At 38.9% G+C, this 113909-nt stretch overlaps 10 protein-coding genes and 3 long non-coding RNA genes across 20 annotated transcripts; 7 read left to right on the plus strand and 6 right to left on the minus strand.

Annotated features, from left to right (window-relative positions):
* Positions 1–5438: 5438 nt before the first annotated feature.
* On the plus strand, positions 5439–9081 carry LOC121743021 (pectin acetylesterase 12-like). Its single transcript, XM_042136196.1, has 12 exons — positions 5439–6060; positions 6636–6718; positions 6917–7046; positions 7131–7204; positions 7283–7369; positions 7449–7573; positions 7684–7744; positions 7992–8045; positions 8157–8234; positions 8332–8437; positions 8535–8680; positions 8769–9081. The coding sequence occupies exons 1-12, from the start codon at positions 5823–5825 to the stop codon at positions 8874–8876; spliced, it is 1290 nt and encodes a 429-aa protein (XP_041992130.1). The 5' UTR covers positions 5439–5822; the 3' UTR covers positions 8877–9081.
* Positions 9082–13224: 4143 nt separating this feature from the next.
* Positions 13225–14565, minus strand: LOC121745716. The gene has a single exon (XM_042139688.1). It carries the CDS (start codon positions 14563–14565, stop codon positions 13225–13227), a length of 1341 nt encoding a protein of 446 aa, XP_041995622.1.
* An 8709-nt stretch (positions 14566–23274) lies between these two features.
* On the minus strand, positions 23275–26180 carry LOC121745717 (protein MAIN-LIKE 1-like). Its single transcript, XM_042139689.1, has 5 exons — positions 26052–26180; positions 24751–25612; positions 24596–24683; positions 24069–24515; positions 23275–23988 (listed from the first exon to the last, which is right to left on the minus strand). Exons 2-5 carry the CDS (start codon positions 25605–25607, stop codon positions 23275–23277), a joined length of 2106 nt encoding a protein of 701 aa, XP_041995623.1. The 5' UTR covers positions 25608–25612; positions 26052–26180.
* A 4489-nt stretch (positions 26181–30669) lies between these two features.
* Positions 30670–35344, plus strand: LOC121745422. 2 transcript variants are annotated; one of them, XR_006038824.1, is made up of 5 exons: positions 30670–31487; positions 31569–31655; positions 31810–31889; positions 33002–33133; positions 34923–35344. It is a non-coding gene; the product is annotated as an uncharacterized LOC121745422 (long non-coding RNA). The 2 variants fall into 2 exon arrangements; XR_006038822.1 differs by having other exon boundaries at positions 30676–31487; positions 33002–35344.
* Positions 35345–36422: 1078 nt separating this feature from the next.
* On the minus strand, positions 36423–36906 carry LOC121743427. The gene is made up of 2 exons (XR_006038253.1): positions 36648–36906; positions 36423–36521 (listed from the first exon to the last, which is right to left on the minus strand). It is a non-coding gene; the product is annotated as an uncharacterized LOC121743427 (long non-coding RNA).
* Positions 36907–53916: 17010 nt separating this feature from the next.
* On the plus strand, positions 53917–56772 carry LOC121743530 (transcription factor PIF3-like). Of its 4 annotated transcripts, none has more exons than XM_042136856.1 (8): positions 53917–54194; positions 54536–54639; positions 54761–55490; positions 55560–55664; positions 55748–55813; positions 55893–55958; positions 56038–56445; positions 56522–56772. In XM_042136856.1, the coding sequence occupies exons 2-8, from the start codon at positions 54554–54556 to the stop codon at positions 56534–56536; spliced, it is 1476 nt and encodes a 491-aa protein (XP_041992790.1). In that variant the 5' UTR covers positions 53917–54194; positions 54536–54553; the 3' UTR covers positions 56537–56772. The 4 variants fall into 4 exon arrangements, with proteins under 4 accessions (XP_041992790.1, XP_041992789.1, XP_041992787.1 ...); XM_042136855.1 differs by having other exon boundaries at positions 56553–56772; XM_042136853.1 differs by having other exon boundaries at positions 56563–56772.
* An 884-nt stretch (positions 56773–57656) lies between these two features.
* Positions 57657–61460, plus strand: LOC121743535 (G patch domain-containing protein 8-like). 2 transcript variants are annotated; one of them, XM_042136862.1, is made up of 8 exons: positions 57657–57846; positions 58100–58195; positions 58612–58807; positions 59045–59199; positions 59455–59598; positions 59698–59801; positions 59937–60096; positions 61046–61460. In XM_042136862.1, exons 2-8 carry the CDS (start codon positions 58130–58132, stop codon positions 61127–61129), a joined length of 909 nt encoding a protein of 302 aa, XP_041992796.1. In that variant the 5' UTR covers positions 57657–57846; positions 58100–58129; the 3' UTR covers positions 61130–61460. The 2 variants fall into 2 exon arrangements, with proteins under 2 accessions (XP_041992796.1, XP_041992797.1); XM_042136863.1 differs by having other exon boundaries at positions 58117–58195.
* Positions 61461–67970: 6510 nt separating this feature from the next.
* LOC121743533 lies at positions 67971–69632 on the plus strand. The gene is made up of 2 exons (XM_042136859.1): positions 67971–69239; positions 69324–69632. Exon 1 carries the CDS (start codon positions 68060–68062, stop codon positions 69200–69202), a length of 1143 nt encoding a protein of 380 aa, XP_041992793.1. The 5' UTR covers positions 67971–68059; the 3' UTR covers positions 69203–69239; positions 69324–69632.
* Positions 69633–70100: 468 nt separating this feature from the next.
* Positions 70101–74871, minus strand: LOC121743529. 2 transcript variants are annotated; one of them, XM_042136851.1, is made up of 3 exons: positions 74402–74871; positions 71905–73390; positions 70101–71797 (listed from the first exon to the last, which is right to left on the minus strand). In XM_042136851.1, the coding sequence occupies exons 1-3, from the start codon at positions 74688–74690 to the stop codon at positions 71608–71610; spliced, it is 1965 nt and encodes a 654-aa protein (XP_041992785.1). In that variant the 5' UTR covers positions 74691–74871; the 3' UTR covers positions 70101–71607. The 2 variants fall into 2 exon arrangements, with proteins under 2 accessions (XP_041992785.1, XP_041992786.1); XM_042136852.1 differs by having other exon boundaries at positions 71905–73676; positions 74402–74537.
* Positions 74872–84539: 9668 nt separating this feature from the next.
* Positions 84540–87262, minus strand: LOC121743534 (PLASMODESMATA CALLOSE-BINDING PROTEIN 2-like). The gene is made up of 4 exons (XM_042136860.1): positions 87108–87262; positions 85489–86052; positions 85035–85170; positions 84540–84934 (listed from the first exon to the last, which is right to left on the minus strand). The coding sequence occupies exons 1-4, from the start codon at positions 87166–87168 to the stop codon at positions 84739–84741; spliced, it is 957 nt and encodes a 318-aa protein (XP_041992794.1). The 5' UTR covers positions 87169–87262; the 3' UTR covers positions 84540–84738.
* Positions 87263–95204: 7942 nt separating this feature from the next.
* On the plus strand, positions 95205–99629 carry LOC121743531 (probable receptor-like protein kinase At2g42960). 2 transcript variants are annotated; one of them, XM_042136858.1, is made up of 8 exons: positions 95205–95744; positions 96152–96847; positions 96957–97061; positions 97445–97567; positions 97644–97814; positions 97925–98054; positions 98264–98480; positions 99146–99629. In XM_042136858.1, exons 2-8 carry the CDS (start codon positions 96180–96182, stop codon positions 99157–99159), a joined length of 1428 nt encoding a protein of 475 aa, XP_041992792.1. In that variant the 5' UTR covers positions 95205–95744; positions 96152–96179; the 3' UTR covers positions 99160–99629. The 2 variants fall into 2 exon arrangements, with proteins under 2 accessions (XP_041992792.1, XP_041992791.1); XM_042136857.1 differs by having other exon boundaries at positions 98264–98476.
* Positions 99630–102658: 3029 nt separating this feature from the next.
* Positions 102659–105709, plus strand: LOC121743107 (50S ribosomal protein L21, chloroplastic-like). Its single transcript, XM_042136295.1, has 5 exons — positions 102659–102977; positions 104504–104584; positions 105065–105166; positions 105250–105324; positions 105411–105709. The coding sequence occupies exons 1-5, from the start codon at positions 102699–102701 to the stop codon at positions 105477–105479; spliced, it is 606 nt and encodes a 201-aa protein (XP_041992229.1). The 5' UTR covers positions 102659–102698; the 3' UTR covers positions 105480–105709.
* A 6064-nt stretch (positions 105710–111773) lies between these two features.
* Positions 111774–113025, minus strand: LOC121745582. The gene is made up of 2 exons (XR_006038856.1): positions 112189–113025; positions 111774–112053 (listed from the first exon to the last, which is right to left on the minus strand). It is a non-coding gene; the product is annotated as an uncharacterized LOC121745582 (long non-coding RNA).
* Between the last annotated feature and the right edge of the window lie 884 nt (positions 113026–113909).

Below are 113909 nucleotides of genomic sequence, written 5' to 3' on the forward strand. Positions count from 1 at the left end.
GACTCATGTCCTTTTCCAACAAGAACTGATCGAAGTAATTTAGACACTTAACCCTCGGAGGTTTTAGTTTAGGAGTTTTGATTTCAAATAATATAGTTTTTCAAATTTAAATTTAATTTGTTTTACTATTTATTTTATACTATTACTAGTTGTGACTGAAAATGAAGATGAATTGAGTTGGTTGCATACTTGCATTAGAGTTGTGATTTAAAAAAATGACGGTTAAAAAATAAGTTATTACTGAAATGAGGCTAATTATGAGAAGATTTCCTAAGCATAGTTCATTGGATGTCAGTGTAACATCATCTTACTACCTATATGTTATGATTAGATTATAGGGTGACTACTAGTTTCAGGTTGAAAAATGCATAAATGATCCTTACAAAATTTTATAATATTTTAGTATGATAAGATTAAAATAACCCCGGACACTAAAATTATGAATTTTTAATGTTTGAGGGTATTTTTTACCTTAAATACTAGTATACTAATTTTTGTAATTTTATTTACTTAAAATAGTTTATTATCATTATGTGTTTAATTATACTTTATATATTTTTAAAATTAAATATTATTCATTATAAAATTCAGTCTGTATGAATTAAAAAATTAAATCTAATAGTAATTTTTTTCATAAAAATATTAAAGTGAATTATAGAAAATTCTTTTGCATGTAAGATTTATTTTTACTTAAAAAAATTTAATTAATTTTTTTTAATTTGAGAATGAAAAATATTATAGTGAACTATACTTAAAAAATGTTACTTAAATATTTAAATGTTACTATACTTAAGTGAAAATTAAATATTTTAATTACGTTAATTAAAATATAGTATAGTGGAAAATAATTTTAAGTATAAAAATTAAAATTTAAGTGAAACTACATCTACCTTAGATTAAATCTAACTATTGCAGATAACATTTTTAATAAAAATATTAAAGTAAACTAAAGTAACTTATTATTATAAAGCTAAATCGGGGTGCGTTATAATGCTAACTTTTCTTAAATTGCTAATTTGTTAACTCATCAACGTAGTGTATTAAAAATGTCAACATGATCACATTAAAATGTCAACACATATTTGTGTTGACATTTAAATATTAATGTCAACACAATGTATTAAAATATCTACTTAAGTTTATGTTGACATTTCATTATCATTGTGTTGACATTTTTAATACACTACGTTGATGAGTTAGCAAGTAACTATTGAAAAAATTTAAGCGAATTATAATTCAAAAGAAAATATTTTATGTTGTAAAAATATAAATTAACCAGTACACCTACTAGAAATGTAATTTTTTTCTGTTCGTAAAGGTGCTTTCATATATGTTTTAAAAAATTGCAAGACTGAAGAGGTACCATAATTGTGATTTCCAAAAATAAAAAATGTCCTCCATGACATTTAGGAGATTTTTTAAATAAAGAGGGGTATAAAAGACTACCATATACAAAAAATGTCATTTATAAGGACTAAAAAGGCTATAAAATTTTGTTAGAGATCATTAGTGCATTTTTTTATAATATCAGAGACTATTAGGTCCCTGGACTATGGGTTTATCTCTCCCATAGTCCCTGAACTTTAAAAATATCGTAAAATATCCTGGGACTAAGGGTTTATCTCGAACTTGGTCCTTTTGCCATTTTTTGATACGAAAAATACCCTTTTGATGGTTTGGGCAATTTGGTCTTTTTACACTTTTAACATTTTAAATATAATATTATTTCAATGATGTACTAAATCTGATATTATTTCAAAATTATCATTATTCTTCCTTTTTGTCATCCTTCACTTTGTTCTTTATTTCAATATTAGATTTAATTTTATAAAATTAATTTTTAAATTTAGATTCTTAAATATCAATAAATTTCCATTAATTATTAAAATTATTAAATAACAAAAATTAATAGTTTTAATCATTATTTGATTGTGTATAATATTTAATCAATATGGTATGCCCACACCAACTTAGTTTTAATCAATATTTAATAGTTTTAATCATAAATAGATTATATAACACGAATATTCTGAAATAAATATGCATATAATGTAAGACTAATATTATTTTCGTTTGTTTATTTGAAAACAATCAAAATTAACTAGAAAATCTAAACAAAATAGTCCTATATAAAATTTTTAGTGGTATCAAATTTGTAGTTAACTTCATAATATATAATCATAAGCAATTATAACAATCGAACGAAAGCTAGGTAGAATAGCTCTTATGTTTCCAGCATGATTAATATTATTTTTCTGTACTTCATCGATTAAACTGAATATTATATTAAATAACAAAAAATAATTGTTTTAATCAATATTTATAGTGTCCATGAATTAATAATTTTAATTAATAAAAATTTATTGATATTTAAAAGTCTAAAATTTAAAATTTAATTTTATAAAATTAAATCTAATATTGAAATAAAAAAACAAAGTGAAGGATGACAAAAGGGAAGAAGCATGATAATTTTGAAATAATATCATATTTAATACATCACTGAAATAATATCAGATTTAAAATGTTAAAAGTGTAAAAAAAATAAATTGCCCAAACCCTCAAAAGTGTATTTTCGTATAAAAAATGGTAAAATGACCAATTTCGAGAGAAACCCTTAGTCCAGGGATGTCTGACGATATTTTTAAAGTATATGGATTATGGGCGAGATAAACTCATAATCTAGTGACTATTTTTATAGATCACTCTATATTATAATATATGAAAAGTGAGTATATGATTTCGATCTCACTGTCTAAACATCTATTAAAGGATTAGATTATAATATAGGTGCACTATGAAGTTATAGTAAATAAATTATAGAGTAGATTTGCATCTATTACAGGATTTCGATCTCACTGTCTAAATATATGTGAATTATAGTAGTACTATAGCATTTTGTTTTTTTCTTCGATGTGGCTGCTCCATTGGAATTTTCTGGACCATATTGACTAAAATCAATCATAAATATTTATATGATAATCATGCCTGTCATCTTTCTAATTGATTTGATCTCACGGTGCCTTCATATAATTTTCGTTTGAGAAATCGGCATAGCCTGTAATGCAAAAATTAAAAGAAAAGAAAATTGATTATCTCAATTTATAATTAACATCAAAATGATAAAATGAACATAAATTACTAGGTGACCAATGCAACTCTTCTTAATCAATTACACCAAAATATGAATGCTACTAATTAGATGAACAATAATAGAAGTGAGAGGCGTCGAAAAATTGAAGGGCAGAAAGAGTAGTTGGTTTGATGAAAATATGAGTTGTGGCTGAAATTAAATGGCGCCAATGTTAAGGTCGGTAGCGGCGTGCACGCAACCATCGAGGGCCCCGGGAAAGTCACGTGTCTCGGCGTGCTCAATGTCACGTGACACCCACTATTACCCACTCCACTCACGGCAACTCATCAATCCTCAATTCGCACTACTGTTTTGCAAATATGGAAAGCTAGTGTTAATTTTTTATTTTCTAATAAATTATTAAAATTTTGCCAAATTTTATAGGGTTCGTGATTTCAAATTTGACCAAATTCAGGAGGGTGCGTAATTTGATCCAATATTCAAATATATTAACAATTTTTTTGCTATCGGTTGTAAAACTTTACCCAAATTCTATTTTTTAGTTAATAACAATGTACTCTAGTTCTATTTTTTCAATATATTTTAATATACAATATTGTACAAACATAATTATTTCATAAACATTTAAATTTCAATTTCAATTAAATTAAAACTCAATTATTATAGTTGCTCGGATATATGTATATATAACTAAAAGGACTAAGAGCATCCGCAGCGGTGGCGAAAGACGCCACCGCCGTCCGCGCCGTTGGCAAGGCGCAGGACCGCCGCCGCTGCAGCCGCGCCGCTGGCACGGCGCTGCTCGATGTATCGAGCACGTCCGTGCCAGCGGACGCACACGTGGCGCACTCCCATTCGTCAACGGCATAGCCGTTGTGTTTAAACTTTTTTTTATTTTTTTTTAAAAATCGGTATTTAATTATAAATAATGCTAAAAAATAAAAAAAAAAATATTTTCCAAATCCCAAAAATATGGCCGTTTTTTTCCCGTTTTTTCTGATTTTTTTTGATTTTTTTTTTATTTTTTTTCCCCCAAAATCATCTATAAATACACACATTCATCATCCATTTATCACATCAAATCATCTCTCATTCATCTCTCATTCATAATTCTCATACAAACTATCAACACATTCATCACCCACTCAAAATCTCAAATGGATTTCACCCATATTATGGCGGAAGCGGAACGCGAAGAACAAGAATACTACGAACAACATCGTGCCGCTTACGAAGCATATGTCGCGGCGAATACCCCTGCTCCTCCTCCTCAACGAACCAGATCAAATCGACGGTACATCCATCGTGACCGGGAGGGAGCCCACGAAAGGCTCGTTGCCGACTACTTTGCCGACCAGCCGCGGTTTCCGGCAGATTACTTCAGGCGCCGTTTTCGCATGTCAAAGCGCTTGTTCATGCGAATTGTCAACACATTGTCCGCACGTGTTGAATACTTTCAAACAGGTGTAGATGCAGCCGGCCGGCAAAGTATCACGGCGTTGCAGAAGTGTACGTGTGCCATCCGACAACTCGCTACTGGGCAAACGGCCGACATGTTCGACGAGTATTTGCATATCGGTGAGTTTTTAATTATGTAATTTTTAATTTTTAGGATTTTAATTATGCAATGTTTAATTTTATTTGTCATTTGTAATATTTATTGTGGGTTTTAAATGAATTTTAATATTATGGAAATGTTTTTGTGTAATTGAATTTTATATTAATTGTGCTCGTCCTTGCGGAAGAGCACAGTTGTGGGTGTTGTGCTCTTGCCAGAGAGCAGGCATGAATAGTACCGCCCGGGCCCACAACCGTGCCGCTGGCAAGAGCACGGTTGTGGATGCTCTAATGGTTGCTAAATAAGTTGAAGTAAAGATCAAATCACATAAATTCTTAGCTTTTGTTTGTATTCTTGCGCTCAATTTACAACCTTGAAACACACATCATATGTGAAAACCTATAACAAACTATTCATTCAGATTGTTGGCGGAGTATCATTTGGATATCAACGCGTTTACTTCATTCTAGCGCCAATGTCCATGTTTCATCCATCTCCAATTAGCATAGTCATGCTTTAGAAGAAAAATCAAATTTAGTTTAAAATGGTTAAAAATATAAGAATAAAAACGATCACATGCACAAAAAAATACTCTAAATATTTATAAACAAATAAATGAATAAAACAAATGAAACATAAACTATAACAAAATATAAATGGCATCGTACAATCTTGTGCCCGGTTTAAACTTTCCTAGTAAAATTGCGTAGTCAATTGGTAGCGTTGTAGCTTTTTGACTCAATATTGAACATAGGTCTACGTACATATATTCGGACAAGAACATATATTATTATTTTGCTCGCAGCAAGATCCGGCAATAATATTATCACCGCTGTGCACTGTTCTATCTTACAAGCATTAATTTAATCACTGCTCTGCCGCTACTTGGATCTCCTCACTTTCTTCTCTCTTTAGAATCCACTTAAAAAGAGAGAACAAGAATCTGCCCCACCTCCATTCCTTCCTCTCTCCCCAAGAAATAAATCCACTTAGATTTGTTTCTTAGATTAGACACATTGCATTTGTACTCTTGAGTTGAACACATTTACATTTACCAATTTTTATCCAAATCAATGAGAACACATCTAGGAATCTAGGAATACTATAAAGTTCAGCCTTCTCTTATTATTCTTTTTGCATTTTTTGCTGAGATCTGGTGTAGGCTTGAAAGTGATGGGGAAGCTGGTGGAGATTGGAGTTGTGTTTTGTGTTTTGTTTGTTATGAGTAGATGGGTCGCTGAAAGTTCCGAACTTGATGCGTTTTTCAATAGGAACAGCAGCTCAGATGTGTCATTCTTGGAGTCCATGTCGCATTTGGAGTCTGTTTATGGAGTTGCTGCTGCTGCTGTTCCTCCTGATGCTCTCATGGTGGGTCTCACTCTTGTTCAGGGAGCTGCTGCCAAAGGGGCTGGTAATCCTCCCCTTCTCTCTTTAGATTCTTGTAGCTTTGGGATTTATTTTTCAGTTGCATGTTTCAGGATTTTGATTGCTTATGCTTTTTTTAATATGAAAAATCGATTATTTCAGTTTTAATTTGTTGATTTGTGTGATCTATGCTGAATCAATCCAAGATGGGCTATGTTTTTATCTCTTGCTTGTGTCGTAATCTTACTAATTATTAGTTGGTTAAAGTTGGTGTAAGGATTGGTTGTGTGTGAGAATAATGATTCAAGTTACTTTAAGCTGTCAATTTCGCCAGTTTTTAATGCACCACTTACATTCAATTGGGATGCTTTAGTTGCACGCCGTTGATGTTATTTCACTAATAAATTTGTGAAGCTTAAGTATTAAATTCCACCCCCAACTATCTTTGCCGTTGTATATTTTAAATGAGAACACCTATAATAAATGATTTGTGCCATTTCTTGTATAAGCAGTTTAGGTCTTGATTCTAGAAAATTACTGAAATGCTGGTTGATAAGTATACTGCTTTTGAAATTTAAACTATCTCTGTGGTCTTAGTCGGATGAATTTCTCTGTGTATAGTATGTTTGGACGGGACGCTACCGGGCTATCACTTGCATCGTGGGTTTGGGACTGGAGCAAATAGTTGGCTCATCCAGCTAGAGGTATGTGCACGTCTGTTTGATGGTGAACCATTGCTGATTAAAGTTGTACCAACTGTGGTAGTAGTCTTTTAAACCAAGAAGGAAGTTATACGAGCGGTTGAATTGAAGTTTTTTTTTCATAAAAGAAGTTACATATAAGGCAACAAATAGCCTTGTTGGTGTCTTGATTTTATAATGTCATCTAGTTACATGTGGCAGGGTGGAGGCTGGTGCAACAATTTAAGATCATGTATTTACCGTAAAAAGACACATCGTGGATCATCTACATTATTTGAGAAGCAAATTCCATTTACAGGGTTACTTAGCAACAAGGCTGAAGAAAATCCTGGTACTACATAAATAGAGTAGTCTTATCATATCAAAAATTACATTTGGTGTATCATAGCCATTATTTTACTTTTTCCATGTGCAGACTTTTTTAACTGGAATAGAGTAAAGGTTCGCTATTGTGACGGCGCTTCCTTTGCCGGGGACAGTGAAAATAAGGTTTGAATCATTCTCTATGCATGAGTTAAATTACTTTTTATGATAATGGTTGTTTAAAACTTAGAGCTTGCTGTATAGGCTGCAGGTTTGCAGTTTAGAGGGCAACGGATATGGAGGGCTGCAGTTGAAGACCTTATGTCAAAGGGCATGCACAATGCGAATCAAGTATTGTGTTACTTTATTTGTTTGTCTATATTTTTTCCGTCGTAATATTTACTTATTTATGAGTGACGTTTCACTCCAGGCTCTTCTCTCCGGTTGCTCTGCTGGTGGTTTGGCTTCTATACTGCATTGTGACGAATTTCAAGGTTTATTTCCTGGAAGTACCAAAGTGAAGTGCTTGAGTGATGCCGGATTATTCATGGACGTGTAATTTCCTTAAACCTCTTAGCCATCCCCTGCTGTCCTTATATACGTGTAATGCTCTACAAGCTGTCAGAATTCAAATTTTCGTGTCTTATTTAATTCATTTCGTGCAGTGCTGATGTATCGGGTGGACGGACACTGAGAAGTTTCTTTGCTGGCGTTGTTAGCTTGCAGGTACTATTCAAACAAATGATTGTTAGCATCAGGTTTCCACGTTTGTATCACATTCTTTCATCAATAAAATTGCGAAATGGACTGAATGTGATGAATTCTTGAGAACTTATGATGTCTTATTTTTTGTTTAACATAGCATTGCTTTAGCATTCCTACCTGCTTCTTTTTGTGATGACATAAATAGTAGAGACGTCATATAGTTGCATGCTACTTATATTTCTGAAAAGATTCTGATCTATTCTTACAGGGTGTTAAAGAAAACCTTCCAAGCACTTGCACTGACCACTTGGATCCAACTTCTGTTAGTCTTCTGCTCGATTTTTCTGGCTTGTGAGACTTACCATGGGCTACTTCTGCCCTTATTGTAATTTTCTTTTGCTTACCTTTTTTTGTGTTTTTGTCTTTATGGCAGTGTTTCTTCCCTCAGAATCTGATTTCCAGCATCAAAACCCCGTTGTTTATTCTCAATGCTGCCTACGATTCATGGCAGGTAAATGTGCAAACATACCTACATTTTGCTTCTGGTTACAATAAATCAGTTAGAGAAAGGGAGTAGCATATTCATTTCTGCTTTCCATCATATTCAGGTCCAAGAAAGCTTGGCTCCTGCAACTGCTGATCCTCAAGGCACCTGGCATGATTGCAAATTGAATAACGAACGATGCTCAGCATCACAGATCCAATTTCTACAGGGTAAAAACATGCTTCAGCTTAATGATGATGTACTAAGCTTGTTTCATGTCCTTTGAGGTTTCTCCTGTGCTCACCAATCAAATCGTATACGAAACAGATTTCAGGAATCATATGCTTAGTGCCGTTCGAGGCTTTTCAGGCTCGAAACAGAATGGATTATTTTTAAATTCTTGTTTTGCTCATTGCCAGTCGGAAAGGCAGGATACTTGGTTTGCCGATGATTCTCCCATAATTAACAACAAGGTAAGCCATTGATTCTCAATTTTTACTAGTCATGGATGCTGCATGCTAATAGTACTTTGACCACGAAATTTGGCTAAACATTATGCAGCCCGTTGCACTTGCTGTTGGAGATTGGTACTTCGATCGAGCTACTGTCAAGGCTGTCGACTGTGCATACCCATGCGATAGAACCTGTCACAATCTGGTATTCAAATAGACCAGGATAGTTATGCTGCATCTATTTTTAAAGCTAAAACTGAATCATTAGTTATACTCCATGTAAGAATGATTATTGTTTGAGCTCCCATTGATGCTGTTGTTACTGCAACTTCAAAGGCAATAATACCTCGATTGCCATCTATGATTATCATTGTATTATGAATACTTGTACCCTTGGATAAGAATGAAGAGCAATTTCATTATGCTTTCTGAGTATTCTTTCCATTGTATTTGTTTTTATTTACAGAATGTGAATAAGTTGACATCTTGTAAAGAGGCTGTGATTTTTATACTGACAGGATAATATCATGTGTCCTTTTGTGCTTGGAAAAGTATATTTCAGAATTGTGAACACTGTTCTTCACACTACACTGGAAAATAAGAAAGAAACAGATAAGCTTAGAGTATGTTCGTCTAGTGGTAGAGTGGGGTGTACCCAAAGATCTCGGGTTCGAATCCACTGTGATGCAACTTTTAAAATTTTCTATTCATTTGTTAATAAAAAAGAGAAAAAAAACAGACAATCAGATCAATTATTGCTATTGTTACTGCCCAAATTCAGGTTACAAAAGATTGGATAAATTTGTAATGTCAGTTAACCATAAAAAGTTTGAAAATGTTAAAAAACACTTTATATGTTTATATCAAAATCTAGAGATTTTCCATAATACTACTTCCGTCCATGCAAAATAATCTAATTTTACCATTTTAGATTGTTCACAAAAATTAGACCAATTCTAAATATAAAAAAATTTAAATAAGTATTAACCTTAGATATCATTCTAAATATGGATCTCATAATCAACTAACACTACTTCCAACACTTATTCCTTCTGTCTCTCTTACTTTACCAATTGCGCATTAAAATCTATGTCATTTACAATTTTACTTATTTTATATGGACGGAGGTAGTACTATATTTTATCAAGTCATTGCCAATGTGAAAGTAGAGATTTTTATGTAAACCTTTGTGTTATTTATACATGATTGATTTTTTTTCATAATTGAGGGTCATTAATAATTTATTATAGTACATTTTATTTTGAAATACTACTATCTTTTTTGCTTATCATTATAGTTATAAGTCATTTAAAAAATTAAATATATAGTGTTTTTACTATTTAAAAAAAGCAAAGATGTTCATTTTACTCTCATTAAAAAGAATGTAAATATTTAAATGCAATGTGCTGCGTTTTATGTACTGAAGGGTTTCTACTAATCGTGTCGCACAGTCACCTGCTTTTATCCTTTGCAGATCTCTCGGGTTTTTTCTATTTTTGTTCTAGAATAGAGTTATCATTCCTCGTTTGTACTGGACTTTTTTTTGTTCCGGATTTGGGAGAGACCCTCATGCGTCTCCTTTTAATGAGACGCATGACGATTATGCGTCTTTCATAAAGACGCATGAATGAGGGTCATGCGTCTCTCTTTTTTTTCATTTTTTTGAGCGACGCATGAGGGTCATGCGTCTTAGAAAGAGACGCATCTCCCTCATGCGTCTTTTATATTTTTTAAATTTCACGGACGACGCATGAGCGTCATGCGTCTTAGGAAGAGACGCATGAGCGTCATGCGTCTCTAACTTGCTTAAATCAGTGCCCCAGGAAGAATAGACAGAATCCGCGAGAGAAAGAGAGGAAGACAAAACTTGGCGATTTCTTGGCGATTTCGTGGCGATTCCCTTCATATTTCGGTAAGTTTCCTTCAATCTTTCAACATTGCTCCCTTATTTGTTGTTTATTTGCATATTATTAGGATTTTTGATAAATTTATTGTAAACTTACTAAATTAGGGTTTATTGAAAAAAATTGTCTTTAATTGTTGTTGGTTTGTATATATATTTTTGCAGAAATCATGCAAGTATTCGTGAGTTTATATTGGGGTGGTAAAATATATCAACTTCCTCAAGTGGGCATTTGTTATGATCCTCCTCGTGCGAGAGCTTCCATCGTATTGGATTCATGTGTTTCATTATCTGAATTAATTGCAATGATATGTGCTAAGATAAGAATAGATTCAAACCAACACTTCATCGAAATATCTTGGAGGCATTGTTTCTTGGGTACCGGTACGAGTTATGTATGTACTGGGGTTGACAGTGATGAAAGTGTGTTTTTTATGTTCAATGCGGCTCTAAATTCTACTCGGCATATGGAATTATTTGTTGAGTATTCGTCTGTTGGAAATACATTCATCACACCAATTGTTGATCATGGTGTTGGATCATCTACGAGGTTTGAACCTATGAGCATTGATTGCGGTATGAATGAGCAAACAGATGTTGCAGATGTTGCTGATATTGGATTGAATACTCAAGAGAATGTACAAGAGCATGCTGATGTTCATGTTGTACGAGGAGACCTTGATGATCCAGAATTGTCGTCATCATCGTCTGATGATATTTTAAGTGATGATCCAGAATTGTCGTCATCATCGTCTGATGCTAACAAGAAATGTCTGCCTATTGCATATGCTGTTGTTGATGAAGAAACTGGCGACAGCTGGGAGTGGTTTTTGGATCATGTCAGAATTCATGTGGTGAGGTACGAAAGGGAGGTGTGCATCATTTCGGATAGACATAAATGAATCCTTAAGGCTATGCGTTCTGATGAATGGAAAAAGCCGCCGATATGTCACCACAAATTTTTTTTGATCCATGTGAGGAATGAAGAAAAAGAACTAAAAGAAGAAAAAAAACTCGAGCAATGAAGAAAAAGAACTAAAAGAAGACTTGGATTTAAAGGGGTTTTAGACATCATCATCGTCTCAAAGAATATGGAATAAAGGAGCATATCACAATACAAATTCTATTAAGTTAAGCTGTCGAATGCACTTTTACTACTAACTCGTATATCACCTTGGTTTCATGCTTCACTCGGGATGTATATGTGTGTGTATATTCACCTCACTAAAAAGTGTATAAGATATCAAGTAGTCACTCAAATCAAGCAAAAATGCATGGTTTACCATAAGCTTGCTCAATGTCTAACCTTTCCTCTACCTCGTGTGACAATAAATCAAGAGTCCGAAAGGTCTTTTATTTAGGTTATAATGTAGGCTCTTTTGTAAGGTGAGGAAATATTTGGCTAAAGTGACTGAAATTCCCAAAACGTAAAATCCCAAGAAATCACAACAATCAACTTTTAACTTCAACCATTCTCAAAACACTTCTCGGTAATAACTAGACTTTGTCTAATTTCTTCCCAACTTCCAAAGACCTCAAATTATTCTCTATATACAATTTTTTTTTCTTTCTTCTTTTTCCTTTTTTTTCTCTTTTTTTTTTCTTTTTCGTTCACGTTTTTTTAAAGAACAAACTCAACCAACCTTTTTCAATTATACTTTCCCAACTCTTCTTTTCAAATCTCAACAAATTTAGAGTCTAGGATTCTCAATCCACTTGATTAGCTTGACAAAAGAAAAGGCTTAAGGCTCAAACTTGGCTAACAAGGGTGTTATATACTAAGGTTAGTGTTTAGGTAAAAATGAGGCTAACAACGATGGCCTAACATCTTCCCCTATATTTAAGGTCACTATGTAGACTCAAGAACACCATGAGCAAGTTCTAGAAACACATGCACAATTGATGATAAAACACACATGAAAGAATTGAAGGCTCAAAAATCTCACTTGGGTAAATAGCATGAAGCAAGGCAAACAAGCAATTCGTTACTTATGCACCATATTACTCAAACTCTCAAGTCAATGGTCAAGTGATAGCTCAAAATGGATGGTTCTTTTGTCATAGACGACTAGTCTTCACCCCAATTACTACCAAATTTTTTTTCAATTCAAGCCCAAAATTTTCAATCAATCACAACTAATCAATCTAAAGCAAAAATAAAGCAATAAAATAAGTACCTCATTAGTGTCCCTATCCACCATATCATCCCCCAAACTTATTCAAAGCTATGCAAAGAATAAGTTTGAAAAGTTGGTGGAGAAGGGAGACTTACATGGTATGCACTAATGCAAGCAACACAAAACACACCAAAAACAAACTGAAACGGTAAAATTAAAAGTTACCTACTAGGGGTTACCTCCCCTATAGTGCCTTTGGTTATCGTCGTTGGCTCGACGTCCTCCATGAGCTGCATCATGTCACGCCATAACTGGTGGTGTTAGACTTTCTGTCAATATTGGAAGCATATGATCTAGCCAATCTCTTCTTCCACCAAGTATTTTTCAGAGCTCCATCAGTAATTTTGGTTTCCACTTTGGGTGAATTTTCAGCTTTTGTTTTCTTCACCTTCACTTTAGGATTTGATGTAGTCTCTTCTTTAGAAATTGATCCACCACATGAAGCAAACATCCATTGCGGTAAAGAAAAATCCCCAAATGTGGACTCAATTTCTTGTGCCTTTTGGACCTCTACAACGTGCACAACTTTGCACTCCTTCTTCATAACAAGTTTTTTCTTCCTCACGACTCTTCATAGCATTGTAGATAGATAGGATGTGACGTTTGTTGCCCATATGAAGAGTGAGTTCTCCCTTTGCTACATCTATCAATGCTTTTCCCGTTGCAAGGAATGGGCGCCCCAGGATAAGCGGTACATTCACGTCTTCTTCCATATCCAACACTACAAAATCAACGGGGAATATGAAGTCATGTACCATCACAAGAACGTCCTCAACAATTCCTTTGGGATAGGTGACGGTTCTATCTGCCATCTGTAGCGTGATTGTTGTCGGCTTGAGAGTGCCGATCTTCATCTTTCTGAAAAACGATAATCGCATCAAATTTATACTCGCCCCCAGATCACAAAGTGCCTTTGTCTGTCTGTCATTTCCAATGACGCATGAGATGTTGAAACTCCCAGGATCTTTAAGCTTGGCCGGTAGCTTTTTCTGAATTATGGCACTACAGTTTTCAGATATGTTCACCGTCTCATAGTTAGTCCACTTCTTCTTCTTGGAGAGCGCATCTTTTAGAAACTTTGCATATGTAGGCATTTGCTGTAACGCCTCTACCAACGGGATGTTGATGTTCACTTTTCTAAATATGTCAAGAAACCTAGAGAAGTGATCATCTAGTTTCTTCTTCTGCACGCACTGTGGAAATGGGATCTTAACCTCAGCAGGGGGTGCAGGTATCACGGTACTTGCCTTGGGAGGCGGCACCTCTTCCACTGGTTCTTCTTCTTCCACCACCTCTTCTACCACTATCTCCTCTTGAGAGATTTTCTCCTTCTCTGCAGGCATGGTTGGGCCTTCATAGCTCTTTCCACTTCTCAGATTAATGGCTTTGCAATCCTTACAGTCTTTAGGATTTACAACCGTTTGTGAAGGAAATTGGCCTGGTTGATGCTGAATACCCACAGCCTGTGAAACCTGGCTCATCTGGTTATCGATGCTCTTCATGTGAATATTCAAGGCATTCACATTAGCTTCAACCTGCACTAGCCTTTTGTTGGAGTCTTTCATGCACTCTCCCGTTTGTTTCATAAAAGCCATCAACACATCTTTCAGCTCATCCTTCTTCGGTTCTATGATTTGGCCATCTGATACCTGGAATCTGGGTGGTGGTTGCAAGGCATTATTTGGGTTCCCGTAGGACAAGTTGGGATGCACCTTGTTCCCATAGTGGTTGTAATTGCCTCCTCCTAGGTTGGGGCGGTAATTGTTGAACTTTCTGCTATTGCCACCTTGGTAAACGTAGTTTACATCTTCGACTCCTTGTTGCATCTCAGTCCCAACCTACCTTGTTCCCATATACCCAAGCTTGTCAGTTAGGAATTCCAGCTGCTTGGATATTGTATCCATCCTATCAAAATCGGAGGTGGATGCCACTCTATAGGATTTGCTTCTATCGTTTCTCCATCCATCATCATTTGAAGCCACTCTCTCAATCACCTCAAGTGCTTCAGCTTCTCCCAACTTCAAGAGAGATCCTCCGACCCTCATGTTCAATTCGCGCATTGCCTCCAGCGTGCCTCCCCTGTAGAAGGTTAAGATTTGTTGCCCCGGGCTTAACCCGTGGTTGGGGCATCTTCTCATCAACTGCTTGAATCTTTTCCAGGCCTCCATAATGTTCTCCTGAGGTTGCATCTTATATTGAATGACCTCTGCTTGGCGTTTGAGTGCCTCGCTAGGTGGATAGTATTTCTCCAAGAACAGCTCCACCATTGCATCCCATGTGGGCACAGAGTTAGGACCCATGCTGTCATACCAGTCCCTTGCATCGTCTTTCAAAGAGAATGGGAATAATCTGAGGCGGACTTGCTCATCTGTGACTCCGTTCGCCTTCACTGTGTTGCTGATTTGTATGAACTTGGTGAGGTGCTTGTTGGCATCTTCTGAGCCTGTTCCACCAAATGCGTTTGCTTCTGCTCTGTCTATCAACCCCGGTCTCAATTCAAAGCTATTGGCCGCTATCCCCGCATTGTTGACTGGTGGATTAGTAACCTGTCTGTAGGCAAACTGATTTTGTACGGGCACTGGCCTCACGTTCTGCTCATCCAATTGCCTCTGCATGTTAGCCAGCTGCAGACGGAGTTCACGAATGACAGGATCCTCATTGTTGTTCCCCCCGCCGTTCTCCATTAGAATTGGGGAATGAGGCTCGCACTGTATAGGTGACGGAAGTGGAGATGGACTTGGTGATGGAGTTCTCTGGATAGGAGAAGGTAGACGCCTGTGAGCGGGTGAAGAAACCCGAATCCTTTGGTTTAACCTTCTCTGCGCGTTCCTCCTTCTGTTGGATGCTTCGATCTCGGGATCGATAAGCTCTAGAGGTGGACCTTTAGAACGTGTGTGCATACAACCTGAACAAGGAAACACATCTATTAGAGAACTCAAAACAAAAAGTAAAAATAAAGCAAGTAAAATCTAGATTAGTAATCTCAATTATTATCACGATATTAAGCTATAATGACACACAATTGTCCCCGGCAACGGCGCCAAAAACTTGACTCAACTTATTTTAACACAAGTGATACCCGCAAGTGTACGGGGCTAGTGTAGCAATTAGTAAGCAAGAGTATCGTATCCCACAGAGACAATTTTGTATCACTTAACTACCACGAACAAAAATCAACTACTATCTCGACAATCAAGAAAAGATTGGCTTGTTCTAACAACTAATAAAAGCATATAGTAAGCAAGTAATAATTAAGAACAAGGAAACACGGTGTAAAAAGGATATGAAAAGATAATATGGAGAAAATTGCAGAACTCAAGGATCCGATGCACAATTCCAAGCTCTTATCCAGTCAATTCGCTTTACCTTTTGGTGTCTCTAGAGTTACTAAGCCGACCACAATTATAGATTAAACCCCCTCCCGAGGTGAGAAACCTGTAGATTAGGTGCTAGGATCGAAGTCCCCTTCTAATCCTAAACTCCTAACTCCCAAAAGCTCGATTAGGTCAATGACCTCACTCAAAACCTCAACTCTCCCGAGTTCTATTGTATTAAGGTGTGAATTATTCTTCTTTCCGGATTATTTATTTCATCTCCCGATTAATCTAATTAATCCTACACAATCAAGTGGTGATCAAGCAATTGAAAGGAATAAACCCAAGAATAATCAAATAACTACAAGAGCAAGGCAAGAACAAAATCAATCGGATAAAAACTATGAAATCAGTGCATCATCACCAAGAATTCTACAAGAGATGTTTAGCTACTCATGTTTATAGAGAAAACCATGTTCAAAACAAATGAATTCAACAAATACATGAAGTAAAGATAGTAAGACTCCTATGAGATCAATCGAAGGATAGGTGACTTCAATCTCCCGATTGAAAGTCTTCAATCTTCAATTCTCTCTCTCAAAGGTGTGCTTGGGGTGGTGTGTGAGCGTAGGAGGCGTTAGGTGTGGTGTGGAATGAACCCTAGGCTTCTTCTCCTCTTAATCCCCTTCAAAAATCGCGTTTTTGGCATAAAAATACGTCAAAACAACGTACCCGGCCGGGTGGAATTATAAAGGGTAAAATTCACCCGGCCGGGTGATGATTTTCGACCAGATTCTGCTCCATTTGAGACACCCGGCCGGGTGGATTTACAGGGTAATAATTCACCCGGCCGCGTGAGATTTTCTGGACAGCGCAGTGTTCGTAAAACGGCCATATCTCTCTCATCCGAACTTCGATTGGGGCGTGTAAGGTACCTACGCGAAGCTCTTTCGAAGACGAAGAGAATGATGTGCATTGGGGGTTGATTGGACTTCAAAATCTCTAGTAAAATTGTCTCATGCCAAGACTGCTGCACGTCCACCTATTTTGCACATTTTTCTACACGTTCTTAACAAAATGGTCAATATACCAACATAATACAGAAGTAGATGTAAACACGCCTAATAATAGATGAAATATGATCAAATTCATACAAAACCACTCTCTAAAACCATGTAAAATCCAAGTGTGTCACAGTGATGAAAATGTGTTTTTTATGTTCAACGAGGCTCTAAATTCTACTCGGCATATTGAATTATTTGTTGAGTATTCGTCTGTTGGAAATACCTTCATCACACCAATTGTTGATCATGGTGTTGGATCATCTACGAGGTTTGAACCTATGAGCATTGATTGCGGTAGAATGAGCAAACAGATGTTGCAGATGTTGCTGATGTTGGATTGAATACTCAAGAGAATGTACAAGAGCATGCTGATGTTCATGTTGTACGAGGAGACCTTGATGATCCAGAATTGTCGTCATCATCGTCTGACGATATTTTAAGTGATGATCCAGAATTGTCGTCATCATCGTCTGATGCTAACAAGAAATGTCTGCCTATTGCATATGCTGTTGTTGATGAAGAAACTGGCGACAGCTGGGAGTGGTTTTTGGATCATGTCAGAATTCATGTGGTGAGGTACGAAAGGGAGGTGTGCATCATTTCGGATAGGCATAAAGGAATCCTTAAGGCTATGCGTTCTGATGAATGGAAAAAGCCGCCGATATGTCACCACAAATTTTGTTTGATCCATGTGAGGAAAAATATATTGACAAAACTTAAAGGTAAGGGCGCTAAAGCGAAAGGCATGATATGAGCATTGGGTGTCACAACTCAAGTACGCAAGTACATGCGGAGGCGACGTGCACTACGGGAGGAAAGTCTTGTTGCGATACACGAGCTCAACAAAGCCAAAAAAGAGAAATGGTCTCTTTGTTACGATGATGAACTGAGATGGGAGTGCCCTCAACAAACATGTCAGAGAGCTACAACAACGTGTTGAGAGGTATAAGAGAGCTGCCAATTAGAGCTTTGGTTGATCTGACATTTTGGAGAACAGTGGAATGGTGGGCAGATAGAAAGACAGAAATACAACATACCGAAGGTCGGTTGACCCCGTGGGTGAGGAACAAACTTGCTGCGAATGATGCGAAGGGGCAAATGCATTACTGTTCAGTACTGGACCGAGAAATAGGTCATTACCAAATTCGAAGTCGTCCACGTGTTGAAAAGGGACAGGCAAAGGGCAATAATAGACAAGACGTCGAGTTCATGGATTCAAAGTGCAGCTGTGGGAAGTGGCAGATGTGGAGAGTTCCTTGTTCCCATGCGTGCACCGTTGCCAGAGATCGAGGTAACTCCATGTTTGAACTCATTGATAAACACAACCACAAAGCTACATGGGAAGCACAGTACTATGGTGTCTCATTTCAAGCACCAAGACACGAAGACTATTGTGCAAATCCTGGATGGAAATTGCGTATCACCCCTGAGCAGTTGCTTCCTTGAAAGCGCGGACGAGGCAGGATAAGGAAGATTCATAATCAAATGGATGTCTGCGAGGAAGATGAACCGAGAGCTCCCCGCAAGTGCAGGAATTGCGGCGTAGAGGGGCATGACCGTAGAAATTGCACAGTCGGCCGTGTTATGTAGGATCCTCCCCAGAGAGTTCGCCCGGTCGGGCGATTCTATATTCTAACTTCGTGAAGACAGTGTTGGACAAAAAGCATGTTACAAATTCTGTGTATTGAGTTTTCTAGTGACTCACAATTTTAATATTGAATTTTTTATGCTTTTGGTATGAATTGAAGACTTTGTTCCAATTTGTATTAACTGAATTTTGACATGTTTCATAAAACTCGCACAAAAATGCCCGACCGGGCGTTTTGAAAAATAAATTCGCTCGGTCGGGCGAATTTTAATATTTATTTTGTTAAAATATTTTAGAAATGCGTAGTCATGTGGGAGTATAATTTTTATATGGCTAAGTTATCTATTTTAATAGCATATAATTGTTAATATATGACCGTGTTTGCCCATTTGTTGCCCTTCTTACCACGCCGATCATTTTTGCCCAAATGATCGGCGTTCCTTAGCATCCTGTCTACATACTGAGGTATATCCTGATACCGATTGAACTGTCGGCGCACTCTTCCAGGCTCATGGGCCTTGACATAGGCCCAACATACCAAGTAGGTTTCGCACAAAGAGCATCCAGTCACATCATTGCAGTAGTCAGGTAGTATGCAAGGTGCATATGGCGTCCAGATAAACTACAAAACAGCAATGCAAATGCCAAATTAATTTCATAATAAGTTCATAAATGAAGTCTAAACCGAAATAATATTCACCTGGCCAGGTCTAATCAGAGATATTTGGTCACGGTAATGCTCAACCGAGTGTCTAGGAGCATTTCTTATCTGCGTTGTTCCTTTCCACCTATACATAAAATTGATGTAGGAAAATAACCCAATACGCATTAATAAATAAATATTTAGATATATACCTGGCGCCACATGGTGTATATGGCTCGTGCACAACTGGTCCTATGAACGCATGCCACAATGTGGGCATTCTTTTCCACGCCCATATCTGCAGAAGGATCATAGGCCCGCCCAACTCTTTTCTCTTATCCATGGAAGCCTCGCACAGATAATGATAAAGGTACGCCAATGCCGCACTTCCCCAACTATTATTCTTCACCTCTTCCGGATCCCCAAGCCCATTCAACCACATAAATGGCACCTTACACCCCGTTGTGTCCGGTAGAATGAGACCTCCTAATAAAATTAGGGCATGGATACGTGCCCTTTGGATGTATACGTACGTAGGTAGGCCATCACCCAGAGGCATCCTTGTCTGGTTGATCAGCGCGGTCATCAGCAAACCGCCTTGCTTTGTCTCTGTGAAAGTATCTGGTATCCATCCCAACAGATCGCGGCACTTGCTGGTCCAATCTGAAAAGTTGTCATGATAGTCACGCCCTGTGAAAACGTGACCATCCGCCCTCAAGCCCCAAATGGCTTGCACATCTTCCAAGGTGATCGTCGTCTCACCGATCGGTAGATGGAAAGTGTGTGTCTCCTGCCTCCAACGCTCAATCAACGCCGTGATCAGCTCATTGTCGACCTTCATGGGCCTCCCACAATCGATCACGCCTTTGAAACCAAAGACGTCAAGCCAATATCTAACATTCTCATGAATTTCGACGTCCCAAGTCTTACTTTCAGTCCTTCGGACTTTAAATACTTGGGTTGTTCCATCTTTCATGAGTTTATTTGAAATGTGATTTTTTTGCATATTTAAGACGGACGGGTCTTCGGGTCCATACAATAAATGTCCGCTAGAACTTGAAGTCTCCATCTAATCTAAGTACATATTCACAAAACAACAATTACAAACTCACAATGGCATGTACAAATAACATAATATAACAAGAGAACAATAAGTGATAGAGGGTTGCAAGTGCAATGTGTTAGGTTATGGGTTTTTTCTATTTTTGTTCTAAAATAGAACTTAGATTCCTCGTTTGTTCTAGCGTTTTTTTTTGTTCCGGATTTGGGAGAGACGCATGACCCTCATGCGTCTCTTTTTAATGAGACGCATGATCGTCATGCGTCTTTCATAGAGACGCATGAGGGTCATGCGTCTCTATTTTTTTTTCATTTTTTTTTAACGACGCATGAAGGTCATGCGTCTTAGGTATAGACGCATCTCTCTCATGCGTCTGTTGTTTTTTAAAATATAATAGACGACGCATGAGCGTCATGCGTCTTAGGTAGAGACGCATGAGGCTCATGCGTCTCTAACTTGCTTAAATCAGTTTCCCACGGCAGCATAGGCAGAATACGCGAGAGAAAGAGAGGAAGACAACCCGTGCGATTTCCTTGGCGATTTCCTTGGCGATTTCTTGGCGATTCCCTTCATATTTCGGTAAGTTTCCTTCAATTTTTCAACATTGTTCTCGTATTTGTTGTTTATTTGCATATTATTAGGGTTTTGATAAATCTTTTGTATACTTACTATATTAGGGTTTAATGAAAAAAATTGTCTTTAATTGTTGTTGGTTTGTATATATATTTTTGCAGAAATCATGCAAGTATACGTGAGTTTATATTGGGGTGGTAGAATATATCAACTTCCTCAAGTGGGTATTTGTTATGATCCTCCTCGTGCGAGAGCTTCCATCGTATTGGATTCATGTGTCTCATTATCTGAATTAGTTGCAATGATATGTGTTAAGATAAGAATAGATTCAAACCAACACTTCATCGAAATATCTTGGAGGCATTGTTTCTTGGGTACCGGTACGAGTTATGTATGTACTGCGGTTGACAGTGATCAAAGTGTGTTTTATATGTTCAATGCGGCTCTAAATTCTACTCGACATATTGAATTATTTGTTGAGTATTCGTATGTTGGAAATGCCTTCATCCCACCAATTGTTGATCATGGTGTTGGATCATCTACGAGGTTTGAACCTTTGAGCATGGATTGCGGTATGAATGAGCAAACAGATGTTGCAGATGCTGCTGATGTTGGATTGAATACTCAAGAGAATGTAGAAGAGCATGATGATGTTCATGTTGTACGAAGAGACCTTGATGATCCAGAATTGTCGTCATCCTCGTCTGATGAGATTTTAAGTGATGATTCTGGTGCTGACTCTAGTGATGAGGAGGTAGTGTATAAACCCGTCGTGCAAGGTGAACAACCACTTCCAGAATACGTTCACACCGGGTTGAAATATTTTCGCAGACTGCCTAGTGGTCCTTCTGAGGTACCTGAAGTTGGTAATGAACGCAGTACCATGTACTGGGATGAAGAACACCCATATCGGATTAATGCAGGAACAAAATTTGATAGCAAACTGCATGTGAAGACTGCTATTACTATGTGGAGTTTGAGGCAACACCGGCAATTTAGGGTGGTTGAGAGCAAAGTAAGAAGGTGGCATGCCGTGTGCAAATATCCGGCAGGGAGGACAGAAGATGGGACAGCTATTATCAGCGAGACCGACGCTGATAAAGCGAATGAATGTCGGTGGAAAGTTTCTGTTACACACATGGCCCATGATGATATGTGGGAGATTAGGAAGTGGTGTGGACGACATAGTTGTGAAGGCCATCGTAATGATAGAGGACATGCTAACTTTTCATCACCAATGATTGCTTTGTGTATTCGACATCAGTTGCTTAAAAATGCCGAGTTCAGTGCCGCAGCCGTAAGAAATTTTGTTCATGACAAATTTCATGTGGTAATCAGTTATAAGAAGGCATGGTATGCACGGAGAAGGGCTTTAGAGATTGTATTTGGTGGATGGGAGGAGTCATTTAGGGATTTGTCAGGCTACATGCTTGAACTGCAGTATAGGAATCCAGGCACAATCGTTGAGTGGAGGCACAACGAGTTGTTGAGCCAGGGCCGTACTAAAGTCTTCTATTATGTGTTCTGGGCACTTGGGCCTGCTATACATGCTTTCCAGGAGTGCCAACCCGTTTTAACAATAGACGGGACTCACCTTCGAGGAAGATTTAAAGGTAAGCTTCTTGTTGCTTGTGGTGTTGATGCTAACAAGAGATGTCTGCCTGTTGCATATGCTGTTGTCGATGAAGAAACTGGCGACAGCTGGGAGTGGTTTTTGGATCATGTCAGAATCCATGTGGTGAAGTACGAAAGGGAGGTGTGCATCATTTCGGATAGGCATAAAGGAATCCTAAAGGCTATGCGTTCTGATGAATGGAAAAAGCCGCCGATATGTCACCACAAATTTTGTTTGATCCATGTGAGGAAAAATATCTTGACTAAACTTAAGGGTAAGGGAGGTAAAGCGAAAGGCATGATATGGGCATTGGGGGTCACAACTCAAGTACGCAAGTACGTGCGACGGGCGATTCTATTTTACTAATTTCGCCCGATCCTCATGCGCCTCTAACTTGCAGACTGCAGAATACAGAGAGTTCGCCCGATCGGGCGATTCTATTTTACTAATTTCGCCCGATCGGGCGTTTTCGGATTATTTTCACATTTACCTACTTTAATTATATTTATAACACATAATTAATAAACTATTTAGTTATTCATTAATAGTAATATATTAATATTCAATTAAGACTTTTCAATAGAATAGAAACATGATTAATTCATCAACATAGAAACATTAACATGAATTTGAGCACCAAACAATAACGTAGATATCCAAATATCATCATTCTTCATGCTACTTATACGACGACGGAGTGTACTTAGCCGGTTCAATCCCCTTGTTCTTCCTCGAAGATAGTCTCTTGTACACTTTGCTCACGAGCTTCCCAACCCCGCTGCGTGATGAACCCTCCGCAGCTGGACGAGGTTGGCCATGGATGCTATGAACAACGTCTTCTTCCTCATGTGCCTCGACAATATTGTCATCTTCTTCTTCATCATCGTCTTCTTCTTCAGCTTGTACAGGAGGCATGACCTGATAATTCTGGAAGAATGAATCGACCGACGCTCGGGCCCCACTCCATTGCGACATGTCTTGGCTTTGTGAATATGGGCGACGATTCCAATCGGGCTCAGGCTGGCTTGGAGAATGCAGTGGACGGTCCCACTGCGACTGAGACTCATGCGTCGGGTGTGAATACCACTGGGGTGGGTCATGCTCTTGATACTGCGCCTCTGGTGCTACATAATCGGGAGGCGCCTGAGACATCCTAAACTGCTTTGTGTAGCCGTGTCCCCCAGTCCGAACACCACGCGCTCCACGACGCCGTGGAACTACTTCTTCTTGGTACGGCATGACCACATCCTGATGTTGAGAAGCGGGGTACTCCATGACATCACCGTTGTTCGTATCTTCGAGGGTAGTCCTAACAATTTCTCGAATCTGGCGCACTCGGGGGTCCATTTCGTCTTCCGTAGTTAAATGGAAAACCCTCTGAAAAGCCTCAACCTAGACAAAAAATGATACCAATATCAATAAGAAACAATCTATATCACATGAAAGCATATAGTTTAATATAACAAACTTACAAATAGTCGCATCGAAGCAGCCGACTCATTCATCCCAGCAGTGGCCCGTGCCCCAGGCCGAGTCATGTACGTCACTGTAATTCTGTTATACCACGCCATATAACCCGGGCTCATGGGAATATCCAAAGACATTGGTGCGGCGTATTCGGCAGCTTGGAACCTTTCGTACCTCATGTCCCACTCCCCAATGTAGAACTGATGCGTGGTTGCCCAGTTGTTGCCCTTCTTACCACGCCGATCATTTTTGCCTAAATGATCGGCGTTCCTTAGCATCCTGTCTACATTCTGCGGTATATCCTGGTACCGATTGAACTGTCGTCGCACTCGTCCAGGCTCATGGGCCTCGACATAGGCCCAACATACCAAGTAGGTCTCGCACAGAGAGCATCCAGTCACATCATTGCAGTAGTCAGGCAGTATGCAATGTGCGTATGGCGTCCAGATAAACTACAAAACAGCAATGCAAATGCCACTGAATAATTCCGTAATAAGTTCATAAATGAAGTCTAAACCGAAATAATACTCACCTGGCCAGGTCTAATCAGAGATATTTGGTCACGATAATGCTCAACCGAATGTCTAGGAGCATTTCCTATCTGCGTTGTTCCTTTCCACCTGTACATATATTTGATGTAAGCAAATAATCCAATATAAATTAATAAATAAATATTTAGATATATACCTGGCGCCACATGGTGTATATGGCTCGTGTACAACTGGTCCAATGAACGCAGGCCTCAATGTGGGCATTCTTTCCCACGCCCATAGCTGCAGAAGCATCATAGGCCCGCCCAACTCTTTTCTCTTATCCATGGAAGCCTCGCACAGATAATGATAAAGGTAGGCCAATGCCGCACTTCCCCAACTAATATTCTTCACCTCTTCTGGATCCCCAAGCCCATTCAACCACATAAATGGCACCTTACACCCCGTGGTGTCCGGTAGAATGAGACCTCCTAATAAAATTAGGGCATGGATACGTGCCCTTTGGATGTATACGTACATAGGTAGGTCATCACCCAGAGGCATCCTTGTCTGGTTGATCAGTGCGGTCATCAGCAAACCGCCTTGCTTTGTCTCTGTGGAAGTATCTGGTATCCATCCCAACAGATCGCGGCACTTGCTGGTCCAGTCTGAAAAGTTGTCATGATAGTCACGCCCTGTGAAAACGCGACCATCCGCCCTCAAGCCCCAAATGGCTTGCACATCTTCCAAGGTGATCGTCGCCTCACCGATCGGTAGATGGAAAGTGTGCGTCTCCGGTCTCCAACGCTCAATCAACGCCGTGATCAGCTCGTTGTCCACCTTCATGGGCTTCCCACAATCGATCACGCCTTTGAAACCAAAGACGTCAAGCCAATATCTAACATTCTCGTGAATTTCGACGTCCCAAGTCTTGCTTTCTGTCCTTCGGACTTTAAATACTTGGGTTGTGCCCTCTTTCATGAGTTTATGTGAAATGTGATGTTTCTGTAAATTTAGCAAGGACGGGTCTTCGGGTCCATATAATAATTGCTCACTAGAACTTGAAGTCTCCATCTAATCTAAGTACAAATTCACAAACAACAATTACAAATTACAACACAAATTACATATCCATTCAAATTCATCTTCAAAATAACAACAAATCATAAATCAAATGATTGATTCACTCCAATTCAACACCATTCATGCTTTATAAGGCCTAATTTACATATAGCTACTAAATTAGAAGGTTAAATTAAAATATGCAATTCAACCTATACTTTATTCTTCAATATCAACCAAAATCACAACACCAAGCATCTCTAATATATGAATAACTATACAATAGAATGAATTTAGCCACTAAAATCCATTACAATTAACTAAACACCAAAAAATCGGATAAAATTGAGCAATTTGTTATAAACCCTAATTTACAAAAATTAGGGGAAATCTAAACAAACTATGCAAATTAACAACAAATAAGGAAGGAATGTTGAAGGATTGAATGAAACTTACCGGAAAAAGAGAGGAAATCGTCGGATTCGCTAAGAAATCGCCAAGGAATCGCCGGAAGTCGCCTATCAGAATTCTCTCTCGCGTGTATTCTGCCTTCTGCCTCTCGCGGAACTGATTTAATTCGACATAGAGACGCATGAGCCTCATGCGTCTCTACCTAAGACGCATGACGCTCATGCGTCGTCTATTATATTTTAAAAAACAACAGACGCATGAGAGAGATGCGTCTATACCTAAGACGCATGACCTTCATGCGTCGTTTAAAAAAAACGAAAAAAAATAGAGACGCATGACCCTCATGCGTCTCTATGAAAGACGCATGACGATCATGCGTCTCATTAAAAAGAGACGCATGAGGGTCATGCGTCTCTCCCAAATCCGGAAAAAAAAAAAACGCTAGAACAAACGAGGAATCTAAGTTCTATTTTAGAACAAAAATAGAAAAAACCCGTTAGGTTATAGAACAGCTTTTAGAAGGCCTGATAATTCACTTGTACACACCTAATCTTATTTTTTTGTTCCGGTTAGTCTTCACTTTTTTTAACCAAATTACAACCAAAATCACAACACCAATCATCTCAAACATAACAATAATATACAATACAATGAATTTACCCACTAAAATCCATTACAATTCACTAAACAATAAAAAAATCGACCAAAATAGAGCTATTTGTTATAAACCCTAATTTACAAACATTAGGGGAAATCTAAACAAACTATGCAAATTAACAACAATTAAGGAAGGAAGGTTGAAGGATTGAACGAAACTTACCGGAACACGAGTGGAAATCGTCTTCTTCGCCGAATCACAAAGGAAAAATCGCCAAGTTCGTCGTCTCTCTTTCTGTTTGCGTGAATGAGGAGGCTACTGCCTTCGCTGCTGCTTTAATTCGAAATTGGAGACGCATGAGCCTCATGCGTCTCTTTCTAAGACGCATGACGCTCATGCGTCGTCCGTGAAATTTAAAAAATATAAAAGACGCATGAGGGAGATGCGTCTCTCTCTAAGACGCATGACCCTCATGCGTCGTTAAAATAAAATGGAAAAAAAGAGAGACGCATGATTCTCATGCGTCTCTACAATAAACGCATAATCGTCATGCGTCTCATTAAAATGAGACGAGGGTCATGCGTCTCTCCTAAACCCGGAATAAAAAAAACTCCAGTACAAACGAGGAATGATATCTCTTATCTAGTACAAAAAAGAAAAAACCCCAGATCTCTCACATCAGCGATGGCAGAACTCTTAATCCTTGACTTTGCCGTTACTGCAGAACAAGAGACCCAACAGCTCCTAGAGGCAGCTGCGCCTTTAGTCACCGTCGGTTATCCAGCGGCCATCTTCAATCGCGACCTCGCGATCAACAACGGTTTTACTTTCAAGAGTTACCTCAAGCATGTGCAGGCGGTGGCTCGCTTCAATGAGAACGGGATGCTTGGTTCCGTGACGAGTTTGGGCGTCAAGAAGTCCATCTTCGAACTGCACACCACTTGCTATGTCAAGCAGTTTGTTGATTTCTCCAAGTGGTTGCGCACTAAGGCGGGCCAGGATGCGGTGGGCGGTATTACCAAGCACGCGAAGCTTGTGCGCCGTGCCATGAACGTCTTTGCCCCCCAGGACGTGGCACTTGAATCCATCATCCAGATTCAGCGCCAGGACTTCTCCAATAACCTCAAGCTGGAAATGTCCGCCTACCAGAAGGAGATTGGGTATCCGCAAACTTGAAGCGAGGCAGGAGGCGAGGCGGCAGGAGATTGTGACAGCCTACTATCCTGTGTCTGTCATGGAGGAGGTTGATGAGGATGATCTCAACAATCAGTGTTGGGACATGAACGTGGCCGAGGCAACAGCAAGGGGCAATAGGACCAAGCCGCGGGCGTTGGGTGGGCAGGATCTGGCCTGCAGCCAGTATGCTGCGGTTGTGAAGAGGGAGAATGAGATTAACTTCCTCAAAGATGAGCAGAGGGCGGCGGCACTGCTCCGGTATGCGAGGAAGAAGCTGCTGAGTTTTCGCTCAACACTCGGCAAGAGAAGAATCTCGAGCATCTTCTGGCTACCGCAGGTGCACCAGATGCTGCAGAGGATTCCGAGGGAGAGGAGGAGGACGCTGGCCTCTATTGTCCCCGTGGGATCACCCCTCCCCCCCAACCTGCCCGGGCAGAACCACCCCCTGTCGGACCTAGTCGAGCCAAGCGTCCTAGAGTCGCAGGCACAGGTAGGGGTAAAGGTCAACAACCCACTCGCGGTCGGCCTCAAACGCGCTCGCAGAGGTCAAGAAGTCATGCGGAGTTTGAGAATTCACATACAGATTCCGTTCAAGATACAGCAGCCACGGGGCAACCCCACCGCTCGGAGTAGGTGGGAGGCGGGACTGCGGAGGATCATCAGAGGGGGGTCGATGAGGGGTTGGGAGGAAAGTAGCTCAATGTTGCGTGGGGGTGGCGACATTGGTGATGCAATCCTTCTGCTCGGTAGTGCGATTGATGATCCTCCTGGTGCAGTGCTGAGGGACCTCTTTCCTGTGGACTTTGCTAGGGAAGTCCTCTCCCTTCCATCATGATTGGAGGTCCCGGACGGGGAGGGTGTTTGTGTGATGAAGAATTTCAACAATGAGGCGACGGCGGGTCCATTTCTCTGTACTTTTGGTATTAAGGGGAAGCGTGGACTCAAGAAGTTACTTGAAAAGGAGATGTGGTGGTACTATGACCAATTCGGGGCGGGAGCGCTGTCTGAGGAGCAGATGCCTCACTTTGGTGCGAGAGTTGGTTTTCGAAGCAAGTCACTCAAGAATGAGAAAGTCGTGGAGAAGGTGGCCAGTGGTATGCCTCTTAGGCGGGCGGTGATGATGCTCGATGCACTTGAACAGGCAGCCTCGAGCCAGTTGTACAACGTCTTGTCCACCTTGACGGATGCCAAGAGGCTGGAGGAGGGGTGTGGCTTCAAGAACGGGGTAGTGAAGGCAAGTGCCGACTGGGGAGCCGTGTGGAAGAAGGTCGAGGCAGCAGGGGCCATCGTGGAGCTAGACTGGTCCAAGTTCGACCGAGAGCGTCCCGCTGAGGACATCGCGTTCATCATCGATGTCGTGATCAGTTGCTTTGAGGCAAGGGACGAGAGGGGGAAGAGGCTACTAGAAGCATATAAGTTAATGATGACTAAAGCCGTCATCGAGCGGGTCGTCGTCCTGGATGATGGAGGGGTCTTTACGATTGATGGTATGGTGCCGTCAGGGTCGTTATGGACGGGTTGACTGAACACTGCGCTCAACATCCTCTATATTAGAGCTGCATGTGTCGAAGCGGGGATTCCCCCTTCTGGGTTCAAAACAATGTGCGCCGGTGACGACAATCTGACCATCTTCTCGCGTGACCATCCGGACAAAGAGCGCGTCTCGTACAGCGCTACCTCAATGACTATTTCCGGGCTGGGATCGCAGATGAGGACTTCATCATCCATCGTGGTTCTTACCATGTGACCAGGCTCCAGGCTTGTTTTCCTCCGGGGACTAATATGAAGGAGGGCACATCTAAATTGATGCATATGGTGAGGTGGGATGAGTTTGATGGTGAGCTGATTATCGATGAGGCGGCAGGGAGGTCACACAGATGGGAGTATAATTTCAAGGGGAAGCCAAAATTCTTATCGAACTTTTGGTTAATCGACGGGCAACCAATCAGGCCGACACACGACAATTTGGAGAAGCTTCTATGGCCAGAGGGAATTCATGATAGCCTGGATGTGTATGGGGCGGCCGTCATGGCAATGGTGGTTGACAATCCATGGAATCATCACTGTGTTAATCATATGCTAATGCGTTATGTGATCATTCAGCAGCTGCGACGTATTGACTTGATCAAGGGGGCGACACATGATGTTATGATTATGTGCGGGTTGAGAGAGGCTGGTGGAGGGGGTTTTTTCTTTTTTTGTTCTAGAATAGAGCTTAGATTCCGTGTGTGTACTGAACTTTTTTTTATTCTGTGTTTGGGAGAGACGCATGACCCTCATGCGTCTCTTTTTAATGAGACGCGTGACGATTATGCGTCTTTATGGGAGACGCATGAGGGACACGCATCTCTCAATTTTTTCCGATTTTTTTTAACGACGCAGGGAGAGACACATGAGCCTCATGCGTCTCTAAATACCTACACTGCTGCTCAAGGTCTATGAAGAATGATTGCTATTTGGAGAGAGAAAAATATTTTTACAGAGCAGACTTTGGCAGACTTTGTTGACTTCATATTGGCAGATTTTTAAATACATACACTGCTACTCAAAGATTTTTTTATTTGTTTCAGTATTATTCTTCTGAAATTCGAAACTTCCCAGTTCCCACTATTTGATTAATTCCGAAATTCGAAACTCCGTTTTTATCGTTTTAGCAGACTTTGTTGACAATATCGGCTTCTCCGTGTAAATAAGATTCAATGGGTCGAATGATTACTAAGATTTTTACATAGTAGACTTTGGCAGACTTTGTATTTAGAGACGCACGAGGCTCATGCATCTCTCCTAAGACCTTGTTAAAAAAAATTTGAAAAAATTACCCGTAAAGACGCATAATTGTCACGCGTTTCATTAAAAGGAGACGCATGAGGGTCATGCGTCTCTCCTAAAGGCGGAATAAAAAAAAAGTCCAGTACACTCGAAGAATGACAATGATTGGTTTAGAACAAAAAAAGAAAAAACCCCTGGTGGAGGTGAAGTACCGTTCCCGATGGTCGCTCCGTGGCGCCGCGGAAATGTGCATTGCAGAATGGAAGACTACCCAGAGGTGGCAATATATATTAATGAGTTTTCAGCATTCTTCAGAGGGGTGACCACTCTTTACAGTCGTATGCCTACAGGGGGAATCGACGCCTGGGCGTTCATGAATATCATACGAGGGGAGAGTCATGTGGGGGAGGGCCAGTACGGGAATGATCTGATTGAATGGTTGAAGTTTCTGAGCAAGAAATATCTGCGAAATCTAAGAGGCTTCCGTGACAGGCCCGCCCCAGTTGAGCCCTCGGAGGGAGATGAACAGGCTTTTCTGTCAGGGTTCGAGGTATACAGGGATCTCCTTCTACGGAGGAGATTGCGGACTCCTATGGAATTTGGTGCATTTCTCAGTCGTAGGTTATGCGGTAGTTAAGCTGAGCTGTGGCTCCATTTAAATTATGTAATTTCTCTACATTTGTACTTGGTTACTTCTATATATAGCATCTTTCGACGTTTACTCGGGGATTGTTGTGTCCTTGCCAAGTCGCAATTCCTTCAAATTTGATACCCTAAGATAAACGGGAAGAAATCGAAGATGGCAGCAAGGTTGAGCCACGTAGCATCACGGATCATGGGTGGCAACGGGCGTCGTTTCGCGTTCCGCCGCATCCTCTCTCCGGCAGCGCTCTGGTATGGGCCTCCCCGTCGGAAAGCACATCGTTCCCAATAAACCGGTAAAGCTTTTCATCTCTATTCGTTTTGTTCAATTTATACTGAACATATATTGAAGCCCTAGAAATTTGCTGGAAATGCAGCTTCCAGTAAATGACGAACTTGTGTGGCATAACGGGACTCCGTTTCCAGAACCTTGTATCGATCGGATTGCCGATGCAGTTGGGAAGGTCAGAAATTTTCACAGTTTGAATTGATTACACTTTACACACACGCGCACCCCTTATATATATTTTTGTTTTGTTTTTACAATTGTTCATATATATGATTTCTGTTTGTAATTGGGGGTTTTGTGGTAACTGTTATGATGAATTTCTGCTGTAGTACGAAGCATTGGATTGGGATTTTTTGCTTCTCTTGGGCTATTAGTTGTGTGGAATGACAAAGCTTCTACAATACCATTTGTAAGTCAAATGTATTGATTATGTGTTTGTTTTTCATCTATTGGCAGTGTTTAATCTTTTTTTTATCCTGCGTGTGATCTATGTATTATTGGGTCTTACGGTTATTTTTGTTAGCTTGCCTGTTGTTCTACTTGAACTTTTTATATGATGCTTAAAATAATGTTGAATTTTCTTGTTACTTTAAGCATACTTGGTCTGTGCTTGGGTTGTCTTCTCCAAAGAAGTATATATATAGTGTTTGATGGAAAGTTTTACACAATGTCTCCTCGTGCTTAACAAAAGTGACCTGTATTTTTCCTTTTTATGTAATGAACTCTGCAATACCATTTGCTTGTGTCTCTCTCAATTTTCAACTATGGTGCTGATGCTCTATTACATTTAACTAGCTGATTAGTTAGTATGTAATTAATTCTAATCTAACACATTATTGGTGAGCATCTGGTGTGCTTTAAGATTCGGCGGTAAAAGAGCAATTGAATGGTCTTTTCCTCCACAGAGTATTATTTTCATAACCACTGAAGCCTACTATTTTCGAGTTGGTTACCGATTACCGTTGACATTGATCTTATATGACATTGGGGTGCTTGTTTACTTGTGTAGAAGAGGGAAGAAAATTCGGGAGGCATTGATTGTTTTCTGGGTGAAGTAAAAAATTGTGGTTATTTTGGCATTAGGAAAGACACATGTACGTATAGATTGCAAATGTTTGGCTTGGCATCATAATTGACTTGTGGGTTTTTAGCAACAATAGATGCAACAAATATTTCCTTTGCCAAAAATAATTTGAAGACAAAATGGTTTAAATCTGATATTATGTTTTTAACTCTCTTTCAAATCTATAGTACAGGGCGTATAGGAGATTGTGTACATTGTATGCTGATTTTTTGCTAATTGAACAGCCAACAAGCTTCCTAGTTCTAAGTAGGAACTGATTACTTAATCTTTAGATTGTTAACATTGATTATCTACAACTCAAAACTACTTTGAGAAGTGTGTTAGAAAATGACCCAGAACTTGGTGTTTTGATGCTCAGTTAACATTACTGATTTTGTCAAAGATTGCAAATCATGGAATGACATTGGAGTATTAAGATCTTGTAACCTTGTGTGCAGTGGCAGACCTACAATGGGGCCTGGGGTCCCATGGAACCCCCAACTTTCGTAACCAATACTATTAGTTTCATGAATATAATTCTCCATCAGCGCAAGTGGCTGACTCCTTGGTCTCCGTTTGGAGAGGTCCAGGTTCGAAACCTCCTTGGACTGTTTTATGCTTACTTTGTCCTTTCATTTTCACATGCCTAAAGTGGTGTTTTAGTCTGAAATTTAATTTTTATTAATACTTCTCGTGTTTTCTCATCTTTACCAATACACAAGGTTTTAGATTTAACTTCTGGCAATTACAAAATATCCTTATTTATTAATGAAACATTATTCTCTCTCTCTCTCTCTCTCTCTCTCTCTCTCTCTCTCACTTTATCATTTTTTTTATTTAACTTAGAAAATAACACTTATATAAAATCTTGTGGTGAGTACTTCTCATTTTTCAAATATACACAAGCTTTTAGTTTTAACTTACGCTCACTTTATTTTTTTTTATTTCGCACATAATTTGCAATGAAAAACTGTCCTTATTTATTACTCCCCATTAAAATGGAAGTGTAATCATCTCTATATTTTTTTCTCTCTTTATAATTTTTTTAATTAACTAAAAAATACTCCAATAACACCATATAAATTCTCGTGCAAAAAAACAAGTGTTTCACATTAGTAGGACAGAGGGAGTTATTGTCACCAACCCTTTATTATTTGTACTCATTATTCATCTATATATGTCGTCACTTCTTGCCACTCGTATACAACTACTTATAGTGAAGATAAATATTGAAAAAATACTCTATTACTGTTAATAGTAAACTGGATCCCCCATAATTGAAATCCTGTGTCCGCCACTGCTTGTGTAGTCTTGTTTTTGGCTGTTGTTTGGATGGAATCTCTGAACTTTTTTATTTGATTTGTTGTTCTACTCCTATAATGAACTCTGATAAGCATCTTCTTCTTTGAGCCTTGGGGAACTGATGAGTTTTCACTGGTGAGTTTTTATAGGAATATGTACAATCTGTCAACTCTGGGAAAATGTGACAGAGCTAAGGTAGCAAACTAACAAAATACTGAATTACTAAAAGAAAAACTACCTCGAAGATGCCCTTTGGAAATTCCTGCTATTGTAAAGGTGGCCAATTTAGTAATGATCTCAAAAATGCTTAACCGTAATTAAAAAATATGACTATTTCAAGAAAGCATTGAGATAGAGGCACAGGGCGCAAAACAAAGCTCGAGATTTCTTCCCAGTTCCCATGTTTTCTGTAGGATTAGGTTCATGAACTTCGTTTTTTCACTTTAATCTGTTACTGTTTTATAGCAGTCCAATTTTAAAAATTGAGGCAAAAGAATAAAAAATCCTTTCGCCCTTTAAAGTCTGAAAAAATAGGAAAATTAAATAAACTAAAGCATAAGTTCAAGTTGCCTTCCCTGTTTGTACCAGGTGAGGCTGTCAAATGCTATCTCCGTGTGCCTTGGCGCCAAGTTTTGCCTCACAAAGATTTTTTAGACAATGGAACAAAAAAGATTTTTATATTAGTCATGGTTTCACCTCTTGCTTATACTTATCATTGTGCTCTGATCAAGAGCTGTTAATGTTTTGGTATGTATCAGGACCAGATATTTCTTCAGTAATACTGGATTAGCATCTCAGCATACTAGTCTTGACATGTTAAGAGGACTTGGGTCCTTTTATTTTCTTTTCCCACTACTTATAATATTAACAATTACGCAATAAAGACCAAAGCACAATGTGTAATGTCTGTTATGCAGGAGTCAAAACACCACCATGTTAATAGTGCTATGATGATGAAAAAACGTTAAAGCCAGTTTAAAGTTAATTTAGAGGGCACTTGGTCCCTCATACAGATGCATTACTCTACGAGTGGAAAGTTTTATTTTCTTCCTAATGTTTTCTCTGGGTTCTTCACAGGCACCCAAGGTGTACCCCTATGACAACTTAAGAGTGGAGCTCGGTGGAGAACCCTAGGTTGGTTGGTGCTCTTACATGTCCTCGTCTTTGCTTTTAGTCCCTTACATCGTTTGATTTGATCAAACGATGTAATTGGCTCTTGCAAACGAAGTAACTAAAATAAGCCAGACAGACAACCGCATCAATTTCTGGATCTGTATTATGTATGATACAAATGCACTCTTCATTTTTCTATTAGCTGTTTTATCTTGTTTTGTTAGTTTTAGCCGTATATGGATGGCTTATGAAGTGTGTGTGAACTATGAAGCGAGTTTAATCGGAGTTTGGATTTGTGTTGTAACGGAATGCAGGGAAACTAGATTAAATTTTCATGAAAAATAATAGTTCAAATTTATTTTTGTTTGATTTTGGAGTGAACTATACTATATATTCTTACAATGATTTTGTAGAATGAGCCTGCATATTTATTTTCTTTGATTGATTTTTGTATGTCCTTCAACCAAGAGAGTTATTTTAAAAAGTCAGAGTTGGAGATGCAAGTAATCAAATTTGTGAAGGATATTGGGGCATAAGTCATTAATTTTAACAAAATAAACATAAATATACACAATTTAAATAAGAATGTATAACTTCATAAACAGATCGCACATGAAATTACAATTCCCACAAGAAACAAAAAAAAAAAAAAAAAAGTGTGATGGTACTGATTTAGACATCAATAGAACATGACAAATAGGACAATCGATAAAGGAAACAGTGATTTAAACATGTTTTGAAGCATCAACACTAACATAAACACGATCCTACACCTGCATTCAAGAAAAAGAGCAAATATCAGAACCAACTATAAAGATTAAAACAGAAATAGCTCCAAAATGCCCAAAAAATAGCAGTAATATTCAGAAAATCTTGTACATTGATTCAGCGAAAACTCAGCAGTTCGGTGCGAATATAATGATGTGATCTTACAAATATTGATGCAAAATGTTAAAAACTTTGAACCGTATAGATAAAAACGAATTACTAATGTAAATGGATCTTGAATTTAAGTTGATAGATTAATTAATTTTAATATGAATGGTATAGCTGAAAAGTAACATTTAATAATATAGATGGACTACTACACTTAAAATAGTGAATTCCTTGGTGTCATCAAGAATGATTCAAGATCATTCATTCTTTCATAAAATTAATTTTTCAGAAAATATAATTTTATATGGCAATAATTATGTGGTAGCGCGGGGGTATAATAAGATTAAATGCAATATCCCAATTAAAAATGTAATGATATGATACACCTTTAAAGAACGTGATCCATTAATAATTTTCAACCACAATTTCAATGATATGATACACCTTTAAAGAACGTGATCCATTAATAATTTTCAACCACAATTTCAAAAGATTGCAAGCACTTAATTATAACTAGTGTCCAATTTTAATAAAACCACACAGAAATAAGAAAGGAAAAGATGAGTATACCATGGTGATGGAGATGGAGGGGAATCCAAATCTCTACTTGGTGAGAACATATACAGCATAAATGATTCCAGGAAGGTAACCAAACAGCGTCAACAACAAGCAAATCCAGAACTCAATCTGTATCCAAAAGTTCAAATTCACATTCATAAACCCAAATTTAATTGTAATTTTTTTATTTTTCTAAAGCAAAAACAAAATAAATGGAAATAGAAATAGAAATAGAAATAGAAATAGAAATAATACCCCGCAGCCAAACTTGAGGAAAACACCGAGTGGGGGAAGAAGAATGGCTACAATAATATCGACGAAAGTAGCTGTTCCCATTTTTAATAATATCCAACAAAAATACTTCTATATGTAAATGTAATGATGGGAGGAATTGGAAAAGAGAATAGCAGAAATGTGTAGACTGAGAGTGGGGGTAGGAAGTTTGTTATTACAATGGAATTTATAGATGGAAGAGAGAGAGACAGAAATAAATCAATAATAGTGCCGCGTATTACTACAGATTGGAATGATTCTCAACCTTAAAGTTATAATGTATCTTTTATTTTTAAATTTTATAGTAGTAGTATCCAGTATTTATGTTAACATATATTTACGCTCCATTCTTATTTATTAGGATTTCAATAAGATTTGACTTTTACTTTATTTAAAAAAAAAACAAATCTGTTCTAATCTATCTGTGACAAAAATTTATTATGATTTCTTACTCTACCAATTTGATATACTAGTATTTAGAAATTAGAATGTAATCGTCGATTTTTTTTCTTTTTAATTTTTTTTTCTATTTCTTCTTCCTCTATAGTAGAAAAGAAAATTTTTAATTTTCTTTCTCCATTCCAATTAATATTAGAAAAATTAATTTTAAAATGCTTTATTTTTCATTTCTAGATTAGTTACGTTTCTCTATTTAATAAGAAAATTTATACTAATTATTCGAAGTTTGCAAGCGGTAAGCTTTGGGATGATCTGTTAATAAGAACAGATTGAACACTGAGTCATGCATATCAATCTGTATATGGACTTTTGGCATTAATACAATTTGAGGAGTTTTATTGTTTCATGTATATAGGTTTATGGTGTTTTGTTTCTATATTTTGTATTTACTCTCATCGATTCGGGATGGAAGAAAAATGTAACAATTAAATTTTTAATAAGTAAAATAATTGGAGTGTTATATATATGTATGAATACTTGAATTGAATGTAGGATCGGATAAGAATATTAAATTTAATTTGAGTTTCATAATACGATTTATTTATATTTAAAATAACATTAGAGCATGTAATATAGTATTAGTCAAAACAAAAAAAAATGTAGTTATGAAAATAACATTAATGCATTATGCTAATATTATGCCAAAAATAGGGTGATTATTATCGGTTCATATTCATGTATTCCTTGTAGGTAGCTGTTAATTACGCGTCCGTTTATATAATTCAACATCACGATTTGATATATAATTTATTAAAAATAATAATAAAGCGAATAAGTTACTATGACATTATAAAGTTGGGTCATTCTAAATTAAATTTTATTTTCTAATGTCATTCTGTACCTTAATGCCGACGTATTTAATTTATCGACATCTTTTGGTATTTTTCCTTTTCCTTTCCTTTCCTTTTCTTTAAACTCGATAATATTTTGCTTTATTTTTCCATTCCACTCTCTCTAATAAACCGGTGCAATTTGTTGATGAATTCAGTTTCTGGGTGAAACATGCCTGCCATTTTTAACCATACGATTTAAATTTATCATAAATGGTAAATTCTTGGATGCCTAAAATATGGAATTATAATAATTCATGCATGATAGTGAGATTTCTGAATAAATATTGGAAGACGTATTTATGCAACATTCACAAGAACAACATGAATTATATGATAATAATGAATGATATAATTGTTCAAATTTCAAATTAATGGAAAATTTCATTTACTTTCACTTACTTTTCCTTATTTATTACTTTATTTCCTCTACTTTTTCCTCTCTCCATACTTTATTACACACATTTTTCTTAATCTCCGTGTCGGAAAGAAATACATTCACTACTATGGAATGGATGAAATATAATGGAAAATTCCTAAAATTTGCACTTTCCATTTTGGTCGTTTCAGCCTTTTAGGTACTTAGCATTTTTTTTTCAAATTTTGTTGGATTAAATATTGTACTCCTTAAAGCATGCATTTTGGAACATTTTCACATTTTAAATTAATAACAAATCATGTGTCTAAAGATATAGTAGTAATAGTAAATATCGCACTTATAGTACAAAATTAAAATTGTAGGAGTTCGTACTACATTATTACAAATAATTACATTAAGACTGTAAGTGCATACACTGATACACTATTACCCTTTAACATAATACTCCTTCTCACTGTATATATATAGCATAGGGATTTCGTTTTGATCACTATTTTAAAAAAAATAATAAAAAATAAAAAATGAGAGAATGAATAAATAATTAAAATGAGAGAGAACAAGGTAAAAGAAATAATAATATAAAAACACTATTTCTTAACTAAAAAGGAAAAGTGATGATGACATTTGTGCTCATAATATATCATTAGCATTAGATAATTAAGTACAATGTACTGTATAATCAAATGAATATAAAATCATTTCGCTTATTTTACATAATACTTACTTGAAGGTGAAGCTGCCGTTACTGCTACATCCAATCAAACGTGGCACTTTTTTCCATGTTAGGGTCGGTGTATTCTTGAGCCAAATTCTAGGGGAAGAACCGATAAAAACAAACGGTAAGAAGACCAATAATATTTATTTATATGAATTTGGTAAAACATAATCCTTAAATTCTTGTACTTTGATTGTTTATTTCAATAGGTTCTTATACAATTTTTTCGTTTTAGTAAGTCCTTATACTTTTATATTCGATATATTCCAATCCTTGTTTAATGGAATCGTTAACTTTTCTGTTATAAAATAACACATCATATGTTAATTATTTAAATATATTCCACCTAATATCCTAGTTGAAAAATATGAGCATAATATAAATATAAAATAAATAAATAAATTAAAGAATTTCAAATCGTTAAAAAAAATTTATTGTTTGATTATTTGAAATTCAAATATTAATTTATAGTATTTGGTTCTAAATATAAATTAATATTTGAACTTCTAAAACGAAAATATGTATAGGACCTATTGAAATAAACAATCCAAATACAAGGACCTAAGGATGGCCTATGAATTTCTATATTTTGTTTAGTAAAGTATACATAAACACCATTGTATTTGTATGTAAGTAAGTCAACGCTGATTAATCTTATTCGTGTTTAATCCTTTAATTAATTCTTTTATGCTTATCCCTCATTCATTTGCTTCTTCAATAATACTAGTACCATCTCTCCCCCGTATGGAGGTGATGGGTCATAATTCATTACTTGATCTGAGCCTACTGGAATTAAATTCATATATCTGATACATGCATCTCTCCTTAAAAAATGATCAGTCTATAGGAGGAGAGATCCGGAACGAGACGGGGTCGGGTAGAACATCTGGCTTGGGGAGAGCCGGAGGGGTATGGGACCTGGAAACAGTCTGCATTGCGGAGCTCCCGGTCAGACACAACCCCAAATTTTAATCTTTTAATTATTTATTAATTTATTTAATATATAATTAAATACAACATAATACCATCACAATTCATACACCTTCGACAACGAATGTGATTTTATTATTTTATGAATTTTAATTTTTTTATTATGAGAATATTAATTAATGCAATTTAATAGAGTAACTTTATACTAACATATAATGCTATTTATTTTAATTTTACAAAAGTGGATGATAATTTAAAATATATAAAAAATAAATCAAGTTGTGGCATGAGTAGAGATGTATGTGGTCATAAGAGTTGTGGTGTATAGTTAGAACATGCGAATTTAGTATGGAAAATCTCCCTACAAATTTAAAAGCAGGTTATGTTGCAATAAAGCAGTATTAGATGCTAAACAAAATGGAAATTAAAGGGTCACGTGAAATAACGAGCTTTAAAGATACGTGAGTATGATTGCAGGCTGGCAAGATTCTATTGCCAGATAAGATGAGATTCCAATGAGTATCATTTCATGTTATGGATTCTACAGAATAACTTCCTTCATTAAAGGCAGCAAAACTCAATTAGCACGTGCTAACCCACCTCTCGTTGCTGTGAACTAACTATAAATAAATACTACTCCTAGTAATCAAATTAATCGCATGCGTGTTTAGTTAGTGTCAATCTCGATAAGCCAACAGACAAAACACTTAGTATTATAAAATTCGAGTCAAGTCAACTTATGTCACTTAATCGTGGACGAAGGAAGTACAAGGGCATGGGTAACGGGCAGAGGAGGGGAGCTCTGTCAACTCAAGTCACATAACCATGGACGCAGTATAAATACAAATAAATATTTTTATTATTAAAGTTCTCCAATTAATTTTTATTGAGATTAATTAAGCTGAATTACTTTAAATGATAGAAATTACCACAAACCGATGTCCTAAGCTTCAATCCAGCTTATTAATGAATTAAACCTATACTTCTTTCGTGTTGGCCAAAAGAGTACCACTTTTAGTTCGACGCAAGTTTCAATAAATATTGTTTCAGTGCAGAAAATGTTTCATAATGTTGAATTGGTATGAATTAGGTAGTAGGATTACTAGTTTTTTTGTTAAACAATGCGTGGAATGTGAGGTTGAATTATGAATTGAAATCGGAGCTTTTAATTCTAATTCAATGTTTGGTACCATAAAAAATTAAGATTTAGTGAAGAAACTAGGATCGGTAGTTTGATGAATATGTTTCTTGATTTCATTGTGTGCTAGGGTTACAATTCTTATAGATACAATCAATCCTCCATATGGTAAGGAGATAATCTAGCTATGGTAAGAATCAATTTGTGATCAATTGTCTTAATTACATGATTTCTTTCCAACACTCCCCCTCAAGTTAAGTAACGGGATTTCCGATCCTTAACTTGCTCAATACTCCTTTGAATGACTTGGAGTTCACCGCCTTGGTTAGAATGTCTGCTAACTGATCCTCTGACTTCACATATGGAAACTCGACAATCCGAGCTTCAATTTTCTCCTTGATGAAGTGTCTGTCCACTTCAACATGCTTAGTCATGTCATGCTGGACTGGATTCTCGGAGATGTTGATCGCAGCTTTGTTGTCGCAGAACAATCTACACGGTTTTGGTACGTACAAATCAAGCTCTGTCATGAGCTTCCTTAGCCACAAAATCTCAGTGAGGCCACTTTTGATTCCACGAAACTCAGCTTCTGAGGCTTGAGAGAGCAACCACTTTCTGCTTCTTACTCCTCCAAGTGACAAGGTTTCCTCCAACCAGCGTAAAGTACCCTGCCGTGGATTTTCGGTCATTCGGGTTTCCGGCCCAATCTGCATCAGTGAAACCACTAATGTCCAAGTGTCCATGTTTTTCGAACAAGACCCCATGCTCCGCTGTACCCTTCAAATAGCGTACAATTCTGAGAGCAGCTTCCCAATGATCTTCTTGTGGTGAGTGCATGAACTGGCTTACCACTCCCACAGCATATGCTATGTCGGGCGTAGTATGAGCTAGGTAGATGAGCTTACCTACTAGCCTTTGATATCTCCCCCTGTCTTTGAGTTTAGCTCCTTCAACTATCTGCAATCCGTGATTCTATATCATTGGCGTGTCTGCTGGCCTGCAGTATACCATTCCCACTTCCGCTAGCAAATCAAGGATGTATTTCCTCTGATTGATGAAGATTCCCCTTCTTGATCTTAGGACTTCAATTCCTAGAAAGTATTTGAGAAGACCCAAATCCTTCATCTCAAACTCTTTGAACATGTTCTTTCTCAATTCCCGGATTTCTTCTTCATCGTCTCCAGTGATAGTCATGTCGTCCACATAGACGATAAGACACGTGATTTTGCCTTTCTTCTTCTTGATGAACAACGTGTGATCCGAGTTACTCTGCCGGTAATCATACTTCTTCATCACTTCAGTGAATCGACTGAACCAGGCCCTCGGAGATTGCTTAAGTCCGTACAATGTCTTCCGTAGTTTGCACACCTCTCCAGGCTGAAAGTTATCTCCGAATCCTGGGGGAGGAACCATGAAGATTGGCTTGGGTAGTTCCCCATGTAGGAAGGCATTCGTCACGTCAAACTGATGAAGTGGCCAATCTCTGTTGGCTGCAATCGAGAATAGCACCCTGACTGTGTTGATCTTCGCTACTGGCGAAAAAGTCTCAGCATAATCAACTCCGTAAGTCTGTGTATCCCTTGGCTACCAGTCGTGCCTTATATCGTTCGATCGAGCCATCAGGTCTTCGTTTGATAGTGAACACCCATCTACATCCCACGGCTTTGACTCCTTTTGGCAGTCTTCCTTTCACCCATGTCTCGTTCTTTATCAATGCTTTCATTTCTGTTTCCATGGCCTCTCTCCAGTGTTTGTGCCTCATTGCTTCTTCCACAGTTTGCGGAATTTCTTCTTCCTCATACAGCGCTGCCTCAAATGCGCGTGCCATCTTGCTCAAATTCCCTTGCACAAAATTTGCAACCCCATATCTGTCACACCTCAACCCCTCTGACGTATACTCTTTTAATAAATAAATCCCTTATCATAAAAGCAATCAATACACGTGTCTAATTCATAGAACACCCATATTATATAATTCTAAAATTCATCATTCATCAAGTACATATTTCAAAACATTCTACACAGTAGTGGAACCCTCTCACCACTCAATATACTATACATTTATCTACATGCAAAATGATGAGGAGGAGAAGGTTGCCAATATGCGTCAGCCGCCGAACCTGATAACACGTGGAGTTCCTATGACCCACGTCAGTTAAAACTTTACTGTTATCTTATTCCTGAAAATTTTAGTGGTTTATATGAGCCACAATTCAGTGTGTATAAATTTCTACCTTTAATCTCACATGATACAAATATCAAGCATATTCTTTTATCAATACATATAATCAGAAACAATATATAACATAATTTAAAAACAAACCATTTCATATTCATATGCATATGCCACTCTATTCAATTTATTATTTTGTAACAGTCAAGCCTGATATCTGCCCGGGATTCCTCTATGACTCGAAGGTCCCTCTGTAATTGACCCGAAGGTCCCAATATGTTTGACCCGAAGGTCCCAATATGATTTGACCCGAAGGTCCCAATATGTCTGACCCGAAGGTCCCAATATATCCACTGTGATTTCAGATCCAGGGCAAAACCGTCACAGATCCTCTTTAATCCAATGATTCACATAATCGGTATCATAAACATATCCTTTGCACCAATAACATATCCATATCATATTCCATTAAATTATCCAATATATCTAAACAAACGTGTCCATTTCAGCAATCAAATATTCATATCATATTCGACCATCAAAATCAAATAACTTATAATCATGTTGGATCACATCATATAATCAAATCATTCATTTTGTTTAACACCTAACAAAGAAGCAAATAAAACATGTAAAATTAAAAGTGTGATTTATACACACCTGATTATTATAAGTGTTCCAACAGAACCACTAACTCCTCTTCGTGTTCAAGCTTGATCCTTTCCACCTTCGAACTTTTTTTCTTCCTCTCGACTCCAGGTTCTCGTTTCTTATTATTATTTTTTGACAAAATACACTAAAGGCCTATATATAGAATTTTCTAGTCGGTTACAAGAATAGGATTTACACCTATTCATTTTATTTAGCCTATGCTAACTCTAAAATTCCTACACGTATCAACTAAAACTAAAACATTATAATATATGCTAGTATTAAACAAAATTCTAAATAAATATAAAAGTGTAGTTTAATTAATTAAACTACACGCCTTCACATGCATACACATATTTAAATAATTATGGCATATGTCCACTAATTTAATTATATACTATATACATATCCCTTTTAACAATTCCCGTAAATCTCGACATAACAATAAATTTATTCTCAATGACACACTTAATATCTATGTAGTAAAAATGACAATTTAATATGCAATGACAATATAATATGATAATATGCAAAATAATGCATATTTCGGGTTAGGGAGTCACAATTCTTCCCCACTTAAAGAATTTTGTCCGCAAAATTCGCTTTCTCCCTGAGCTAATGCATCCAATAAAATCACTAACCCGTAAACAGATGTGGATAGTTCTTTCTCATTTTTTCTTCAGTTTCCCAAGTCACCTCTTTGACTCTGTGATTCTGCCAACTAACTTTAATCGTTGGGATCTCTTTTCTTCGTAATTGTTTAACCTGTCGGTCTACAATATTAACTGGTTCCTCTATGTAACTCAGATTCTCAGAAATCTGTATATCAGGATCTCTCAGAACATGGGAAGGATCAGATCGATAACGTCGAAGCATGCTGACGTGAAAACCATTATGAATCAGCTTTAACATGTTGACACGTCAAACACCTCGAAACAAACTCTACAACTTTCTTCTTCCTCTTCGACCAACAATAATACTCTAATAATGATGTTATTTGTATATATGTAATCACTCTGCTTAACTTGTAACTCAAAGCATATGTAACAACATTCGCCTTTTTAAGATGGTATTATGATGGTGTAATCTTATTCTTTAAGAAAATCTATCGAACGCCTCTGTCTCATATTCAACTGCTTCTAACTCACCAAATAATTCAATCTCTCATGATCAACCAGAATGATACCAAATCTTCGAAGGAAAACAACACTGCTAAATCCAGATCAGAAATAGAATAAGAAGCTTCATGTGCTCGTGATTGTCCTTGATGCATAAGCAATAAACTTTCCATTTTTTTAATAGAAGAAAACCAAATCCATGTTGCGGTGCATTACTGTAAATAACATAATATCATGTACCTGTGGAAATAACCAATATAGACGACATAGTCAATCAATGCTTCAACTCATCAAAACTGTTTTGACATGCTTCACTCCATATAAGATGAGAACTCTTCCGGAATAACTTCTTCATCAATTCAACCATAATTGAGAATCATTCTCAGTTGACAAATACTTCAATATTCCAACCTTGCAATAAAATGTTTATCTCGCAAAACTTGTAATACTTACTGCAAGTGATTAACATGCTCATCTTGAAATAGATCAAATAAGTCTTCTATTCTCGGTAATAGATATTTATTCTTCACAGTCACTTGATTCGACTTCCAATAGTGTATATAATATCGCAGTGTGTCGGCTTTCTTCTTCAAAAAAATGTCGGTGTTCTCCAAAGTAAAATATTGAGTCATACATATCTCTTGTCTGACAACTCTTGTAACTATTTATTTAACTCTTGAAACTCTAATCAAGACATTTGATAATGATGAATAGAAATAAATGTAGTACCTGGTAGTAACTCAATAGTGAAGTTTGTCTCTTGATCAAGTGATAATCTAGAGAGATTTCCACTTCAAATAAATTGAAACGTCGATGTAGCTAATATAAGACAAGTTGCAATTGGTCGATACGATTAAATATCACTCGATCTCATCTCGATGATTATATTACCATTTCTTTAACATGACAAGCAGCCTTAGTTCGATGAAGTGACAACCAATCTATACCCATGATAATATCAAATTTTTGTATGAATAAGAGAATCAATATTCGCTGGCAGCTCAACTGAATTAACTCGCACCACGCAGTCTAGATAAACCGTGTATACTGAAACAATGTCAGCTCATAATCAACAACAAACATAGTTCTTGCTTAAAGACAGAATCTCTCTTTACTTCATCATCACAATACACTTCTTGCATATATTTATCATTCAATTCTCTAGGAAAACCGTCTGAACTTAGTACCAAAGATTGTATAATAGCTTGTGAGACTGTTTCTCACCAATAGTAAGTATTGCTTCAAAGAAGAGACACTGTATAATCAAAACGCTCATCTGACATACAACTCATCCGATTGAACACATGTTCTATCCTTTTCAACCATATCTTGGCCTCGGTCGGATCAGTAGTCTCATAAAGTCAACAATTCCACTTTTTGGTGCTATTTAATGTTTCTACCTCTTTGACTCATCATTGGTCCATGTATTTACTGGAAATCACCATATGATGCAATATGTATATGAGATGTTTCTAAAATTAATTGATGATGCAGGGCAGCTGACCCTTCTCTCCTCATTGAGATATGTTCATGACAATACAAATGCAAATGAAACTTATAACATAAATGTATCATATGATATACATGAATACTATGTCCAAGCGTGATTCTATCCCCGCTCTGATACCACCTAAACTGTCACACCTCAACCCCTCTGACGTATACTCTTTTAATAAATAAATCCCTTACCATAAAAGCAATCAATACACGTGTCTAATTCATAGAACACCCATATTATATAATTCTAAAATTCATCATTCATCAAGTACATATTTCAAAACATTCTACACAGTAGTGGAACCCTCTCCCCACTCAATATACTATACATTTATCTACATGCAAAATGATGAGGAGGAGAAGGTTGCCAATATGCGTCAGCCGCCGAACCTGATAACACGTGGAGTTCCTATGACCCACGTCAGTTAAAACTTTACTGTTATCTTATTCCTGAAAATTTTAGTGGTTTATATGAGCCACAACTCAGTGTGTATAAATTTCTACCTTTAATCTCACATGATACAAATATCAAGCATATTCTTTTATCAATACATATAATCAGAAACAATATATAACATAATTTAAAAACAAACCATTTCATATTCATATGCATATGCCACTCTATTCAATTTATTATTCTGTAACAGTCAAGCCTGATATCTGCCCGGGATTCCTCTATGACTCAAAGGTCCCTCTGTAATTGACCCGAAGGTCCCAATATGTTTGATCCGAAGGTCCCAATATGATTTGACCCGAAGGTCCCAATATGTCTGACCCGAAGGTCCCAATATATCCACTGTGATTTCAGATCCAGGGCAAAACCGTCACAGATCCTCTTTAATCCAATGATTCACATAATCGGTATCATAAACATATCCTTTGCACCAATAACATATCCATATCATATTCCATTAAATTATCCAATATATCTAAACAAACGTGTCCATTTCAGCAATCAAATATTCATATCATATTCGACCATCAAAATCAAATAACTTATAATCATGTTGGATCACATCATATAATCAAATCATTCATTTTGTTTAACACCTAGCAAAGAAGCAAATAAAACATGTAAAATTAAAAGTGTGATTTATACACACCTGATTATTATAAGTGTTCCAACAGAACCACTAACTCCTCTTCGTGTTCAACCTTGATCCTTTCCACCTTCGAACTTTTTTTCTTCCTCTCGACTCCAGGTTCTCGTTTCTTATTATTATTTTTTGACAAAATACACTAAAGGCCTATATATAGAATTTTCTAGTCGGTTACAAGAATAGGATTTACACCTATTCATTTTATTTAGCCTATGCTAACTCTAAAATTCCTACACGTATCAACTAAAACTAAAACATTATAATATATGCTAGTATTAAACAAAATTCTAAATAAATATAAAAGTGTAGTTTAATTAATTGAACTACACGCCTTCACATGCATACACATATTTAAATAATTATGGCATATGTCCACTAATTTAATTATATACTATATACACATCCCTTTTAACAATTCCCGTAAATCTCGACATAACAATAAATTTATTCTCAATGACACACTTAATATCTATGTAGTAAAAATGACAATTTAATATGCAATGACAATATAATATGATAATATGCAAAATAATGCATATTTCGGGTTAGGGATGTCACAATATCTGCTTTTGGCACCAATCTTCTTGGGGGAGTACCGCTTCGGAGGGATGCCCCGAGTACTCCGATTTGGGAGGACATATCTCCCAGTGTCACTATCAATGGTATTATCTTCTTCTTACTCTTCTGCAGGGTTAGTATTAACCATAGTATTTTCTTCAGATGGTGGTATAGGAGATACCTGGGATATCGGTTGAGGTTGATCTTGAGGTGGTTGAGGAGACTCTGGTGGGGAGGCATGTTCGGCGGCAGTGACCGCTACCGTCTCTGGTGGATCCTCAATTGAAGGACTTGGAGGTGACACAAACCAACTTAGACAGTCCCTATGATTAATTTCAGGATTTTGCTCCCCCTGACTGCTAAGGTGGTGGGTGTAAAAAAACTCGGTTTCTGAGAAGGTGCAGTTTATGGTGGTGATAACCTTTCTGGTACTTGGGTCAAAGCAACGATATCCCTTCTGGTTGATTCAATACCCCACAAAAACACATTTAGTAGCACACGGAGAAAATTTTGTTCTTTCATGTTTGGGAATATGGGTATAAACTGTGCATCCAAAAACTTTTGGTGACAAACTCTGGGATTCAGGTATTTTGGCTTGTTGGGGGAGGACATCAAGGGGTGTTTTTTTGTTAAGGATTTTTGTGGGTAATCGGTTTATGAGGTAGATGGAAGTTGCCACGGCTTCTGGCCAAAGAAAGGCTGGGACTTTGGAGTCAATCATGATAGCTCGGGTTACTTCTAGGATTGTTCTGTTCTTTCTCTCGGCTACCCCATTTTGTTCGGGTGTATACGCACACGAAGTTTGATGAATAAGGCCCTTTTCCCGGAAAAAATCAGACATATCACTGTTGACAAATTCCCTCCCATTATCGGACCTAAGGATTTTTATGGTGGTTTGAAATTGAGTTTGAATCATATGGAAGAAAGAACAAATTTTTCAACCACTTCAGATTTGTGTTTCAAGAAATAAACCCATGTCATCCTAGTGCAATCATCAATAAAAGTTACAAAGTATCTAAATCCCTTTCCCCCAATAACTGGCGCATGGCCCCAAACATCAGCATGCACAAGTTCAAACATAGATTTCATACGAGAATTCGAAGGTTTAAAAGATTGTCTATGGTTCTTGGCCAAAACACATGTCTTACAGGAAAAATCTTTAGGAATTTTAAAGTTAGGAAACAAAAGTTGAAAATAACCATAAGAAGGATGTCCTAATCTTTTGTGCCACAGCCAAGCCTCTTCTCTTGTAGATCCGTGAGCTAGCATTGCACTGCCATGTTGAACTACCCCATCCACGTAGTAGAGTCCATTGTTCTCAGTGCCACGTCCAATGATCTTCCTCGTCCGAATATCCTGCAAAACACAACAATTTGGGTGCATCAGAAGGGTGCACTGTAGTTCCCGTGTGACATGACTAACTGACATCAATCTTTGAGACAAGCTTGGCACAAATAAGCAATTTGACAATCGAAGACTCAGAGAAACTTCTATGGTTCCTGTCCCTGCTACTTTAATTAACTCCCCATTCGCAGTTCTAATAAAGGTTTTAGTGACTTCACTAAAATCGCTAAAGTCCGTTCTTTCAGGGGTCATGGTATATGTGGCTCCACAATAAAAAATCCAACCTCTTTTATCAATCCTATCACTATTTTGCACGTTGTATGCAGCAGAAATACTTAACAAGGGTGCAAAACGGTTTCGGATATTAATTTGGTCAACTTTTGGGGTCAATTTCGGATTTTTAGCAAGTGTGGGGGCTTTTTCAAAATAACAAGAGTCTGGGGGTTTCATTTTAATATGGTGGGGTTTATTTTGTAATTTTTGAGAGTGCTGGGGATAAAAACACAATTGAAGAGACTTATTAGGGTTTGATCGAAGATCAAACCCTTTACCTCCTCCGCCGCTCCTCCAATTCTGACTCTCTGTCGCTGCTCCGGTCCGTTCCACGAAATTCCCGATCCGGATGCTGCTCCCGCCGCCGCTGCTACCACCTCCACCGCCAATTTCTGGCTGGGGAGGGTTACCGGTTGAATTTCCTCCATCAATTGCCCCTTCCCGATTCTGATTTGGGGGCTGTCGCTGACTGATTTCCATGACTCCGACGGCGGCGAGCTTTCCTTGGGCTCGTGCTCGCTGTTTTTCGTCCCACCATTCCGGGTAACCTACCCGGAGAAAGCAGGTCTCCCTCGTATGCTTGTTTTTCCCGCAATGGGAGCACCACAGTTTGCTCTTGTCCGGTCTCCCTCCGGTACCTGCGGTCTGGTGGTGGTTTCCGGCTGGTGGCGGACGCTGCTGGCTCCCTCGGTTGTTCGGTCGATCTCTCTGTGCCCTGAATCCGTAGCCTATCTCCCCCGATGATGCATCGGCACTTCCAATGCCAGAGGGGTCTCCGGTGGGTGGAGTTGATGCCGGCGGCATGATCCTTTGTCGAGCCGCCTCCTTCTTCATCCATCCGTAGGCCTCTTCGACTGAGGGGTACGGCTGTTTCTTGGGGATCTCCCGTCGGATGTGGTCGTATTCTTGATTTAGGCCCGTGAGGAATTTGATGAGCCTCTTGTCATTCGCGTGTTGTCGATACTGCCCGATCCCCTTATCGCAGCATGTGATCGGTTGTTTCTGGGTTCGATCAATGCTAATCCACAATCCGTGGAGACGCCGGTAATATGTTTCTACGTCGAGATTTCCCTGTCTCATATATGTTATCTTGTCCTCCAGGTCATATATCTGATATGGATCCGCCTTTCCTTCGAACGTAATCGCGAGATTATCCCACAACGCCTTGGCCGTTTGGTGGTGGGCGAAGTCGGCAATGATATCGTGCTCGACGTTGTCAATGATCCACGAGAAGACCACGAGGTCTGTCTCTTCCCACTCGCGGTAACCCTTACTGCCGGGTTCCGGCGATTTGTCTTGGATATGCGTATATCCTCTCCTGCTTCCTATCGTGACTTTCATTAAGCGCGACCATAACAGGTAATTCTTCCCGTTCAATTTGAACGCCACGGTAACGTTCTTGTTTGTCCTCAATGTTGAGGTTTCTGTTGTTGGCTTCTCTTCTGCTCCGTCTGACATTTTGGGTGAGGTTGATTGTGTTTGATTTTAGGTGAAGGCCGAGAGGGGTATTACACGGCAATGATGAGATTTCTCTGAGCCAGAGATCTTTTTCCTACTCTTGATGCCATGAAGAAACTAGGATCGGTAGTTTGATGAATATGTTTCTTGATTTCATTGTGTGCTAGGGCTACAATTCTTATAGATACAATCAATCCTCCATATGGTAAGGAGATAATCTAGCTATGGTAAGAATCAATTTGTGATCAATTGTCTTGGTTACATGATTTCTTTCCAACATTTAGAATTGAATTAAAATTTCAATTCCACAGTTTGGATTCCTTATTAAAAGTAAATAATTGGAATTCCAAATAATTTATGTACTTTCTTCAAATTTAATTTCATTTCAATTTTATACTATCATTTTTACCGAACAAAAATTTTAAAATTGAATTATAATACAATTTCTGCAAATTCAATCTCGTAGAATTCTAATTATTCAATTCAGAAAGGAGATTGTTATTAATTAGGGAGATGGTAGATAGTATACCCGATATAGAATAAGTTAATGGATTAGTGAACCCAAGTTGTGGATTAGAGGCCCATCATATTTATAACAAACAAGTTACTCCTATTTAATAGGCTTCGTTTGTGCACTATAACTCACAAAAAATATGACGAAAGAATATTAAAAAATAAATTTTAGCCCTAAGAACTAACTGTGAGTTAGGGTACATTTAAGAATTGAAGATAGCAGCTTCCGGAATGTTCCATGCCCTATACGCAGATTCTTTTTATTGAACAGGGACTATAGTTTCTTAATTTTATATTTAAAATGTCATTAAATTTTTTAATGAATCACACAAAATATCAAATATTCAGTATTATTATGAGAACAAAAAAAAAAAGAAAAACAATAGATTGGCAGGAGCTTGAGACCCTTGTGGCTCTCAATTGGGTCCACCACAGTGGCAGATGACCCCTCCCCCGTTGGCCAATTTCTACGAGTGGTTATCAGATAAACGAGGCCTGCCCCCGCTCACATAGTCGCCCTCTTTATCAGAGGGCGCGGAACTACATGGAATGGACTAGGGACTTCGTGCATTACTAAATTCAATTTTAGACATTTTTCTGTTATAAAATATAATCATATTTTAGATTTGCAATTATATAAAAACTCTTATAGTCTTATTAATAATCTTAATCACCTAAATATATATTTTAAATAACATTTTCAAAATTTAGTCCCTATTAATGTTTATTTTTGTATTCGCCCCTGCTCATTATTTATTTTCCTTAATGTTAGTACTTCTTCATTTCAACCAAAAAACATGCTTTTTTTATTTCTTTGTATGATCGGCCCCTCAAAAATATGCTCTAGAAATGTGCGAGGATCGTATTCAAGTTTAAAGGTAGGTCACTGAATTTTAGTTTGAATTAAGAGTTTCCTTAATAGATTGGGTTGGGACTAAGCCTTATTGAATTAAATCGTTATCAAGTTAATGCAATAACAATCCAACTCATATAAATTGTCAGCCCTAACAAATACTTTAGGCTTTCATTGGAGACTGAACATAAATATATCACGAATAGGCTTTAATTGGAGACTGAACATAAGTATATCACGGATATATGATAATCATATCAAAGCCCAAAACTCACTTTATAATTATTTTTAAGTTTTAATTATTATGCGACAGTATTATTAAAATTAAATTTTGTATTTGGATTTGGATAATCGAAGTTCGATTTAGTTAATTTGCCTTTCTTACATGGCTGTTCGAATTACAAAAGGCCAGAACCATGATGGAGTTTTATACGGATTAAGTAAATGAAATACTATAAAACTAATCCACGTGTCGCTTCATACAAATAGATGTGTTACCTAAATCCAAACTAAACGCTACTTTAAGTCTTTGAAATATTTTGCTAATTAAATAAAGCTAGCTACCTTGTTTGGGGATTTTGAGATTGTATTTGGCGATGTTTTGCAAGGATAGCAAGAAAATCTTTTCAAGTAAGTGATAGATATAGATTAATAAATCATAAAATTGAGTATTTAAAGGATCAAATAAATTAAGTTTAAAATCAATTATTTGATTTATTTCTATCTTTTAGTAATCTTAATATGGAGTATATAATTCAAATTGACTACTACTATTAAATTGGTAGAATTACTAAATTACTATATAGCGTATGGTTTAAATATGTTTATAAACTAACCAGCTCTACTTTTAACAAGTGTTGTGCCTTCGAATGTTCTACTTATATGTTCGAACAATCAAAATGCATATGTAAACAAGTGGTAATAAAATAAACACAATAGACCAACTGAAATAGCATTACTACTATAAACTGAATTTGCAGACGAAGTGATTTAGCCAATAGAAATGAAACTACTAATTTATTCCCACTACAACTGCCAATTAAGGTATATAATTAAAAAGTTGATGGATTATGCATAGTCACTCACCATTCTATTTTTTAAAAGTGCTGATTGCAAAAGTGATGCATAGATCAATATCTTGTTTATTAAAATCAATGGCGCCAGAGTAGAACCATAATTATTAATTAAGAGGAATAGATTCTCAAAAATTTTATACTAACACCAAGAAATATGGTGTTCCTATCTTCCTGGTGAAATCTCTCTCCTCTCTCTCTCTCTTTATACGTGTATGTTTGTATATCTCATGTTCCATTAAAAAGAGCTCTCTCTTGGAATATGTAGTAGTTTTCAATCAAAAAAGTATGAGTTCACTACATATGGATGAGCAATATATTTTAGAGTTCAAGAAGCCATCATTGCTTCACAGTGGAAGAAGCAAAAAATAATGGCAAGATTGATTTTGGAGAAGTTTTGGACACTACAAATATTACTGCTTGTTTTTGGAATTGAAAAGATTATTGTTGATCAGCTGATTTAATAGGTGGGCTTTTTTTTCACTGTATTTGAATAAAATATGCTATGAATCATGTGCTACGTTAAATCTAGTTGTTTGTTTGTGAATGCTACTATTTTTAGTATCGTTTTTGATCCTTTACTTAATAGTTTGATCTATTAAGGATAAAATTACTTGTGCTTGTATGGCTGTATTTGCACATGTCGAAATTTATACGAAAACGTTGCAACTATTTTTTAGACACTTGGCTAAAAATATACAATTGTCTGTTACATGATACTAGTAGTTATGAAAGAACATGGTTTCTTTCAACTCTCAATCTTCATTAAAAAGCTTAAATGTTAATGTTGAGTAATTTGTGATTGCAGTTGTCTCATTCTTGTATCATGCCTCTGTATGAGTTCTTGAGATTGGCTATCGAAAAGCTTGAATCTAGCCAGCAGAAATCATCTTCTGTTGATCCCTCTTCAAAGTAAGTTTACTTGCTTCTCTTCATTTAGCCATCCATTTTTCTACTTTACAAATTTATGTCGATTTTGCAATAAGTCCGGTTTATAACTGATGATGCCATATGGTGGTCAAATTACACGCAGAACGGAAAATGGCTTATTTGGGCAGCCTGATAAGGTTGCTACCAATCTCAGTTTGCAGCCTGATACCCCTAGTGCCTGTGATGGAGAGAGGCCGGGAAAATCTAGTGGTGTCGAGTATATCTTCAATGATATTTCGCCAGTATTGGATATAAGTCGAAAGGATGAAGCCTCTCCTTGGTTAAGTTATCCCGGAGATGATAGCCTGCAAGTTTACTCTTCTGGTGTCTTACCTCAACAATCAAGTGTTTCTTTTATGTCACAGAAACATGGAAGGAGTTGTGATCAGGGAGTTAGTGATTCGGACGTTGTGGAGTTATCTTCTTTCAAAGCTCGTCCGCTGCAAACATGTCTGCATCAGAAGGACCATACATCAGATCCTTCCTTACTCAATTGCCAAGATGCTAAGTTTTGGAATAGTGAAGAGGGTGTAGACTTACATGTTCCAGCTGCAGTAAACTCTTCACGGTTATTGGCCAACGAAGATAAAGATTTGTTTCATGATGGAAGGACCAAGGATATCAGCCTAGATACATTCTTGAAAACTGACAAAAGTTTGATACAAAACAACACTGTTGCTTCAACTAGGCCTCTAGATGGGGAGAGGATTGTCGAGTCTATCGTTGGTTCTTCGTTTGTAAGCTCTGGTAACAGTGCTGATAAGAATCTCGATGAACAGAACCATTATACCAAAAGAAAATCTCGTGAGAATGAGGAGTCTAGCCAAAGTGATGTAAGTCTGTGGAAAGGATTCTCGCTTATATGGTTACCGGTTTCCATTTCTCATCGTTTTTCTTGGCAGGAACTTCAAACCGAGTCTGTTGGTCTGAAAACACTAACTCCAGCTGAAGGAGGCCGGGGATCAAAGAGAAGGCGTGTGGCAGAAATGCACAATCTTTCCGAAAGGGTGCGTTTAATTAATTCAGATATGAACTTACATTAGTTGCTCTTTCGTTCCCATTTCTGCTGATGCTGGTCGTTCCATAACAGAGGCGAAGAGATAGGATCAACCAGAAAATGCTTGCTTTACAAGAACTAATACCCAACTGCAATAAGGTAAACACACTAAATATTGAAATCATGGCAATAAATTTGCACATCATATAATCAGTCCAGTTCTTTTTATTACTCTCAGACGGATAAGGCTTCCATGCTCGATGAAGCCATCGAGTATCTAAAGATCCTTAAACATCAAGTGCAGGTAGCAATGTGACTTAAGATTAACTAACACATTTTCCAATATTACCAATTCCTTCTCATGCTGATGCTTCTTTCTGTAGATTATGTCAATGGGATATGGAGTATGCGTCGCGCCATTGATGTTTCCACCGGGAGCCCAAAACATGTATTACGCGCATACGCCTCATCCTTCATACGCAGGGATGAGAATGGGAGCGAGTTTTGGTAACACGAATGGGGATTCCGTTCACTGTCCTGTTTTCCATCCACATTTTCCTACGCCTATCGTAAACTGCCAAGGTGCTATCGCTCCGATGCATGGACATCCCTGCCCGAGACTTCACACCACAGTCTCTGGAGCACACACACACTTATTTCCTCCAACTAAATCTAACAAAACAACAGTGATGGGGGCAAGTGCCTTGAAGCTCACAGATCAAAACTCCAAGGATCTGATTGCGAACAAGAAGTCACACAACGTGGAAGTGAGCAGCTCAGTCTCTACTAATGTTAGTGATGGTTCAGTCAATTATTATACTCTACTCTCCAATATTCATGACAAAATCTTGCATATTATTATCTCAGATTTGTTTCAATTAGCTGACAAATAGTTTAGCGTGGTGCAGCTGCAAGCGGAAAATGAAGTTCGAAACAATCGAGCTGCAGATGGCACCAGAAACTAATGAAGAAGCTTCTTTCTATGCTAGTCAGAGTAGAGTTCGGCAACATTTACTTTTCTCGCTCTGGGCATTGTACATTTATGATTTATATAAGGTGACTCGTGTGGATCAAGCATTTTCAATAAATTTTGAAACATGTTTATAGAATTCAAAATATATACTGTGTCATATCGTCAACTTGTTTGGTAGTTTATTATTCATTATATTAGAAAAAATCATCATATGTATATATTAAACATGGATTGGAATGTATTTCTCTAAACAAAACTTAATTTTACTTTTGTAGTTATTTTATTTTATTGTATTCCATCTAGTTTTAGGCCACCTTTATTCACATTCAGGGCTAATCGTGTGAGGATTTTATACGGCTAATTGTTTTTAAAAAATTTTGAAATATGGGTCTCAATTTTGAGAAATTCTAAAAGGTCTACCAATTATGCATTAAAATCTGTCTCATCCCTAAATCTAAGATGCAAAGCTTTATGGGGTGTTCGGTTGGCAAGATTAAATCTCATGATTAAATATGTATCACGTTTGGTTTATAAGATTGAACCCTTCAACTTAATTATAGATGGATAGTCTCATGATAATTAGTCATAGTCTCCCCCTTCAACTAAAATAATCTCACAACTTAATCCTAAATGGATAGTCTCATGATATTAGTCATAACAACCGAACGTCACCTATGTATATATTCACATGCATCACTCCCCACCAAACGCATTTACACTCACATCGCATATATATATGCACGGTACACTCACTTCTTCACACATTCACTCACTAGCTCGCTCACTCACTCACTCTCTTCTTCTTCTCTCCCCATGGCAACAACAAGAGATCCCAGTGGCTCTTCTGGGTGGGCTGCAGCCCCCTCTAGTGCCGAGCGAATTTAATATCAAATTTGAAAGGTTAGGAAATTGAGACCCATGTCCCGAAATTTCTTAAAAATTTCAGTAGTTACAAAATCGAGTTGGTTAGCATTATAATTAACCAAACATTTAATCAAAGTACTAATATGATTGCTAATAATTTATGCAAACCTTTTTAACATCCTCCATTTAAAAAGATAAAGCAAAACTCTCGACAGCGCCAGTGAATATAAGTTCTCCATTGTCAATACGTTGAGCTTCCTACGAATTAATCTAGATTATTACAACACTCGTTGGTTCGTCTCTCATCCCAGATCTCGACCAATCTTTGAGGCGGACATCCAATATTTGTCAAAAGGTAATTTTCTTGCGGCTTCAATCGTGTTTATGTGGTTCTAGGTTTTAGTGATTTCAATCAGATTTTGCTGAATATTGTTCCACTTTTGTCGATTCATATGGTTTTCAATTTTAAAATTTTTCCCATCATAGCTCGATAAGATGAGTTTCTGATGACTCTATATTGACCGTTGGTTGTGACGAGGATGCAATTGGTGCCGTTGAATCTTGAATTGAGTAGCTTGTTGTTTACTTCTTTTTTTTGTCGATTTTAGGTTTTGATTGTTTTTAGGGGGCTTCAACGGATGGATAATAGATGGTATAGTGGTAAACAGGACATGCGCATGAGAAGGCCACAAAAAGATGATGAGGTAAAGTTTACTGATTTACACATCTTTTCTTTATGTATGTGTTCAATTTGAATGTGAACAATGTTTATTTTTTTTATTGTATCATAAGTTTTATGTACTTATATAGTAATTACTGCTTGAAAGAGAAACCTCACTGTATGTAGTTCGATACTTCTATTTCGATTTTTTTTCTAGATCTTCTTCAATGCAGTATTGTTGTTTTCTGTCGTTACTGGTAAATTGAGTCATTGGCAATTTAGGAATTCCTATTCTGAATTTTGATTATGACTCGGAAACTTCTTCATTAGTTTCTGCTTGGTGATCTAGTCTGAATCTTGTGTTGTGTTCTACTATGTCATTTGCAATTGCATTTGAGGCAATGCATCTAGTAAGACAAATATTACTACAGTGCCATGTTTTAATGTTTTCTGTCATAGGGGTATGAAGCTGCTATTCTTGAGGATCTTGCTGAGGATTTTCGTTTACCAATTGGTCATAGAGTGACTGAGAACGTAGATTTGGATAATGTGGAACAAGCATCTTTAGACATACAGCTGCCATCATCAAATGTCGGATTTAGGCTTCTGCAGAAGATGGGATGGAAAGGGAAGGGGCTTGGAAAGGATGAACAAGGTCTGTTTAGCTATGAAGTACACAAACTACATTTTCTTGTCCACATCTGACTTTGGCACATTTCATTTATCTTATAGGAGTTGATCTCAAATTAACCTGTTCAAATTTTTCTGTGCTGATTATGTATATAGACATTTGCTCTTATGTTGTCTAGGCTCTATGTTCTATTATACACCTTGTCTTAGGGCTAACCCATCCTCATGGTCTTGTTATGCCTGAACATGCTGTATGTTACAGGGATAACCGAGCCAATAAAATCTGGAATAAGGGATGCCAAATTAGGTCTAGGTAAACAAGAGGAAGATGATTATTTTACAGCAGAAGAAAACATCCAGCGTAGAAAGCTTGATATTGAAGTTGCAGAGACTGAGGAACTTGTAAAGAAGAGAGAGGTATGCATTAACTTGTCCTGGATGTCAGAAAAAGTATAATTATATTTTCATTGCGGGTTAATTTGGAGTTAATTTTTACTTGTTCTGAAACATACATCTAATAGCAGAAGGCAGCATATAGCTATATGTGTGTCTTTTGATGGGAATGGTATATCATAAAGGGAACATCAACTTTGGAAGATCTTGAGAATTTCGTGAAGTTTTTATTACCTGGTGGCTTCTACTGCCTGCTTTCTGCACATTATTAAAATCCAGGTTATAGCAGAGCGAGAGCAGAAAATTCAAAGTGAGGTGAAAGAAATAAGGAAGGTGTTTTATTGTGATCTCTGCAACAAGCAATATAAACTGGCAATGGAGTTTGAAGCTCACCTAAGCTCCTATGACCACAACCACAGAAAGGTTTGTTTCCCCATTTAATGCATGCTTACTTTCTTGTTCTAATTATTGATAGCTTTATTAGCCATGGAATATACTCTTGATTTATTTTCTGGACCTCAGAGGTTTAAAGAAATGAGAGATATGCAAGGAAGCAGCAGTCGTGATGATAGACTGAAAAGAGAACAGCAACGCCAAGAGAGGGAGATGGCTAAGTTTAAGCAGATGTATGTCCTTGTTATCTACCAGAGCCTGTTTTATCTGTTACCCAGAACTTAATGTATTATGAATATGAAGTGGTTACTAGTCTCTTGCTAGTGATATTTTCGATTGAAGATTTTGTCTACCCTTACCTTGAACAGGGCTGATACACATAAGCAGCAGCAGCAACAGATGAAGAATCAGGAGGAAGCTGGAACCCATCCAGCTACCCCTGCACCAAGTAGTGCTACTGTAGTTGCAGACCAAGATCAGCGAAAAGTTTTGAAGTTCGGATTCTCTGCAAAAGGCAGTGCAGCCAAGGTATTCACTAGTCTCGCTTGCTTATTTGTTTAGATTGTATTATAAATGCTGCCTCTTTTATCCCTTCAGCTGTTGCTTTATTTTTTAAGAGCATTCCGTATTACTTCTGCTTTAATCTTTTGTGTCATGGTAAAGTTAGATGACTCTCCAACAATCCATACTTGAAGTTGAAGAGAATAGTTAAAAACAATGAAATTGCATTGGATTCCATGTCCACTATTGCAGAAACTTTATTGATGTTTTACTGATAGTCCCACCTACATCAAATGATGAGTTGAAAATGTTGTTGCTAATTTAATATAAGCAAAATCTCTATATAAACTTAATGCCAGCTTCTTGTGCAATATCTCTATAGTAAGTGTTCTATTGAACATGTCTTAATAATCTTGTCTAAGTAATAGTGTTGATACTGTTCATGTAAAGGTCTTGGAATCTGTAAGTTATGATAAAATGGGAACTTTCTTCATGTGTAATTTATTTCTTGTGTTTCAGATACTTTTGATGTCTGATGCTTAAATCAGAATTTGGTATCTGTGTATCTGATAAATTAGAATGACCTGTTTTGCCATAGATGGCTCTAGTCACCAATATTTTCTAATACCTTTTCCCCTCATGGTTACGTCTATAATAATAAATTCCTGTCAATCATCTCTACATATGGTGTCCACACGCCTTCCCAAAGAAGTCAGGGAGATGATGTTGTGTGCGTACTTGCTACATATATGTATATACATGTTCTCTTTACATAATCATTGAGGCATTGTGTCCAGTAATACATCCATTGTGGTTTGCATTTTGTTTCTTTGCCCTGAAGTAGCTGTTACTTTTATTCATCGTTGACTTCAAATATTTTATACAGTTTGTCTTGACTGTCTATGTGGTTCGTTTTTCTTGGATGTTAGTATTTGTTGCTGCCGATCATAATAAGCTTTGATGTTTGATGAAGCAGAGCTCTATTAGTAATTCTGCAAAGAACAAGAAGCCGAAGGTTGCTGTTGCTTCAGTTTTCGGGAACGACAGTGATGAAGAATAGAGTACTTTCTGATGGTTCCAGCTGATATCGTGAGAGTTTGAGAGCTGGGAACATCTGACTGGACCACGGAGTATACTTCAATCGGGAAAAAATGTAATCTATCTGGCTACCATTATCTTACAAGACGTTTGTCTTAGTAATGGTGATAAACCGTGTAATCTTGACTGCACTAAATTTGAACAAGACTATGGATAATAGGTTTTTCAGTAGCTTAGATGGTTGATAGCGTGGAACTAAGCACACAATCTGAAGGACCTTGCTGAGGTTCAATGTATTATTGTCTTGGTATTTATTGTAATGTCTCATGGGATGACTTACCAGTGTTTCGCAACAAAGTTATCTACATTTTCAATGCTTGTAGTCAATGTCACGAAATTAGCACAAATAATATTATGAATGTTGAATACGAAACACAATGGTTGGATGTGTGTGCCTGAGCATCTGCTAGTGAAGGCACCCTTCCATTTCACGGGACAATTCTTCCTCTCTCAGTGCATGCAATCAATGCTACGAGCTTTCTCAGAAAGCCATGTATCTTCATGTGCATATCTATCACGAATTGGTCATTGTGCATGGCCGACCTTCTAAACAAAAGTGTTGCGAAAATATTCTTCATGTACTCATGGACCGATATGAAGATATTCGTCAAATATATATGCAGTAGTATCGTAAGCGAGATGCCATGGCCTTCGTGCACGTCTGCAGAGTCGAGACTTCATCTCGTCCAACTTCATCGGGGCGCTGCCAAAGTACTCACCACACGCAGCCAATGTGTTAGCAATGTGCGAGAACAACGGTCTACACATGCAGAAACGACGCTTAAGCACTGTCGGACACCATCAGAGCTCATCAACAAACTAATCCTTAACAAGTCGTGCAACAACTGCTGCATATTCGCAATCGTCAGACTCGACATGGGGGATCGATTCGTATTTATGGATAGAGAATTTATGGGAGGTATTGTGAAAGATGTATTCATTGTAGTTGGATTATAGTACTAGTATTGTATTTTTAGACGAAAAATGGGTTAATAAACAAGAGGAATGATATGGTTCATACCTTATATGAGCTCCTTATGTGAGCACCACTCTCGTTTGACGCACGTTTAATGTTGTTCGTTTCGATTCATATATTTAGTTTGATTCTAATACATTAAAAAATGTTATTGAAGTTTTTAATTTCACAAAATTCATAAAAATCAAAACTCGATTTGCTTGTTTATTAATTTATTTGAAATTATAGACAAAACGAGCAAATCGAACTTTTAATTTTGTGAAATTAAAAACTTCAATAACATTTTTTAATGTATTAGAATCAAACTAAATATATAAATCGAAACGAACAACGTTAAACGTGCGTCAAACGATAGTGGTGCCCACATAAGGCAGGTATGTAGCATATCATTCCTCAATAAATAATACTAAAATATTAATTTATTGGATTTAAAAAAGTTAAAAATGACTCAATATTCACGGCTGCAATTAAAATACCTATATACAAATCGCAACCCCACTTTGATATTGAAACTGATTCATCCAAATCACATCCCAAATTAATGTGGGTAATATACATTTGTTATATAGGTATGCATTCATATCCTTTTTTTATATATTGTTCAATCATCCTTTTTAATCCTAGCCTCACGATTTAAAAATCTGATGGCCCAAAATTAAGCTGATTTTGATTATTAAAATTATTAAATTAATAGGAAAAGGTCATTTTTGATATAGGATTAAGATTCAGTTATGGTAGTTTACATAATTTCCTCCCTCAATCATCAGCCAAGATACGTTGGAAGATTACATCCCTATTACACGCCAATGTTAATCTCTACCAGAATTATCATCGTTCTTTATATTGAATACGTATGCAATTATTTTTTCTCATCCCATACCAATTTGTGAAGCCTTTGAACACCATATAAGTTGAAGTCAATTGACGAAGTTCTGATTGATATACAAATTTTGAAACATTTTCTTCACAGTGTGTCATCTCATCAGATGCAAATAGCTAAGGGGGGATGAAAGGAATTTTTATGCAGAAAAGAGAGTGCAGCACATCTATCATTGCAGTCGGCTATTTTCCATTGAAGACATCTGCAGTGTTTGATCGTCTTCGCAAATCCTATTTTCCATTCAACACGTCTGCTGTTTTTTCATTATTGTCTCCATTTTTTGAGAGTTTACTCATTCTCCTTTCATTCATGTCAACAATGGAAGAAGGTTATACATTCAGTTACTTAATTGATTATTCACCCATTTTGGTAGAAAGTTATTGTATTAGTCGTGTAATCTTCAATTTATGGTTTTCTGTATTTGTTTGTGATTAGTTCATCCTTGTATTCAGAACCATTACCAGAGTCCACGAGTTTCAGTCATTCAGCGAGGGTTTAGATATCATCTCGGCTAAGGGAGTAGTTTTAACTGATTTACATAATGTACATATATTACTCAATAATGGTTGTTTTAGATTCTGTAATGGACGATTTATGATCGATAATGTAAATGTGATGTGCAAATGGTGTTGGACGATATGGCTAAGAACAAGGAAATGTTCGAGGCGTTCACATATCACTACAAAGTTAATGCTACTAACCAGTTGGTTGCTCTCTTTTGGTGTGATGGTTTGATGAAGAGGAATTGCCACATGTTTGGTGATATTGTGGCATTTGACTCCACGTACAACACAAACAGGTATAATTACAATGGTCTGTATTGTACATTACAATGCATATATTTGTACATTACTCGGTGCATTATAACGCATTTACTATACATTACTACACAACTAACGATGCATTATTCGCTTGTGATGTTGCTGACGATGCATTACTCTGTGATACGCAGGTATTGTATGATCTTCACTCCTTTCACGGGAAAAGGACAATCATGGAAGACATGTAACCTTCGCCACTGGAATTACATCATCGACCGCTTCGTCGATGTCCAGTCTTAGCTGCTTCTCTGCTGCCCAACATACAACATCAGAACATTATTATAACGCACAAAGGAATAATGCATAATATTTGATACATAATGTATACAACTAGGTAAAGAATGCACAGATTCATTCAAATAATACACAAAGGAATATTATACAAGCATATTTGAGAGTTGTGGTTTTCACCATTTAACCTATGTACACAAGCAGTCCCATAATGCTAATTAACTAGTAAATAATGTAAACTACTAGCTACATAATATACAGATTGAATCAAATAATGCACATAGGTATCATGCATCTTCCATTTCACCCACATCACTCAGCAAGCAGTCAAGTAATGCCTAATAATTGACAAATAATGTATACTACTAGATAAATAATGTACAAAATCAATCAAATAATGTACAAGCATATGTGTGAGTTTCGATTTTCACCATTCCACCTAAGTACACAATCATTCAAATAATGCCTAATACCTGCTAAATAATGTAGTCTACTAGCTGCATAATGTACATATTCAATCAAGTAATGCACAGATGTGTATTTCATTCACCATTTCACCCATGCCACTCTGCAAGCAGTCAAATAATGTCTAATACCTTGTTAATAATGTAAACTGCTAGCTGCATAATGTACATATTCAATCAGATAATGCACATAGATATATTGTATAAATAATGCGTAATACCTGGTTAATAATGTAAACTGCTAGATGCATAATGTACAGTATATTGCATTAACCATTTCACCCATGTCACTCTGCAAGCAGTCAAATAATGCATACTACGTGAAGAATAATGTATACTCCCAGATAAATAATGTACACATTCAATCAAATAATGCCCATATGAATACTGCATTCACTCAAACACCCATGTACACAAACAGTCAAATAATGGATAATACATGTTGATTAATGTGTAACCATTATTTAATAATGAACACGAGCAAGCAAATAATGCACACAAGAATTTTATAGTCACCCATCCACCCATTTACAAGATCTGTCGACAAATGAAATAGATTGGTTACCTGCAGCCTGAGTAGGTTGAGATCTCGATGGTTGGCCTCTTTTCGTCATTTTTAATCTGTGAGACGAACCACAAATCAACTTCCGAAACCATTTCGTCTAAATAATCGCACAATCCACCATTGTAAACCAGTAACTAATTACACATTCCATATAGGGCAAAACCCTAACCAAACCGGAAACCCATTTGTGATTACATAAAAACGAGACAAAGACCAGTTTAAAAACACCGAAATTTTTTATGAATATTCGGGAATCGACTAGTAGACGGTGAATATCGGTGTTTAACGGTTGATATTACTAAAAAAAACCTTTTGTCAACCTACCTTCTCGACTGCTTCAAGAATATGATCTCGCGCTGCCGGAGTTCGATTAGGACAGTGAAATCGGCGAAAAACGAGCGATTTCTGTAGATGCCCGGTTGCTTCCCTTGGCGGCTAGGGTTTGGAGAGTGGGTGGAAATAGGGGAGACGATTTGCAGAGAGAAGTGAGTTGTGGGATTGACGTTTGGAGTGAGAGAGTGTGAGAAGATGGAAGGTTGAATCAAACCCCGCTTAATTTTCGCTCCTTCCATTTTGGGCGGTTTTCAATATAGTTGTTTTACTAGTGTACCCTTATAATGCACAGAATCCACCCTATAATGCAACACGGGATTAAAAAATGAGATTTTATCCGGACTCTCCATCCATCACATCTAACGACCCAAATTAAGAAAGAAGTTTAATCTAATGGAGCAAAAGGAGATTAAGAGCATCCACAACCGTGCTCTTGCCAGCGGCACAGTTGTGGGCCCGGGCGGTACTATTCATGCCTGCTCTCTGGCAAGAGCACAACACCCACAACTGTGCTCTTCCGCAAGGACAGGCACAATTAATTTAAAATTCAATTAACAATAACATTTCCATAATATTAAAATTCATTTAAAAACCACAATAAATATTACAAATGACAAATAAAATTAAACATTACATAATTAAAATCCTAAAAATGAAAAATTACATAATTAAAATCCTAAAAATTAAAAATTACATAATTAAAATCCTAAAAATTAAAAAAACCACTACTCGTTGCCGAATTTCGCCCACATGTGGTTGATTAGGTCTTCTTGTAGTTGATTGTGGATTCGAGTATCGCGCATTGTGTGTCTTGTCTCGATCCTCTGACCAACCGTCGTATGCTCGCCTCGGCGTGGGGGAGACCTCGCTGTTGAGCTTCCGGCTTCGTCCTCGTCGTAGAAGCTAGCCGCCCTCGGCCCTTCGTCGGCTATAATCATATTGTGTAATATAATACACGTGAACATAATGTCGGCGATATTATTCACGTACCACAGCCGAGCCGGGGCCTTCACAATGTTGAATCGAGCTTGAAGGACCCCGAAGGCTCTTTCGACGTCCTTCCGCGCTGACTCTTGACGCTGCGCAAAAAGAACCCGTCTCGGGTCGTGCGGGTTGTGGAGCGTCTTCACGAACGTCGACCACCTTGGGTAGATACCATCGGCGAGATAGTAACCCATGCGGTATGTATTTCCGTTGATGGCGAAGTCGATCGCCGGTGCTACACCATTCATCACATCATTGAAGAGTGGTGAAGAATAGAGCACGTTCAAGTCGTTGTTGGATCCGGCAACGCCGAAATATGCATGCCAAATCCATAGGCGATAGTCGGCGACCGCCTCAAGGATAAGTGTTGGGCCGTCGCCTTTGTGACCGCTTAAGTGTTGCCCCCTCCAAGCAGTCGGGCAATTCTTCCACCTCCAATGCATGCAGTCAATGCTGCCAAGCATTCCGGGAAAGCCATGGACTGATTCGTGAAGACGAAGCAACCGTTGCCAATCATTGGTGGTGGGTGCCCGAAGGAATTCATCCCCAAAAGCAGAACGAACGCCCTCGCAAAAATTCTTTAAACAAAGGATTCCAGTGGACTCACCGATATGCAAATACTCGTCGAAGATGTCGGTCGTTTGCCCAGTAGCGAGTTGTCGGATGGCACACGTACACTTCTGCAACGCCGTGATACTTTGCCGGCCGGCTGCATCTACACCTGTTTGAAAGTATTCAACACGTGCGGACAATGTGTTGACAATTCGCATGAACAAGCGCTTTGACATGCGAAAACGACGCCTGAAGTAATCTGCCGGAAACCACGGATGGTCGGCAAAGTAGTCGGCAACGAGCCTTTCGTGGGCTCCCTCCCGGTCACGATGGATGTAGTGGCGATTTGATCTAGTGCGTTGAGGAGGATGAGCGGGGGTATTCGCCGCGACATATGCTTCGTAAGCGGCACGATGTTGTTCGTAGTATTCTTGTTCTTCGCGCTCCGCTTCCGCCATGAGATGAGTGAAATCCATTTGATGTTTTGAGTGAATGTTGAATGTGTTGATAGTTTGTATAAGAATTATGAATGAGAGATGAATGAGAGATGAATTGATGTGATAAATGAGTGATGAATGTGTGTATTTATAGATGATTTTGGGGGAAAAAAATCAAAAAAATCAAAAAAATTCAGAAAAAACGTTAAAAAACGGCCATATTTTTTGGATTTGGAAAATATTTTTTTTTTTAATTTTTTAGCATTATTTATAATTAAATACCGATTTTTTTTTTAAAAAATAAAAAATGTTTAAACACAACGGCTATGCCGCTGACGAATGGGAGCGCGCCACGTGTGCGTCCGCTGGCACGGACGTGCTCGATACATCGAGCAGCGCCGTGCCAGCGGCGCGAGCGCAGCGACGGCGGATGGCGTCCGTGCCAGCGGCGCGGACGGCGGTGGCGACGGACGCCACTGCTGCGCATGCTCTAATGCTCCCTTGTTATATATAGCCAAAAAAATTAATAGTAGTAGTATAAATTTAAAGGTCTTGTAAAAAATCAATCTTTTGCTCCGGCATAGTTTGGCAGCTCTGCGAAACCCTAATCCACAACCCTAGATTTCGCCGAGTTGTAGTTTCATACAAGATGATCATAAAATCGGAGCCTGCAACCACCAATTCTATTCCGGCGGCCACCGGCTGCAGTAACTGCGGCGCTCACGAGCGGCACCTGCTCCACCAGATCCGCTGCCGCAGCGGCTTCAAACGTGTCTGCACCACCTGCGTCCTCCGCCTCCATCCGCAGGCCTTCTGCCCTACATGCTTCCTGGTCTACCCCCCAACCCTCCCTAACGACGTCGTTCGCGCCTGCGATAAGTGCTATTCCCACTCCCACTCTCACTGCGTCGACACCAACGGTGCCCCCCCTCCCAAACCCTACGTTTGCCCCCTCTGCGTCAACCCTAACGCCCCAATTTTCAAATTGAAATCTGCCGAGGAAGCCAATCTCGCGATCGATAATGTTAGGGTTCAAAATTGCAGGGTGATGGACAGGGAAGCGGCGAAGATGCTGTTGGCGGCGGCCAAAATCGCGACCACGTCGATGAATAAGGCGGTGTTGAATGCCAAGAATGAGGCTGAGAAGCGGGTTAAGGAGGCAGCGTATACAAGGAAAAGGGCTAAGGAGGCATTGGAGCACGTTGCGCTTTTGGTTCATAAGGAGAAGGCGAGGAGGAAAGAAGTAGGGCTTCGTGATGTGGCTGGGCGGGGATACGGTGGAATTGCCACCAATGGCGGTGGTTATACTGCTCCTCCTGTTAAATTCGAGGCTGAGGTTAGTGCAAATCACGGTGTTAGGAATCGCAATGGTGTCGTGCCTAGTATTTCTCAGCCGTTTGTAGCTGTGGAGGAGAAAATGAGTAGTAATGTAGTAGTGAATGTGGATAGAGATAACTCTAATCAGGTGTTGGCCGCATTGACTGCTGTTGAGTTGAAAGAGAATGAGAAAATGGGGATTGGAATGACTGCACAGGCCATTGATGGCCATGCCCAGATGGATGTTGATGAAGGTGGAATGAGGCTGAATGTTGGGGAAAATGCTGGACTGATTGAAAATAGCACTACTAATCGTGCAGATATGGAGACCGATGCAGGGGATGTCAATAATCATGGGGAGAAACAGCTTGTTGGTATGAATAATGAGGTAAATTTGGTTCAACCAGGGGAGAATTCGGTGCAGAATAAGGAAATGGATAAGGATGGAGAACATGTTAATGGTGGCCGGGTATAATCCAAGAACATCAATCTGATAGCTCAAAGGTGTTGAGGTGGGCAATGGGTTCAAATTTGTAGCTGAGTTTGCTGCACTAGTTTTGGTTTTTTTATGTTAATGATGATTTCCCTTCTTGCAGGGGTGTGGCTGTATTCAAATGCTTGTTTTGGAGAGGATTTGCCTGAAGGTGGTAGATCATCGTGTAAGTTGGTTCTCAATTAGATGTGATTCATTTTTTTATCTGTTTCTGTGGAGATGTTGGTTGGCAATGCAACATTAAATCAAGATTTCTCTGTATTGGTTGTTGTTGGCCTAAGGGAAAGTATTTTAGTGTAGCTATTATGGATGTTCAGACAGAGACTATTATTTTGAGGCTGTGCTTAATCAATAGGTTTGCAGCATTATTTTGCGACTGTACTCAACCGACGCTGTCCATTTTGATTTCTTACTTTTCTCTTGTCTCAGAAAGTATCTTATACACATGCGTGTATAACTGTATACTATGTCCAATATTAATTTTAAAATGTAGAATTCATGATTTGGTAGGGTTAATTTCATAAATGGTCACAATACTATGATGTTTGTATTAAACTAAATAATTCAATATTTTACTTCATTTTATTCAACATGTCAATCAATATTCCATGCATCTCTTGATACATAACTCTGGAAAATCTCTTAGCTAAAATATCTTCGTGGCTATTTCTAGTGTCTTCTTTTATACGATTCTCTACATAGTCAACTTTGCATATTATATGGTCTATTGCATATTATTTCCTTTCCACGGTAGTGTATGCGTTTCTTTTTCCGCATGTAATTTAAGAAAAAATGTGTTAAATGTGTCAAGTAAATGGAAAATAAAATAAGAAATAGAAAAGGCAGAGAGATCGAAGAGAATAAATAAAGTAATAGAGAGTAAAGTAAAAGAGAAGAAATGTATTGACTTTTTTGCTAGAAAAGAAAATGACTTGACTATTAAGAAACATACCAATATGGCAAAATAATTCAACTTCTGCGGAGCAGAAGGAGGCATTATTTTGTTGCATTTTTACAAATTACCCAATGTGTCGTGTATGACAACTAAACCAACTGTCCAACTCATCCTTCTCCACACTTGACTACTTAGATTTGATCCAACATCTTAGAAACAATCTTAGAGATCTACAGTGGAGCGGACGATAATTTGCCCGATGCATCGGACGTGCTATCATCCGCCACTGTAGCTATGTGGGCGATGACTGATGCATCATCCGCGGACGACAGGCCATAGAACACGCATCGGGCGTGCTATCGTCCACCCCATTGCGGGCGACGCGGACGATAGCACGCTCAATGCAAAGCGTTTTCCTTTATTTATTTTATTTTATTTTCTTAATCTATAAATACCTCACATTCTCATTCCATTTTCCACACTTCAACACACACCATTCTTTCTCCCCCATCTCTCATCAATTCTCTATTCCCCACATACAAACTCTTTTTTTAACTAAAAAAATGAGACCCGGCGACGACTGAAGTACCTCGGAGGGCATTAATTCGATTGCGTTCATGAGGCTTCTAAAATCCCGTTGGTGTACCCAACTCGCTATGCAGAACAAATCAGAGAATGCAATAAATTCCACTAAACCGAAGCTTTGAGAAATTACGATAATCAGCAAGAAATTCCTTTGACAGACCATCCTTAAGCTAGCGAATTTTCAAGTGTCTTTGACAGAATATCACCATGCTAAGCTCTCCAATTAAGAAGTGATTTTCCAGTGACTCATTTCCATGTTTTCATAATCTCAATGTTAGAGCTGCATCACAAAACTACATCCACCAGAATTCCCCATAAACTAACAAGATCCTTATGCCCTCTGATACTTTGCAATACTTAGCCACCGTGTTTTCTTCAACAGTAGAGTAATCAACAACCATATGCAAGTATGTGAGTCCCAATCATACCACGGCAAGAATTGATCACAGAAAGCCTTATTCGAAACTCTGATGTTAATTTGAGAATATTAGCCCCCCAACATGTTCTCCAAGTAGTTGAATCTCAAAACCTTCCATGGCCACAGATTTCCATTATCAATCGCATACAAGTACCTGATCATCATAGAAGCGTTTCTCCAAATAGGCCATGTTAGGCCAAAGGTAAACAATCATATAAAGAGAGCAACTAACAGCTCTCCGATGTCTCAAAATGTTATCTAACCACAACTTTCAAGCTAGACCTTCGAAGTCTTCTTAAAGCAAAACTAAAATAAGAACCTAAATACTGCTTTGTATCTCAAAGCTACATATTCAGCAGCCAATACCTAGGGGAGGAGAAGGCTAAATATAATTACTTTTCAATTCAAACCATTTCACATCACCATGAAGTCATGAATCAAATACAAATATTCATACCTTCTCCCCCTCCAACTGCAAATACTTTGAGCTTATGTAGCAGCTGCCAGCCCTGAATCAGGACTGAACTCTGCAACAGCAACCTTAATTGGTTTCCATCCTGACTGATAATTATATATAATCCACTTTTTCATGTTAATTACCATTTGCAAGATCTGGAGAATTTCACCCAATGGAAGCTCTTGTAAGCACATCTTTTTCATAACAGTTGCTGCCTCATACCTAAACATTAAGTTACAAAAGATTTTAGGAACAGGAAGTAAGGAAATTATTCAAAACATTTCACAAGTCTTCAGCAAATTATGCACTCATCAAAGATAATAAATTACCTGCAGTTTGTTTCCAGTATAGCAGATCTTCCAGAAGAGGACGAAAGAAATTTTTGGATTTCATCCCATGTTGATTTTGAATACTTGTTTGCATCACCACCCATAGGGTTCAGACATTGCCATAGTCTCTCATTTTTTCCAATATACAACTGTAGGGAACCTATTTGTTGCAGTACAACCAATTGCTGGTCAAGTGCACATGACAAAGCTTTCTTAACATCAGTATTGCGATGTCGGATGTCTCCATATCTGATGCAATCTGCAATATTATCCTCTGTTGGCATAATCTTCTCAATTCTTAGGGTGTTTAAAGCCAGTAGGACAATCCCAATAAGACCTTGTATATATTCAGAAGGTTTAGGGCATCCTGATGTTCCCCATGAACCATTTACAGAGATGGCAGCAGTTCCTGATCCAGATGACAACTGTGCTAATGCATCTTGATTACCATGTGGATACCTGTTGTTTTGACCGTCTTGATAAAAAGATCTCTTCTGAGCATTAAATCCTTTTTGCTGAGAATTCGAGTTTACTCTGTTTGGCGATTCACTAGACATTGGTCTTCTCTCTCCTTCATTACGTTGTTGCGAAGCAGGTGCACTTTGATCATTTCTTGTGTGCTCAGAAATGTTTAAATTGAAAATATCAGGAACGTTGGTTGGAGGAGCTGTGGTCAAGTTAGGTGAATCAGGTCTGCGATTTAATGCATTAGAAGGATGCCAATGCGGGTTAGTTAGAGACGAGCTAACAGGCAGTGCTGCAGTTTCAGTGGGGAGGCCGTTTGGTCTTAATGGCTGAGGGTAGTGAATTTGATGAGAGACATGAGGCTGGGAATTGTCTGCTCGCGACAAATTAGGATTACCAGGATAATACGAGTTCCCTATTCCACTGCTAGCAACTTTTGGATTATATGCAGTAGATAAGTCCTGGTGTTCATTGAACTGCTTAGGGTGTAGATATCCTGGATGAAAATTTCCACTGTTAGATTCTTCTTCAGACCCAATCATGCTACTAGAGGTTCTTGGCATAGAAGGTTGAGTGAAGTTCCTGCGAGGTTGTTTGCCTTTATATTTTACATCTGTTCCTCTTCCCATATTTGAATATTTTTGGTTTCCCAACTGAGAACTTTCATAAAACGATTCCACTGGTTTGTTACCCATAATGGTATCTGTACGTAATGAGTCAGAGGTTGGTATATGCCCATAGCTGTTACTTACAAATTGAGCAGTTTCAACTGTTGTAAGTGGTGGCCCTCCTGCTACTAGACTAGTCCAGAGCCATACACTCTTTGCAGCAGCAAGAAGTGGCGCAGAAGCTTTTTGTGGTTGAGCAAGAAGAATATTATACCGACGCATCCGTAGTTGATGCAAAGCATTCGAGAAATCTCTGTCTCCGGAAATCAATAAATAATTGGCAGGTGCAGGATTGTCAACAGCCCAAAATAACATATCCACTAGAATCTTCTTGTCACTAGCATCTTTAGCACCTGATGACATTTCAATGAAAGCTTGAACTGATAACGCAGCATGGCCTCATAAATTTATGTGTTAATCTATATTTATTTAATTGCACAATATAATGAACACAGGAAATATGATCAAACTAGCTAACCATTGCAATTCTAAATTCTAAATAATACTATAATGTTGAACTTGAGAATATAGAAGGGTCGTATTGCCCTCCAAGACATGCAATTTTCTGGACCTTTGCATCCGCAGTTGGGTCTCTGGCTGACTGCTTATGGACATCTCCACCAGAAACAATCTAAAACACTAATCATTCACAATTTCTTGTTAGTGTTTTCAGCTATTAACTTTTTTACATCAACAGAAATTGTAACAACAAATGTGCTCGACACCTCGACTTAAATGTTGCTTGGAAAAGCTTGGGATTACATATTTCAGTGAGCTAAAGTAAGACTTGCAATCTTTTCCAGGATAAGAGCACTTATCCCAGAAAGAAAATTGCTAATTACTTCAGTGTAAAATTTTGGCCCTAACATATGCTCATCTCTCTCTCTCTCTCTCTCTCTCACACACACACACACACAGACACGCATGCAAATTCGCACACTGATCTATCAATGCTATTCGCCAGGATTAGAGTGGAAATTTTGGACCTAAAATATGATTCTCTCACACACGCATGCAGATTCAGACAGAGAACTAGCAAAACTGAGAACCAAAACACAATCATAGTGATATATACGCCATGATCATACAAAGATAAAGAAGAAATTATGAATCGACAAGTTTATAATAAATAACAAATTAGAATAAAATAAACCCTTAAATTAAGTCTCTCAACTTCACTATACTGTACTGTGCCCGATCTGCTCATGAAATCCAACTGAACTTAGGGCTCACTCAATTCCGCATAACCGATCTACTCATCAACGAAATCAATTTACCGAAATTGAATAATTAAAACGAATAAACACGCAAAAGACGACTGGATCCAAAAGATTCAACAGGCCAAAAATAAATTGCAGATTTACCGGCGGGGACGTGATTGAGGGCTACACCGGTGCTGTTGAGCGCCTGCTGGACAGCGGGGGAGATTCTGGTGGTATCGCCGTAAGCGGAGACGGAGACGGGCCCACAGTAGTTCATTTTAACGAGCGCGGAGCTTATATTCTGCGCTATGGCGTGGGGATCGCACACCTTCGGCACGTGACAGTTCTCTATATCCCACCACACCGAGGTCTTGGCCTTGATGTACTGTTCCTCTGCCGTCTCGGCCGCCGCGGCCGGAATATGCTGCGTCTGCGCTCCGTCTCCGCCCATCGCTCCGCAAGGTTTAATCCAACGGTTGGATTATATCACAGTGGCGTCGAAAAGCGCACGGGCGAATGGCAGAGGGGGTGTAGGAGGCTCAGGTATAGGGAGGGAAGGCGCACGATAGCATGAAAGAGGGCGTGAAGAGGTGGTCTTTTTCGAAGTCTGAGTGATTTAGAGTGGTAAATATAAATGCGGGGTGGGTTCTATCGTGCGCACTGGGCCAAGATGGTTAGTTTCCCAGAAGTCCACAATTTCTTGTTTTATAATTTTATTTTATTTGGTGTACTAACTTTATAAAACTCTTAGGCCATCACCAACGCTCTCTCTTATCCGTCTCTTAACCGTTCCATCTTTTACCTATTCATGAGCCCCACTGTACTTTTCACCATATCTCTTAACTAAGAGACAGCACTTGCAACCCTTCATCTCTTATCCGTCTCTTAACCATCTCATATCTTAACTATTCATTCAATTTCATTTTTTATTTTTATTTCAAACAAATTCAATTAATAAAAACGCACTTCATTAAATAAAATAAAATTACAACTTAAAATCCTAAAAAAATACATAATTAAATTCATGGCAAAATAAATAAAAAAAGACATAAAATAAAATACAAATTTATAGAAATTATAAAACCTACTCCGCCGGCGAATCATCCCCCGAAGGCGGTGGCGATGCACTGAATGGAAGCGGAATACCAAGTTGTCCCGCCAGATACACAATGCCGGCATGATGGGCTTGATATTGGGCGAGCGTCATCCAGGAAGTTTCTGTCATCGTGGCGGTGAAGTACATGGACATTAGGAGGAGGGCTGCCCTTGGGAACCCGCCTGGCTTGATTCATCTCGGCCCCTCCTTCCTCTAGCCGCCTTTGCCGCCTTGGTCCCTTACGGCCGACGGCGCACACGGGAAGACCCCCTGCATCGTCTGTCGTGCCCTCAAACTCCTGCGAGACAACCCCACTAGACGAGTATTGGCCACCCGTCGTGTGCTTCGTGCTTTTCGAGGTCGAGCCCGTGCTGGACTGGACACCGCCGGCCCACCTTTCGACGTCTTTGATGGCCTCCCAAACATCGGCATGTTTGAATTCTTTGCTGTTGTCGTCGAAATAGACTCGCAAAGCCGATCTCAGAATGTCGGCTTCAGTGGCTGCGCTTTGGTAATGAGCCGCTTCATTCTTGTAGATGCGGCAAATTCTTTTGACATCTCTGTCGACTCGGTCAAAATGACTTCGGAGCACCTTCAATGTGTGGCGGCGGGACCCCTTCGACTTAATCTCGTTATAGGCCTCGGTGACATTTTCCCAAAAGCACTTTCGGGATTGTTGATTCCCAACGATGGGATCGTATGAGACGCTGATCCAGGCGTTGTACAGAGCCATCGTGTCCTTGCGGCTGTACGGATGACGACCTACATCCTCCTCCTCCTCGGCCGCCTCCTCCTCTTCCTCCACGGCGTCGAATGCCCTGGAGCTTCCACCGCCTCGTCCTCCTTCCGGATTGGGTTCATCCGAATAATCCTCCCTAATTTGGGATAATCCCTGCGAATACCTCGGGCCGGAGGGACGAGCGTATGCATCCACATCAAAATGGGGTGGTTGTCGCGCTGGTGCGTGGCGAGCTGGCGCGCCAGCCGTCTCGGCGAGACCGGGACGAGATGGGACGCTGCAACGCGTCTCGCTGCCGTCTCATCTCGGAGGGACGAGATACGAGACACCCGCACGACGCGTTGCGGGTGCTCTTAATTGAATTTATTTATTGCGTTGTTGTGGAAACTTTATTTAAATTCGAAGACTAGTGTGGAGACTTTGGAATGAGTGTGGACTAGGGTAGTCTTTTTGTCTGTTTGGCATGCGTAATGACGGATTTACCCCCTACTAGGAAAATCGCTGGCCCACGTGGACGTGGCGTGCTTTATTGGATAAAGAAAAGGCCGGTCTCATGCGATGAGTTGAATTATATACTCTCTCTATTCCCTAAATTTTGTTAAAGTTTGATCAGACACGAATTTTAAAAATATATAATGCAAAGTAGATTAAAAAAGTTAGTAGGATATGGATACTACTTTTAAATTATTAGATTTATAATAAAATATGAATGAGAATAAGTTAGTGGAATATGAGGTCTATTATCAAAAATGGTAAAAATTGAAATGTAATAAATTTTATGGGATGAACAAAAATGAAAAAATGTGATAAAATTTCAGGGACGGAGTGAGTATCCCATTTATGGCTATAGATTAAAGCGCATTCAAATCATTTTTATTTATTGTAATTGTCATTTAATCAAATCATTCACGGACAAAAGAGAGTATATTTTTTAGGATTAAACATCACGATCAAAAAAGTACTTCAGTTTAAGAGTCGGTAGGCTTGAATTATTTATAATTGAATAGCAGCCTAATAACTTATTATGACGACCCAAAATAGAGTAGATTAAGATCCCTGATCATGGGCAGTAGGCCTTAAAGCTAACTACTCTATGTTACCATGTGTGCTTCATGGTCAAATACATTAAAAATGTGGAAGTGATTTTTTTTTCATTATAGATGTAATGATTAGATCCACATGATCACCTATTGAGACATTTTTTGTCTGAAACAACTGCGAAATAGTGAGTCTCAGGGTGTCCACTATAAGGCGGACACGCCCAATAGCCCTGCCCCAGTTTTTGTCCATAGCCCCAATTTTGTTGTCCATAGCCCCAAAATTCTATTTCCGCCACTATAGTGGACAACTCCAATAGCCCCCGAATTTTATAATCAATTTTTATTTTTAAATATTTTTTAGTTTCAATCAAGTGTAATTTAAATAATCGCAGTATAAATAACTAGAATACGAGGTAATTAGGCCCGAATATTCGTTGTATTGCAAACCGATAAAATTATACAACGAATAATTAAAATAAAATACAACTACAAAACTCCGGCACCGTCTACTCGGTGTCGGAGTCGGCTTCCTCGTCTTCCTCTTCTTCTTCTTCTTCTCCTCTTCCTCCTCTCTCGCTGCTGCCGGCCGCGGTATCCCCAGGCGCATTATCAACCAACCCCAGTCGACTCTCAAGCCGATTGAAGAGCCTCTTGTAGACGTTCCTGACGTACGGGTCAGTTTCACCTGCGTATGACCTGCATACGTCTTGCAGTTGTTGCATCAACGTTACGTCTATGCTATTGGCCAATACCTCGTGGGGTTGCACCGTGGGCTGTGGGATTGGGGCAGACTGGGGGATGCGCGATCCGGACGCGGCCGCCGTTTGGCGTGAGGCACTTCTACCCCCTCTGGCTTTGCGGATAGCGGCCTGTTGTCCCATGGGCCGTCGTCGCCTAATGTGAGTCGCGGCTGGCTCTTCGACTTGCTCGTCGGACTGCTCGAACTCGTGCGAGCCGCTCCCACTGCTGTATTCCCGGGCAAGGTTGTGCCTTGTGCGCTTCGGGCCAGGAGCTGTTTCCACCTCGTTCGCCACGATCGACCTGAATTTCGGACAATCCGCGAGGACAAGATACTCCTCCCACAAGGTGAACTTCGGCTGGCCCGTCTTGTGGTATTGGCCCTCCGACAGGGTCTTAACATCTGCTACGCTCCGGCCACTCTCGGCGTGGCGAAGGTTGTTCTCGTATATGGACGCGAACAGCTTGGTAGCCCGCAGTATCCTACCGAACTTTTTTCGGATCTGTTCTGGGTCGCGCTTCTCGGCGCCGTCGGGCTTCAATTCCTCGTATGCCATCATGACGCGCCTCCAAAAACTCCCCGACTCCTGATCGGTACCCACCACGGGGTCCGAAGTGATAGAATCCCACGCCTTCGCCACGGCAATGCTCTCGTCTTTGTTGTATGGCTTGCCGCGGCTGGACCCCTCGGGCTGATCACCGCTACCGCCGGTGCCACTGCCCTCGCTACTCGCAATGCCGGGGCAGCTGCCCGAGTGTCCACCGACGTTGCCGGTGCCACGACTGCCGCCTCCGCCCCTAGGGCCTCTGCCCCTACCGCCACCAGAGCCCCGACTGCCGCTATCTCCTCGGGTCGGAACGGATGTTTCCACCCGCGCTGCCGGCGTATCTGGGATGCCGGAACTGAGCAGACCCAGCATAGTATCAAATGCGTCTTGATCTGCTTCGTTGATCGGAGATTGGCTGGCTTGGAAAGGGGAACCCGGCCGCGGCAGGTGAAGCGCGTCTAGGTTGGGTCGGTAATCTCCAAAAGCGGAACGACTCAGATTCCGATGTAAAGCGGGCGGCGTTGGTGAGGATCTCCACGACTGAGATGGAGGAAGGGGTGGACTCGATGCCCACGGTGGTGGAGATTGATTCCAACTCCAAGGCTGTGACGGAGCCGCATATCCACCAAATCCCGACGGCTGAGAAGCATATCCGCCAATACCCGATGGCGGCGAATGATGGGCCGACGGCTGAGATGGATTGCTGTCATATCCCGATTCCTCAGTGTCGGGTGATTCGTCGTCTCCTCGGTGCATTTTGTAGAGAGTGTTTTTGTAGAAAGTGGGTGTATGGATTTTGTGAAAATGGGAGTGGGGGAGGAGGGGGAGTGGTATTTATAGATGAAAAAACGAAAAAAAAATTCAAAAAATGCGGCTATAGCCGCGGCGGATATCCGCCACTATAATAGCCGCGGCTATAGCCGCGCCTATACACCCACCGCCGCGTCCTCGCCCCACTCGCGGCGAAGCCTCGTCCGCCGCCCTCCCCCCTCCAGCCGCGTCCACCCTCGCGGCGGACACCCCCTCCACTATAATAGCCGCGCCTACCGCCCCCCACCCCCCCTTCGCGGCGTCTGCCGCGTCCACTCCATAGTGGACGCTCTCACAGTGTGTTTCACTGCGAAATAGTGAGTCTCACAGTGCTTCATGGTCAAATACATTAAAAATGTGCAAGCTTTCCATGTGTGTTCATTTTAATTGATATGGAAAGCTTAGAATACAATCTTGAAGAGATTAGTTACTGTTTAACCGGAGTAATATTTTGCTGTGGTTCAACCTCCAATAATTAGATCCAGAAATAGAATTATCAGCCTTATTTTATCATTTAATTAAAAGGGTATAAGGAGTGTTCTGCCTAAAATGTCATCATCCCAAAAAAAATTCACATCCCGCCACCTCCAAATTTATGTACGGGAACCCTACCCAATCTGACATCATTTTAGGATCAAATAAAGCATATGCATTTTATTACACCCATTTTTGAACAAGCGTGAAGAGAAAAGAGATGCAGTCATCACAATAGCGGGGCAAAGGTATGAACATTTGTATCCAATTTTTAATCTATCCATTGCTGCTATGAACCTCTAATACCTGACCCGATCTGTGGAATTAAACGAAATTAAACTGTAGCACTACCTTTCAATGGAAGATGCGAATTGAATGGGGAATTAGGGCTGGGGTGCCATTTCTGTGTGAACCAAAGGAATTGAGTGATGCTCCGATTTTTGGAGGTGAATCAATAATTCGCAGGGGCAAATATGGTATATGTCCCTAGTTTCTAGGCACAACTCTCAATGCAAGAATTTAAAACCACCAAAAGATCGAGAATTGAAATAATGGTAAGAGCATTAGTAGTGGTGCGGATTTCCCGGTAGACATCCTAGCTGACATCCCACTGCACATTGGCGGACATCCCGACGGACTTCCCACAATAAAAATTCACAAATTAAACAATTTAATGAATTAAAATTTTGACACAAATACGGGAAAATGAAACCACTTTATTTTAAAAAAACATACTTAATTAAAAAAAATACATAATTATTAAAAAAATTACATTGTTAAAAAAACCGCCTTCTCACTCCTCGGATTCCCCGCCGCCAGTCCCCTCGTCGTCCCCGCCGCTGCCACCCCCCTCGTCGTCACTCTCCGACATGTCTCTGAACCCCAAATCGCGCCGCATACTGTTGATGATATACTTAAACGACCGCTTGTAATGGCGGTCCGTCGATTGGCGCCATTCAACCATTGCACGTAACAAGGTTTCATGTGCCGCGATGCGGGCGAATGAGGGGTTCTCGTGATCGTTTTGGGTGGGTGCTGCCGATTGGGCGTCGCTGGATCCGCTGGCGCTTCCCCTCGCCATCCGTGCCGTGGACTTTTGCCCAACCGGGCGACGGCGGCGGCCCGACGATGTGGGCGTCCGGAACTCTGCCTCGGCGGGGAGGAGTTCGTGGGAACCAGCACTGTTACTATACTCCCCAGAGGCGCTGATCTTCGTCCGCTTCGGCCAGCCAGATTCAACACCCGCAGTGAACTTGGCCGAAGTCTGCACCACAAGATAGACCTCCCAATATTTGAATTCTCCAAACCACTATGCAGTGTCGATGAACTGATGGTGAGACAGAAGCTTCACATCCTCGGCAGACATGCCGCTGGTTGTCGAGCGGAGGTTGTTTGTGTAAATGCCGGAAAATCGGCTGAGCTGCCTCCTTAGCCCCTCCCACTGTTTCCGGCATTGCTCTCCGTTGTGAGGCTTCCCCCCTGGCGGTTTGAATTGGAGGTAGCTTTGGCTAATGCGCCACCACATCGTGTTGATGTGCTGGTTAGCCCCGATGTACGGATCCTCCACCACACTGATCCACGCCTTCGCCAGCGTGATGCACTCCGCCATGCTCCAGACGGTCATCTTCTTCCCACTGGACCCCTCCCCCACCTTAGCTGCCCCCGCCCCTCCCTCTTCCCTGCCCCTCCCTTTCCCTGCCCTCCCTCTCCTGCCTGTCGCCGTTGGTGGGTCGGTGGGAGAATCCCGGATCGGAGATAGCCCAAACTCCTCAAGCGAGAACGTCTCGATGCCAGTGAACTGAGTCTCGAGAGGAGTACTCGGCGGGTTGTCTGGCGCCAGTAAATCCATATATGGCCGATAGACGTTGTCTGCCGGCAATTGCATCATCCCTTGCCTACTTCCCCCGCAGCGCCAGGCGATCCCTGTATCATCCCCGACATCATCATCCCTGGCATTTGGGGCATCATCCCCAGCATTTGGGCCATTCCGGGACTCGCCCCGGGCATCTGGGACATTTGAGGCATCATTTCATACCACTGTGGGTACATGTTGTAGTACCCGGGCATCATCCCCGCCGTCGTTTGAGATTGGGGCATCATCCCCGGCATTTGGGGCATCACGGCGGACATCGGCGTACTACCTCCGACGGGAAAATAAGGCACCCGTGACTCGCTCGTGGTGGGGGAATCGCTATTGTGGTGCTCCATTGTTCTTCGAAAGAAAAGTATTTTAGAGAGAGAGATACTCGTTAATACAAGTGGTGTGAATGGAATCAAGTTCAACGATACGTATTTATAGAATTATTAAAAAAAGAAATTAATGCAATAATTGGGACGTCCGCGCGGACGTCTGTGGGAGTCAACGCAATGGCGGACGTCGCGACGGATATCTGCAGAACGCTGCGGAACTCTGGTGTCCGCAGTTGATGTCCGTATCCGTGCCTCCCTTGCACAATGGCGGACATCCAGTGCGGACTCCCGACATGCCGGTCGGAATTCCGCCGGGACGAGCGCCATTGCTAATGCTCTAAATGTGAACAATGCGAGCTTGAATCTATTTCTAGGGCTGGCTTGAAAATAAACAAGTAACATGAACAAAGTTTTAAGCTCGGAAATACACCCTTTTCTACCCATTTATAGCAACTTAAACAAGCCCTAAGCAACATAATACTAGTACAGCTCAAGTAACAGATCTACAAAGGATACACTTAGATTTTTATAGAGTTAAGTCGAGAACAAAAAAGTTGTACAAAGAAACAATTACACAAAAATATGATAAATCGACAACTCACTTCACACAGACTTTAGCCACACAACCCAAGATCACAAGGGGAGGCCAGTGAAGTATTCACACAGATCAACACAAAAATAACCTTGAAACCCTAACTCGGCCTTACTGAGTAGCCTCATCAACCACCACACTCAGTGGCGGAAACTAAGTGAAGCTCACAATGAGCCTAATTCTCAAGCCCTCCCTAAAACCTTTTTTTATTTTGTATTTTTCTTATATACAAATTTTAAATTGTCCAAATTTAAGTAGGAGTATAAATTAATATGTAAAGCCCCTATTAATAATCTAAATCATCTAAAAAATATACTCTTAAGCAAAATATAATAAACATAGCCCTTATCGATATTACTTTTTGTGTCCGCAACTGACTACACTCAAACCACAAAGATTCTCTCACACACGCAAGGAATTCATATATCTCTCACATAAATCCAAACTCATTTAACTTGTCAATGTCAAGTAGGATGCGTCAAGACCAGAACGGATATGCATGGTATTGAAATTGAAGGTCGCAACCAAAGGGTGCCACTCGGCCGAGTGGCATCACCTCACTCGCCAAGGGTGGGAGCCACTGGAGTACCGAGAAGGGGCCACCCGACCAGGTGGTTCAGGAGCCATCGTACGTGCCACCTCACCTGCCTGGGTAGCCGCCTCATGAAATGGTGTGCGTGAACAAGACATTATATACAATCGAGTTCCCTTATCGACCAGTTAGGACGAGGTGAGTCCAGAGAGCTCTACATGTCCGGGTAGATTCATGCATCTAGCCCACTTAGCCGGGTAGCCTATGAGGTTTAACTTTTTGGCCCAAGATACCTTTATTCTCTTGTTTTCTGCACATTAGACATTAGTATAAAACTATAAATAGGCTTTTGGACTCATTAATTTGATACCTAGCTTATGATATTTTGTAGCTTTAAAGTCTCTTCAAGAGCAGCTTATCTTAGCTTCGTGAGTAATATGCATTCCATATTTTGTGGTTGCATTGATTTGAGTTATTAATGAATGTAAATGCATATTTTGTAGATTAGATGTTTTCTAGTTTGTGGAGCCAATTTAGTATATATATATATATATAGGGTTGCGTTAAAGATAGAACCATTCTTAAGTGTAGAACCTAGAACTCTACATATTTTATTCATTGGATGAGGAAAAAATGACGGTCAAGATTAAAAATCATACATATTAGACTATGTTTTCACGACATTCCGGACTCAACATGTGAAAAAACTCACATGTTGATGGAAGAATGAATGAAACGAAGAAGAGTCCATGCATGTTTTATTTTTTCACTTCTCTGCATTCATCCATTAATAATAGTTTTGGTTGTAATGGGAAGTTGCTGTGCAAATCAACACCATTGGATTAAAAGATCTAACGACCTCTGTTTGGCATTTGTCCTACGTTTAAGAATGGTTCTACGTTTAAGAATGGTTCTATCTTGATCACAATATATATATATATATATATATATATATATATATATATATATATATATATATATATATATATAGGGGAGCATTATGGCGCATCCTTAATTAGAGTCCTAATGTACCTTCAATCATGTGCTGCCACGTGTCACAAAAAATGCAATATCGAAAACACTAAAATGCAATATACATTTGTGAAGCTATATATGTATTTCCGTATATTGCATTTTAGTTATAGGCAAATTGCATTTTATGTTGTTGAGTTTTGCATTTTAACATAAATTGTCTTCAATGCAAAATACACTATATATAAATGCAATCCGTCTATATATAAAATGCAAATTAAACAGTCTATATCTAAAATGCAAAACTCAACAATAAAAAATGCAATCTGCCTATAACTAAAATGCAATCTGACGAAATCCATCTACAACTTCTACAAATGTATATTACTTTTTAGTGTTTACAATATTGCATTTTTTGTGCCACGTGGCAGCACATGATTGGAGGTACATTAGCACTTTAAAATTAGTTAGCATATTAATATATCCCTATATATATATATATATATATATATATATATATATATATATATATATATATATATATAATATAGTTGTTCATCTTATATGTATATTGCAAGCTCCTCCTGTTGTTACATAATATACAAATCAATCTGTCTAGGAAATGTAATGTATACGTTATCATCTCGTATATGCAGAGCTAGTGGTAGTGGGAATACACATAGAATAGAAGTAAAAGGGCACTAGAAATTCTTGAGTAATATATCCCGCAAAGAACTGTACACCCCAAAACTTGTATGCGTTCCTAACTCATAAACGCCACAGAGGAATAGTAGATAGTGGCAGAATGATGCAGGTGATGAAGCCAGCCATCGTCACGGAAGCCGAAGAAATGCTGGCGGTGGGAGGGGTTTCACCGTAGCCATCGATGCCGCCTCCCAGTGCCGGGTTGCTCGAGTTCAAAACCGTTGGAGGAATACCTGTACCACTACCAGTACCACCAAACCTACAATTGCCAATTCAAATACAGTATAAGTTTGATCAATTACTTCTGTATCATTATTAATTAATGAAATTGTGATGGCTATTAATTAACTTTTACGTACCCAGCTGGTGCTGCTCCCGATGAAAAGTCTGTCCCCGGAGTTGGCACCGCTGGATTTGTCGGAGATACTGTTGCCGGATTTGTCGGAGACGCCGTTGATGCCGACGACGATGTCGGGAAAATGCAAGAACCGGAGCCTGATTGTTATATTTGTCATGTTAGTCATCACAACATTTTTTATTATAAAAAATCTTATTTTCATATGCAAGTATAAATTATACTAGTATCATCTTTATAAAAAGCACCTACCTTTTAAAATTAATAGACAGATCTACCTTTATTGAAAACTTGCAAAAGCTACCTCACAAAAGATAATGTAGTAACAGTGGCTATTTTTTAAGACCAGTATTACCCTCTCCTTTATCTAAATCATTGTGATTTAATATTCTGATTATAAATTTTATAAGAGTGACCAGATTTCATGAGTAGATACTGAGATAAGTGAAAGTAATTACTTGGATTGGCATTGGTGAGGGTGGCAGCTCCACCGAAGTCACAGCTAGTTGGAGCTGGATTCTTCTGATAATAGGCGTTGAATGCATAGGACGCGTGATTCTCCAATGTGCTTGGATTCGAGCAGGCGGCGCCGTCCTGAATAGCGGAGCAATCCGCCCCTCCAATCCCACATGCATAATCAAGTGCTACCTGCAGAACACTCTCCGGCACCCCGCTCCGCACCACGCACCAGCTCTGCCCCCCCGCTTGGACTGGCGGATATGTGCTGACTGCCGGTTGGCCGCCTCCGGGAGGGAAGGTGGGGGTGGCTGGAAATGGGGGGTTGAGGGTTGGGTCTGTGGCGGGGGGAATGGGTGTGCCGGTGGCTGGATTGGCGGAAGGAATGGTGACTAGAGGCGGCGTGGAAGCGTCGGCGGGTGGGTAGGTTCCGGTGGCTGGGGTGGTGACGGGATTGGTTACTGGGGTGGTGACCGGATTGGTTACCGGAGAGGCCGTGAAAGGAGGATTCATGGTGTCATGTTGAGTTGTTTGGATCAACTTGTGTATCCCTTTTGCACTTGACCCTGAAAATCCGAGTGTCAACGTGTATGGATTCTTTCTTTATTAAGAGTACTATCACATTTTAATAGTATTGTGAAACGTGTATGGATTCGGATCTTGTGTCATATTTTCTGACAAAGATTAATTTAATTAGGGTAAACTACCCATAAATCAAGGGATGTCACAAAAGATGAAAATTTTGCATCTCATTTGTTACTGTTCTAGCAAAATATGCGATGATGTGTCAGCCGATTTCAAACAAGTCACCGACCAGATAAACACATATCATTTGAAGAAGTGAGTTAACATAGTCATAACAATTCTATGTGTTTAAAACCGGTTGCAATATAGGAGTATATCGCATCTTTGATCAGAAATGAGGTGAATGAGATAATTGCGAAATTTTCTTATCTCTTTTTTCAGAATTTGAAAAGGGTGACCATGAACTAGAATTTGGCCATTTATCAACAATGAATTATAGGATGTTATTGTAATTAATTTTTTAGAAAAATGCGTTCATTTAGAATTAGTCCTAATAACCAGTTATTGCCTAGGAAAGTGGATTTAATTTAACCATAATCAATCATTTACATGGTGCCATATTTGCGAAAACATTGAAAGGTCGGGATTTTGCTGACTTTACACAATTTAAAGCCCATGCAACTCGGACGTGTAAGTGTAATCAGTTAATTAATTATGTATATTAAACCTAAAATTCAAACTAAAACAGTCGCACAAGAAAAAAAAATTATATGCACGATTTAGTTCTGCATAAATCTATAGTTGTTAATCAGATCAAGTATTCTAGTGATATAAGTAATTGATAATTCTCTTTGTTTCATTTACGCTTCTCCCAATTTTCATAATCATATGTATAACACACGAAAACACATAAGCATTCAAAACAATCCTATTCTTGAATGTAAAAGATTTTATGGCAGAATTAGTCATAAGTTGGAGATAAGTTGAGAGAAGCACTTAGAAATAAAAGATGATAGTACTAATTACTAATAATTAAAAACCAAACAAACATTATGGTCTTGAAAAAAAATCAGCAGTACAGTAATGAATGAATTACCTGACGAGCAGAGAGAAAGGAGAAAGATGAAAAGGAGCTTGTTTGAAGGTGATGCATCCATTTTAATGGCTGGGGCTGAAGAGCGAAGGAGATGTGTATAAGTTAATAATGGCGTCGTCGCAGTTTTTTAAACACACGGATTTGATGGAAAAGTCGGCTGGGAAAAAAAGGCAGGAGATAAAGGGGTTAAGGATGGAAGGTATAAAGTTAAAGAAAGAAGGAATATGTGGAGTTGATCGCCAAGAAAAGTGGTTGCTTTGTCATGAAGAATGAAATTTTGAATATATTTTGCCTCAAAATACTGGAAAGAATAATCCACAAAAAATTCAAAATTAATATATTACTATTGAATTTTGATTGATTTTGTTAATGTTCAGTGTAGGCATGTACACGGTTCAAAAACTGTCGGTTCACGGTTCAAGATACCGGTGGTTCACGGTTCAAGATTTGCATGAACCTGAACCGGCCCGCCAAGGTTTCCGGTGGTTCCGGTTCAAAACCGCCGATTTTCGGCCAAAAACAGCCGGTTCCGGGCCGGTTCGGTGGTTTGATTTTATTTTTTATTTTTTGCTTTTTTTCTTTATTTATCTATGAAATGTGCGTAAATAAAATTTAAAAAATCACGACGAAAATTGCAATTTTATTGAGAGACTACAAGTTACAATTTACAACAATTACAAATCACAAAAACCTTGAAGTCTTTAGTCTAGACTTCTTAAACAAAAAATTAAAATACAACGAGACTACTAGTCTACCAATTACAAAAAAGACTTGAAGTTCTAAACAATAAATTTATAAGTACATATACTCTTGGTCGGCGAAGGAGATGTTTCTACATAACTAAATTCAGGACACATTTAACAATTAAACCTTAAATGTTGAGTTTAGTCTAACAATCAACAATTATAGTAGAACTGTCAAAAGTTTCCCGGATTTAATAGTGTAGAGAAATCTCCTTCACCGACTAGAGTATATGCATATTTTTAAAGTATAAACAAATGAAAAAAAAGAAATAAAAGAAAAAGGACTTGAACTCAACTTAAATTTAAAATTTAAGTTGAGGTGCCTACGTATCCTCAATGCTCATTTGTAGGGATGTCAATGTAACCCGAAACCCGCTGGCCGGTCCGAATAACCCGATAAAAATACAGGGTTAGGGTTGTAATTTCGTAGCCCGAATTTAAAATCGGGCCATTCGGGCTGACCCGTTCGGGTTGTCGGGTTAGGCGGGCTGACCCGTTCGGGTTGCGGGTCGGCCCGTCGGGTTGAAGGCTTCTGCACAACGAGTAGTTTTTGTAACGGTCATAACTTTCTCTACAAAGCTCCGATGAGACGTGCAATATATCCACGCGAAGCTTTTTCAAAGATGAAGAGAATGATATGCATTAGGGGTTTATCAGACTTCAAAATCGCGAGAAACATTGACTCAAACAAGGCTGCTGCACATCCACATATTTTGTGTACATTTTCTAATCCATTTTCTATCATTTCTCAACAAACATGTAAACATACCAAAATATAGAAATATAATCAAAATCATCCAAGACAACCCTCTAAAACCATGCAAAATCCAAATACGTCAACCGACTATATAACATCACGAAAAAAATCACTATGTGGTTCATGGATTCATAAATACTCGTATATAAAAGATTTCATTTAGTATATTTTCAATATAATAGTGCAAAGTGTTTTGGCGGCGCTTCGTCATTGAATTATGCGTACTTTGATGATTCTTAAAATAAAGATAAATTATTATTTGACTTGTTTACAGCTGGAATAAATTAAATTTGACCAATCATAATTCAAGAAAACTTAGAGTTACTCCAATTAGCTAGCATCTTGATAATTCACTCTTTAACAATTTAAAATATTTTTTTACATCTACGATGCACCTCTCACGTTATGAAAATTTTATTCAATTTTCTACGAATTGATTTATGTTTGAATTTTGAAACAAAGTGTTGATTTATGTTTTAAATACATAAACATAAACATACTATTGATAGATATTTTGTAGATAATTATGTAATGAATAAGTTATTTAAATTTAAATAATTTAATCTTTTTAAAAAATATTAAAGAAAATTAAAAATACGTATTTCATTGTTGGATGATTAATTAAAAATATGTATATAATTAAAGAAATTTTAAAATGTGTATTATTTTTTTGAAAATATTAAAAGAATTAAAAATACACATTGGCCCGAATAACCTGGTGGGTTAGCCCGAAACCCGAAGGGTTAGGGTTGAACTTTTATAATCCGAAAAAATCATAACCAGAATAGCCCGTACCCGAATGGCCCGACAACCCGAACGGGTTGGCCCGATTGACACCCCTACTCATTTGCATCGAGGAATCAAAGCCCACGTAGTTCTCTTACCTTACTTACCTATTTGGCTTGGCCGACGGTTGACGGTTGGCCTAAGCTTCATCCCCGGTGAATTCTTCTTGTGATGCCTCCTGACGATCATCCCAATTGGGTTGTTGATCTCTGATGGCAGCTTTGCACCAATCATCAAGTAACATCACGGCTTTCATATTTTGCGCGGAGAGCTTACTTCTTGATTCATCCAGCACACGTGCTCCAACACTGAAAGCGGACTCGACGGCGACAGTGGAAGCCGAAACTGAAAAAATCTCCTTGGCCATTGACGCAAGTATGGGAAAATCTTTCTCATGTGTTCCCCACCAATCGAGGATGTCGATTTGGGCGGGAGTAGGACCTTCATCACTAAAGGAAAATAGTGAATCGTAATATAAATCCAACTCACTCATCATACCTGAGGTCGACCTCCCGCCGATGCTGTAGGCATATAGGTCGGCTAACTGGGATTGCGCGTCGGGATCATCATAAATATTTTGAAATGCGAAGGTATGTTGTTGAGGTGAGGGTCTTCTGACTTGGTGGGTACTGTTATACTTGGTTTCATATTCGATGTAGAGAGCACACAAGTTATACTCGAAGGTTTGTTGGACAATTGCTCGGGTTAGGAGGTTTATTTGAAATGTTTCTGAGAGGTATTTGAAATGTTTCTGAGAGGTCTACTCCGAATTCGTCACTGGTATCCGATTGCAATGCTTGAAGTGGACCAAGATCAATAGAACTCAAATTGTTATAATAAAAGTCTAAAATCCTGGTTGTACCGACTAATTTCCATTTCGGATCCAAGACCTTTGCAATAAAAAACACCGTTGGAATCTCACTGAAATACTTAAGTCATTTGTCAATCATATAATATAAAACACACATCAATTCAGGAGAAGAAACCGCATTTTTCATCGCAGTTTTAAAAGCAAGTGGTATATACATGTAATGCTCTAAAACACGAACACCAGTGCAATAATAAACACTCGATAATTCAACAGTTGCATTTTTGAAACATTTGAACAATTTAAATAAACTCATGCTTTGTTCCCAACAACTATGCGACAGATATAAATCACGAACGGGATAAGTTCTAAAAAAATCACACAACTCATCTCTATGCCCCAAAGTAGAATTCAGACAATCATATGTCGAATTTCATCTATGAGACACATCCATGATATTGTATACCTTACCTTCTTTTGATGGCAATACTTCTTCCAAACTTTGCCAATGGGCGGCTTTTGATAGATCACTCTAACCGCAGTTCTAATAGGACTAATATGTTTTTGCCATAAATCAAGCGCATCTTGTACACATAAATTCAAAATATGACATATGCATCTTTGATGAAAATACTTACCGTTAATAATCGGACCATAAGCCGCAATCAAGTCACTAATACTTGCAGTGTTAGCAGTTGCATTATCAAAAGCAACAGAAAAGATTTTGTTGCATAATTGAAATTCATTCAAAATTTGAATAATTAAAGAAGCAATTTCGGGTGCAGTGTGTGGTGTGGGAAATTCTCTAAAACCAATCAAACGCTTGTTCAAAGACCAACTATTGTCTACAAAATGAACTGTAATGCCCATGTATGAATGTCTGTTAAAACAATCAGTCCATACATCTGAGCAAATATTCACTTTGTGTCCCAAGTTAAGTAGATAACGTGCTAACTCAACATTTTTCTCCAAACATTGTCGAACGGTAGATCGTTGAACGGTCATTCGACTCATTTTTTTTACCGCTACGTTAAAAGCACTTTGCATAGTAACCTCATAGCCTTTGTCATCATAAACATTAAAAGGAAAATGCTTCATTGCAGCCCATCTAGTCATAGTATCGTTAACATTTTTAGGATCATATTTAAAAAGAGACGAACCTGAGCCACCTGGCTGGAAGTTTAGTTGGGTTTGGGTAGCGGTAGTGCCACATTCTACTGGATGCTCCGTCGTCACCGCTCCCAAATTTGTAGACTTTTGGACAATAGTTACAGTATGATCAAAACTCCGATGTTTCTTCTTGAGAGGTCGGATCATCAGGACTTGGAATTACCACGGGGACCTTCTTGTAATGTTTAACAAAAATATTAGATTTCAATGCTTTTTTGATGGGTGGAGGAGGATGGGGCATGTCCTCATTTCCGCCAGTGCTAGACGGAATACGAGAACGAGGTCCATCATCATTGTTATTGTCCGAGTCTGACGATATAGCCACGTCGTATTCGTCACCTTCATTGTCACTACCACCCCCACCTTGATGCATTTGAGTGAGTAACATGGCAGTCCTATGATCTTCTTCAATCTATAAATATTATATAAGTAGAAGGTATGAATTAGGAACACAAACAAAAAAAATAAAAAATTCAATATTATGAAATTATGAATGCTAAAAATAAAATAAGAACTTACTTGCAAACGTTCAGCCTCCCATCGGGAAATCTTATCCAAAACTTCTCGACGACTAGTTCGTCGGGATCTTTGAGAACGAGTAGTTTGATCTTGGGCAATTCCTTTACCCCTATCACCGCCACGAGAATAAGACATATTGCAAAGTGAAAGTAATATAGAATATGGATTATAGAGTATGGAATGGTAAGCAAATAAAAACTTAAGTCTTAAGTAGTGAAAGAGAGCACAATCACAACAATAAAGTAGAAAACAACTTGAGCAAATTAGAGAGAATGGAGAAAATAGAGAAATTGAGATTGAGAATAGAAATCCTTGTTAAAACAAGAATGGAGTGAGTAAAAATGATGAGGAAGTGGGGTATTTATAGGAGAAAAATTAGAAGATTTTTTTTAAAAAAATCAAATTTCAAATTTCGGCCGGTTTACCGCCTAAACCAGCGGTTTTGGACTGAACCGGCGGTTCAGTCCACGGTTTTTGACGAAAACCGGTGGTTTCTGCCCGGTTTTCAGGCCTATACACTGCCACTTAAAAAAGTACTTGAACCGTCGGAAACCAGCGGTTTCTAACGCAAACCGGCGGTTTTTCTGCACACCTAGCCTGAAGAGCCTGAAAACCTATGACCCTAGCCGGAATCCTACCGTTGGAACCATTGAACCGCCTGTTTGAATCGGCAAACCGCCGGTTACGGTTCCTAATATTCCTGAACCTGAACCGGTCCGCTTGAACCGCCAACCCGTCTGCCGGTTTGAACCGCCGCCGCCGGTTCCGGTTCGTGAACCAGCGGTTCCGAAATGCCGGTTAACCGCCGGTTCGGTTCGGTTTGTGCATGTCTAGTGTAGTGGAATGTGGCAAAGTAGTGAGTCACATGCACATGCATGCATATCTAACTGAAAGAGAGGAAAAAGTTTTTAATTTTTCTTTTTCGCAATACTGACATGGTACAACGTTTTGAGTCCACCTTACTATATGTGTGATGTGGTTATTTCACACACACACGCACACACTTTTATAGTAGTATTACATATAAAGTGAAGTGGAAAATTAGGCTCGGGGCATTGTTATTTTCGCACACACTTTTATAGTAGTATTACATATAAAGTGAAGTGGAAAATTAGGCTCGGGGCATTGTTATTTTCGCCCAGATGTTCTTACTATAAATTTCTAATCATCTTTTACTGATTAGTAGTGGGATTCGAGCAACTATACGACAGTAGTGGGATTCGAGCTCAGGCTCATTGCAGCAAGATCTGCCCCTCCGTTGCCAACTGCGCTGCTGCCCCTGCGGGCAAAACTTTGTTTGAGTAAACTTTTTATAGTGACTGGTTCCGCCGCATGCGGCCCATACTCTACTTTACTCTCATACTTTACTTTCTCTCACTTTAACTCTTTAAATATCAATTTCTTAAATCTTGTGTCCAAATGAAGTGGCTCGCTTATGACGGAATGGAGAGAGTATTACAATACGTGCAACGTGATTGCACGAGATTGGAAATACATTATGACTATAAAGGTGGAAGGACACTTGATTAAAAATATAAAATCTTATAATTAGTTTAATCCTCCAAGTATAACTATTTTTCATTTATAATATTTAAAATTGCATGAGTAATTTAAAAAAATGCATGAAAAATATAATTTCCTGCATAACCCAACCAATCTCATCCCAGGCCCCTTCAATGGTGGATTGGGCCCCAAGCTATCTGGCCCGAGACATGTTTGGGCCGACCCGACCCATTTGTCAACTCTAGCTACATACACCTAAGCTTGCCGCAACAAAATGATGGTTAGAAGGAAGTGTAAAAAAAAGGTTACCAAATGTAGAGGATGAAAAAGAATTAGAGACACATCCCAAGCCAAGTAAACAAGAGAAGGCAAATAAGAAAGTGGTGGAACAATCGCAGAAGCATAGGTTGACAAATGACAAAGAAGAAGAAGAAGGATCCAAGAGACACCCTACCCTTGCCTAGGGTTGTGGAGATATATAGCACTTGAGGCATCAACAATTAGGCCAATCAAAACAAGAGGAATGTTTGCACAAGTGACAAGATAACTCTCTAGACCATTAGATGCGATTACAAAAGATTACCCAATATGGTGTAGGAAAACTCTTAACAAAAGATTTTCAATAGGAGGAGCAGAGTAGGACATGCTCTGAACGAGATAACTCTTTAGACCATTAGATGCGATTTAAAATTTCATCAATATTTGACGATCTAAGATTTACTTGGAGATTGAATGTGTCCAAGTTTGGGCAGAAGATATTTTCTATTTCTTTGAGTTTATAATTGGAATTTGGAAGTGCCACCACAATTTTAATTTGGGGACAATTCATATTTCATAATGGCTAATTAAAGTTCATGAATATTAGGCCACATTTTAAGTGCATGAGAAATAACTAGATTTTGTCTAAATTTATGATTTTAGGGTTCAATACCATTTGTAATTCTATAATTCTAGTTAAACATCAATTTAAACCCTAAACTGCACTACTTGCTTTGTTAAAATATTTTATGCAATACTATTAAACTATAAACTTTGTACTCCGAGCCCTAGAATCTTGACATTACTCGTAATTTTTTAAGTATTAGAGCACAAAAAATGTCGGTTTTATGCAATGTCATTTATTTATTTTTTTAAAATTACATAGTGACATCAACGACTTAGTAAATTATACTCTCTTTGTTAGAAAAATTTTTAAAAAAAGTTTAGTTTGTGAAATACATGAATTTTAATGTATAATTTATAAAGTACGAGAAAGAAAAAATAAAAAAATGGATAAAATAAGAGCAAAAGAGAAAAAAATGGTGAGAAAAAATTCTACTAATTAAAAAATGAGACTGTTTCTATGATCGATGGTAGTATTTCATTCGTCTCAATTTAGTTAAGTCGTATTTTTTTTCGAGATATTCTAATTTAATAGAGTCATTTTCTTTTAAGTCAAAAAATAAACATTTGATCAATCTTAGTTTATTCTGTCTTATTTTACACCTCTCCTATTTTACACTCTCTCCTATTTCTCCTTCTTTATATTTTTTCCTACTTTTTATTTATTTATTTATTTTATTTAACACAATTTTAATCTCAATGCTAAAAAGAATTGTCTCAATGTAAACTAAGACCGGGAAGAGTGAGTATAAGTAGTTATTGTTTATCTTTGTAATTTTTCATACTCCAGCAATTCCCTTCACTGAAGGACCTTACATAAACTTTGCAGGTCGATGAAATTTGAAAATCTGAAACGACTGTTTATTAATTTTTGGTTATGAAGTCATCTTCAGAGGAAATTTTAATAAATCGAATAAGATGAGTGGAGTGATACCTTCTATCTCTCCTCATGCTTCCACTTCACTATTATGTCAAGAAGATTGTTGATCAGACATTTTCCCATCACCTACCACTGATAACTCTCTCTCACTCGCTCTCTCTCTTGAATGTAGAACCATTTATTTATACATCCGGATTCATATTAACATTCCTTAGCTGAATCCACCATAATTGTCTATTCGTTGCTTGCAAATTAATTATGGGCACCATTTAGCATTCTATGTACCTACCTCAACTCTTGTAAATGTTGTCTCTTTTCATCTGGGCTGCTGCCTTCTGAGATCAGAGGTGTTCAAAACCACTCACATTTTGTGATGCAGTGTAGAATTGGAATGAGATTCTTCAATATTTCCAATTTCGAGTTGTTTTTTAGTAAAGATTTAATTTTTGGCTGTTCTTGAAACGTGGGATTTCTAAGAGCTGCTGGTTCAAGATCTTTTGGGAGGGGATCTGCTATTATCTGAATTCGGATGAAGTTATCAAGAACTGCCCTTTGAGAATAAGTTTTGTGTTCTTCTATTACTAGATAGGTAAGAGCTTGACAGTTTCTTGAGATATTAATACATTACTTATCTTTTATCTTGAAATTGTTTTTCATAGTTCACTCATCTCATAATTGTGTTGCTGTTATGCTAACTTCTGCTTCTGTTATGGCTTTAATTTGTTTGTGGAATGCTTATGTGATCCCATTCATTTTTACATTATTTATGCCCTGAAAGTGCCAAAAGTGCTTGGCTAATGGAGCTCTTATAAGTTTCTGATTAGTGGGATCATCCCATTTTTGTTATGTTCTGGTAGTTAGAGCGTAATTGTTAATTAATTGAGGGGGAGGAAGCAGTGAATGCAATCTTAGTGTTAGTTTTGTCATTTTGTGAATAAATTTGGTCATGGTTGAGTAGGAACATAAGATCTTATGTTCCTTGTGTTAATTCTACAGGTTGTTTCTTGATCCTCATTCCTCAGTGATGGCTTCTGATCTCAATGCTGAACTCTTGAAAAGTGCCGGCGTTTTTCATCTCAAGATCTGGGAAGTTATTGGAATAATAGTTGGGCTATTTATTGTGATCATTCTCTTTCTGTTGACATTTTATCTAAGTTCGCAAAAGAAACTGAGAAGGGATCAAGAAAAGTATCCAACTAGCCAAATACCTATTGTTTCAAAGGAAATAAAAGAGATCCGGATGGAGCAAGTCTCGACTGAGGGATTTGCTCCACAAGACGGGGTTCATCTCAATGTTCATGACAGGTCAAGTGATAGAGAATCAGACAATGTGTTGGTCCATCCGGGGATACCTAAATTTAAAAATGGAGATAACAGCAGCCTGTTGGGCTCGTTCCACCACATCGACAGAGATTATTGTGGATCACAATCAGGAGATGAATGGAGTTCAGGAGCATTTGGTGGATATAGACCTTCTTCATCAAATCCAATTACTGGTCCCTCTCCTTTAAGTGGTCTGCCAGAATTTTCTCATCTTGGTTGGGGTCACTGGTTTACTTTACGAGACCTTGAGCTGGCGACAAACAGGTTCTCGAAGGAGAATGTAATTGGAGAGGGCGGATATGGAATTGTTTACCAAGGACAGCTTATCAACGGAACTCCTGTGGCTGTTAAGAAGCTCTTTAACAACCTGTGAGTCTCGAAAATTTTCTTGTGATATTCTTGTGATAATAATGTAATCTCTTATTGTTTGATTTCAATTCTAATAATTTGTATTCTAATGTAATGTATCTCTGGCCAGAGGTCAAGCTGAAAAAGAGTTTACAGTGGAAGTAGAGGCTATTGGCCATGTGCGGCACAAGAATTTGGTCCGACTTCTAGGATACTGTATTGAAGGAACACATAGGTACAGCTTCTAATGAAAACTCCCTCTGTGACTTGGCCCTTTTAAGTGTCGAATATCAACTTCTCCCTCCATCCCATTCAAAGTGGAGCATTTCTTTTCCGGGAGGAGATTTAATGTAGTGTTGCTTTGTGTGTTAAGTGGAGAGAGAATATAGTAAGAGAGTTAATAAAGCAGAGCGAGTGATTATTCAATTTTTAGATATGGTTCACTTTGAATTGGACATCGCGTTTCATTTCCAAACATGCTGTAGGGATGCTAGTATAACTGTAGTTCTAAGAGCACGGCTTGAACTGAGAAGTTGATATGAAGCTCTAAACCTAGCAAAGATCAGAGTCTGGCCATCAACTTAATCCCTAAATTTGTTATTGATGTTAATCTGTCAGACTGCTGGTGTATGAGTATGTCAACAATGGCAATTTAGAACAATGGCTTCATGGTGCAATGCGTCATCATGGATATCTTACTTGGGAGGCTAGAACGAAGGTTCTTCTTGGCACAGCAAAAGCGTGAGTTTGTTGGGTTGTTTAGTTTTCCTGTGAGCCACTCTGGATTTAACTTTTCACTTCACGCATGGATTTGCAGACTTGCCTATCTGCACGAGGCAATTGAGCCGAAGGTTGTTCATAGAGATATAAAGTCGAGCAATATACTGATTGACGAAGAGTTCAATGCTAAGGTCTCTGATTTTGGTTTGGCTAAGCTGCTTGGTGCAGGGAAAAGTCACATAACGACTCGAGTCATGGGCACCTTTGGGTAAGTCTGTTTGTGGATTTCATTGGCTCTTCATTCACAGCCTTCCATTAATAATTTCATATCAATGATAGAGATTACTCTATTTGCTAATTCTCTTCAACAATTTTCAGATATGTGGCTCCCGAATATGCAAATACTGGCCTTTTAAATGAAAAGAGTGATGTTTATAGCTTTGGGGTATTGCTTTTAGAAGCAATCACAGGACGGGATCCAGTAGACTATGGCCGTCCAGCTGCAGAGGTATTTGTCTGTTGAGGCAGCCTTTTGTCAATGATTAGCATATTTCATATATACGTGTCTTAGATGGCAAATATATATACTATAGGATCAACCTTTTAATAAATAACTTCGTGTTTATTTTTGGTAATTGTAACATTAAACTACCGCATCGAGTGGACTACAATGGCGTGCTTCTGTTATTTTAACAGTATAAACTTGACAACTTGCAGGTTAATCTGGTTGACTGGCTGAAAATTATGGTTGGAAGTAGGCGCTCGGAGGAAGTGGTGGATCCGAATATTGACACAAGGCCATCAACTAGAGCCCTCAAAAGGACTCTTTTAACTGCTTTGAGATGTGTTGACCCAGATTCAGACAAGAGACCCAGGATGAGCCGAGTTGTCCGGATGCTTGAATCGGAAGAATATCCCATACCAAGAGGGGTCGGTATGCCACATCCCATATTAATGAAATAACGTGCTGTTACTGTTACCACTCAGAACAACTTAAGATATTTATGTTGCTATTTACGTGAATAATACTTGGACGTTTACTTTTGAGGATCAACCTAGATACATAGAAAGAGTATAGGCCGTTAATCCACTATTTACTAAGATGGATTGGAACTTTGAGATATCCCAAGGCACACTGATGGTTTCTACAATTTGAGCTAGTTTAAGTTGATTCATATCTCATTGAAAAGGTAGGAGTAGAGAAATCTTAACAATGAGCATAAAAATGAAAAACAAACTCCCCTATGGGAATGATGTTGAAAGGAAAAATGACTCTGCATTAGTCCCATATAAACTAACCAAAAGTAGAGCCAGCATATAGATGCTTCACCTAATCCTTTTTGGCAGGGAAACGTTGTTAGTACAAGAATTGATATCTGGTTTTATTTTTGTTTCTGGCGATAAATTCTGTCTGTTGAAGTTTAGGCCAGAAGTCTCACAAATGACAGTTGCTGCTTTAGGTGCACCGAAAGCCATAAAAAGAAACTAGTGTAGTTGAAGTATGTATATTTGATGAGGGCGAGTGAATGTATGTTTGGCAAAAGGCATGTGCTGGGAAAACGAATGAATTGTGATTGTGACATGCTTAATTTTTTGTAGGATCGAAGGCATAGAAGGACCAGAGCAAGTAGCATTGAGATTGATTTCCAGAGGGAGAACTACGACACTGATAAAAGCGACAATCGGGATCTAAGGTGAAACAGAAGAACCGATATCATTTGAATTAACGACCATGGATCTTAGCAGCCAAAAACACGATTCTGACTAAAAGTTTCAGTCTGCTGATATGTTGGTATTTCATGAAGAAGGTGCTGAAGCACAGGAGTATGGTAGGCATAGTTTAGGTAGACATGGACTTTTTTTCATATTAAATTTCCCCTTCTTATTTTAGGTGTTTTCTTCTTGTATTTTTCATTCTTGCTGTTGTAGTAATATAATATAGGTAGCTCTTGTTTTGCGATGGAAGTGATGGTGATTGACAATTCGGAGAAAATTAAGGGGCTTGTACAAAGTTGTTTGACGAACTGATTTCTTCTTATATTGTGTAATTTGAGAAATAAAGAAAACACTTTGTTTGAGATAATGGTTGCTCAAGAAATATAATCATGTTTAACATATTTGTTACTCCACAGCAACAAAAACTATTGATTCGGTAAACTATGTTTTTAGGTATTGGTGAAAGTCGGCCACCTAAGATAGATATTGTCCACGAGATAGTAGGCTTTGTTGTCCCGATGTCCATTATCCATGATGCTTCCAACAAGTATCCTACCATCTAACATGTCGTTGAAGACGTCAATGTCGTTCGACACGTTGTTGTCGTTGTATGACTCGGGCTTAACAAAAAACACATGTCAAATCCATAGTCAGTGGTTGTGGATGTTTCTATGATGATGGTTGGATGGCTTCCGTTGCTGTTAGTATAAGAGCATCTCCAATAGCGGACGTCCGGTCGGACATCCGCGACGGGCGACCGGGACGTCCGCCATTGTGGCGTTTCAACTCGGACACAGACGTCCCGTAAGGACGTCGGATGTCCTCGGACGTGTGGGCGACGGGCGGGCGGACGTCCGCCATTGTGGCATGGGTCGGACGTCCGGTATTTAATTTTTTTTTAAAACTCTATATATACGGCTCGTTGAACTTCATTTCATTCGCACCACTTGTGTTAACAAGTTTCTCTCTCTACATCTCTATTTTCAAGTACATCTAGAATGGCTAGTGACAGTGATAGCGAGGATGAATTGGAGGTCGCTGTGGAAGGTGCGATAGATAGACTGTTACACCAGATGGAGCAGCGGCGGCAGCAGGCGGCGGTACATCGGCTGATCCGTCGTCGAACTACAATACCCCGTGACCACATTGCTACACATATTCGGTTGTATCAGGACTACTTCGCTCCGCAGCCGCGTTTTGGGGATGCCTTATTCCGGCGACGTTTTAGGATGCATCGTCCGCTGTTTATGCATATCGTGGGTGCTTTAGAGAGAATATACTTGTATTTTAGGATCAGAGAGGATGCAGTTGGCAAACCCGGACTCACGCCCTTACAGAAGTGCACTGTCGCAATCAGACAATTGGCGTACGGAGGCGCGACCGACATGTTTGACGAGTACCTCCACATTGGCGAGTCGACAGCCGTCGAGTGTCTGCAGAATTTTTGCACCGGCGTGAGAGCGATATTCGGGGAGCGGTATCTTCGGAGTCCGAGCCCCGAAGACTGCCAGAGGCTGATAGATATGCATGGGTCGGTGCACGGGTTCCCTGGGATGTTGGGCAGCATAGATTGTATGCATTGGGAGTGGAAGAACTGGCCCGCCGCCTGGAAGGGGATGTACACTACCGGCTTCAAAGCCAAGCATTCCACGATGATCCTTGAAGCTGTAGCTGACTATCGGCTGTGGATATGGCATGCTTATTTTGGAGTCGCCGGGTCGAACAACGACATCAACGTTCTGCAGTCGTCGCCCCTGTTCAACTCTCAGTGCAATGACGTTGGTCCCGCCATCAGTTTCGTCGCCAACGGCAACCAGCACAATATGGGATACTATTTGGCGGATGGGATATACCCAAACTGGCCCGTCTTTGTGAAGACAATCAAGCATCCGCTCGGACAAAAGAAGTCATACTTTGCGAGCCGTCAGGAAGCAGCGCGCAAGGATGTGAAGCGGACATTTGGTGTGCTCCATAGGCGATGGGCGGTAGTAAAGGGTCCTGCACGGCAGTGGTATATTCCCAACATCGGCGATGTCATGTACGCATGTATCATAATGCACAACATGATTGTCGAAAATGAAGCTGCGGAACTGACTCAGTGGACCAATGAAGATGATACGGGTACAGGTCCAAGTCACGGCGTGGCCACCGCGAATATGAATATGGGGGTACCTCATGGAGAGGTCGAGCGGATGCGTGCATTTGCCGACATGCGGCAAACAGATGCCCATGTTCGACTTCAGCACGATATTATCGAAGAGGTTTGGACGCGAAGGGGTTGACGTTGATGTTATTACTTTTTTTTTGTTTTATTATTATGTAATTTTTTTTTTCAAATCATGTATATTTTTTTTAATGAAGTTGATAATTTTTCCCGTTCGTATTCGTGTTGAAATTTTATTTCCGTAAACGTAAATTGCTTTATTTGTGAATTTGTGATTTTTTTTTATTGCGGGAATTCCTAGTGGGAAGGGCGATGGGAAGGACGGATTGTGAAGGGGATGTCCTAGTGACGTGGCAGTAGGATGGGAAGTCCTAGTGACGTGGCAGGAGGTGTTTTTGGGAAGTCCTAGTGGATGTCCGAATGGGACATCCGTGCATTGGAGATGCTCTAATGTTTTCTTCATGTTGAATGCTAATTTTTCTACTCCATTATACTTGGTTGATGTTGGGACTCGTGCATATTGAGTAAGTATTGGCAATCCCAAGTGTCGTTGCATGCATCTTGAATATCCTTGCATAATCGTCACAAGCGCTCTCGCCTCATGCTATCAATGACACACAAGTACTCGTCGAACATATTGAAGTCACGCCAGTTGTAAATCATCATATGACCTTTGTACATTTTTTGAAGCATGGAAAGGCTTTGCCGTTTAAAATCGTTGGCTTTTCAATTATTGGAACTGAAAATTTTGATGATCTGTTAACTAATAACTGCACTTATTCGGTTCAATTATTGGTTAACTTATAACGAATAGGGTTAATTGTCTATAAAATCATGGAGTTTGATCAAATTTTGATTTATTCCACACTTTACAAAATTTAAATGATAATAAAAAACTTTCAACTGTCCCATAATAATTTTTTTAAAGGCAAATTCGATGCTAAATTGGTGCACCCATGTAAAATTTTAAATTTTAGTGTCGTCGATGAATAATAATATTGTAAGTGTTGTCGATAAATATTAATGCGACCTTAAACGATATAGTTTTGACTTTTGAGTTTAAGAAACTAAAAATAATTCGCACAAAATTGATCAAAAACGTGATTTTGCAGAAATTAATCCTAACGAATAATAATAGCCCCCAATTTCAATGGTAAATCCTCACCAATTTGAAGGGCAAAAGCGTCATTCCAGTAAACAAAGGATATAGGATAGGATAATGGAAAGAAGAAGAGTAAGCAGAAGAGAAGCAAAAATTCGAAGGAAGTGACAATGGCTGCTCTGTCTCTTTCTTATTCTCTCATTCCAAAGCCTTCCCACAACCAAACTCAAACTGCCATTTCTCTATCTAGACCCAATCTTTCTTTCTTGTCCCACTCTCTCTCACACCTGTCTCTCACCGCCCGCAAACACCCGGTAGTGCCAAAGGCAACGGACACAGAGGCTGCATTATCCGTTACCGATGCCGAAATTGAGACCCCGGTTCTGGAAATTGAGCCCGCTGTCGAAACTTCCGAGCCCAAGCGTGAGGAAGTTTTTGCTGTTGTGATGGTGAGTCCTTAATTTCGATGAAATTGTAGTGTTGGAATTGAGTTTATTTTGCTTTGTTAAGAAGAATTCTGGGGCGTTTCATCAGTTCAAATGCTTAGAATCATAAGGAATATAGCAGCTCACTCCATAATTTTTAGTGCTATTAATATGAATAAGTGCATCAGCTAATTATTTCGATACTGGATTCAATAATCCAGCAGGAAACCATGATTAATGTTAATTAGATTCAGTAAAACGTCCATGATATCCATCTAAGAATTTCAGTGACTTTGAGCTCTGGTCTCTGAAAGCTCTCTTAATTGATCTACTCCAGTTCAACAAAATGGTGCCTGATAGTTGATTAGTTTCCCAGTAACTGTATTCTTGGACGATCTGCATTATGTAGTTGCAAATCTCATCAATCTGAATTGGCTGACTTCCTCATTCGTGACCTGCATATTGGTATTGGCTGACTTCCTCATCCGTGACCTGCATATTGGTATTGGCTCTTTGATTTGCAATTGGACCTGCGAGCTCATTGTGCAGTCCAAGCTTGTCATAGCTAAAACATTCCAAGTTGGTCTGCGTTGCTTCACCATCTTCAGTCGATCTCTTGTTGACTTGTTGTAGTGTATTCAACCGGCTCTAGATACAATGTAGAAAACCCAGGGATTTTAACGAAGAATCTGATAGTAATTTTCATTGTAATACTGAAAAATCGACTGTACAAAGTAACTAACACTATTTATACAACTAAATGGGGACAGCTTTTAAATCGAGTCAGTTACAGAAGACTGACTGTCTGACTCTAATCTGTGGTTTCTTTTAGTGACTTAGTCACACTCTTATTAGTAAGGCTTGATATATTGCAACCATTACTCTGAATATGAGTCTCAGATTGAATCCCCGTGATGCTGTCCATCAACAAATTTCAGCTATACTTCACATATGTTCGCCATCCTTCTGTGCATCTTCATTAACCACATCTTGATTGTATAGATGGATGTTAGATTTATGTGATTTTCTCTTTTCTGCTGGAAAAGTTTGGTTGTCTAGGGTTAAACAACATGTTAATGTCTTCAATTTTTTTGGTTAACTTCTAGTATGTGGAATTGGAGATGATTGAAAATCTATTTGTCATTTAATACTTGCTGCTGTTAAAAAATATGTCGAAACTTCATCTACTTTATACCAGGCACTGGGTCAAGGTTCTTTGCATTATTTCGGCCTGCCTTCATTTATAATGTGTTTTTGAAGATATTGTGATACCTTAACAGCTTTTTCACCTCCCATGAAAATGATAAAGTTACACAAAATCAGGACTGGAATCCCTTCTGCTGTTTGTTGCAGATGTAATAATTCAAGATATTCTGTTTGTCTGATATGGGGATATGTTTGTCTCTTTTGCTGAAGCATCCTGCTTGTTTCTCTTGAGATTGTTTGTTCCTATCTTGATTGTCATTTTTCATTGAATCTGCCTAAGGAATCATGCGTTGAGTTTAATAGTCTACTTAGCATTTTTTTCTTCTGGCTTTTTAATTGCTTAGGTTGGAGGTAGGCAGTATATCGTATTCCCTGGACGTTATATCTACACACAGAGGCTTAAAGGCGCAAGCGTAAACGACAAGGTAAGTAAAGATATTATGAGAATACTACCATGGTATATGAGTATTTTACCTTTCTAGTTTCCATTATGTTGTATTGATTGTTCTGCTGAATATCACCTTCATATATTGGTGTGAATTCCATTGCCCAAAGGATCTTATTTCTATTTCTCCACCGCTCTTTCTCATTGTACGAAGTCCTTACATTTTTATGGCATGGAAATGATTTGTTCAATTCATGTTGATCATGCGATGGCATGGAAATGTGAGTTTAGCATAGATAATGTGCTGCAGGAGCCTAAAAAATCGAGTTTTTCAACTACTACTTTTACTGGTTTTGTTTGCTGCAATACGCAAATGTTGAATTGTTTAGTGGATATCAACTCATATGTAGATATCACTTTCATACATAATTTCTTTCTTTTTCTTCTTCTGCCTTTGTATGTATACTGAATACTTCCCTATCCATAATGACACATAATCATTACAACTCGACCTGTCCAGGTAACCCTAAATAAGGTGTTGCTTGTGGGAACAAAAACAAGCGCATATATTGGAAAACCGATAGTGCCTAATGCCACAGTCGAGGCAGTTGTTGAAGAGCAAGTATGATCTGAATCCAGGATGGTCTCTTGTATACACACTCATGTAAATTAAGTGCATCAACTCACTCGTTCTATTCTATGCAGACGCTGGATAAGAAAGTGATCGTTTTCAAATACAAGAAGAAGAAAAACTACAGAAGAAACATTGGTCACAGACAGGTGAGCACATCATTTTGTTGCTTGAAATCCCACTAAGTTGCATTCTTTCATTTTCTTGCCAACTGCTTTATTTCTTTGCTTGACAGCCTATTACAAGGATACGGATAACAAGCATCACGGGATACCAAGACTCTCCTGTGACTACCCTCAATTAGATTGTACCAACACTAGATTGGAGAACTGTCTAGTCTTGGCGCTTGTTAGATTTCATTAATTTTTTGAGAAGATGATGTCTACTGTCAATGCATCTTGATTCTGATGGCAACTGCTACTTTGAAGTTTGAGTGTGAAGGTCCATCTAGGGCATTGTGTAGCCCCCATCATTTGATTCTCAAATCTTATTTTGACAATATTTTTAGTGTTAATTGTTGTGCAGTTGCTTCCAGATTACGTCGTTCTTGTGAATGCAGTAACTGTATGTCAAGTCTTGTTTTCGGTCAAGAGTCGGATGTGTTGTAGCTCAGATCCAGACTAAGGTTAGAACTGCGAGTTAGGGCAGCGACATCGGATAAGTTATGTTGATGATATACTGAAGATATAGGATCTCCAGGTCATTACTATAGATATTTTCCTCAACAAAATAGTAGAGCTTGTGGTTGTGGAAAAAAGTTTTCAGCAAAACAATTTATTTATTACTAATTTCCACTATATTCTAAATTATATAATAATCTCTGTCTATGAAAAATAAGACACATTGAGAGCATCCACAACCGTGCTCTTGCCAGCGGCACGGTTGTGGGCCCGGGCGGTACTATTCATGCCTGCTCTCTGGCAAGAGCACAACACCCACAACTGTGCTCTTCCGCAAGGACGAGCACAATTAATATAAAATTCAATTACACAACAACATTTTCATAATACTAAAATTCATTAAAAAAACCACAATAAAAATTACAAATTACAAATAAAATAAAAAGACATAATTAAAATCCTAAAAATTAAAAATTACATAATTAAAATACTAAAAATTAAAAATTACATAATTAAACTCCTAAAAATTAAAAATTACATAATTATTGGCTAATATAACCCGAGGAAGACTACGCATCCGGCGGCACCAACCCCAATTGTTTTTGGAGACCCAATATCATGGACTCGTGCGTTTGAAGTTGCGTAGTGGTCATAGTTGACCTATCGGCCATATTGAGTTGGGCCAAAAGGGCCCACAACGAGTTGTTCGGGGGTGGAGGTGGAACATAGGGTGCGGGTTCGGGAGCAGGGGCAGATGGAGTCGCGGCGCGACGTCGTTCGGCCGCCGCCTTCTTCCTACCTTGCGGTCGGCGTCGGGAACCGCTTGGTCCGGCATCGGGGCTACCCAAGTTAGCTCCGGCGAGTTGGCTAGCCACTTCTTCCGAGCCGGAGTCGGATAGTGCTACCGACCGTGAGCGTTTGGAGGAGCCGCTAGAGGAGGATGTTATGCCTCCCTTATACTTCGGGTGCGTCCGCGTCTCCTGCCAAACGTTAAGATATTTGAACGACTTACCGTTCATGGATTGGTAGGTGCTCAGCGAGGCGGTGATGATGTCGACCTCGCTTTGGCCGCTCCCGGCATTCCGGGACTCCTGGATGAAATAGCCGTTGAACTTGCCAATTTCTTCGTTGGCTCGGCCGATGCAGTTGCGCACCATACTCTCGTTGCGCTCGATCGTTCCCGGCGGCCGGTGTGCATTGTACCGGCTAGAGACGCGCCACCAAAAGTGATCGCCGGATTGGTTCGTTCCAACCACCGCATCTTCGGAGATTTCCAAGTACGCCTTGAACAATCTTTCCATCTCCGCCGGTGAGTACGGTGTGCGGACACCGGCGCGAGATGGAGGATTCGGCATTTGGGAAGGGGCGCGAGGCCTAGGCTCTGGTGTCCACCCGTAGCGCCCATCGGAGGCACCTTGATCGTCGATTGGGTATGGCCGGTAGCCACTCGGAACGCCCGAATCTTGGGTGAGAGGAGGGGCCGAATATTCCGTTTCCGGACTAGGAAACGGTTGCGAACCGAACCATTCGGGGTTCCAACCGTGAGAGCCGCTTGGGTTGTCGTCGTTACCGGACATAGTGGTGTTGTAGGGTGTGAGAGGAAGATGAAAATGGATATGAGAGATTGAAGATGAGAATGGAGATGAGAGAATGATGATGAGAATTGTGTAGTGAAAGTGTGAATTTTTGGGAGTGAAATTGGGGGTATTTATAGATGAAAGTGTGTATTTTTGGGGTAAAAAAAATAAAAAAAAAATTAAAAAGTGGGGAAAAACGGTTATAAACGGATATAATTTTTTGGGGAAGTGAAATTTTTTTTTTTTTATATTTTATCGGTTTTTTTAATAAAAAACCGATTTTTTTTAAAAAAAATAAAAAATTGTTTGAAACCAACGGCTATGCCGTTGGCGAATGGGAGAGTGACACGTGTGCGTCCGCTGGCACGGACGTGCTCGATACATCGAGCAGCGCCGTGCCAGCGGCGCGGTTGCAGCGGTGGCGGTTCTTCGCCTTGCCGCTGGCACGGACGGCGGTGGCGCCAACCGCCACCGCTGCGGATGCTCTGAGATTCATATTATTAGTTAGAGAGAAAGGGAAAAAGTAAGAGACAAGTGGTTGAAAATTTTACTTTTTTAAATGTGCTCTATTTTTCGTGGACAACAAAAAATGACAATGTACTTTATTTTTTGTGGACGGATAGAGTAGAAATTATAGAGCTCAATCATGTATCATGATTGAGATTTACTACCACACTACAGTCGTGTGTGACTAAGACCTCAACATCAACTATACTCCCTCCGTCTCATATAATTTGACCCACTTTGACATTCAGAAAAAAAGTGGGCAACGGAGGGGCATATCTTGCTGCAATTGACCCACTTTGATCTGGCACGGGTTTTAAGAAATTTAATGGAAAGTGAGTTATAAAAGTTGGTAGGATGTGGGTCCTACTTTTAAAATATTAATTTTATAAGAAAATGTGAGTAAGAATGAGTTAGTGGAATATGAGGCTAACAAAAATGGTAAAAGTGAAATGAGTCAAATTATTTGGGACGGATCAAAATGGAATATTGGGTCAAATTATGTGGGACGGAGGGAGTATTATTTAGTCATAGTGGTGTGTGACAAAGACTTGAAAATCAATTCTTTTCTTTTTACAATATTTAAAGCGTTTCCTTGATCTTTAATATTGATACGGTGGATTCTGGTTTCATAAAGTTAAAGTATCTTCTCAATAATTATAGTACTTTTATCTAGGGATGCTAGTGAAGTTTGAAATTTATCGATTAACCTAAATTTCTCACTAAATTTAGAAATATAGGAAGTTAGAGGGAAAAATTTCTAATTCGATAAAAGAGGTTCCCTCTTTTACATTTTACTTTTAAGTTTTTGATAAATGATAAATTAAAATGAATATAGTGAAAAATAAATTTCAATCCACTAATCGTGGTTCTTCGGTTCTAACCTTTCGGTTCTCGGGTAGAACCGAGAACTGCCTAAATCCAAAACCTACTAACCGAAACCGAACCTTAACCTTATTTTTCGGTTCTCGGTTAACCGATAACCGAAAAAAATAAGGTTCGGTTATCGGTTAACCGAGAACCGTTTCCCCACCCCTAGACCCGCCTATCTTAAGAGGGTTACTTTTTAACACGAGAATGAATGAGCTATTATTTACTAGTAATATTTTTAAAACATTTGTAAAATAAAACAAATAAGTAATTATAAGTATAATTTATAGTAGTATTTTTTTAAATTCAATTTTATACTCCAGTCGGTCCTATTAAATACTACTCTATTGGTCTCATATTACTCACACTTTTCATTTTAAATTATTAATTTTGAATTGATTTTTTTAGTATAATTAAATTAATATTTTGAATATAATGAGACCACTTAATAATAAAATACATAGCTAACTCTAATATATTAATTAAATACCTTAATTCTTATTTAAAATATAAATAATTTAAGTAGTTTGAGACGAACCGAAATAGTGAAAAATGTGAATAACATGGGACATAGAGATTACTATCCCTTCGTCCCATTAGAGTTCGACATGAATTTTAAGAAATGTAAACAAAAGTTATGAAAAAAGACAGTTAAATATGAGTCATACTTTTATATTAATTTTATACTAATAAAATATGAGTAGAAAAAAAGTTAATGAGACGTGGGGTTTATAAAATAATTCACGGAACTCATAAAATGGGACGGAGGGGGAGTATTAAGGAGTATTTGATTTTGCTATTTTCGTTTTGTGCCTAATTGTCGCCCCTCCGGCGCCTAACTTTTTTTATCGCCGCCACCCACAACCACAGCGACAGTCAAATTTCGTCAATGGAGTGGTGCTCGTCGGCTTTCATCGTTAATCTTACCCCAAAACCAGATTTCCATATCATAACAGCATTCCGTTTCCAGTAGCATCCTACATGAAGTTAATTCACTTTTATCAACTTCATGCTTAATTCGGATCAATTCTTTTTTTGGTAAAGGACTTTAATTGAATTCCATTTTAATGAAGAGCATTACTTGTATTCCGCCTCAGGGAGTGACGCATAAGAGTTATGCGTCACTAACAGAAAGACGCATAATAATTATGCGTCGTTAGTTATTGACGCATAATCGTTATGCGTCGCTAATAAACGATGCATAAGGGTTATGCGTCGTTAGATATTGACGCATAACCATTGTGCGTCGTTCATTAGCGACGCATAACGCTTATGCGTCTTTATTTAGCGACGCATAATTCTTATGCGTCGTTCGTTGAGTTTTAAACCGGGCAGAAGGCAGAACCAGCCAGAAACGAACGAGCAGAAGCAGGGGACGAAACCAAACGACGAAATCAAGCGATTTCCGACGAATCCGAGCAAAATCCGGCGAATTTCCACCATTTTGTAACCATATTCCGGTAATTGTTCTTCAATTTGGCTAAATACATCCTTTAATGTTTAATTTGGGCAGGTTTTCCGTAATTTAGTAAAAGTAGGGTTTTTGATTAAATTGATGGATTTTTGGTATATTTTTGTTGTTTTGTTGCATATAGTTAGGGATTATGATGAAATTATGGGTTATGATGAAATTGATGGAATTTTTGGTCGACTTTCCGTAATTTGTGTATTTCATATGGATTTAATTTAGCAAAATTAGGGTTTATGATGAAATTGTTGGATTTGTTGGTCGATTTTCCGTAATTTAGGTATTTCATACGCATATAATTGAATGGGTAGAAGCAATTGATTAAGTTTTTGTAATTGTGCCCCTTTTGGTGGGCGATTTTATGTAATTTGGGTATTTCATATGCATATATTGCGCCCCTAAGTTGCAATTTAGTTAGCTTGTTGAGTTGTTATGAAAAAAATTGAATCATGGGTGAATGTTTTGAAGTAGATGGCATCTGCAAGTTCCGAACAACAGTTATGCTATGGACCTGAGGATCCATCACTACTGTTTCATCAGAACGGACACATTTCAGGCTCCTTGTTGGCGAATGGCACAACAAATGTGTTGAGAAGTTGTAGGACGGAGAGTAAGGTGTGGGCATTGCCAATACATGAAAATGTGATGTATTGGCTAGAAGTATGGGGGTTCAGAGGCGTGGTTGAATGTGGAATGCCGATGAGGATGGACAATGAGCTAATAACGGCCTTGATCGAGCGCTGGAGGCCTGAGACACACTGTTTCCACCTTCCAGTTGGTGAAGTTACTGTAACCTTACAGGATGTGCAAAGCCTGTGGGGTTTGAGAGCAGACGGTCGTGTTTTCACTGGCCGTGACTACCCTGTTGGATTTGAAGATTGGTCCAGCAAGTGTAGAGATTTGTTGGCATGGATACCTGACGCAGAAACCGAAACGAAGCACTGTGGTTTGTTGATGACGTCTCTGATCCACCAAGCGACGATGCCGTTGGGTGATTGGCTGCCTGAGTATGCATACATTCAAAGAGCACGTATACATGCTCTGATCTTGTTAGGGGGGCTTATTTTACCGGACACCACAGGGTGCAAGGTCCCCTTTATGTGGTTAAATGCCTTAGACGATCCGGAAGATGTGGCTAATATCAGTTGGGGTAGTGCTGCTTTAGCATACCTGTATCATTATTTGTGCGAGGCTTCTATAGGCAGACAGAGAAGAGATGTGGGTGGACCTATGGTTCTCTTGCAGCTGTCGGCCTGGGAAAGAATGCCTACATTGAGGCCAGCCTTCTTGACGCCTATGCACACGCCGTATACCCCGTGTGTAGCCAAGTAATGTTTTTGTTTAAATTAACTCACATAATTATGTATTTTGTTGATAACTTTTGACATTAATATTATGTATAGGTGGCACGGAGTTACTGAAATTGGAAATGCTCCCCGACATTCAGTAGCTCATTATCGTGATCAGTTGTAACACCCGGACTTTTTATAGTACTTGGAACAACACCAAGCTACTACGAGGCAATTAATATATTGTCTAAACGAAAGGAAACGAACAAAAATAAGAACTTGGGCCGATCCAAATAAATATAAAGAAAGTCCAATGTTTTATTTTTACAATTTGGCTTTGGGCTTGATTTATTTACAACAAAATAAATCATTTTGGGCCTATGAACTTCAACAAATAAATAAAATGTGGGAGATAGATTTTGAGCCCAATTTCTTCAAAGAATTTCTTTTGCAAGCCCAAAATCCTTTTCTTCTTCCTTCTCCCTCTTGGCCGATACCCCTTCTATGGAGACTCTCCAATTTCAAACTTCTTCATCTTCCATCTTTAATTCTACAATCAAAGGTCACAAGTTAAATATCAGTTTTCCACATACACTTTCACACCGTCATCTCTAGCAAAGACAAAGTGAGAGAGAGAGCCAAGAGAGAAGGAGAGTAGAAGAGCTTTTGGTTTCCAAGTGTCTACCACTACAAGTCACGGATTCACGACAGAAAGCGAGAATTTGAAGAGCTGCCAAATTCTCAATTCAATTCCAGATGTGAAATTTAATCTGCCAAGTTCAAGGAGTCTCCCTTTTCAGCCTACAAACCTCACGGTCAAGTTCATAGCATAGAAGGTATAAATCCCTTCCCTTGTGATCTTTGTTATACATAGCATATCATCAACACATCAATCTCCCACACAAGTAACACCGATCAAACAAATCAATCATTCTCAAACAATCCAACACCCCCCCGTAATTAATCGAAAATGCGAAAAAGAACATAAGTTTGTAAAAGAGAACTTATCTCTCGGGGTTGTGTGGGGCTGTTCGGGTTGGGTTCGGGATGTTTCAGGGCTGTTTGGAGTTGTTCGGGGCTGCGCGGTGTCTGTTCGGGGCTGATTTGGAGTGTTTCGGGGGCAACCGAACAGAGCAGCGGCGGAGCGGCGACCGTCCTCCCTTCTCGCTGCAGCGGCAGTTTCTGTTGTGGAACAGCGGGGGTGGCCCTGACCCCGTCGGCGAGCAGCAGCGTTTGGGCGAGACGGCGGTGACACCGGTCTGAAACCGGGACGGGGTTCGCGAGGCAGCGACGACATCAGCGCCTGCAGCGAAACTCCTCCCGGCATCGGCGATTAATCGACAAAGGAACAACTGCGATGGCGGCCTCGACGGGATGGGACGACGGCGGTGAGCAGCGACGGAAGGCGACGGGATTTGGGGGAAATCGGAACCCGATTGTTGGTGAAGGCGACGGAATTGAGAATTTTCGAGAGAGAGGAATAGAGAGAAGGGAAATGGCGTGAAGAATGGGGGAAGAGAAAGGATTGGGCCACTCTTGTTTTAAAAGAATGGGGCCACTTTTGTTTTTAAAAGTTTTGGGCCTCACAAATTAAAATGGGATGTTTGGTTAGTTGAGCTCCAATTAATTTTGTTGGGCTTCAAATCTTAATTTGAAGTATAAGTGAGGGCCAAATTAACTAAATCCTTGGGCCGATAATTTAATCGTGAGGAATTATTTATTTAATTCTCACAATAATTTGAAGAACGGAATAAAATTTAGTTGCGAAGAGAAATAGTGCGATAATTTAATTATGCGCTTGAATAATTTTAAGAAAGTTATTTCGACGACATGGAAAATACGAGGAGCCAACGGAGGAAAAGAACGAGCGTAAGCGGCCGACCGGCGTCGCACGCGACGCCTTGGGCGGCCGCCGAATAATCGAAAATGCATGAAAATCGAGAAAATGAATTAAAAGATTTTAATTGGAGTGCATGCATTCTAAAATGTCGTCGTTAAAGAGAATTGATGTGAACTTTATGTATTTACTGAAAAGGTGGTTCGCACGGCCGCTAAAGTCGGAACGAGAAGCTGCTTAAGGAAAATTCTAAGCTTTCGAGGTGGGCTTTATTACTTAAACTCTTTTATTTGAGATGATATGTTTATGGTGAAATAAGGGTGGTTTTAAATAGTGTGTCATGCCGTAACTTATGTTTTGAATTGCCTATCTGATTGTCTACTAGAATAATGTTCTACTAGACTTTGATGGTTAACGAATTCGGGTCTGACTAGGGAGTGAGTCCCTACTCAGACTAGTGCACTGATGGGGATCGTGAGCCGTCCTTTGTGGTCGGCTGGTCCAGTGATCGAGTTTGTGGCCACATTCTCGTTTCACATGATGGTTCAGATATGGTACATGAATGGGGA

The sequence above is a fragment of the Salvia splendens genome, chromosome 8 (genome assembly GCF_004379255.2).
Source record: "Salvia splendens isolate huo1 chromosome 8, SspV2, whole genome shotgun sequence".
NCBI lineage: Eukaryota > Viridiplantae > Streptophyta > Magnoliopsida > Lamiales > Lamiaceae > Salvia > Salvia splendens.

Bases quoted from the DNA above. Each gene is read 5' to 3' on its own strand.
- LOC121743021 (XM_042136196.1), top strand. From the start codon at position 5,823: ATGGGGAAGCTGGTGGAGATTGGAGTTGTGTTTTGTGTTTTGTTTGTT. The intron at 7,574-7,683 runs GTAATTTCCTTA...CATTTCGTGCAG, and splicing joins GCCGGATTATTCATGGACGT to TGCTGATGTATCGGGTGGAC. The intron at 7,745-7,991 runs GTACTATTCAAA...CTATTCTTACAG, and splicing joins CTGGCGTTGTTAGCTTGCAG to GGTGTTAAAGAAAACCTTCC.
- LOC121745716 (XM_042139688.1), bottom strand. From the start codon at position 14,565: ATGCAACAAGGAGTCGAAGATGTAAACTACGTTTACCAAGGTGGCAAT.
- LOC121745717 (XM_042139689.1), bottom strand. From the start codon at position 25,607: ATGGAGACTTCAAGTTCTAGTGAGCAATTATTATATGGACCCGAAGAC. The intron at 24,684-24,750 runs GTATATATCTAA...ATATATGTACAG, and splicing joins TATACACCATGTGGCGCCAG to GTGGAAAGGAACAACGCAGA. The intron at 23,989-24,068 runs GTAAGTTTGTTA...TTTTTTGTCTAG, and splicing joins CTGCTTCGATGCGACTATTT to GTTGAGGCTTTTCAGAGGGT.
- LOC121743530 (XM_042136853.1), top strand. From the start codon at position 54,554: ATGCCTCTGTATGAGTTCTTGAGATTGGCTATCGAAAAGCTTGAATCT. The intron at 55,814-55,892 runs GTAAACACACTA...TATTACTCTCAG, and splicing joins TAATACCCAACTGCAATAAG to ACGGATAAGGCTTCCATGCT. The intron at 56,446-56,562 runs GTTAGTGATGGT...AGCGTGGTGCAG, and splicing joins GCAGCTCAGTCTCTACTAAT to CTGCAAGCGGAAAATGAAGT.
- LOC121743535 (XM_042136862.1), top strand. From the start codon at position 58,130: ATGGATAATAGATGGTATAGTGGTAAACAGGACATGCGCATGAGAAGG. The intron at 59,802-59,936 runs GTATGTCCTTGT...TACCTTGAACAG, and splicing joins ATGGCTAAGTTTAAGCAGAT to GGCTGATACACATAAGCAGC. The intron at 60,097-61,045 runs GTATTCACTAGT...TTGATGAAGCAG, and splicing joins CAAAAGGCAGTGCAGCCAAG to AGCTCTATTAGTAATTCTGC.
- LOC121743533 (XM_042136859.1), top strand. From the start codon at position 68,060: ATGATCATAAAATCGGAGCCTGCAACCACCAATTCTATTCCGGCGGCC.
- LOC121743529 (XM_042136851.1), bottom strand. From the start codon at position 74,690: ATGGGCGGAGACGGAGCGCAGACGCAGCATATTCCGGCCGCGGCGGCC. The intron at 73,391-74,401 runs GTAAATCTGCAA...AAATGTCATCAG, and splicing joins CCTCAATCACGTCCCCGCCG to GTGCTAAAGATGCTAGTGAC. The intron at 71,798-71,904 runs GTAATTTATTAT...CTTAATGTTTAG, and splicing joins ATACTGGAAACAAACTGCAG to GTATGAGGCAGCAACTGTTA.
- LOC121743534 (XM_042136860.1), bottom strand. From the start codon at position 87,168: ATGGATGCATCACCTTCAAACAAGCTCCTTTTCATCTTTCTCCTTTCT. The intron at 86,053-87,107 runs GTAATTCATTCA...TCGGATTTTCAG, and splicing joins CCTTTCTCTCTGCTCGTCAG to GGTCAAGTGCAAAAGGGATA. The intron at 84,935-85,034 runs GTACGTAAAAGT...TGGCAATTGTAG, and splicing joins TCGGGAGCAGCACCAGCTGG to GTTTGGTGGTACTGGTAGTG.
- LOC121743531 (XM_042136857.1), top strand. From the start codon at position 96,180: ATGGCTTCTGATCTCAATGCTGAACTCTTGAAAAGTGCCGGCGTTTTT. The intron at 97,568-97,643 runs GTGAGTTTGTTG...ATGGATTTGCAG, and splicing joins CTTCTTGGCACAGCAAAAGC to ACTTGCCTATCTGCACGAGG. The intron at 97,815-97,924 runs GTAAGTCTGTTT...AACAATTTTCAG, and splicing joins CGAGTCATGGGCACCTTTGG to ATATGTGGCTCCCGAATATG.
- LOC121743107 (XM_042136295.1), top strand. From the start codon at position 102,699: ATGGCTGCTCTGTCTCTTTCTTATTCTCTCATTCCAAAGCCTTCCCAC. The intron at 104,585-105,064 runs GTAAGTAAAGAT...CGACCTGTCCAG, and splicing joins GCGCAAGCGTAAACGACAAG to GTAACCCTAAATAAGGTGTT. The intron at 105,167-105,249 runs GTATGATCTGAA...TATTCTATGCAG, and splicing joins AGGCAGTTGTTGAAGAGCAA to ACGCTGGATAAGAAAGTGAT.